Source organism: Peromyscus eremicus, chromosome 3, assembly GCF_949786415.1.
Source record: "Peromyscus eremicus chromosome 3, PerEre_H2_v1, whole genome shotgun sequence".
NCBI classification, from domain to species: domain Eukaryota; kingdom Metazoa; phylum Chordata; class Mammalia; order Rodentia; family Cricetidae; genus Peromyscus; species Peromyscus eremicus.
Genome location: NC_081418.1, coordinates 157,495,809 through 157,622,009, shown reverse-complemented (window position 1 = coordinate 157,622,009; position 126,201 = coordinate 157,495,809). Strand labels below are relative to the sequence as shown.

The window sequence follows — 126,201 nt, the reverse complement described above, 5'->3', positions numbered from 1 at the left end:
CTGGTTCTGTTCAGCTCTTGCAGCCCTGTGGCCACTTGGACCAAAGTAAACACACAGAGACTTATATTACTTATAAACTGTATGGCCGTGGCAGGCTTCTTGCTCTCTAGTTCTTATATCTTAAATTAACCCATTTCCATAAATCTATACCTTGCCACATGACTCGTGGCTTACCAGTATCTTACATGTTGCTTCTCATCACAGTGGGTGGCAGCATCTCCCTCTCAGCCTTCCACTTCCCAGAATTCTCCTCTCTGCTTGTCCCGCCTATACCATACTTCCTGCCTCGTTACTGGCCAATCAACGTTTTATCAATCAATAACTACAACACATTTTCATAGCATAAAGAAAGACATTCACAGCACTTCTCCTTTTCTTTTTTTCAAAAAGGAAGGTTTTTAACTTTAACAATAGTAAAATTACATATAACAAAACAATTATCAAGCAAGAATTATACTATTTAGTCTATTTGTATTTGGCAAAATTAAAGAAGATATCCTATATTTGTGAGTTTAAGGTTTTATATCTAACTTATCTTTTATCATAACTAAGAAAATTATAACTATCTACTCTTCAACTACATCAAAGACCTCAGAAGGATATAATATTAACTGAGAAATGGGAGAAGGACACAAGCAACTTTTGGGAGTCTTGTAATAGTAGACAGAGACAGCTGGCAGCCTGGACAGTCATCCAAAGTTCCTTTGTAAAGTTGGGGCATCTGTCTTTAGCCCACAGGTCTAGAGTCTCTCAGTCACTTGTATCAGTAAGCCACGAGCCACATGACAACTTATAGATTAATAAAAATGGGTTAATTTAAGATATAAGTACTAGATAACAAGAAGCCTGCCATGGCCATACAGTTTATAAGTAATATAAGCTTTTGGGTGATGTGTAGCTAGAGTTTTCCTGCCTGGCCCACAGTCAGGACAAATCTCTCTCACCTGCCAGTCCCACAGCCTCTCAGACCCAACCAAGTAAACACAGAGATTTATATTGGTTACAAACTGTATGGCCGTGGCAGGCTTCTTGCTAACTGTTCTTACAGCTTAAATTAATCCATTTCTATAAATCTATACCTTGCCATGTGGCTCGTGGCTTACTGGCATCTTCACATGCCGTTTGTCATCGTGGCGGCTGGCAGTGTCTCTCTCACTCAGCCTTCCACTTCCCAGCTTTATTCTCCTCCTTGTCCCGCCTACACTTCCTGCCTAGCCAATGGCCAATCAGTGTTTTATTTATTGACTAATTAGCAACACATTTGCCATACAGAACGTCCCACAGCACTTCCCCTATTTTTTTTTTCAAAAAGGAAGGTTTTAACCTTAACAAAGTAAAATTACATATAATTTGGGAATTTGGACGTAGCTTCTCTTACTACTTCCTGCTGGAGGGGGGCGCTGTATCTTATGGGGAAACAAAGAAAATTTTAGAATTATGGAATAGTCCATGAGGGTGTATCGTCTGAGCCAGTTGCCTTCAAATCGTTCTGGATGTTGGATCATTTGGGCCATGGTGTCATCGGAGACCTTCAGGGGGTCTTGGCTGGTCAAATCTGATGTATCTTAATCTGGAACAAATCCATAACCTTTGGCTTTCTGTGGGAACAAAAGCAGAGTCTCCTTTCCAAAGCAACATATCCTTATATCCAAATTTTGAAGTCAAGGTACCTTTAAAATATACATTTTGGCATAACTCAACAGCTTTTACAATCAAATGTTTTTCTGCAGTTAAAAATCCCCAAAACAACACATTCCAGATTCTCTGTGTAATATCCATTTTTATGTGGCTTATTTTTTATACTACCTTTACTGTCTCTTTAAAGACTTTATTTTTAAAAACTATTTATTTCTTTATGTAACTGTATATATTCCTTTTTCTTTCTCTTTCAAGCCTATGTACATTTTTACACACATTGTAAACTATTACATCTGAATCTGTCTTATTGTAAATCTATTGCCTTAAACTGCAGCAGCTGTGGCTGCTGGCTCTGCCCACCTCAGCTTCCCAACATGGCGGTGGTAGTTTACCACCAGCTCTGGGAGCTATCATGGGTCTATGCTTTTATCCAAGCAGCATGTAGCCCAGAAACCTCTTTTTTTGTTTTGTACTAGCAAAGTCTAAATCCACCATGCAGCTTAATGTGCCACTTGCAGAGGCCTCATTCCTGCCATACTGCAGGTCGAGCACGCACGCTAGGAACCCACCAGTAGCTCAAACCGGCAGCTGCCGCTCATTTGAGAGAGACAATTAGGAACTGTTTTTAGCTCCGTTTTAGAATCTTTTTTCTCAGGTTTTAGGTGCAAACTCTTGCCACCACGTTGGACGCCATTTGTAGCTAGAGTTTTCCTGCCTGGCCCACAGTCAGGACAAATCTCTCTCACCTGCCAGTCCCACAGCCTCTCAGACCCAACCAAGTAAACACAGAGATTTATATTGGTTACAAACTGTATGGCCGTGGCAGGCTTCTTGCTAACTGTTCTTACAGCTTAAATTAATCCATTTCTATAAATCTGTACCTTGCCACGTGGCTCGTGGCTTACTGGCGTCTTCACATGCCGTTTGTCATCGTGGCGGCTGGCAGTGTCTCTCTCACTCAACCTTCCACTTCCCAGCTTTATTCTCCTCCTTGTCCCGCCTACACTTCCTGCCTAGCCAATGGCCAATCAGTGTTTTATTTATTGACTAATTAGCAACACATTTGCCATACAGAACATCCCACAGCAGTGATGTTATAAGTGGGCTGTGGGACTGCAGGAGCTTGGAAACTTCAGCAACACTAAAGAATAGAACAAAGAAAGACTATGAAAAGCTGTAAGGGAAAGAAACCAAATGACATATAAAGGCAAACCTATTAGAATTATACCTGACTTCTCAATGGAGACTCTAAAAACCCTAAAGGCCTATACATACATGCTGCAAACTCTTAGACACCACAGATGCCAACCCAGACTACCCAGCAAAACTTTCAATCATCATAGATGGAAAAAATAAGACATCTCATGATAAAACCAAATTTAAGAAATATCTATATACAAACCCAGCCCTTTAGAAGGTGCTAGAAGGAAAACTCCAAACTAAAGAGGTTAGCTACTCCAAAGGAAACACAGGTAATAATTACTCCCAGACCAGCAAACCAAAGCAGAGGAAGCACACAAACACACACACACACACACACACACACACACACACACACACACACACACTACCACCACCAACAACAACAGCAACAAAAATGACAAGAATCAACAATCACTGGTCATTGATATCTCTCAACATCAATGGTCTCAATTCCCCAATAGAAAGACACAGACTAACAGAATGGATGCAAAAATAAGATCCATCCTTTGCTGCATTTAAGAAACACATCTTAACATCAAGGATAGCTATCTCCTCAGGATAAAATAATGGAAAAAGATATTCCAAGCAAATGAACCTAAGAAGCAAGCTGATGTAGCTATTTTAATAACTGAAAAAAAAAAAAAAACAGAGTTCAAACCAAAACTAATCAGAAAAGATAGGGAATGGCCCTCCACACTCAAAGGGAAAGTCCACCAAGAGGACACTGAAATTCTTAACATCTGTTCATCACACACAAAGGCACCCAAGTTTGTAAAAGAAACACTACTACAGCTTAAATCACACAGTGATAGTGGGAGGAAGACTCTATTAATCCGCCCTCACCAATAGACACGTCATCCAGACAAAAACTAAACAGAGAAATGCTGGAGCTAACTAACCTTATAAATCAAATGGACCTAATACACATCTATAGAATACTTCACTCAAACACAAAAGAATATACTTTCTTCTCAGAACATCTTGGAACTTTCTCCAAAATTGAACACAAAGTCAGACACAAAGCAAGTCTCAACAGATACAATAAAATTTAAATAACTCCATATGAGACCACCACAAGTTAAAGCTGGATATCAACAATAAGAGAAACAACAGAAAGCTCTCAAACTCATGGAAACTGAACAACTCTCTACTAGATTAAAAGTGGGTCAAGGCAGAAATTAAAAAGACTTTCTAGAATTGGATGAAAAGGAATTCACAACATAGCTGAAAGACCCTAGCCCTTCAGGCTTACACCCCCAAGCCTCAGAAAGAGAGAAACTTCAAGCACCAGGAAATGAGAAACTAAAAATCTAGTTCCCAGGGCAACCTGACTCAGCCACTACTCAATCACCCCTGTAACAATATCACAATGTAAAAAGATTTCTGTTAAGAGATGTGCTCAACTGTGACTGGGATAGTTGCAGGTGTTCCAGGAGGGACCACCGTGACCTGTATGTAAGCTCCACTCCTGCCCTGATACCCCCCTTGAGGTTTACGTAACTGTACCCCCTCTGTGATCACCCTGTGATCAGACCACGAAATTGTATGGGAATTGTAATCTTATGGCTTTTATGGGTTTTTCCTTTAAAAGCACCCATGTGTCTACAGTAAGATGCGGCCCTTGCTCTTAGGAGCAAAGTTTGCCCTTCTATATAGAAGCTTAATAAATCCTCGTGCTGTTGCATCAACTGGACTGGAGTCGGAGTTCTTGGGGTGCCCACTTGAGACCCTAAACTTTGGGGTCCAACAATACCCAAATTTATGGGACACAATGAAAGTGCTTTTAAGAGGCAAGTTCTTAGCACTAAGCACCTACATAAAAAGAAATTAAAAAGAAAGTATAGAGATATCATACTATTAACTTAACAGAACACCTAAAAGCTCTAAAACAAAAATTCACATCCAAAAGAAGTAGATGGCAAGAAATTATCTAACTTGGGGCTGAAATCTATAAAATAGATTTCAATTTTGGACAAAGTTCCAAAAAATACAAAGAATCAATGAAATGAAGAGTTGGTTCTTTGGGAACACAAATCCTTATCCAAATTAAATAAAATACAAAGAGAGAAGATCCAAATTATCAAAATTAGAAACAAAAAATAGGACATAACAACAGACACTGAGCAAATCTAGAGAATAATAAGGATATACTTTAAAAACTTGTGCTCCACCAAGTTGAAAAATCTAAAAGAAATGAATAATTGTCTTGATATGCACCATTTACCAAAGTTAAATCAAGATCAGATAAGCAATTTAAACAGGTCTGTAACTCCCAGTGAAATAGGTACAGTCATTAAAATCTTCAAACCAAAAAAAAAAAAAAAAAAAAAAAAAAAAAAAGGCCAGGGACAGGTGGTTTTAGCAAAAAAATTCTACCAGACTTTCAAAGAAGAGTCAAAACTCCTCAAATTAGTCCACAAAATAGAAACAGAGGGAGCACTGCTCAATTCATTTAATGAGGCCACAGTTACCTGATACCCAAACCACATAAAAACCCAACAAAGAAAGAGAATTATAGGCCCATTTTTCTTACGAACATAGATGTAAAAATACTCGATAAAATACTTGCAAACTGAATGCAAGAACACGTCAAAAAGATCAGCTATCATGATCAAGTAGGTTTCATCCCAGAGCAGGGATGGTTAAACATACATAAATCAATAAGCATAATCTACCATATAAAAAAGCTAAAAGACAAAAGCCATATGATCATCTCAATAGTTGCATAAAAGGCCTTTGACAAAATCCAACACTCCTTCATGATTAAAGTCCTGGAGAGATTAGAGATTGGAGGGACATACCTAAACATAATAAAGGCAGTTTACAGGAATCCCATAGGCAACATCAACTTAAATAGAGAGAAACTCAAAGCAATTCCACCAAAATCAGCAACAAGACAAGGTTTTCCATTCTCTCCATATCTAATCAATATAGTAATTAAATCTTTTTTTTTAATCCTTAAGAAATTAATTTATAATAATCAGGGTAAGACAGTCATTCATTTTTAATGTAACATAGAAGACACTGAGATCCCACTGTGCTAAGTGGACACAGGATTAGGAAGCCGTGGCACTCCTGACATTACGGGAAAGACAATTCTTTGATGGGGGAAGCTTTCCAATGTAGGGTGCTTAGGAGCACCCCAACCTCTGTACAATGATGTCAGTAGTATCCCTAAGTCACGGTACTGAAACTGTCTCTTCATGTTGACAAACATCCCTAGGGGCAGAACTGGAAAGTACTGGTTTCCAGGACTACAAGAAAAGAAATACAACTGCCAGCTATGATTCCACTGTAGAGTCAATGGTGATGCAGTAGAGTTACATTCCAGTTTTGATTCAAATACACATCATGGCTAGAACTAGGTGAATTATACTAGTGTTTGTCTGACAGTGAGCGACCTAATACAACAGTCACATAACACCTGTGACAAATAAGCCCCGGAAACATGGCTCTCTTTGGTGAGGGATGGCATTAAGTACAAAAAAGCACTGTATTTTGAAGAATTCATATGGAAAAAGTAAATCTCTCAGCATCTTTATATTAATTAAGCTATCTGGGTTTACTTACTGGATGAAATACAGTTTAAACCAATTTTACCTGTTCATTTTATGGTTTTGAAGTATAGCTACTAAGAAACTGTACATATGTGATTTGTATTGCAATCCATTGAATGGCACGTGTCTAGATGTGACATGATTTAATACTATTCCTTAACAGAATCAACCTTGAGTTTCTCGGGCCACAGAGAGGCCAGCCCGAGAGGTCCGATCATAACTCCTTGTGGAGCTGCAGAGGCTCTTCCGCTTCTTTCGGCCAGTTACTCTTGATCCAGCGCTTTACCCTGAGCGTTTCAACCGGCTGTTGATTTACCTCCCTGTGGCTGCTCAGCACTCTCCCACACCTCTGCTTCATTCACACACTCCGGAACTTTCTTTGCAGAAGCTTGAGATGTAGGAGCATCCATCATACTTAGAAAATCAAAAGCTGGAAGAGGAGGCTTCCATTCCTGAGCCGATGAAATCGTGAGAGATTAGAAGCGGGACTAGTACTTAAATCTTAACTAGAGCAATAAGACAACTAAATGAGATCAAGGGGATACAAATTGGAAAGGAAGAAGTCAAAGTATCTTTATTTGCAGATGATATGATATACATAAGTGAACGGAAAAATTTCACCAGGAAACTCCCCACAGCTGATAAACACTTTCAGCAAAGCAATTGGATACAAGATTAACTCACAGGGCTGGAAAGATGGCTCAGCAGTTAAGAGCACTTGCTGCTCTTCCAGAGGAGCAGAGTTCAATTCCCAGCACCCACATGACAGCTCACAGCTGTCTGTAACTCCTGTTCCAGGGTATCTGATTCCTACATACAGACATGCTTGCAGGCAAAACACCAATGTATATAAAATAAAAATAAATGAATTATTTTAAAAAATTTTTAAAAGATTAACTCAAAATATCATTAGCCCTTCCAAAATACAAATGATAAATGGTCTGAGAAAGAAATCACAATAGACTCAAATAATATAAAATATTTTGGAGTAACTCTAACCAAGCAAGTGAAATACTTGTATGATAAAAACTTTGAGTCATTGAAGAAAGAAATTGAAGAAGACAGACACCAGAAGAATGAAAGGTCTCCCATGCTCATGGATCATTAGGATTAGTATAGTAAAAAATGGTCATCCTATTAAAAGCAATCTACAGATTCAATGCAATCCCTATAAGAATTCCAACATAATTCTTCACAGACCTTGAAAGGACATATGGAAACAAACAAAAAAACAACAAAACAAAACAAAAAACAGGATAGCTAAAACAATCCTGAATTGCAAAAGAACTGCAGGAGATACCACTATTCTTGACCTCAAATTGTACCATACAACTATAGTAATAAAAACAGCATGGTGTTGGCACAAAAATGGACAGGTTGATCAATGAAATCAACCAGACATAATGCCATGGAATATTCCTTCTGTATGCTGTGTGAATATATGTCACTATGATTGGTTTAATAAACAAACTAAATGGCCAATAGCTGAACAAGATAAAGTTAGGTGGGAAAGCCAAACTGAGAATGATGGGAAGAAGGATGGAGTCAGGAGTCACCAGCCAGATACAGAGGGAGCAGGAGATGAACTTGTCATGCTAATAAGGGAATATGGATTAACTTAAAATATAAGAGCTAGTTAGTAATAAGCCTGAGCTTTTGGCCAAGCACTTATAGTTTATAATAAGCCTCAGTGTGTTTATTTGGGAGCAGGTGATCAGGACAGAAAAACTCAGCATAAATCAACTACAACATAAATCTACACACCTATGGACACCTGACTTTTGATAAAGAAGCCAGAAATATATAGTGGATAAAAAACAACATCTTCAACAAATGGTGCTAGTCAAACTGAATGGCTCTAGGCAGAAGGATGCAAATAGATCCATGTTAATCACTGCACAAAACTCAACTCCAAATGCATAAAGAACCTCAACATAAAACCAGATACACAGAACCTGATTAAAGAGAAAGTGGGGAATATCCTTGAACTCACTGGCACAAAAAAAAAAAAGACTTTCTGAATAGAACACCATTAGCACAGGCACCATGATTAACAATAAGTGGGACCTCATGAAACTGAGAAGCTTCTGCACAGCAAAGGGCACCCTCATTCAGACAAAGCAGCAGCCTACAGAATGGGAAAAGATGTTTACCAACTACACATCTAATAGAGAGCTAATATCCAAAATAGATAAAGAACTCAAGAAACTAGATATCAATAAAACAAATAATCCAATTAAAATTAAAAACAAAAAATTTTCAATAGAGGAAATTCAAATGGCTGAGAAACACTTAAAATGTTCAACATCCTTAGCCATCAGGGAAATACAAATCAAAAATATTTTGAGATTTCATCTTACACCTATCAGAATGGCTAAGATCAATAAAACAAGTGACAGTTCATGCTGGCAAGGATGTGGAACAAGAACACTCCTCAATTGCTGTTGGAAGTGAAAACTTGTACAGCCACTATGGAAATCAATACGTCTATTCCTCAGAAAGATGGGAATAGATCTACTTCAAGATCCAACTACACCACTCTTTAGCATATGCCCAAAGGATGTTTCATCCTACCACAGAAACACTTGTTCAACCATGTTCATTGCTGCTCTCTTCATAACCGTCAAGGTTGGAAACAACCTAAATGTTCTTCAATAGAAGAATGGATTAAAAAAAAAAAGTGGAACATTTACACAATGGAGTGTTATATTGCTCAGCCGTTTAAAAGAATGACATCATGAAATTTGCAGGCAAACAGATAGAACTTTAAAAAAATCATTCTGAGTGAGGTATCCCAAACCCAGAAAGACAAATATGGTATATGTTTGCTTATATGTGGATATTAGCTGTTAAGTCAATGACAACCAAGCTACTACAATCCATAGAACCACAGAGGGTAGTTATAGAGTAAGGGACTAAAGGGGACAGATAGCTCTTGTTAGGAAAAGGAAATAGAATAGTAGATATGGATGGATGGAGAAGGCTGGAACAGGAGGATCAAGTGGGGAAGGAGGAGAGAGGTGTGAAAGAGGGAATATGGGAAGAGACCGCTAAAATTAAGGACCCATTTGAAGGGTAGTATGGAAACCTAATTCAGTAGAAGCTTCTGAAAATATATACATATACAAAGGTGATCTAAAAGAAATCGCCACAAAATGGAGGAAATAGGGTCCTAACTGGCTCTCTCTTGCCACCAAACAAAGCTTCAAGTATCAGGACTGGGTTACATCTAACTGAGTTGTTGGCCAAAGGGTCCCATAGGTATCCCCAAACAACCCAGGCTGCTACCAAGACAAGAGGCTGCTCTCCACAAACTGACAGCAAGGTCTCATTGCTGAAGAGAGCACCTAAACTCAGTGAAAATGGAGAAGTTGAGCTGATGCCTACATAGAGCCTTCACCCCTACATTCTAGCATCTTTAGTGTGGGAACATATTCAGCACACTACCAAGAAACACATAAACAAAAATCTTTGATTCACAATGCTGTCCTCCCTGCAGGACATGCTAGTGCAATGGTGGTACCAAGCTTGTGGGAGTAACCAACCTGATTTGACTTAAAGCCCACTCCACAAGATGGAACCCATATCCAATACTACTCCAGTGACCAAGAACCAGAGACCTAGGATAAAACCAAATGCTACTGATCTTACAACAACAGTAGTGATAAAATGACTCCTAAGGATATTCTGCTACACTCATAGATCAGTGCCTTGTTCAGCCAACATCAGAGAAGCTTCCTCCTGCAGCAGATAGAAACAAAAACAGAGACCTACAGCCTGACATTTTGAAGAGAGAGAAAGAGGCAGAGATATAGACAGAGACAGAGAGAGACCTTGGAACACTTAGTGCTAAATGGGAGGTCTCCATCTAATCCTTCCCTTCAGGGCTCTGAAAACCCCACCAAAGAGGAGGCAGAAAGAGTTTAAGACTCAGAGGGAATGGTGGACACCAGGAGAAAAGGGCCTCTAAATCAACATGAGTAAAGCTCATATGCTGTGGGATGGTCTGCATGTCAAATTACTCTGATTGATCAATAAATAAAATATTGATTGGCCAGTGGCTGGGCAGAAGTATAGGCGGGACTAACAGAGAGGAGAAAAGAAAGAACAGGAAGGAGGAGGGAGTCACTGCCAGCTGCCGCCATGACAAACAGCATGTGAAGATGCCGGTAAGCCACAAGCCACGTGGCAAGGTATAGATTTATAGAAATGGATTAATTTAAGCTATAAGAAAAGTTAGCAAGAAGCCTGCCACGGCCATACAGTTTGTAAGCAATATAAATCTCTGTGTTTACTTGGTTGGGTCTGAGCGGCTGTGGGACTGGCGGGTGACAGAGATTTGTCCTGACTGTGGGCAAGGCAGGAAAATTCTAGCTACACTCATGAACTCACAAACACTGAGGCAGCATGCACAGGGCCTGCATGAGTCTGCACCAGGTCCTCTGTGTATATATTATGGCTTCCAGATTAGTGTTTTTATGGGATTCCTGAATGAGTGAACAAGTGGATCTCGGATTCTTGTGCCTTCTCTTGGCCTCTTTTTCTTCTGTTTGTTTATCTTATCTAACTCAGATGTAACAGTTTTTGTTTTACCTTATTATATTTTATTTTGTTATACTAAAAATAAATAAATAAATAGTTCTTTAAAAAAGGAAAGAGAATCACTGGATTGGATGATCTCTAATGTCACATACAATTCTAAATTCCAGTGATCTCTGCTCAAATTGATAAGACTATTTGCAAAACTTTACTCACACATTATTAAGACAGACCAAAGAGTTCGAGCCAAACAAGCATCTTCCGTATCCAGAGGGCCTAGTCCAGTTCCATGGGGGCTCCACAGCCACTAGTCCACAGTTCATGGGCTTCCACTAGTGTGGCCGGTCATCTCTGGATGTCCTCCGATCATGATTTCAACGTCCCTTGCCTGCAGAATCTCTCTTCTCTCTCATCAATTGGATTCCCGGAACTCAGCCTGGTACCTGGCCATGGATCTCTGTATCTGCCTCCATCAGTCACTGGACAAAGGCTCTATGATGACAGCTAGATTATTTGCTAGGCCAGTCACCAGAGTAGACCAGTCCAGGCACCCTCTGGACCACTACCAGCAGTCCAAGTTGGGGTCATCCTTGTGGATTCCTAAGAGCCTCCCCAGCACCCTGCCTCTTACTATTCCCATGATGTCCTCATCTATTATGGTATCTTCTTCCCTGCCCTCCCACTCTGTCCCTGTTCCAGCTTGACCCTGCCATTTCCCTATGTTCTCATCCCCCACTCCTCACCCTCTGCCACCCCCCACACACACACCTAGTCTGTTCATGTAGATCTCATCCACTTCTCTTTCACAGGGTCACCCATGTGTCCCGCCTAGGGTCTTTCCCTGTTAGCCAGCCTCTCTGGAGTTGTGGCTTGCACTCTGGCCATCCCTTCCCTCACATTTAGTATCCACTTATGAGTGAGTACTTACTATGTTTGTCCTTCTGAGTCTGGGTTACCTCACTCAAGATGATATTTTCTAGTTCCATCCATTTGCCTGAAATTTTCATGATATCATTGTTTTTTACTGCTGAGTAGTACTCCATTGTGTATATGTGCCACATTTTCTTTATCCATTCTTCAGTTGAGGGGCATCTAGGTTATTTCCAGGTTCTTGCTATTATGAATAATGTTGATATGAACATAGTTGAGCATGTGGCCTTGTGGTAAGGTTGAGCATTCCTTGGGTATATGCCCAAGAGTGGTATAACTGGGTCTTGAGGAAGACTTATTCCCAATTTTCTGAGAAACCACCATACTGATTTCCAGAGTCGCTGTACAAGTTTGCATTCCCACCAACAGTGGAGGAGTGTTCCCCTTGCTCCACATCCTCTCCAACATAAGCTGTCTTCAGTATTTTTGATCTTAGCCATTCTGACAGGTGTAAGATGGTATCTCAGAGTTGTTTTGATTTGCATTTCCCTGATGACTAAGGATGTTGAGCAATTCCTTAAATGCCTTTCAACCATTTGGGGGATCATCGGGATCTGTCCCTGGTCTACGGGCAGGCTTCTGGGAATCTGCTGCCTGAAGTGTGACACCTTGCACAGCCTTGGTGCAGTGGGAAGGGGCTTGGATCTGCCTAGGCTCAGTGTGCTGGGCTCTGCTGACTCCCCATGGGAGACCTTGATTTGGGGGATATGGGGATGCAGGGTGGCTTGGGAAAGAGGGCTGGAGGTGAGAGGAGGGAGGAGGGGGGATCTGTGGATAGTATGTGGAGTGAGTAGAAAATTTCTTACTAAAGAAAAATGAAAAAAAAACTCACAAAAAAAAAAAAGAACCAGCGATGACTGGAGATATTTTTTTTAAAAGAAGAAAATATAAAAATGTGAGGTTGGAGATTCTTTTTAAGCAGCTAAAGATGGACTCGGGCTTTGTCACCCAGAAAATCACTTCTGTTTAAATAAAATTATCCTCTTATATTAAAAAAAAAAGACAGCCCAAGTGAATAATAACTCTATTTGTCCCTTTGTAAATAAGACTTCATCTCCTATAAATGCAAATCCATGAGTTGCATAAAAATTCTGTAACCTCTGAAGAACATGAAAATGAGAAAATGATATTCTTATAGAAAGTAAAGAACAAAATCTCTTTCTATAAGTAATCTTTAGGCTCTGCCCCAAGGAGATTTTATTCATAAGTGGTTACGACATTTTCATTTACTAAATTATATCCTGCGCTATTTCAGAAGTATTTGAGACAGCTTATAAAGAGGCATATACAATGAAATGGAAAACAAATAACAGAATAAGAGAAACAGAAAAAAGGAAAGATTCTAATCTCGAATATTAAAACCATTTTTGTGATGAACACACTGATAATTGGGTCCTGTGACCTAAAATTCATTTTGCTGCTTGCCTCCTGTGTCAGATTATTTCCTAGAGTGTTGACGGATTCATTTTTGTCTTTGCAGGTACCTTTCTCTTTAACTATCGAGAATGTTAGTAAAAGGATTTTCTGAATCCAGACTGCAAAGTTCCCTTTTAATCTTCATCACTAAGGAAAGGAGAGAGGGACAGGTTCTATTTGATTTTTTTTCTAATCATTCCAATTTTGTCTCTATAACAAATATCATAATATTTTATTTAGTAGCAATGAATTCTCCTACTCCATTTGCTTTTCTCTCCATGCAGAAAATTTTGCAGTCTAAAATATTGACCAGTTCAGTGTCAAAAAAAGACAAAAGAAACAAAGATAGGGTATATGATTATAAACTGCTTTGATTCTTTTCCTTTTAAACCATATAGTCTGGTTTATCTCCAATTCACATATGAAAATAAGAGATTGTTCCCACTAATGAGAATTGCAGAAATAATAGCCTGGCTGTCAAAACTTTAAAGATTAAAAAAAAATACAATAGTAAGTCAATACAAGTGATAAATGTAATATATTCTGTATATTATTAGGATAATTAACACAAACAATTATATAAGATAAATCTGCAAACTTTGGTGATGCTTTTTTCCCCCCCGCTCAGATAAAGTTGAATGCAGCCTGACATACCTCCTTTATCTTCCAATCATGTCATGTGGAATATTCAACCTCCAAGTTCATTTTAATAAGGTTCCCTTACCTGTCCCTGGACTACCTCCTGACATTAGAATGCTCATTCTAATTCAACAGAAAGGAAAATTAAGATACATAAAAGAGAAACATGAAGTATTTCAAGAGCACTAGAAACCATGTCCAAAAGACATTACCAATAGTACTTTAACACTTGGAAAAGCAATTTTATTACATTTATTTGTGTGTATGTGTGTGTGCATGTATGCCCGAGTGCCATACCCAAACACAAAGATCAGAGGATAACTTGCAGGCTTGCTTTCCACTGTGTGGTCTCAGGGACCAAACTCAGGTTGTCAGGCATGGTAGAATTTTATGGAGAGAATTATCTCACTGACACCCATTCCAATTTCTTTAAAATGGTCCTTCTTTCCAGCAGACAAGAATATTTTAAAAACTGCATAACCCTTTACTTAACAGCTAATACCCACTTATAAGTGAGTACATATTACTTTTTGTCTTTCTGGGTCTGGGTTACCTCACTTGGAATGATTTTTTTCTAGTTCCATCCATTTGCCTGCAAATTTCATGATGTAATTTTTCTAACAGCTGAGCAATACTCCATTGTGTAAATGTATCACGTTTTCTTTATCCAAACTTTGGTTGAGGGACATAGGCTGTTTCCAGTTTCTGGCTATTATAAATAACGCTGCTATGAGCATACTTGAGCAAATGTCTTTGTGGTAGGAAGGAGCATCTTTGAGTATATGCCCAAGAATAGTTAGCTGGGTCTTGAAGTAGATCAACTCCCAGTTTTCTGAGGAAGCACCACACTGATTCCCCTTGTTCCACATCCTCACTGGCATGAGCTGCCATTTGTTTTATTGATCTTGGCCATTCTGACAGGTGTAAGATGGAATCTCAAAGTAGTTTTTGATTTGTGTTTCCCTGATGGCCAAGGATGTTCTTGGTCATTTGAGATTCCTCTAATGAGAATTCTCTGTTTAGATCTATAGCCTAGTTTTAAATTGATTATTTGGGGTTTTTTTATGTCTAGTTTCTTGAGTTCTTTATATGTTTTGGATATTAGCCCTCTATCAGATGTGGAGTTGGTGAAAATCTTTTCCCATTCTGTAGCCTGCCAAAGGACTACAACCCACACTACAATCCAGAACCAGAGAAGCTAAGTAACAAGAAGGGCTCTAGGAGGAACACATGGATCTGCCTAAGAAGGGGAAATAGAATAGATTTTGTGGGTAGACTGGGGACTGGTGGCGATGGGAACAGAAGGGGTCAATTGGGAGAGAGTATGGGGACAGACAACTGGAATAGGTGGCCATTTAGGGGCAATGTGGAAACCTAGTACAGTGGAAACTTCCTGGAACCTATGAGGGTGACCCTAGTGAGAACTCCTAGTAATGGAGGATATGGATCCTGAACCAGCCATCTTCTGTAACCAGGCTCCCAGTAGTGGGCCTGGGACATCAACTTTGCCACAAAACCTTTCACCTACAACCTGTCTTGCTTGCAAGATATGCTGGGGCAATGGTAGCCCAGAGCTTATAGGAATGGCGAACCAATGACTGGTCTAATTTAGGCCCAAGCCACTAAAGGGAGCCCATGCCCAACACTGCTTGGATGGCTCAGAGACCTAGGATAGATCCAAGCATTGCTAACCAATAAATAAATAAATGTCAATGAAATTATCCCTAATGATATTCTGCTATCCTCACAGATCAGTGCCTAGCAGAATCATCATCAGAGAGGATTCCCTCCAGCTGCTGATGGGAACAGATACAAAGACCCACAGCCAAACATTAGACAGACCTCAGGGAACTCAGAGGAAGAGGCAGAGGAAAGATGGTAGGAGCCAAAAGGGTCAAGGATACCATGAGAACATGGTCCACAGAATCAACCAAGCAGGGCCCATAGGCTCACAGAAACTGAAGCTGCAATCATGGTGCCTGCATGAGTCTGCACTAGGTCCTCCACAGACATGCTGTGGTTGTTTAGCTTGGGTTTTCTGTGGGATTCCTAACAGTGGGAGTAAGGGTGTCACTGACTCTTTGGCCAACTCATGGGACCCTTTTCCTCCTACTGAGTTGCCTCATAGTCTTATTGTATCACTGTGAGGCCTGCTCTTTTCTGAAGGAAAACAGAGAAACAGTGGATCTGAGAAAGAAGGGAGGTGGGAAGTACTGGGAGAAATGGAGGGGACACCACAGTCAGTATTAATTGTATGAGAAAGAATAAATAAAAAAAAAAAGAAAGGAAAGGAAAAAGAAAAACTGCATAATCAAGACTCACAAATGAAGCCGGGTGGTGGTGGCGCATGCCTTTAATCCCAGCACTTGGGAGGCAGAGGCAAGTGGATCTCTGTGAGTTCAAGGCCAGCCTGGGCTACAGAGTGAGTTCCAGGAAAGGCGCAAAGTTACACAGAGAAACCCTGTCTCGAAAAACCAAAAATAAATAAATAAATAAAGACTCACAAATGAACTCACAGAGACTGAGGCAGCATGCACAAGGCCTGCACAGGTCTGCACCGGATGGCGGCATCCTAGAGCTGAAAGGAGAAGTGGATACATTCCCCCATTCCTAACCCAGAAACTACCTCCAACTAATAACCACTTGTAAATGAAAATTTAGTTTTCTCCAAGGGAGTCTTACTTGGGAAAATAATACTCGAGTGTAGACTGCATGCCCACCAGTAGACAGCCAACAGAAAATGAACTCAGTGGCATCTTTGGAGGTTCCTTATCTCATAAGAACGTGTCAGAGCTTTTTTTTAAAAAATCTTATTTTTTTTATTTTATTTTACTTATATGTATTTTTTTACTTTTTTCTCTCTTTTACCCTACAGGTCCTTTGCATATATATTATGGCTTCCAGTTTAGTGTTTTTATGGGACACATGACTGAGTGTGCAAATGAGTGACTTCTGCATCTATATATGTTTCCTTGCCTTAGGCTCTTTTCCTTCCATCTATTTGTTTTGTCCTATCGTATTTTATATTTTATTTTATTATTATCCCTTAGAAGCCCATTTGTTTTCTAATAAGAGACAGAAAGGGGGCGGATCTGATGGAAGGGGAGGTAGGAAGGAACTGGGAGAAGAGTGAGGGGAGACAGTAACCAGGATATGTTATATGAAATCTATTTTCAATAAAAGGAAAAATTAGCTGGGTGGTGATGGCGCATGCCTTTAATCCCAGCACTTGGGAGGCAAAGCCAGGCAGATCTCTGTGAGTTTGAGGCCAGCCTGGTCTACACAGTGAGTTCCAGGACAGACACCAAAACTACACAGAGAAATCCTGTCTCAAAAAAACCAAAAAAAAAAAAAAAAAAAAACCAAAAAAAAAAAGAGGAAAAAATCTACCAATCAAACATACTCCTGGGGAGATTAAAAGAAGAACTGAGGCAGAAATATTGAAGTTTCTGCTATAAAGCATGCTCATAGAGATACTTCCCTCCATTAAGGCCGTGTTATCAGAAGGTGTGATATCCTTCCCTAATTTCAGTGGTATTGGAGGCAATGATGAAAAGAACCCATCACCTAATACATATTACAGCAGACATGAGGTGTTTCTGGAACCAGCAATAGTATATTCAACGTCTTGGTCATGGCAGCTTTGTCACCAGGACTAATATAACTCAATGTGAAGAAAGTGAATAAAATTTCATAAAAAGGTATAAGTTCACTTTAAGAAATTTTTTATCTGGTGCCTTCTATTTGCTAGATATGATCTTATATATCCTAGGTGATAGGAATACAATAACAAAATACATAATCCTCTCATGACAAAAGTCATACAATCTAATTGGACAAACAGAAATTAACAAATTAATTATAAATATTCAATTTACTACTATATTTACATCTCCAGTTTCTCTTAAATTTCTGACTGCTTTCATTTCACCTTATTCCATGAGCAGAAGAAACTATTCAAAATTTCTATAATTCATTCCTTACTGAATTCTTAGTATAGTATATTGACTTTCTTCCTCAAACTAAAGTAACAGTATCAGAAGTTTAAGACATCAAATAAAAGTACATTAAGATTAGTAATGATGACAATGCAAAATATCAAGAAGACCTCTGGCCAGTGATCAGCCAACAATTACGGTAAGCACACTATAAAGGAAAAAAAAATATGATCATGATGTCAGTGTTGAAAATAATGAATCAGATTGACATACCATTGGAGCCTGCGTCTCTGGTTGAAACATATTGATTTCACTAATGTTCTTTCTAGTGTCAACTCCCTCTTATTTGTCACTACATTATGTCATATTCCAGCTAGGTGGGATTACTGCTCAGCATTATGACACATAAGGATTTGGAGAGGAGTTTTCAGGCTTAAATATTTTATGAAAGATAGGGGTACTACATAGCATTAACCTAACCCATAAAAAATACTTTCTAAAAGTGATGTTAGAGGGAGATAGTTCAGTGGGTAAGAATGCTTGATATGTAAACAATAGGACCTGAGTTCAAATTCCCAGCACCCACATAATGGCAGGGCATGGCCACACATATTTATAGTCCAACATTGGGTGGGGGGTTGGAGGGATTAAAGACAGGAAGATCCCAAGAGCTCCTTGGCCAGCTGGCCAACCTAGCCAAATCGGTGAGCATCAGGTTCAGTAAGAGATCCTATCCCCAAAAAAACTTCCATTCTAAACCATTCATGTTACATGTTTATTTGTTTGTTCTTACTAGGTATATTGACTAGGAAAACAGAAATAAATTTAAAGTTATCTTTAAAAAACAAAACAAAACAAAAAATAGGGTATCACTATGTAGCCCTGGCTGGCCTTGAACTGCTATGTAGACTAGGCTGGTCTTGAATTCATAGAGATCCATTGGCTCTGCCTCCCAAATTCTGGGATTAAAGATGTACACCACTATGCCCAGTACTAAAGGTATCTTTTTGAAGTGTTAATTTATTCTTTCCTTAATTCTTAATTTCATCTACCTGAACAATATAGACAAGTAAGGATGTATTCTTCCATGCTCTGTATGTATGTACCCATCTATCTACGTTGTTATGACAATTACTTTAAGTTGATTTATTGTATACACAGCAATATTCTTTTCTATATTTACAGGCCTTGAAAACATTTCATCTTATGGATATACTACATGTGATATATTCACTCATTCTCCTATTGACATTCAGACTACACTTTCTCTTTGTCCCTGTGGATAATGTTGTTTAAATACCATCTCATGCTGTGCTTGGATTACACAAAACAACTTTCCCAGAATACATGTATTTTTAGTTTTAACAGAGCCATATGACTTTCAGTGTGGTCAGCAATATACCAAAGTGCCACTTTATTCTGCATCTTTGTTAGAACTGAAGGTAACTGGTCTTCTTACATTGTGAATTCAACTGGCAAAAAAATACCCTGTCTTATTTGCTGTTTTAGTTTATGCTTCTGATGTAAAATTGAATAAATTCTTCTCAATATGAAAGCTTTAAAAATTAGCGGGAGAATAATCAAGGGAGACAGCTAGCAGGAGAATAATCAAGGGAGACACCAGGTATCATCCTTTGGCCTCCACATATACGTACACAGGTACACACATGTACACAGACATGTGCATATACCATTTCACACATACACCACAGGCACATGAGGTCAAATATGTATAAGAGTATGTCATATTTTTGCTTCAAACAAAACAAACTTAGTGCCTAAGTACAATTATAATTCCATCTAATTTGCTTTTCTTTAATTTTTAATTTTAAGAAAGGAAAGGAAAACACATAGATATGTGTGCATATATTTAATACTTGAAATTTAATGATACAAAAATATATTTCAAAATTAACCAGTAACTGTCTCTACCTACTTTTGTATATGTAATAAACCCTAAATTGTTGCATGAATGAATAAATACTAAATACAAAAGCAGTTTTCAAAATGATTCAGATTTTTATATTTATTACAAGGATTAAAAATAATTTGAGCCGGGCGGTGGTGGTGGTGCACGCCTTTAATCCCAGCACTCGGGAGGCAGAGGCAGGCAGATCTCTGTGAGTTCAAGGCCAGCCTGGGTTACAAAGTGAGTTCCAGGACAGGCTCCAAAGCTACACAGAGAAACCCTGTCTTGAAAAAAACCAATAATAATAATAATAATAATAATAATAATAATAATAATAATTTGAATCAGATAGTTCTTATTATGTAAACTTGATACTGAAAAACTCACATTTTCTACCTGATTTCTTGGATTATGTACAAAGGCTCAATTTTTTAAAGATATATTTACTTATATTTTCAAGATAAATAATAGCCAGGGGGTGCACACCTATAATCTCAGCCCTGAACAGGCTGAGACAAGAGTATTCCAAGTTTGAGGCCAACCTGGGATACTGGAAGACTCTGTCTCAAAAACTAAATAAACAAACAAACACTGACTCGCTCAGAGCAGTTACTTTTATTTTAGCCAAATTTATGGAACTATTTACAAAACTATATGATTTCCAAAGCTAGTTTAGCTTACTATCACTTAGCTTTTTATAGTTAACACCTTTTCTTTGCAACCCAGAGATCCATAAAAATCTTGTTAAAAGGGATAATGTAAAGTGTGCTAGGAGAGCAGGTCATTGCTGTAGTTCCTCTCTAAGGAATTAGCCAAAGCTGCCTAGGAAAGGTGAGCTCACCTCCAGAAAGGGAAAAATGACCAGAGTGAGCTAATCTAGTAGTTGGGACATGGCCATAAGAGAGATAATAGCTATCATTTGCCAAACACTGAGTATGTTGCAGACTAACATACATGCTAAATACACAGTAGACTCAATGAATGTTATCTGAACTTGTAACAACTGAGCATCATCATCACCATTTTAAGGGTGAATATATGAGGCTCAGAAAAATCAGTTATTTGCTGAGGGTGATACAGCTAATAACTGGGGAGCCTGAACTCAAACTTCAAGGTATTAGGTATAAGGAATCCTAAAGAAAAGTTGTGAGCAAAGCAAACAGTTCTGTGCATCCTCCTAAAGGGGGGCATTCTTTCTTTCCTCCCTAGGAAGGAAGATAGCAAAAATAAGCTAGGTAGAAGGTCAAAGTCCAGGCAAAGGTGAGATTCAAGCCAGAGTTCAGGCATGGAGAGAAAGAACTTGAAAACTTTCTCATGGAGACATAGATGCCAGGTAAGAATTGAAGCACCTGCAACACCTGGTCTTTGCTGAAAGACTATTTCAGATCCCAGGGTTGGTGAACTGGTTTCTCCCGGTACTCCTGATGGCTTTTAGCATTCACATGGCTTGTGCAGCACTGACAGATAAAGCTAACTAAGCAGGACTGGAAGAACACAGTTATTGCACTATAATGTAGAATGTATAATGTAGAATGTAGAATGATGGCTGAAAGGGCTATTGGGGTATAAGCTGACTGTACTTATTTAAATAACTTTATTTATACCATTATGCATTTAATAGTTTTTCTTTCTTTCCTCCCTAACAGCCTACTATCATTTTTTGCTGTCATTGTGACTGATAGCAAGTTCTGCCTCCTTACTCTCCCTGACAGGCTTCTCAAAAAACACATATTAAGGTCTATGCATCTTGGCAGCTAGTCAATATGCTAGCAGCTGGTAAGCCAAATTTGTATGATAGTTTATGAACAACCTACAAACTATTGGTCCCATTCTTTGGTTCCATTTACTTGATATACATTTCTTAAGCATTTTTAATCAAGAGTGCAAAAAAATGTGCAGGGCCACAGGAAATCAAAGCAAAGACTGTTGCACCTGCTTTTGATGCCAGTGTGGGTGGCGAGCCTTGGAGGGGAAAGGCCACCACAGATTGTAGCAGAGGCTCTAACATAATCATCAGCATTGCATACCACTGGAAAGATAAATAGAGATAAAAACATCATCCATAAGTGTAGCAGAGTAATGCTCTCCCACCATAAAAAGTGCAATACGGGGGCTGGAGAAATGGCTCAGAGGTTAAGAGCACTGGCTGCTCTTCCAGAGGTTCTGAGTTCAATTCCCAGCAACCACATGGTGGCTCACAACCATCTGTAATGAGATCTGGTGCCCTCTTCTGTCATGCAGGCATACATGCAAGCAGAACACTGAATACACAATAAATAAATAAACCTTTTTTAAAAAAGTGCAATACTTTCCCTATATAATGGAAGAGAAATCAAGCTGGCTACCTTCTGAGGTCACAGAACAAATATTGTTGAGTGCTTACTACATATCAGAAGTGTTCCTCTGCTCCTGCTTGAGTTCCTGTCCTGACTTCCCTCAATGACAGACTGTGATCTGGAGGTCTAAGCCAAATAAACCCTTTCCTCTCCAAGATGCTTTTGGTCAGTGTTTATTGCAACAGAAACCAAACTAACATGCACACACACTAAAATGACAACAATATGCCTTCACTTGATCCTACCACAATTTCATCCCTTCAAGAAAAGGTAAATTCCTCAGCATCCACATAAAGGGAACTGGTTCTTGTGGTATTGTATTCCCCAAAATATTGTGCATGCTAATAAACTTATCTGGGGTCAAAGACAGAACAACCACAATATTAAACATAGAAGTCAGGCAGTGGTAGCACACGCCTTTAATCCTAGCATTCCAGAGGCAGAAATCCATCTGTTCAAGGATACAGACAGGCATGGTGACTCACACCTTTAATCCCAGAAAGCCAGCCTTTAATCCCAGGGAGTGATGGCAAAAACAGAAACTAGAGGCATTTGGCTGGTTAGGCATTTGGCCTGGTTAAGCATTTGGCTGGTTAAGCATTTGGCTGGTTAAGCATTCAGGCTTTTGAGCAGCAATTCAGCCGAGACCCATTTTGGATAAGGACTCAGAGGCTTCCAGTTTGAGGAAACAAGACCAGCTGAGGATCCGGAGAGGTGAGGTTAGCTGTGGCTTGTTCTGTCTCTCTGACCATCCAGCATTTCACCCCAATAACTGGCCCCAGGTTTGATTTTATTAATAAGAACTTTTAAAATTCCTGCTACAGGTTCTCCTTTCACATTTCATCTATATATAAATGGTACTATGTGGTGGTATTGTGTTCCCCAAAATATTGTGCACACTAATAAACTTATCTGGGATCAGAGACAGAATAGCCACAATATTAAACATAGAGGATAGGAAGTGGTAGCACACGACTTTAATCCTAGCATTCCAGAGGCAGAAATCCATGTGTTCAAGGATACAGCCAAGCATGGTGACTCACGCCTTTAATCCAGAAAGTGAACCTTTAATCCCAGGGAGTGGTGGTAGAAAGCAGAAGGGTATATAAGGCATGAGGATCAGAAACTAGAAGCATTTGGCTGGTTAAGCTTTTAGGTTTTGAGCAGCACAGTTCAGCTGAGAGCCATTCGGATATGAGGACACAGAGGCTTCCAGTCTGAGGAAACAAGACCAGCTGAGAAGTTGGCCAGGTGAGGTTAGCTGTGGCTTGTTCTGTCTCTCTGATCTTCCAGTGTTCACCCCAATAACTGGCCTCAGGTTTGATTTTATTAATAAGACTCTCTAAGATTCATGCTACAGTACTACAAAAAGACATGCAGGGTTGGGGTTGTAAGTTTAAATGGTAGAGCACATTTCTCAAATGTATAATGACCTATGAATTCTCTATAATATCCCCCTAAAACACATAAGTATTGAAAATAAAATGCAAATTTATATACAAAAGCTGGGATCAAGTACCTATTATTGGAAGTAAAACCCTCTGCTCAGAATAGTTATAACAGGTTGTGTCACACACCTTTGATCCCAGCAGATGAGAGGCAGAGGAAGATCTCTTGAGATGCAGGCCAGCCTGGTCTACAAAGTAAATTTCAAGACAGCCAGGACTACACAGAAAAGCCCTGTGTCAAAAAAAATTAGTTATAATAGATAAAAGCAGTTTCTAATTAACTTCATGTACTAAATCAATTTCTAGTATATTCAAAATGTATGCCAATAACAACCATTTGATTTAGTCTAAAGTAGTGATTCTCAACCTTCCTAATGCAGCAAAATTTTAAATAGTTCCTTATGGTGGTATTTTATTTGTACTGAAATGTGATTTTAATTGTATATTAATAAATAAAGTTGCCCGGGGGTCAGAGCTCTTAGAGCCATAGCAAGAGCCGGGTGGTGGTGGTGCATGCCTTCAGTCCTAACACTCGGGAGGCAGAGACAGGGTTTCTCTGTGTAGTTTTGCGCCTTTCCTGGAATTCACTTTGTAGCCCAGGCTGGCCTCGAACTCACAGAGATCCTCCTGCCTCTGCCTCCCGAGTGCTAGGATTAAAGGCATGCACCACCACCGCCCGGCTCTTGCTATGGCTCTAATAGCTCTGACCCCCGGGCAACTATATTTATTAACATACAATTAAAATCACATTTCAGTACAAATAAAATACCCTGGAACTCACTTTGTAGCCCAGGCTGGCCTCGAACTCACAGAGATCCGCCTGCCTCTGCCTCCTTTAGCAAATCCTACCAGCGTGCACCACTACAACCGGCTCTTGCTATGGCTCTAATAGCTCTGACCCCCGGGCAACTTTATTTATTAACATACAATTAAAAATCACATTTCAGTACAAATAAAATACCACCATAGTTCCTCATGTTATAGTGACCCCTAAACAAAAAATTATTTCATTGCTATTTCATAACTATAATTTTGATACTGTTATGAATTGTGATGTAAATATCTGATATGAAGGATATCTGAAATGCAACTCCCAAAGCAATAATGGCTCACAGGTTGGGAACTGCTGGTCTAAATCCTATGAGAACCAGATCTTTGGTTTAAAAGATAATAATTAACATAAGATAATAATTAACATAAAGATAATAATATAATTAACAAAGATGTCAATAACTACATTCCAAGAAACAGTCAAGTTATTTTATATCCACTAACTTAACATATCTGTGTCTCTCTCTGTATGTATACATACAAACATGTAAATGTATATAAACACAGTCACATACTCACATGGATAAAATTTGATTTATACAAATTCAGGGATAATAAATCTCAGCACTGTTTACATTTTATATTTTGTTCTGTGTATTTTGGGACATTCAGTGTCATCCATGGCCTCTATATACTATATGCAAATAGTCCTCCAACTGTGACAACCAAACTTACCTCTAGACATTGCCAAGTGTCATCTCCAAGAAGAAGAAAGTAAGGGAAAATTACTCCTAGTTTTAAAAAAACTGACAAATGCTAGTTCTCAGTGACACACTTCCTCCAACAACACATCTACTCTAACAAGGCCACACCTCCCAATGTTTGCAGTCCCTATGAGCCTATGAGGCCACTTTCATTCAACTTATCACATTCCATTCCCTGGCTCCCATAGGCTTATAGCTATATCATAATGCAAAATGCATTAGTCCAACTTCAAAAGTCTCATAGTCTATAACAGTCTCAAAGTTATTTAAAAGTCCAAAATTCAAAGTCTCTTCTGAGACTCATGGCAATGTCCTAACTGTAATGCCCTATAAAAGCAAAAGCAAATTACGTACTTCCAACATACAATGGCACAGGATCTACATTACCATTCCAAAAGTGAGGAAAGAGAGCACAGCAAGAAAATAGTGGACCAAAGCAAGACCTAAAACCAGCTGGGCAAACTCTAAACTCTTCATCTCCATGTCTGATGTCAAATCCCCCTTCCGATCTCCAACTCCTTTCAGCTTTGTTGACTGCAACACACTTCTTTCTCTTAGGCTGGTTCCACTCCCTATTAGCAGCTTTCCTCAGAAGGTATCTGTGGTGGTATTGTGTTCCCCCAAAATATTGTGTACCCTAATAAACTTATCTGGGGTCAGAGAACAGAAAAGCCACTAGATACTTAGGATAGGCAGTGGTAGCACACGACTTCAATCCTAGCATTCCAGAGGCAGAAATCCATGTGTTCAAAGATACAGCCAAGCATGGTGACTCACGCCTTTAATCCCAGGGAGTGATGGTAGAAAACAGAAAGGTATACAAGGCGTGAGGACCAGAAACTAGAAGCATTTGGCTGGTTAAGCTTCAGGCTTTCGAGCAGCAGTTCAGCTGAGATTCTTTCCGGATGAGGACACAGAGGTTGCTAGTCTGAGGAAACAGGATCAGCTGAGAAACTGGCAAGGTGAGGAAGCTGTGGCTTGTTCTGCTTCTCTGATTTTCCAGTGTTCACCCCAATACCTGACTTCAGGTTTGATTTTATTATTAAGACCTTCTAAGATTCATGCTACATCTATCCCTTGACTCTGGCATCTCCAACATCTTGGGGTCTCCAGCAGAATCCAGGCTTCACCTTCACAACTTCACTCAATGGCCTCTCTAGGCCTCCATTCAGAGACACCCCTGACACACACATGGCCTCAGCAGCTTTCCTTAGTTACAAAGGAAGATTCCATAATCTCTTTCTTCTATTCTTGACTCTAAAGCCAGAACTATGTGAACAAAGCTGCCAAGTTCTGCTGCTTGCTGGGTCTGGAACATAGCCCCTTGTTCAATTACATCTTCACCAGCTGTTTTTGATGGTTTTTCTCACTGCCTAAGCTTAGCTGTCCTGGAACTTGTTCTGTAGACCAAGCTGGACTTGGACTTCTACCTGCCTCTGCTTCCTGAGTGCTGTACTTAAATGTGTGCATCACCATGCCTGGCCCTAAGCTTTTCTTTAATTCCTTTTCACAAATTGAAAGCTTAGCTGGATGGGGTCTATTTCTGAGGTCACTAATTCCTTTATTCCACTTAGCATCAAGTTTTTCTTTAATCTGTTTACATTTCCTGGTGCCCCTTTTCTCCTCAAATTTTACATTTTTTATTTTTCCTCGCTCAGCTTGCTCCCTTTCATTATAAATCTGCATAAGAGTAAACACTAATAACCATAAGACAAAGTCAATACTATACTGTTTTGAGATTTTTCTTTGCTAACACAATTAATCCAAAAGTCTTCAGTTAGCCTCAGGCAGACTTTTTGGACAAGGGCAAAACATGGCCACATTCTTGCCAAAATATCACAAGAATGATCTCATGGCCACATATTAATATTCGTCTCCTCTGAAACCTCTAGCACCAGGCCCCCACAGTTCAAATCACCCTCAGCACCACTGTCTTCCATGCTCCTACTAGTACGGTCCATTACGGCCCACTTAAAGCATTCAGCTGCTTTTCTAAACCAAAATCCATATTCCAGCAACAAAATACATGATCAGGCCTATCACAGCAAAATACCACTCCTGGTACCAACTTCTATCTTAGTTAGGGTTTCTATTGTCATGAAGAAACACCATGATCATGGCACCTCTTATAAAGGAAAACACTTAATTGAAGTTGGCTTACAGTTTCAGAGGTTTAGTCCATTTTCATCATGGTGAGAAGCATGGCTGTGTGTAGGCAGACATGGTACTGAGAAGGAGCTGAGAGTTCTACATCTGGATCCACAGGCAGTAGGAAGAGACTGAGACACTAGCCAGGCTTGAGCATCTGAGACCTCAAAACTCTTCCCCCAGTGACATGCTTACTACTCCAACAAGGCCACACTTCTCAATAGTGCCAGTCCCTATGAGCCTCTGGAGCCATTTTCATTCAAACTACTGTAAGTCCTAAGTTCAATCTCTGAAATACACATGGTGGAAGAAGAGAATCAACTCCCACAAGTTGTCCTCTGACCTCCAAAAGTGCACTGTCATACATGTGTAAGCACAAACACCCACCCATACCCCCTCAGCCCCATAATATACACATAAGCATACACACACTAAATTTTAAAGAAAAGACTAAAGTACTTGGTGGCTGAGACTGTGGGTCCTACCTCTACCCCAATATTGGCTGAGGTCCTCATACAAATATTGTTTACTTAAAATGTTACTAACACAGTGTTAGTAGTTAACCCACAAGATAACTGTAAAGATTAAAGACTCATAGTGGAAAGTTATCTGGGAGTCAGAATTAGCTCATCTACAAAAATATTTCTTAGTCTAGAGATAAAGCTCAATGGTAGAGGATATATCTAGCATACATGGGGCCCTGGGTTTGATCACTAGAACTAGAAACAAAACACGGATTGGAGAAATGACTTGCTGGGTAAAAGTACTTGCTACACAAATAGGAGGACTTGAACTTAAACCCCCATAACTCATATAGAAGCCAGAAACATAGCACAAGCCTATGAAATTCCAGTGTTCCTACCAGGAGAGAAAACACAGACAGAATTCCCAGTTCTTGGGCCAGCTAGTCTTGCACACATAGTGGAAAAACAGCAAAGAAAGACAGCCTCTGTTGTTGATTGTTTTTGCTCTTTTTGGGGGGCCTGCCACCCAGCTTCCACATAAATCACACACGGAGGCTTATTCTTTTTTTTTTTTGGCTTTCCTTTTTTTATTTATTTTTTTTTTATTTTGCAATACAATTCAGTTCTACATATCAGCCACGGATGCCCTTGTTCTCCCCCCTCTCGCCCCCCTCACCTTCCCTCCAGCCCACCCCCCATTCCCACCTCCTCCAGGGCAAAGCCTCCCCCAAGGACTGAGATCAATCTGGTAGACTCAGTCCAGGCAGGTCCAGTCCCCTCCTCCCAGGCTGAGGCAAGCGACCCTGCATAGGCCCCAGGTTTCAAACAGCCAACTCATGCAATGAGCACAGAACCCGGTCTCACTGCCTGGATGCCTCCCAAACAGATCAAGCCAATCAACTGTCTCACCCATTCAGAGGGCCTGATCCAGTTGGGGGCCCCTCAGCCATTGGTTCATAGTTCATGTGTTTCCATTTGTTTGGCTATTTGTCCCTGTGCTTTATCCAACCTTGGTCTCAACAATTCTTGCTCATATAAACCCTCCTCTTTCTCGCTAATTGGACTCCCAGAGCTCCATCCAGGGCCTAGCCATGGATCTCTGCATCCAGATCCCTCAGTAGTTGGATGGAGTTTCTAGCACGACAATTAGGGTGTTTGGCCATCCCATCACCAGAGTAGGTCAGTTCGGGTTGTATCTCGACCATTGCCAGCAGTCTGTTGTGGGGGTATCTTTGTGGATTTCTGTGGGCCTCTCTAGCACTTTGCTTCTTCCTATTCTCATGTGGTCTTCATTTACCATGGTCTCCTATTCCTTGTTCTCCCTCTCTGTTGTTGATCCAGCTGGGATCTCCCGCTCCCCCAAGCTCTCTTTCCCTCAACCCTCGCCCTTCATTACCCCCACTCATGTCCAGGCTGTTCATGTAGATCTCTTCCATTTCTCTGTCATTGAGCGATCCCCGTGTCTTTCTTGGGGTCCTGTTTTCCAGGTAGCCTCCCTGGTGATGTGAGTATCAGTCCAGTAATCCTTGTTCTACATCTAGTATCTTCCTATGAGTGAGTACATACCATGTTTGTCTGAGTCTGGGTTACCTCACTCAGGATGATTTTTTTCTAGATCCATCCATTTGCTTGCAAACCTCATGATGTCATTGTTTTTCTCTGCTGAGTAGTATTCCATTGTGTATATGTACCACATTTTGTTTATCCATTCTTCAGTTGAAGGGCATCTAGGTTGTTTCCATGTTCTGGCTATTACAAACAATGCTGATATGAACATAGCTGAACAAGTGCTCTTGTGGTATGATTGAGCATTCCTTGGGTATATGCCCAAGAGTGGTACAGCTGGATCTTGGGGGAGATTGATTCCCAATTTTCTAAGAAAGCGCAGAGGCTTATTCTTAATTATAAATGTCCAGCCTTAGCTTGGCTTGTTGCTAGCCAGCTTTACTTAAATTATCCCATCTACCTTTTGTCTCTGGGCTTTTCCTTTTCTATTCCATATACCTTTCTTTGTTTCTTATTCTATGGCTTGCTGTGTAGCTGGGTGACTGGCCCCTGGGTCTCCTCCTTCTCTGGCTCTTTGATTTCTCCTCCTCTCAGATTTCTCCTTCTATATATTCTCTCTGCTTGCCAGCCCCACATCTCCTTTCTCCTGCCTTGCCATTGGCTGTTCAGCTTTTTATTAGACCATCAAGTGTTTTAGACAAGCAAAGTAACACAGCTTCACAGAGTTAAACAAATGCAAAAGTAACACACCTTCAAATAATATTCCACAACAAGCCTCAAACAAATTGGAAGTCAAGAACCAATCCCCAAGGTTGTCCTCTGACTTCTACACTCATACTATAGCACACACATGTCCACAGTCACACACCTGAATGTGCACACACATACACAAAAAAATTTCTCAGAATGTAAATGTTAAAACTGTTTCTAGAATAAGTAATACCACTATTCAATATAAAAAAATACTATATTTTTCCAATATCATCTTTTTTTAAGCAGTTGTTTTAAGAGCTAAAATTTAAGGATTTTCTGAGCTTTGTGTAACACAAATTGCTAAATGGTCTTATTAATTAAAAAAGCCAGAGCCAGACATTGGGGTAAAAGCTGAAAGATCAGAGAAGCAGAGCAAGCCAGCCACAAGTTCTTACCTCTACAAAATCCTCAGTCTCAAAAGCATAAGTTCCTGTTTCCTCACGCCTTATATACCTTTTTCTGTCCTGCCATCTTACTTCCTGGGATTAAAGGCATATGTACTTCCCAAGCAAAGGCACGAGATCTCATGTGTTAGGATTAAAGGTGTGTGCCACCACACCTGGCTCTGTTCCCAGTGTGGCCTTGAACTCACAGAGATCCAGACGGATCTCTGTCTCCTGAGTGATAGGATTAAGGGTGTGTACCATCACTGTCTGGCCTCTATGTCTAATCTAGTGGCTAGTTCTGTCCTCTGATCCCCAGATAAGTTTTATTGGGGTGCACAATATATTATCACAGCTTTGCTAATGTTTTAATACTGTTTGAAGGGCATAATCTTAAGATAAATAATATAATTATGCATATCTTCATAAACAGTATCCTATATCAAAAAAAACCACAGTATCACACACTACATAGCAATAAGAAAAATGTCTCTTCATACACATCTATACATGTGTGTATCCTTAAAAATTATATAAAGTTTTAATTACATTTATTTACATGTGTATATGCCGGGGTATATGCACACCGCAGCATCATATGTGAAGGTCAGAGGACAACTTGGGGAAGTTGGCTTTCTTATTCTACCATATAGGTCCTGAGGATTGAAATTAGGTTAGCAGGGGCTTAGAGGCAAGGACCTTCTACTTGCTGAGACATCTCATATATATATATGATGTATATAAACAATTTTGCAGAACTTTCCCTAACTAGAATTCTTAATTTAACCACAAGTAATTTTCAAATAATTTGTGAAGAATACAGAAATGTGCCTTGATTACCCAAGGACTATGTCAAGCAGTTCCCTTGGTTGATGTGAACATGAGTGGTCTGCAACGTATAGATGTGCTTATGGTGGGTAGTACCAACAAACATTCAGCTATGTCATCATGGCATTTCAAAATGTAAAGTTGACAGTTAGTTAATAGCTTTTTAGAAAAAATAAGTAAGAACACAGAGACTAGATGACATGTACCAATTTAGGACACTAAAATGATCTTGATTTTCAGTCTAAATTTCACCAAAAGGCTATCATAATATCTCCCAGATTACCTCATCTTAAGCCAGTATAAACTGGCTGTGCTTTACTTCAATTTCAACTAGCACATCCTTGGATCTCAGCAATGTGATAGCTAGGAACTTGAGCCCCAGCTGTGACTGCCTTGGCTGTGTCTTCTTATTAATTCATCCAAGAGGGAGAACTGAGCCACACTGCAAAGCATGGAATATGGCATTATGTTCTCCTCTGCCATTTTTTAACACTACATACAAACTGGAGGGGCAATCATTTTTAAGCACAATTTTATTGAAAAAAGGCTCGAGTCTCTACTATTGCCTTTTTCCAAATGTCTAATAATCTGCTTCTGTCACAAATGGAAAAGAGCTATTTTATTTTCAGCCATTGGGACAGACCTCAAGAAAACTGTTCTCTCTCTAAGAGCAACAGCATAACTATTTCAAGACCTCACTACACTTCCCTCTTCCTGATAACCACCCCGTCTTCCCCCACCAACCCTTCATCCCCTCCTCCAAAAGGGTGAGTTCTCCCATTGAGGGACAGTTAAGCCTAGTATATGCAGTTGAGGTAGGACCAAGGGTAAGCAAAGTATCTGACCATAGGTAATGGGATCCAGAAAGCCAGTTCACGCACCAGGGATAGATCCTGATCACACTGCCAGGGACCCCTCAAACAGACCCAGCTACACATCTCTCTCTTGTATGCAGAGGGTCTAGTCCAGTCCCATGCAGGTTCCACAGCTGTCAGCCTAAGTGTTATTTATCCACTTGGACTTATAAATCACTGTACTTCATCCTTCTGAAGCCTGTGCTTGTCTATAGGACTGCTAGATGTTTCTAAATGGGCTAGAATCACTGAGAAGTCACACATCTTGCTAGGCAGTACATATAAATGATGCTTTTGAGGTTGTATGTCCTAATAAAAGCGGAGAATTTTGTTAATTTTTATGCCACTGTTAGAAAATATACTTCACATATTGAATAAATCTTAATACATCAGTAAACATTGCTCCCAGTACTATTCATTTTGCTCTTATGTAGCTGCGGTGTTAAGATAAGACATTATTGAAGTTGGGAATGTAGCTCAGTGGTATAGTGCTTACTTAGCATATTCAAGATCCTGGATTTGGCCCCAGGCTCTAGAAGAAGAAATGTTAAAACAAGATAGTCCCTTTTATCTCAGGGAATTTGAGAAGCATGTAAACACAAACAAAACATACTGTTAATTTGTGGTGCTACAGCAACAACAATAAGTTCCTTGCATTTTACAAGAACTCATCTTTCCCTACAGTTTATTTTTTTAACATAAACATTATAGATAGTCCTTTAACTTTGAGAAGTTCCTATATCAATGGAGATGAGGGCTATGTTTCTGTCTTCAATATCCTAAAACAATGAGCTCTCAAGCTAAATATCATGATTTTTAAAATTATCTAAAGCCCTAGGCCTGTGAGGTTCAAGTTTAATCTCCATTACTGGACAGCTGAAATTCTCCTTTTGCATATCAATTAGACTCAGTCTCTCTGCCTTATGGTGTTACTATTGCCAGATGGTTTCTCCAGGGATGGATGCCTCTCAGTAACAGTTTGAAATGCCCCTGGGTAATGAACAGTGTAAATGATGGCTGTGCCTTTGAAACAAAGCAGGAAAGCTATCCTTGGCTGATAAACTACAGCTGTGAACAAAGTGCACATTTTTTTTTAGGGCCTTATTTATACTGTGAATTAATGAAAGTTTAAAGTATGCTGATTAACTTAAAAATGTGTCATTCAAGTTAGTGATTTTTTTCTTATTCTTTAACAAACTATGTCTTTAAAAATGTAGTGTTTCAGAGGGAAAAAAACATTGACTTCACAAATGCTCATTATTCTGCCTCAATGCAGAAATAATGCAGGGTAAAATATGTGAATAGGAAGAAAACTGGAAGCTGGCAAGAACAGTATGGTTAAGTTTATCTGAAATATCAGGCTATGCCAGACTATATGTAGGACACTCAAGTCTTTCCTACATTTTCATTTTGTATTGTTTTACAGCAGCTCACATTGATTAGATTGGCCTCAAACTCCCTATCCTGACCCTCCTTCCCCATCTCTCAAGTGCTAAAATTACAGGTATATGTTACCATGACCAGCTTTTCTTACTCTCAATATACTGAAAATCTACTCATGAAAAAATATTTAATTCTTATAAGATAGCACATAATCAATACCCATATACATTTATAAAAATGCCATAATAAAACCCACCATCATGAATAATTAATAGATGCTAATTAAAGCATTTTAAATAGTGCACAATCAAACATTAGAATATAACTCAAGCAATATTAATGATAACAGTAAAGAAATATGGAGCAGAAAGAACATAAGCCACACATGTTGAGAATACTTGAGAACGTGGTTCTTTGGGAAAGTTAAATAAGACCTATTTTAATGAAACCAACAAAATCAGAAAATTGAGCATGAATGGCTGGGTATGTGTTGGGAGGATAGCAAGAAGGTCCTTGAAACCACCGATCTCCAGAGAAATGAAGAATGGTAAGCATACAGGATTGTATATAATAGTCCAAATGACCTCTATGCAATCTGTATGACTGAGACCAGGCCAGACTCTTAGGCCCTTAAGCTAGTACAAGTAACATATCTCTAGAACCCATCTTCTTGGAAGAAATGACATGTACCCTAAGTTGAGTTTCAATGTAACTACGCTTCCTTATGCAACAGGGATTATATTACACTAGGAAACTTTTCTCCAAATTATACTGGGTTTAAATATGTTGGGAATAAACAGCCTGGCATTGGACTCCTGGAAGTCTGATTCAGGTTGACGTTGATGAAGTCAATCCTCACAGGGTTTGCAATCTTATCTCTTCATGTGGTTAGCTTCCCTGTATGACACCTGCAGGGAGCCCCTTAGGTTTGGGGGCATACACTTTAATCCTGGCACTTGGAAGGCAGATGAATCTCTGTGAGTTATAGATAAGCCTAGTCTACATAGTGCATTATAAGCCAACCAGGGCTACATAGGAAGACTCTGTCTTAAAAAAAAAAAAAAAAAAAAAAAGTGTGTGTAGGGGAGTAAATAACATGAAAATGGCACATAAAAGAAACACTGGTGTCAGGTCCCAAAGAAACTCAGAACAAATGGCTGTGATGTCTATTAGCATACCAAAGTCCTAGCTGGCCTTTTGTACCTGTGGCTCCTCTCAGCTCTTCTCACCCCACCCCCAACCCTAAACCTTTCCAGTCCAGGGGCTTCTCTTCCCTTCCCCCAGCTCCTCTCTCCTATATAACTCAGCTATTTTAGCCAGTTGGTCTCTTGATCCCCTCCTCTTGACCCTTGGTCCTCTCTCTTGCTCTTACTGCCCTCTAGCCCTCTTGCTCTCGCCCTGGGCCCCCCTCCACCCCAACTTCCAACCCGACTCCAACAGCCCAGTTCAGTCTGCTGGGCATGTTCAGTCTCCCACTTTTTCTCCCTGCTCTGGACTCTTCCAGATGCCTCTGTCTATACTTTTCCTCATGTCTACAATAAAAATCTTCTCTTCAATCATACTTTGGAGCAAGTCATATCCTCATTTCGTTCAACTGCCTGTTTAGTGTTAAGGGCTCTCATAAATTAATGGCCAGTGGGAGTGGGGCAGGGTCTGCCATGTAGAACAAGGTTTCTGGAAAACCAAGGACTTAAGTGCTATTTAAATTACTTATTATGGTGGTTTGAATGAAAATGTTCCCCATAGTCTCAGATGTTTGAATACTTGGTCCCCAGTTGGTGGAGCTGTTTGAGTAGGTTTAGGAGGGTGACCTTGTAAGAAAGTATGTCACTGGAGGTGGGTTTTAAGGTTTCAAAGCCATAAGTCTTTCCAAGTTCTCTCTCTGCTTTGTGCTTATGGTTCAAGATGTGAGCCCCCAGGTTCCTGTGCCTGTCAGCAGGCCTTCACTCTACCATCATGAACTCTAACCCTCTGGAACTATAAGCCCAAATAAACTCTTCTATAAGTTGCCTTGGCCATGGTGTTTTTTTCACAGAAATAGAAAAGTAATTAACATGCAGATCTAATAGTGATGAATTATACTAGGAATAACACCAGAGCAGTGATCCTTAACTAAAAGCACACCTCCTAATACGAAGAGCTATTCTACAATAGACCTTGCTTTTATTCTTCAACATTTCACACGACTGCAGAGATTCAAATTTTAATGGAGCTTACAGCATTTATAATTCTGGTGTGATTCCTGGCTGTAAAGCACTGGATCGAAGGCTTAAGAAACTATAATAAAACTCTCTAAATAGATTACTGAAGAAGCTATTCCACTGAGGACCTGTTATGTAGTCATGACAATGGAAACAGAAAAAAAGAAACCACCTGGTCAGGGACTCAGTGAAGGAAGTATCAAAGAGAAGTTCATTGTATCAAGCCTAGGCAAACAAAGAATACTGCTGACACTGGCAATTGCAGAGGAAGGATGTTAAGTTATTCAGTTGGTGACTCTGGGAAAACTATGAAATTGAGTAAAAATAAAAAATAGAGGTCAAGAGCTGATCCTCAACCCCACTGTACAGCAGGGGACATACAGAGCAATCAGGAAACAGGAGGGATAGCAATCAGGAGAATAAAGAAAACAAAATATTAGTGATCCCAGAGAAGAATGAGTAATAATAATATTTAAAAAAAAAAAAAAAAGCATTAAGTGGGCCACTAGGTGGCTTAGAAGACAAAGGCATGTGCAGCCATGCCTGGCAAACTGAGTTCAATTCCTGGAAACCCCATGGTGGAAAGAGAGAACAAACTCCCAGAAGTTATCCTCTAACCTTCACACTCACCCTATGATATGCACACATGTGCATGTGCACGCACACACAAAATATTTCTCTGTGAATTGGTATGCCCTCAGTTACTCTTGTATCTGATACTTTTCTTTCTGCTGTTTCTGCCACCAGCCCTGAAATTTTGGATCCTCTATGATCCTCTCTCTGGGTGTCTCACAAAGTCCCAGAGAAGATTCTAAGTTTGTTTAGTCATCACCAAATATGAATCACCATATGCCCAATAGAGAGCCTAGGGGTATCTGAGAGCCTAACCTTTAATTCATCTAATCTTGCAATAATGCTATGCAATTTATTGTGCCTGGGGTATCATGTAAATATCTTCAAATTAATAAAAATGAAAAATTAAAGACCTTGGACAAAGCTGTGCCATAATCCAATAGACTTAGTCTACAAGTATTGAATAAGCTGCATCTTATGAGCAGGTGGGTACTCAGGCAGAGGCTGTGAATAGCCAGAAGGGTTTTCAGGGCATAGATGGTCCAAAAAAGACAAGTGCCTATCTACTGGTGGCATCTGCATGGATCCTGTCGCCAGCATACAGCTCTGAATGAGGGATCTAGGAACCTGCACTTAAGTCTGGGAACATGCATAGTCTGCTTTATACTGAAATTTCCATTACATAAATCTTAATACTCTTTGGTATCAATGACGTCCTATATTCAAGAAAATGTCTACTATCACCTTTCCCAGCATTATTTGTTTTGATGCTTACACAGAAGTCATAAAAACAGTAGATCCTATATTTTTTCTTTTTTCCTTCTTTCTTTCATTTTGGTTTTTTGTTTGTTTGTTTGCTTGTGTAGCCTTGGCTGTCCTGAAACTAGCTCTGTAAGCCAGGCTGGCCTCAAACTCACAGAGATCCACCTGCCTCTGCCTCCTGAGTATTAGGATTAAAGATATGCACCACCACTGCCCAGCAGATCCCATATTTTTTTTCTTTTTTTTTTTTTTTTTTTTTTTTTTTTGGTTTTTCAAGACAGGGTTTCTCTGTGTAGCTTTGCGCCTTTCCTGGAACTCGCTTTGGAGACCAGGCTGGCCTCGAACTCACAGAAATCCGCCTGGCTCTGCCTCCCGAGTGCTGGGATTAAAGGCGTGCACCACCACCGCCCGGCCCATATTTTTTTTCAATTGTTGACTAAAATACAAAGATTTGCCAGAGTTGCTGAGAAGTGTTATAAGTTTATATGATTACAAGGAATAACTATAATAGAAATGACAAGAAACTGCCCAGACAAAAAGATGGGTAGATATGTCCTGTCTTGTAGGCCCTATGGGGTTGGAGAGAAGGTAAGGAAGTTAAGAGTACTGGCTGCTCTCCCAGAGAACCTGGGTTCTATTTCCAGCACCCACATAGTGGTTCACAACCATCTGTAACAGGTTCCAGTTACAGGAAATCCAATGCCCTTTTCTAGCCTTTATGGGAACTATGCACACATACAGACAAAACACCCATAACACATAAAATAAAATAATATAAATAAATAAATAAATAAAATCCTAATTTGCTATCCTATACCAAATGGCCAGCCCTAAAAACAAATACATAGAAGTAACAGTAAACAGACTCAACAGGTTATATATTTATTCACATTAATATATATATACACATATATATGTAATGATAATAATGAAAGAATAAAAGGCCATTTATTTGAAAGGGAGAATGGTTGGAGGGAGGGGAGGGAGGGGAGTGACATAACTATATTTTAATTTTAAAATAACATATAAATAAACAAATAAATAAACCTAAGAGCTCTCACTGCAGCAAATTTCTCAGTTTAGCCTGCTTCTGCATCTTTACAGTGTACTTCTGTTTTCCCTCATTACAATAAATCTGACTTTTTGTGCTTTCTGTGTCTGTAGCCTCTACCCCCATGAATTATAAAGGAGACTAGATGAAAGCTGTCTACCCACTTCTACCATGTGAACATATCAAAAGAAAGCAGCAGCATAGAATTTGAAAACAAGAACTCATCAAACATTGAATCTGGTCATGCCTTGATCTTTGATAAAGCATACAAACTGGCACCATGACACAACACATGATACATATGTTCTATCTTAGAAAAGAATAGTTTTTCCTGCAATACATATATAAACAGAAAAGGGCAGGTTGGAATATTAAGTTTTCTAGCTTAAGTAACCTATTACAAAGTTGAATAATTACATTATACATAACATTCAAGAACATACAGTTATCTAGGTATGGTGACACATGCTGATAATCCCAGCACTTGGGAGGCTGAAGCAGGAGGATAGCCTCAAGTCTGAGGCCACCCTGAGCAATACAATAAGACCCAGTCTACAAACAAAAGAAAACAAGTCAGTTATACTAATATTATTATTCATAGTTTAGTCTATCATCACAGAAAAATGTTTTTATTGATAACTAACACTGGCTCCATATTAAGACAAACATTTAACATATATTTAAGAATATTCATGGGTCTTTATTTGTAGGATTAAGCTATATAAAAATGGCCTGTTCCTTAAACTTTGCTGCTGTGGGATGTCTTTCTGTATGCTGTGAACATGTGTTGCTCTGATTGGTTGATAAATAAAGCTGCATTGGCCTATGGCAGGGCAGGATAAGGTTAGATGGTACATTCAGACAGAAGACAAGACAAAGAAGGGTGGAGTCGGAAGAAATGCAGCCCACCGCTGCAGGAGCAACAAGATGCCAGTGACCTGTAACACCATGGCCACGTGGCAACATATAGATTAATAGAAATAGGTTGAGTTAAGTTATAAGAGCTAGCTATCAAGAAGCTTGACCCATAGGCCATACAATTGGTAATTAATATAAGCCTCTGAGTGATTATTTTATAAGTGGCTGCAGATCTTCCAGCTACACTTTGCATCAAAGAGATCTAATAAAGTACAGGAATGATGAATAATACTTACAAATGACTAGTTCTCATTAAATGGCACCTGCTTTACTTTTTTTTAACCATTACAGATTTCTTACCACATTAAATTTTGTTTGTTTTTTTTTTTAAAGAAAATAACAGTAACCTGTGAAAGTTTCCAACGGACAGCCTCCTGTTTCACCAAGACAAGGCCTATCAATCTGCCCACCCAGTTACCTTAACAGGAAGCATAATCTGGTGCATTTGGTGATATTCAAGCCATGATCCAGGTGCATAAAATCAGAACACACGTTTTGTTGTATGATAAGAATTTCATGAGTGACAACAGATAAAAGGAGAACATCGATTGGAAAATCACATTCTATCCTCATGCAATAAGGCTCTCCAGCTGGAGAGAAGCACAGAATTAGAGTCAACACGAGATTGGTCTGATTGGCATGTAACTGTTGAATGGAAGTCTGAAGCCGTGAGTCTACACTCTTCCTCTTTGGAGAACTAGCCACCACAGGGACCAAGCAGGGTATCTATTCTCACTTAGTGCTTGGATGAGCATAGCCACCTCTGCTCCTCAAATTCCATTTTTTAATGTCTACTTGTGACTCCTAAAATCTTGGCATAGATACTAAGAGTTTTCTTAAGATTGGCAAAGCTAGCTAAGCTGCAAACACTCTATCTCCCTAACAGCTTCCTTTATTAATTTTATCCTAACCCTAATCTTAAATTCAGCAGAAATATTTCATTGTCACAACTGTACGCCCTGGCGGGAAACCGGACCTGCCGTTAAACGGTTTTTAACGGATTCTTGTCACGTTGGGCGCCAAATGTAGATGTAACCAACCGTCTTATTAAATAAGAAACACAGAGCCGATTCAGAGAAGAAAGCCAAGAGGTCAGAACTAAGAGCCTTACCCTTCCTGCTTCAGCTATCCTGCTTCAGCCAAGAGAGCTCTCCAAAAAAAGGGGCCTACTTCCTGTGTGTATGTCTTTAAATAGTCTAGCTGTTCTGCCTTCTCATTGGTTGTAAACCTAAACACGTGACTGCCTTGTCACTGCCTGTATGTACCGCCTTCCAGGTCCTTAAAGGCATGCGCCACCACCGCCACGCACTTGCTATGGCTCTAATAGCTCTGACCCCCAGGCAACTTTATTTATTAACATACAATTAAAATCACATTTCAGTACAAGTAAAATACCACCACAGTACTTAGTGCCCACAATTACTAAGTTATAGAAGAGTTATCCATGCTTCTAGAAAACTTAAGAAAAACTTAAATTATCAAGATGGGCTGGAGAGATGGCTTGGTGGTTAAGAGTAGTTGTTGCTCTCTCAGAGAACCCAGGTTTGATTCCCAGAACCCACCATAGTGGCCACAATTGTCTATAACTCTAGTTTTAGGGGAACTGATGTCCTATGTCCTCCACAGACACCAGGAATGCATGTGGTGCACATACATATGCTGTGGGATGTTCTGTATAGCAAATGTGTTGCTCTGATTGGTTGGTAAATAAATCACTGATTGGCCAGTGGCCAGGCAGGAAGTATAGGCGGGACAAGGAGGAGAAAAAAGCTGGGAAGTAGAAGGCTGAGTCAGAGAGATACTGCCAGCCGCCACCATGACAAGCCGCATGTGAAGATCCTGGTAAGCCACGAGCCATGTGGCAAGGTATAGATTTATGGAAATGTTCTTAAGCTGTAAGAACAGTTAGCAAGAAGCCTGCCACGGCCATACAGTTTGTAACCAATATAAGTCTCTGTGTTTACTTGGTTGGGTCTGAGCGGCTGTGGGACTTGCGGGTGTCAGAGATTTGTCCTGACTGTGGGCCAGGCAGGAAAACTCTAGCTACATACATACATGCAGGCAAAGCACTCATAGACATAAAATAAAAATTTAAAACTAGCTGGGTGTGGTGGCACTCTCCTTTAATCCTAGCACTTGGGAAGCAGAGGCAGAAGGATATCCGTGATTTGAGGCCAGCTTGGTGTGCATAGCACGCTCCAGGATAGCCAGGACTAGAGAGACTCTGTCTCAGACAACAATAGATTTAACTATCAAGAACCTGAAGAGAGTAGCCCCAAATCTTTTGAAAAAATAAACAAATAGCCTAGGCTGAAGTAATAGCACACATATACATATATACATGCACAAATATACACACACATGTGCACATGCACACACACACACACACACACACACACACACACACAACTGAGTGAACAGTAAGGTGAATACCAAAATAAGGAACATGAATGAATATTTTTCATCTTTATTTCTTGTCTTCTAGCATTTCCAAGCACTTGCTAAAAGCAGCAATACAATTTTTTTCTCTAGTTTGCAGTGAGGCAAATTTAAGGAGCCATTCTAACTTCAGATTTCAGGAGAATCAGACCATATTCTAAGGAGATACAAAGAACAGCTGATACTTTCTCAGGGAGAGCCTCTTTTCCATTTCTCCCTTCTCCTCTTCTTCCTCCTCCTTCTCCTATTTCCTTTGAGATAGGATCTCATTCTGTAGTTTAGGCTGTCCTTGCACTCACTATGTCACCCAAGCTGACCTATAACTTTCAGAAATCCTTGGAGCTGGAGAGATGGCTCAGAGGTTAAGAGCACTGGCTGCTCTTCCAGAGGACCTGAGTTCAATTCCCAGCAACCACAAGGTGACTCTTAATCATCTATAATGAGATCTGGTGCCCTCTTTTGGTATGTAGGCATACATGCAGACAGAACACTGTATACACAATAAATAAATAAATCTGAAGGAAGAAGGGAGGAAAGGGAGGGAAGGAGGGTAGGAGGGAGGGAGGGAGGGAGGAAGAAGTCTTCTTCTGGCCTCAGATTCCCAGTGCAAGCTACCATCTACTACTCAGGACAAATTTTCTGTAGTGGAAAAGTGAGAAAGTGAAAGGTGAGCTCCAAAGGTTGAGAAAGATCATAGGAGCAGGCTTCCCTGGTGGGAAGGCAGTCAGAGTGAGCAGGTTAGAGTAGGAACAACTCTTCTAGAAGAGGAATAGCCTTCTATAGCATCATGTGAAACTGACCAGAAGCTCTTTGTTGTCAAACTTTATCAGGATACAGCATTATAAACAAGCACACTCTTGGTTGATGATCTTCTCATCAACACTTGGAACACTAAAGGAAACTGAAAGTTTTCTCCCTTTGCTTTTATGAAGTTAGCTGTTCATCACAATAGAATAAAGAGAGTTAGATCATCAAAAAATCACTATTGAGAGTTCCCCTATTCTTTCCCAATGCCCCTTTCAACCTTTCTATCTAACTCATCTCCTTCCTGTCCTCCATTCCACTCTCCAGACTTCCTCTTAGTCCTGCTGTAGAATGTCCACAAGAGCTCCTCCTCCCATCCTACCTCTATCCCCTAAGAACTCTTGATGCAGGCATCCAGGGGGCCCCTAGTTCTTTCCCACCACCCATTTCAGCCCTCCTCCATCCCTTTGTGACACCCGCTGACCCACAGAAACACTCTCCACCAGGGACCACACAGCCACCATACTAGGTTAGGACCCAGAGTGGCCAACACCAACCAAAGAACAGAGCACACACCCAACAAAGATGAGACCAGATATCTATGCCAAGAAACACTTCAAATTCCATAACTCCAAATGCCAAGGTCCCAGCACAAAACCACAAACATTAACCAAGACAATACATTTCCTCCAGAAGCCAGCAAGCTTGTTTGCAATAGGACTTGCAAAAAGCAATTTAGCTTAATCACAAAACAAGGACTTCAAAACAGCAATCATGAATGTTCAAGACCATTAAAGAGGATATGAATAAAACCTTAACAAAGACCATGAAAACGTACACAGTTGAATGAAATAATAAAAATTCAAGACATGAACATGAAATTTAACAAAGAAATAGAATCACTAAAGAAAACCCAAGGTGAAATAAAACTAGAAATGAAAAACTCAGAATATCAAACAAAAGCCACTGTTCTTCTCAGCAATCATAACAATTCTCCTTATGAGCCTCCATCACACGTACATCAACAGAAGCACCAATCATTATCACAGGATATAAACCATATTCTCAGTCTCCTCACAGAACATCACCCACTCAAAGTCCAGACCATGCTCAGAGCTTCCAGGGAAGAGCCTGACCTGTGAAATTTGTTCTTCTTTCATAAATTTTGGGTCAAAAAAGACCTTGGGAGATTTAAATCCTTCATGTAGAATTGCATTTATATGAAGGTATATTTCAGAAGTCTTTTTCATATTTCTTCATTAACTGGTCAAACAAAGACTTCTTTTCTTCTACCTCTTGTTCTCTTTTGTTTTGTTCTGAGACAGAGTCTCACTATGTAGCTCAGACTAGCTACAATCTTAACATCCTCCTTCCTCCACCTCAGTGTTTTATGCCCTTAATCCAGATAAAGCTGGTGAGGAACTGATATTTATGAATGACTTTCTCAGAAGAAAATGACCTTTAAGGAAATAACCTACATCCAAGCTGGCCCATACCAATTTGAATGATTTTATAATCACATATCATTTGGCCTTATATAGCATAGAAATTCTTTTTGCTAAATTTTTACTACTGAGAAGGAAATTTGGCAGCTAAGAGAAAGTTAATACCCAAATGACCTTTTAATGAAAAAGGAGTTATAGATGTCAGGATCCAGAGTTTTCTACTGTAACACTAGTCAATTTCTCAATACAGATATTTTCTAATCCTTGTCTTACTCTGGCCTCTCTGATTCTGAATGGTTCCAGCACTGGTTTCCATACACAACTGTCTCTTATCCTACAGAGAGAGTATCTTTAACTGCACCGCTCAGCTTTCACCAGGTCTTCTTCCTCTGCCTGCACTAAACGGCTGGTGAACAAGATTTCTTTCACACCTCTTACTCATATACAATTATTTGAACCAGATCAAATGTATAACTAGAGTAAGTCAGGTATCAATGGTTCCATGCTAATTTTCCTGCTTTTTCTCTATCAGTCCTGAGACTGAGAAGTGTGCCTGAAATTACCTACTCAGTATCTTCACTTTGAGGTTAATTCATTTTCATCAAATCCATATGGCTAAAATATTTTTAAAAGCAACCTCAAATTAACACTAAGAGTGTAAAGTACTGACTGTTTCCATAGCACACATGAAGATCCTAGCTTGCTCATGCTCATGCCTTTGTTTCTCTCTCTCTTTCTCTCTCCTCCCGCCTCTCTCTCCATATACATATATATGCACATATATCTCTCAAATATTTTATTCTGTGACCTGTATTCATGGTATCACCCTCCACCCTCCACACTGAGAATTTGGAAGCCATTATGAATATGAAATGTTGTTGGCCAATTTATAAGAGTTATTATGTAACAGTCATTGTTAATAATGTAAAAGAAAAAATGTAAGCCTGACAAGTAATTGCTAAGTTACATTGGTGTTGGTGATATAACTAAGAAATAAAAGAACAAGAGAAAAATGAATATATAAACAAGTTCTGATGCAGGGGTGAGGAGAAGAGTTCAAGGGGAGGAATTGGGAGGGTATATTTGATCAAAACACACATATATGAATCTATTACCATTAAATATTTTTTTATGTTGAACTTTAATTTCTTTTTTTTATTTTGCAATACAATTCAGTTCTACATATCAGCCACGGATTCCCTTGTTCTCCCCCCTCCCGCCCCCTTCACCTTCCCCTCATCCCACCCCCCATTCCCACCATTAAATATTTTTAAAGGATTGTGTCAACACTAAAAAAACATAAACTGGAGTTTCTCTTTTTTAAAAAGCCACACCTATGTTGAAGATTCTAGAGACTGAATGGTTAGAACTTCATAATTTTGGTCAGTAGGAATATTACAGATCCACAGCCAAAATTATCTTGGTCTATCGTTAGTCCCCTTGGTAGTCATTTATTGCCAATCTCTGTAACTGAGCTGCTTAGTTTTTTTTGTTGTTGTTTTCTGTCAACTTAACACAAGCTATCAGGAAGTGATGGAACTTTAAGAAGTATGGCCTAGTGAAGAGACTTCAGGCCACTGGGGTCACACCATCAAAGGAACAGTGAGAAACTCATAGAAACTCTAGAACATATATACCAACCAGATCATATGTACGAAATGTCCATAGCACCACTATTCACAACTCTATAATGAAAACAACAGAAATCTCCATCAGCCAAAGAAAGGATAAATTGTGGTATGATCAGACAATACATTATGTAATAACAAAATGAAGTTACTATTACTATATATGACAACCAGGAACATCTCATAAAAAAAAACAAACAAAAGAAGTCAGCTATGAAAAAATATAGAATATTATTCTACCATGTAAAGTTTAAAAACAGACTTTTAAAAATTAAGGTATAAATGAAAAAACTATGAAGAAAATTATTATAATAAAAGTATGTATAGTAATTGCCAAGGAGCTACAATGGACAAGTGCATAAAGGGTGATTCTGAAGTACCTAACACTTTTCTTTCCTTCTCATAAATGGTTGTTTTATATTATTTGATAAGTTGTGCATTCATTTTTCTGTACTTTTTTCTGTATGAATGGTATAGCAGATGTTTGTTAGAAACATTACACAGACATGTAAGTCTAGATATTCTGGAAACAAAATAAGGAAGACAGAAAGGGGACAATTTGTAATTTGAAGTAGTAAGTACTGTGAAGAAAAATAAAACAGGACAAATGAAAATGATTTAAGAGAGAAAACCATTTGAAGTCTGTATCAGCATCTCCATAGGTTCGTGGAGTGCTGCCATGGACACAGCAAAACGAATGGAAACGGAACGTGCAACGAAATGCAAACTGTCCTACAAGCATGATTTTATAAAGTCCTCAAAATAACTCCAGTAACATCCAAAGCCCCTAAAATATAAAGTTAACAGTTGAAGAAAATAAGAAAGGCTGTCTATAGTATAATTCCTTCAAGCTCAGTGATAAAGTACTTTTTTAAAGGACTGAAAAAAATAATTTATCTAATATGGTTAGAGATCAGACATAAAATGAAAGCTATTATAATGAGTCCTTTTAAACAGAAAGGAAAATCATGCCACAAACAGCAATAAAACATTTTAATATGAACAATTAGTTAACTGTTATTTTTGCCAACAAAATTTTATGTGTATGTATTTTAAGAAAGTGTTCTAGTCAACACTTTTTTCCTACTTACTAGTTGATGTTAATCCTCATTTTAAGTTAATTCATTTTGCTTTGACTTTTTCAATATGTCAGTTGTTCTTACATAATAAACATTTTCAAAATGGATTAGGGTTTATGCCCTCACATTACACTAACTACTTAATATCTTAGGATAAACTGTATGGAATTTCCATTCTATTGTTTCTGGACTATAAAACATAAAACACTGATGAAATGTATAGATGTACTAAATTATACTTAGCCATACATTCAAAAGACATGTGTTGATACTATGTTGTTAGGCCCTAGGACAAGAAAAAAAAAAAAAACTCAAGACAAGGATCCTGGCATTGAAATTTACAAAGGTGAATAAAAAAGGAAAGAAAACCGGTGTATGCAGGTTACAGAGGTAAGTGTAATTCAGAAAGCATAATTAGAGCAGCTGCCTTTAAGTTGGGTTTTTCATGGATATTCAAAGTACAGGATTTCATTTTGCCACATTTTTATGCTTTAACTTAATAATAAAAAACACAACATTATTCAAAATCAGACATCAGAATAAAAAATAAAAACTAAATTGTTAACAAGCTAAATAATAAAGTCTTAAATAACTTTATTCTCTTCATTTTAAGCTGGTATTTATTAAGTGGGCATACAGCAGTAGTTAAACTAGTCTGGTTTCCATTTTAAACCTCCATGATACACTGGCAGATGGAGCACCTTATGTTCACAGGAAGAAAGCCAAGTGCTCAAAAAGGTAAACTACTCAGCCACAGTAAAGAGGGAAAGTCAAAAAAAAAAAAAAGGGTTATGAACTGAAAGGTTAGTAGATAACTGAATTTGAAAGGCTTCTAGAAAATTGTAAGATACCTAGTGTAACATTCTCTAGGATATTTTCCTTTCAGAGTGAAGGAAACATGTATGTTCTGAGGATGATTTCAATTATGTGGAAAGACTGTTTGTAATCACAGACTTAAAAGCATCTTATTTCCTCTGGCATATATCAAGTTGTTGGTGCAGTTATTAATCTCTTAACTTCTGCTTCCCTAAGTTCCCAAACTGCACATACTTAACTAACATGAACACTGTGAAAATGAGGAAATATGCATAACATCTTATTCGCCCTAACCCTAACCCTGAAGCTAAAACCCAACACTGTGCTTTTTGTTTGTTCTTGTAAACACATACTCAATAATTTACTTAGAAAACAAAATCCTCTCATACTACAACACATTTTTCCAGTACTGGGGATAAACCTAGGGCCTTTCACTTACTAGGCATATTTAAAATGTATGATATACTATGTTTTTATCTACTTAATCAGAAAGACATTTTGAATTAAAAAACAATAGATTTCTATATTCTGTATACAGGTCAACAATATTGAAGACTACAAGTAAATTTCAGCATTTTTCTTAATTTTTCTTTCTTTTCATCTTATGTGTATGAATGTTTTGCCTGCATATATGCACATGCATGCCTGGTGACCACAGAGGCCAGAAGATATGGATGCCCTGAGACAGAATTATACACAGCTGTGAGCTGCTATGTGGACGCTAGGAATCAAACTTGGGTGCCCTGGAAAAGCAGCCAGTGCTCTTAACCATTGAGCATCTCTCCAGTTCCTTAATTTACAATTCTAATCCTATATTGTTTCTTATACATTCAAAAACTAATAACAGACTTCAAAAGGTCAGGTCTAGGAAGACAGTCTCATTCTGACTTTAGCACAAGTGACACCTAAACAAGCACGATATGTATTCTAAATTATTTCACTTTTATAGTTTCTCTGCTATGGAAACAAAATTCATCTTTGTTAGAGCAAAGAAAGTTAGTAAAACAAGTCATTCATCAGAAGTATACTTGTAAGAGTTAGCACTGTTTTGAATATGAGAAAAGGAAAATCTTTTATCTAAGATATTTTCATAATCTCAAGAAAGAATTTCTCCACCACTTATTTTCAAGGAAATACAATACTTCCTGGAAGCCCAGAGAACCAGTCTGTTAAATCCAGACCATGAAGGAAAATAACTGCCTAATCCACAATAATATGGCCTATAATACAAAACCAGCAACACTATCCAGCAGGAAGAGGCCCCTTCAATACAGGGACTTTGTGGCTGACTTAATTACAGCACGGAGAGGGAATCTTCTACAATGGCAGTGCTCAAGGCTGCAGACATCCTAGAAAAGGCACAGATGGCTCTGCAGCTTCTCCTGCAGTATGACACCTTCCAGAAAAGTCTGAAAATAGACACATCCCAAGAAGTTTTTGGTACCAGTATTTTTACAAGCTCCATGGCATCACATGCTGCTGTTAAAGTTATCCTTCATGGGAAAGCCAATCACCAAGTATTTATTGAGCCTTGACTGAGCAAGGCACAAGAGAAAAGGTTAAACTAGCTTGTCATCTAGGCTAGGTGCAGAAACTAAACTGATGTAACGACTGTTGGAGTGTTTTTCAACATGTTACAGTGACTCGAAATAAATAAATAACAAAACCATTGCCTTGAAAATCCTCAGAGACAGCAACAAACAAACAAAGAAAAAAGCAAATCCACATTTAAAAAAAAAAAAAACCTAGTCTTAGACACAGGAATAGTACATTGAAATCTAATATGCCAACAAAGGTGACTGAATCTTTTTAAAGCAGTTATGACTTTTTAAAGTAGCAACCACATGGACCACAGCACAAATGGACAATTAGGGCCCTAAATTATGAAATAATGATATAGTTATTAGGTAATATGGGAAATTCCATCTTGCAAAACAATTTAAAGAAAAAATAAAGGCTGGATGTAGGCTCAGCAGTTAAAACTACTTGCTGCTCTTCCAGAGAACTGTAATTCCAACATGGAACCAAATCCATGTTAGCTTGTCCACAACCTCTTGTAATTTTAGTTCCAGAAGCGCCAATACTTCTGGCTTCCATGTGCACCCTCACACATGTACACAGAAACACACATATTCACATAATTTTGTTAGGTCCCAAACCCCCCAAAAAAGGCAGTGCCACTGACTATGTCCCAAAATGACAGTCTGGACTCAGCTCAGGATGAGTTCTAACAAGGTAAACAAAAATATTGCTGGCAGAGAGATAAAAGCCTACATGAAACATTTCTCAGAAACCCAGGTAAAGCCATCACTTCTTATCTCTCCCTACAACCAACTACTGCAAATGGAGCATAAGGTTCTCTATTAGCATATACCTATAATGCATATCAAAGGCCCATATGAATGTCCAGGCTCCTTTGGTCCCCATTACATACCTGTAATGCATATCAAAGCCACCAGCAAATCCTCTCCCTTCTATCCTAAACTTCCAGGCTGTTCTAGATTCCACTCCCTCCCTTCCACAGCAATACAATTCTCTTTAAAAAACCAGCAAGCCCCCTTGCTGTGGAATGTCGTTCTATATGCTGTGAATATGTGTTGCTCTGATTGGTTGATAAATAAAATGCTGATTGGCAGGTAGCCAGGAAGGAAGTATAGGTAGGGCAAGCAGACGAGGAGAATTCTGGGAAGAGGAAGTGATGAGTCAGGTAGTCACCAGCAAGACACAGAAGAAGCAAGATGTCAAGGCAGAACTGAGAAAAGGTACCAAGCCATGTGGCTAAACATAGATAAGAATTACGGGGTTAATTTAAGTGTCAGAGCTAGTCAGTAATAAGCTGAGCCAATGGCCGAGCAGTTATAACTAATATAAGCTTCTGAGTGATTATTTTATAAGTGGCTGCAGGACTGCGGGGGGCCTGGTGGGACTGGAGAAAACTGAGCCATAGGCCATGGCCATAAGTTTGTAATTAATATAAGCCTCTGTGTCATTATTTTATAAATGGGCCACGGGACTGCGGGACAAGAGACACCTTCCAACTACACCCCCTTACCCTACTTCTCTCTGCTCCCCTGACCCACCCTTATCCCACCCCACCTCTGAAGGAATTATTGTTGTTGATGATGTTTTTATTGTCCTTATGGAAAGAGGCTGACAGATCTCTGTGAGTTGAGGCCAGCCTGATCTATAACAGGTTTCAGGACGGGGGGGGGGGGGGGGGGGGGGGGGGGGGGCTACATAGTGAGAGCCTGTTTCAAGAGAAAAAAAAGTTTTGAAGTTACATTGCTTGGCTCAAAATTTGGTTTTCTCACTAACTAGGCAGATTACATGATCTATCTGTCCTTCAAATTTTTTAACCACATAATATAAATAATAGTAATACCTACCTTCAAGCTGAGTATAGTGGTGTATGCCTTTAATCCTAGCACTTGGGAGACAGAGGCAAGCAGACCTCTGTGAGTTCAAGGCCAGTCTGTCCTACATAATGAGTTCCAGGAAAGCATAGTGAGTCCCTGTCTTAGGGGGAGAGGGGAGTGGATAGTAGTATCTATTTTCATATGCTGCTAAGTGTGACACCTTAGGGCATAGTAAGTATTCAGCCCAATAGCTGATATGTGCTAAGTGGAGAACACAATTTAGCTGTTTTTACAATTTTGATGTTTGGTTTGTTCTCCTACCTAGTAAACCCAGATCTCATGAAAAATTAAGGGCACATTCTATAGCCAGACTGCAAGGAAACATTTTTAAAAAAAAATTAAGTCAGGTGGAATCAAAATAATCCACCCCAGTGCTTAAGAAGCTAAGGCAGAAGTTTGAGGACAGCCTAGGCTATATAGAAATATCTTGTCTCAAAGCAAAACAAAGCGGGAGGGCGCGGGCGGGGAGTCATACAATCAACACATATAGCTAAGTCTCATTTTTTTCCTTAGAAAAGCACCAGAAACTGATTACTTTAATATATTGCATAGAAAAACATTTCCTTAGAAATAACCTTATAAGTCTTAAATATACATTGGCATACACATATACATTTTTTTTTAAAAATGAACACAAATTCAAAAACATAAACAGACTTAGAAAAATTAGAAATTTTGGATTTTTTTATGTTAACTCATTTTAATACTAGTTTGTTTGGGGTCCAATATTTTTTAAATTCAATTATCAATAATAAATATTCAGCTAAGTCTCATTTTATTGTTGTTGTTGATACATAAAAAAGTCCATGCTAATAATGAATGTCAAATGCCTTGTGTGCTGAAGATAACAAGACCAGATCTTCCAGGAGGACATTTGTTAAGTTTGTGAATTACCTTGTTATTTATTCCTTTTATTAGTCGGCTAATTTAGGAGGAAAGAGATCTTCTCATCACAGATATTTGTTTGCTTGAGATAGGATTTAGCTATGTAGTCCAGGCTGGCTTCAATTTCTTGATCCTCCTGCCTCTGTCTTTCAAATACTAAAATTACAAAACTGAGCCACTCACAGCTATTCTATTCATTCTTTTTTTTTTTCTTGAAAAACTATGTTTTGAGTAATGAATTGTGACAAAAAATAACTAAGTGTGGTACTTTAAATTATAAAAATAGCCAGGCAGTGGTGGCACATACCTTTGATCTCAGCACTCTGGAGGCAGAGGCAGACAGATCTCTTGAGTTCAAGGCCAGACTGGTCTATAGAGTGAGTTCTAGGACAACCAGAGCTACACAGAGAAACCCTGTCTCAATAAACCAAAAATAAAAAAAAAATGTATTAGCAATACTCACTTTAAAACAAAATATTCGGTGAAAACCAGATCCATGTTGATCCAATGTTTTAGCTCCAGGTACTAATAGCTATTTCTGGAGATATAAACAAAGCTAATTAAATGTTCCTAAAGAACTAGGTAAAGAACTACCTTCCTATTTCTTAAAAATTATCAGGCCTGGCCCAAAAGTGATAGATAGATGTCCTTCTAGAAAGGAGATATTAGTAGACTGAGAACCTATGAAAGGAGAAGGCAAAAATACCCAGACATCTCCCTTTTCTCTCTTCATCTAGCAATTTATTATTAATCAGGATGTTATGCTCATACTTAATAATGCAAATTGAATAGGATAAGAAAAACACATAAAATTCAGCAATCACAGAATAGTGGAACATTACAATTGTCTTGGGTTCCAAGGAGACCACAGAGGGTCACCTCCTGTGATGTTTAAAATTCATGTCAACTTGACTGGATTTGTAGTAACCTAGGAGACACATCTCTGGGCATGTCTGTGAAGTTGTTTCCAAAGAGGTTTAACTGTGAAGAGGGTGTACTGCTGATGCAACATGACCAACATCTTCACACTCCCGCCTCTATTCTTTTCCTACCATAATGGACTGTAGTCCCTCAAACTATGAGCCAAAAAAACAAAATATCTTCTTCAAGTTACTTTTGTCACAGTAACTAGAAAGGCAATTTAATATACTTCCTAAGCAGCACTGAATATGAACTTGAAGCTCCTATATATACTTACTCAAAAATAAACATCAGTCCTTTTTATTGTTCTTATTCAGTACATAAAATAATAGGACTTTCAAGATACAAGCAATAGAACACAGAATGAAGTTTGAAAATCTTAATCCAGGGCCAGAACTCTTTGTTCAGCACTTTCATCCTCAATGATTCTCCTTTCCCATTTTCCACTTTCCTTTTTCTTTATTTTTCTTTCCAAGAATGGTAAAAGAGTATCAGCATTAAAACTCAGTGTTGTATGGGCTGAGGACATAGCTCATCAGTACAACACTTGTCTAGCATATGTAAGGGCCTTGAATTCAATCCCCAGTACTACCAAAGAAGAAAAGAGGAGGAGGAGGAGGAGAAAGAATAGGAGGGGTTGTGGGGAGGAGAAGAAAAAGAATCCTCAAATGCCAGCAGATACGTGACAGATTATGTAATCAGGGGAGAATAGTCAGTAAGACAATGTGGATGAGATAGGATGATGGATGTTCACATTAGAGATTCATACATTGTCCAAAAGGAAATTCACTCAACTCCAGTCCTTTGATTTTATGCAGTCCCATGGCTTTGTGAAATCTTCTAATTTTTTGGAAGAGTCCCTAAATCCAGATTTTTAAATAACTCTATGTTGGAAAAAAAAAAAACTCCCTAATTCAAATCATATGTTTCTTAATCAGTGGGATGCGTTCTGACCCTGCAACATCAATCTGCAGTCTGCAATCTGAAGCTTACTGGAGCGTCCATTTATTACTGTGATATTTCACTTGTGAAGTTTAACAACTTATCATTGCAAAGCAAACCATAGAATTGATGCACAAGTTGTTATCAGAACTTCATTCTAAGTTATAAAGGAAATAGACACATTTAATGATAGTCATAGTGCTGAAAGTAATTCAGGCATCATCTTTTCCAAAATCTATCAAGTTTCTGACTCACTTTCTTCACTCTCTAACAAGTTGCATTTTGGCTTCTGTTTCAACACTCCAATGAGCTAACAGAGAAGGCTCTGGTCATGTTGCTGCTAACTCACTCTGCCCTTAAGTCTCTATGATGGCCCTTCTTCATAGTTAGTCCTCTATCCTTATTATCTGCAACCCATTGGTCCCAGGGTGAGGACACAAGAACATAATATTCCAGAAGCAATAAACCAACATTTATAAGACATTATAGACAGTGTTTCTGCTAATGAAAACAAGTATCACATCAAGTTCTTATAAACCAACATACCTGTCCCCTTAGCCTCTGAAGATTACCACATGCTCTAGCAATGCAAGCAAGTCATTAAAATCTTACCAAAGGAAAGAAAGAATAAAGTGTTCTTTTACTGTGTTCTTTTGTTTTGTTTTGTTTTGTTTGTTTATTTTTTGAGACAAGATCTATCTGCATAGCCCTTACTGTCCTGGAACTCATTATATAAACCAGGCTGGCCTTGAACTCACTGAGATCCACTGCCTCTGCTGGAATTAAAGGCATGTACCACCACACCCAGCTTTAAAGTATTGTTTCTGTTAGTCTCATGTTTTACTTTAACTCTGGATTCAGGATATATTTATGTTCTAGTCTGCATGTTCCTAATCTAGAGTATACATTTTGGGTTCTACAAGCAATAACCCTTTGTCTTAAAAAAAATCCTGACATCCACTTTAGTATCAGGATGGGATGATTTTCATAGAATGTTAAAAGAATATGCCTGGTTATTTTGTCTGACTTTATAGAAAGAAAAACAACATTTGAGCTTTGTAATAGGAACAAAAAAAATTTGCTTCATGCCAGGCGGTGGTGGCGCACGCCTTTAATCCCAGCACTCGGGAGGCAGAGCCAGGCGGATCTTTGTGAGTTCGAGGCCAGCCTGGGCTACCAAGTGAGTTCCAGGAAAGGCGCAAAGCTACACAGAGAAACCCTGTTTCGAAAAACCAAAAAAAAAAAAAAAAAAAAATTTGCTTCATACTCAATGTGCTTCATGAAATGTAGTCAGTAAATTACATCAGAGAACACTACAACTATAGAATGATGCTTTTTAAATCTTATTCTTTCACAAGATCATATATACGTATAAAATGTTCGTCAATCATATTCTCCTCCCATTATCCTCTCTTTTCTTCTTTCCCCTCCCATCAAAACCCTCTTCCCAGGAAGTCTCCTTCTTACTTTCCTACTTTCGTGTGGTGTGTATGTGTGTTTGAAGGCACTACCTACATGAGCATGAGTAGGAGACAATTTTATGTGTATATGTATATGTGTGTGAGTGCATGTATGCGTACCACGTGCATGCAGGAGCCTGCAGATGTCAGAAGGCATCAGATCCCTGTGAACTGGAGTTATAGGCAATTGTGAGTTGCCATGTGGGTGTGAGGAAACACACCCAGGTCCTCCACAAGAGCAGCAAGTACTTTTAACTGCTGAGTCATGTCTCTAGCTCCAAGACTTTATTTTCTTATACACAGCAAAATGCTTGACATCGAGCTGATGCACTCAAAATATTTAATAAGCAAATGAAAGAATGAATAAATGAATGACCAGCATTCTAGAATATCAGTTATATCAATCACAGAACCAGTAATACATGCTGAACCTGTCTTTGAACCCTTCACTAGGGTTTCCTGGATGACTTATATTATTCAGAATAAAAAGGCAGAGACTGAGTGTAAATTTAGGTACAAGGAACCAGACAAGTCAGCACAATGGCTTTCTAGTCAGTTGGTTTAACCTAATAAAGTGGGTATTTTTAAACAAACTCTTTTTGAAGTACCTTGCTAACTTAAAAACTTTATTTATATAATTTTCCCAGCCTAATTCAATGCAATATTATAAATATTTACTAAACACTTGCATTGTGGATGAAAATGAGAACAGAGCATACTTCACGGGCTACAAGCTTTATTAAACACCCCACCCACCCACCCCACCACCCCCACCCCCACCCCCACCCCCACCACCCACCCCCACCTCCCCACCCCCACCACCCACCCCCACCTCCCCACCCCCGTTTTTAGAGATGTGGGGTTGGGTGGTGGTGGCACACACCTTTATTTTACTTTATTTTCCAGAGCTGAGGAATGAACCCAGGGCCTTGTGCTTGCTAGGCAAGTGCTCTACCACTGAGCTAAATCCCCAACCCCCATTAAAACCCTTTTTTAAGCAGGCATGATAGCCTGAACTTGGGAAGGAACTATAATCCAGCTACTTGGGAAACTGAGGCAAGAGGATCACATAAGCTTAGTGGTTCAAGACTAACATAAGCAACATAGTGAGACTCCTGTTTCAAAAAAGAAAGAAAGAAAGAAAAGAAAGAGAGAGAAGAAGGGAGGGAGGGAGGAAGGGAAAGGGGCAGGGAGGAAGGAAGGAAATGGGAAAAGGAAGGAAAGGAGAGGGACAGAAAAGAAACCAAAAAATCCAAATCCTCCTTTTCCCAGAGGAGTTTATAATCTTGCTTAAATGTATATCAAGGTTGTCCCACTGGGGTAAATAAGAATGTACAGAATAATGAAACTCTGGCCAAATCCTCCAAAAGTTCTGTCTCACTCAGAACAAAGGCCCAAATCCTAGTATAAAACACTGCTATGTAATTTGACCCTAATTCCCTTTCTGGCCTCATCTACTTTTTAATCCCTGGCCCCACCTTTTCTGACATCCTTCTCAATGAGGCTTTCTCTGGCATAATAATCTCACCCACTATACATGCCATCTTTTTGTTTTGTTATTTCTCTGTAACATTAAGGACCATTTAACATATTATCTATCTTTCTTGTTCATTTTTATTATTGTCTTTTATGGTGGTTTGAAAGAAAATGGCCCCCAAAGGGAGTGGCACTATTAGGAGCTGCAGCCATGTTGGAGGAAGTGTGTCTCTGTGGGTGAAGACTTTGAGGTCTCTTGCTCAAGCTTCCTTCAGTGTGACTTTCAGTCAACTTCCTGTTGCCTGCAAGAGGTAGGACTCTCAACTACTCCTCCAGCACCACATCTGCCTGCATACTGCCATGCCCCCAGCCATGATAATTGACTGAACCTCTGAAACTGTAAGCAAGCCACCCCAATTAAATGTTTTCATTTATAAGAATTGCTGTGGTCATGGTGTCTCCTCACAGCAATAAAAACGCAAACTAAGACATCTTTCTTTGCACAAAGAGTACAAGCTTCACGAACATGGAGCTTTCTCTCTGTTCTATGCTGTATTTTTAATACCCAAATCTGTAATTTTCACACAGCAGAAACACTAAATATATTAATGTTATTGCAGGAATGAACAAACTATCATTTATTTTTATGTAATAACTTATCTAATCAGAGCACTTCTTTTATACTCATTTTTCAAATTTCTGAGTCATATTACCATCACATTTTTTTTTAATTTAGAATTGGTTGCTGATAACTAAAACATTATCTGTCTAAATTTATTTTTGCTTTCAATATGTTTTCCTGAAATAACTTATCATGGCTATTCTTTAAAATCTTTTATAGTTTTTAGGCCTGTGGTGGTTTGAATGAAAATGAACCCACCACCACCACCACCATGGGCTCATATGTTTGAATGCCTCATCTCCAGTTAGTGTAACTGTTTGGGAAGGATTTGAAAGTGTGGCCTTGGAGGAGTTATGTCACTAGTCGGGGAGAGGCTTTGAGATTTCAAAAGCCCAGGCCAGGCCCAGTCTTCTCTCTCTCTTTCCTTCCCTTCCTCCCTTCCTCTCTCTGTCTCTCTCTATCTCCCTGTCTCTCTCTGTCTCTCTTTCTCTCTGTCTACTACCCATGGATCAGGATGTAAGCTCTTAGTTACTGCTCCAGCGCCATGCCTCCCTGCCAACCAACATGCTCCCCACCATGACGATCATGGACCAACATTCTGAAACTATAAACAAGTCCTCAACTAAATGCTTCCTTTTATATGTTGCCTTGGTCATATAAAACAGCAATAAAACAGTAATTAAGACAAAGCCCTAGTCTAAACCTTAGTTAGGAAATAATGGCATATCTTATTGAAAGCACTTTAATGTAGCTTGCAAAGATAAATTATTTTCTTTTGATACAATAAAAAAAACTATCTTGATTATAAAACTAGATCAGAAATAACTACAGTGATTAAGGTAGAACACCTGAAGTTTCACTTAAGAAAGAGTTTTAGTTCTAAATTATTTTAAAATATTAACAAAAATGACTTTCTTATAGTTCTGATCACTAGATCACTACACCAGTTAATTTTTAATATCCTTCCAACATTAAGAATCTATGTCAACCTTAAAAAAAATAATATAAAGAGCCAGTAAGTCAAAAGTTTTTTACAATTGGTTCTGGAGTATAATTTCACTTATATCCATATTCATATTCATTCTCTCTCTCACTTCTGCCCGTCTGTGAAGCCAGGTGCAGGTATTTCAATGATAACAAATTTGTGAATCAGTTCTAAAATAAAATAGGGAAGATTAGAAAAGTAAATTGAGTTTGAGAGGGAACTGTGTATGGGCCAGGTGTTCATATAAGAACTACTAATTACTTTAGAAAAAACGGTGCGAGGAAGAGTATGAGTGGTCAGTGACATATTATGGCTAGAACTGAAAGCACAGGACTGAAATGGACAGGAAGACAACGTGGAAAACAGTTGAGGGCAAATTCAAGAAATTTGGGTGAAAGCTAATGCAAGTAAGTGAGATTATTTCATATTTTGGAAAAAGTAGAAGGAATTTGAAAAGGAAAGTTTAGGTAGACAAGCAAGCTGGACAGCTATGAAACACAGCAGGTCAGAAATTTAATGCTGGTAAATATTTTGAAATTATTCAATCACCTGGATTTTATAGACAAAGTAATTAGATCCCAGGAGGAAAAAGTACCAATAATCATCCTTTCATTAAGACACTTGCTAACATTTTATGTTCTCTACTCTCTTTTCCCTATCTCCTATGAGATGCTGTACAAGATCTGAAATGCTTGTAAGATCCTAGTTGTCTGCCTCAAAACTAAACTGTCAGAGAACAAATAAGGGGTAATGTACTAATGACCAACTACCTGAATCATCCTGGTTTCACACCAAGATCCAGAGTGAGCAGGATGTGGTCACATTGCAGGAGTGGCCCCTCTAGCTGTGGAAACCAGCAAGGCATTATGCTGATACACGTATTCCCATCACCAACCAAAGAAACAAGAAAGCAAAATCACCAATAATTCACCTACAAAACCATCATCTAGTCCCTTGATATCAACACACAAGGCTGCTATGGGGTCATCAAACAAATCCCCTCAGTTTCTTCGATACACAATTGCACTTCTTTCCTCTCTCACTACCATCCAAACTATCAGGACAGAATTTGAGCCACATTATCAGTCTTCCCTAATTAGTACTACATTCTTTACACTTGATTTTATAAAAACAAAACAAAATCATACAGATAGATTCATATGTTCGAAGACATTTAAAATAAATTCAAAAGAATATTTACAAAGGAGCCATGACAATGAGAAGGGAGAACATACAAAAGAAAATTCACTACATTGTTGACCTAAGTACACTTTCTGTTGCTGTGATAAACACCATAACCAAGAGCAACTTGGGAAAGAAATGGTCTATTTGCCTTACAGGTTACAGTTCATCATTCATGGAAGCCAAGGAGGGAACCTGGAAACAGTAACTAAAGCAGAAACCATGTAGGAATGCTGCTTACTGGCTTGCTCAGGCTCCTTTCCTATACAGCCAGGGACACCTGCACAGGAGTGACACCACCAACAGTGAGACGGGCCCTCCCACATCAATCAGCAATCAAAAACAGAACAAAAAAGTCCCACAGATATGCCCAGAGGGCAATCTGATGAGGCACTTCCTCAACTGAGGTTCCCTCTTTCCAGGTGACCCCAATCAAGTTGACAAGAACTAACCAACACAGTTGTATTTGTTTTTATCTAAACCAAAAGTGTTGTTATTGTAGCTCTTAAAGAACAATCATTCTTATGATAAAAAAGGAAAAAGTACATTAAAAGTACTAATGCATCTGGGAACAGGCCATATTCCCAGCATTTTGGAGGTAGAGGCAAGAGGATAAAGTGTACAAGGCCAGCTTCAGTTACATAGGTCCAGCCCACCTTAGGCTACATGAGACTTTGTATCAAAAACAAAGCATCGATGAATTCCAAGAATCAGTCAGTGATGATCAATTCTGTTGTTCCTACCCTTCATGGCTCTAAGAGGGCAGTAATGGGTAGTTTTCGAGGTAAGATGATGGTCTCACTGTGCTTAGTCAGATTTTTTTGCCCATATGTCTTATCATTTAAATTTCTTCTAATTTATAATGCATATAACTAATAAAACACTATTAAATTGTTCATGTATTCCATATCCTAGAAATTAGATTTAAATTAAATGGCAACCAAATACACAAATCATTTATTTTCATTAAATTGAGTGCTGAATATCTAAATTTGTTATGCAACTAAAACTCACTCACAAAAAAAAAAAATATGAATTAATAAAACTCATGAAACATTGGTTAAAACCCAACCCTCTAAAATTGCTCTTCCCCACAGTACCTTTCTTTGTAAATGGAACCAACTTCCACTCATCCTAAGAACTGTATTCCTCCTACTTCCTAAATAGCTCTTAATTGTGTGTCAGGTCCAAAGGAAACTGCAGTTCCCCAAACTACAAACAGCAATCCAAATATACAGAAATGAGCTCAATCTGAATTATAGGGTTAGATAAAAGCCAACATTCCTCAGGAGCTTGTGGAGCCTGTCCAGCCTATCCAAAAGGAGTCATTTTCCTTACCTCTGGCAAAAGAGACATATGGCTCTCCAATTCATATATACCTGTGGAACCTATCACCATAATCAAGGTCCATGCTAGCCTTTAGGCTCTCTCAGTCCCTACTCACAAGTACTTATACATTTCCAATGTCCCACACCAGTCTTCTGACCCTTCCCTGCTCCCAGCTACTCACGTTTCTTATAACCCAGCTATTCTCACTATTCTAGGCCCCTGCTCCTGTTAATCTCACTATGCTTTCTGTATTCTCTATGCCCTACCGTTCTCCCCTCTCTCTCAGATAGCCCTGGCCACATCCTGTCTGCTGGCCGTGTTCAATCTACCTCTTTCTCTCTCTGCTCTGGACTCTTCCAGATGGTTCTGCCATCCTCTCTTTCGTATCTACAATAAGATCTGCCCACACCATGGAGCAGTCCCTCTGCCACTATTTGCCTCATTGTTCCAATCCACCTTCTATAACTAACTACCACAACCTTCTAAATTGCATGTGTGGTTCTAGCCAATACATTTTACCTCCCAAGAAAGTAGGTTTCTTTCTAAACTAGTTCTGTGGACTTCTAAAGGCCCTTAATCTGTAAGATCCAATGTGAGTAGTATCTGTCTTGTACACTACAAGAGTTGTTAAAAGAATTAGAAACAAGATGTGCAATGCACCCAACCTTAAATAGAGCTTTATATAGATCGATGCTTTATTTTTTTCCTATTATTTTCCTATTTCTAAACATTATCAAGAAGCTTAAAATTACTGTGAAGATTAAGTGAGGTAAGATGTAAGACAGCACATATACTTACTATTTCCTTTTCATGGCTCCCCATCCCTATGACAAGATGTGGCTACTTCCCTTTCCCATTGTATCTCCTGCACATAACTTCTCTTTTAACATAATGAACTAGTTTTGTTGTAGTAGTATGTTTTGTTTGGGGACTTATTTTGTTTTGTTATGTTTTTGAGTCAGGATCTTTCTATATAGTCATGGCTGTCCTGAGACTTGCTATGTAGGCCAGACTGCCCAATTATAAACTGTTTTAGTAGTAAAACTCTATCCTTTCACAGCCCATCCCCTTCAAAGTCACAACTTCATGTGTAAGAAAGACCTTTATCACATATTTCAACACTCAAGTAATTATTATATTCTCAAACTTGAAATACAGCATGTACAAATCACTTAAGGTATGTTAGGGCAAAAAATTATAATCAAGAAATTGGAGGTGAATGTCTTCAAAACTATAACTGTATATGTGTTTATAAAACATGATAATATAGCCGGGCGGTGGTGGCGCACGCCTTTAATTCCAGCACTCGGGAGGCAGAGCCAGGCGGATCTCTGTGAGTTCGAGGCCAGCCTGGACTACCAAGTGAGTCCCAGGAAAGGCGCAAAGCTACACAGAGAAACCCTGTCTCAAAAAACCAAAAAAAAAAAAAAGAAAAAAAGAAGAAAAAACATGATAATATAATAAAATATAAAATCTTGTGTAAATGAAATCTGAGAAGTTAGCTCGTCCAGGGATGAAAGCTTAAGTTGAAATAAAAAGAAGAGTTGCTGCATATTTGAGCAACTATGTCAGAAGAGAGATGTAAATGAAGTGACTGTTTTTTAGGTTATTTGTAAGCAATTGGAAGAACGTACATTTTATATTAGTTTTTTTTCTTTTGTGTGTGTGTAATCTATTTGTGTGTGCACATGTACATATGTGCTGCTTTCGTGCATATTAGCCTAGAAAGGAAGATAGTCTACAAAAATGGAGTCCTGTTGCTAAACCAGAATTCACAAATGCCGCACTTGAACTTACTACCGTGCTTTTGTGTTGGCATTCCCACTCCAGGTGTTTTCAATGAACCATATTTGTTTAAAGATTCCAGAAATAAGTCAAAGATGTTTTTAACACTTGACTTTATAAAGTCACAGTGCATTAATATTATTTTATTACACTTATTTATTTATTCATTTTGTGTGTATGTGTGTACATATGTACCACACATGTGTAGAGATCAGAGGACAACTTGCAGGAAATGATTGTCTGCTTCCACCATGTGGGTCCTCAGGGTTGGTGAACATGCCTTTATCCACTGAGCCACCTTACTGGTATAGCAATATTGTTTGCTATGTATTCCTGGTAATGACCAAAAATTCCTTTTGAATAATCAGAGCACTCAAAAACATTTAATTACATCATGTGTGTGTGTGTGTGTGTGTTTAGCACTCATGTAGAGATAAGAAAACAGCTTGCAAAAGTGGGGTCTCTTCCTCCACCATGTAGTGTGAAGGGAGGGTAACCAAACTCAGGTTCATCAAGCTCGGCAACAAAACCCCTTACCTTCTGAGCCATCTTGCTCCTCCCCCCACCCCCCCACCCCCCCCCCCCGCCCCGAGAATGTTTTAAAACAATGACTTCTTGGGTTGGGAAATAGCTTAGTTGATAAAAATACCTACCATACAAGCATCAGGACCTAAGTTTGATGTTTTGATGTTGGTGAACACTTGTAACCTCAGCAGTGAGGAGGCAGATACAGGTGGTTCCCTAGGGTTCACTGACCAGCCAACTTGGCATACTTGGTAAGTTTCAGGCCAGTAAGAGATACTGTCTCAAAAAACAAGTTGTCTAAGGAATAATATTTGGATGTCATCTGATCTATACACACACACACAAACACACACACACAAAATGGCTTCTATATGACATCATCATCGGAATGTCTTAGTTTGCACAATTATTTTTGTTTGTTTGTTTTTGTATTTAAGACTGACTCAGTTCATTTAAGTAATACTCTCAACTAAAATAAAGCATATTTAAAAATAAAAATAAGTCTTATTATCAAATAATAACAATTATTTTACTACTTTAAAATGTATTTTTATATAGTTATAATCCTGCTTGCTAAGACTCTTCATTGTTTCCTTTACACTAAATGTTAACCAAAATACATATGAAAATGAGTGTCATTTGATAAAAAGAAAAGTTCCTGATAATTTTATTGTTTAAATTTTTATTTTAATAAATACAATTGGTATTTGTATTATTGTGTGTTAAGAAACTTCCTTCATCATTCTTATAAAACATTTTCCTCTTTTTCTATTTACTGTCAATGAGACTAATATAGGTGGTCACTTTCTACACTCTTCAATTTTCTCAGTCCTTCTCTGACACTAAGCAATATTGACTTCCAAACACTTGATTAGAAGTGTAGCTTCTTCTAATACAAATTGATCTTTATAAAATATTTATTTTTATACCTACTACGTGCTAAGCTCTGTTTTAAAGACTTTATATTATATTAAATTAAATAAGCCAGGCATAGAAAAACAAATATTTCATTATCTCATTCATATAAGGAATCAGAGAAGTAAATGGTAGTTATTAGAAGTGTTTATGCTTAAAAGGAAAGATGTGGATGAAAAGATGCACTTTTACTGTTATACGGGAGGAATAAGTTTAAGAAATTCATTGTGCAGCATGATGACTATAATGCCAATATATTCACTTTTTAAAAATATAGAATGGGTGTTGGGTTATCACAAACACAATAATTATGTGAAGTAATATATTAGCTCGATTAAGTCATAACATATGTATACTGCAAAAACAATATTATACATGATAAATACATACAATTTTATCTATCAACTTCAAATGAATAAATAAAAGATAGATTCATCCCCTTAAGAATTCATTGTCTACTAAAGACAAAAGACAACTGTATTAGGGTTTACTGTGTTGAGTACATACAACACAGAAATAGCCTTAAAAGTGTTTTTTAACTCATGAAGAAAGATGTATTAACGATCATATTTTAAATCATCAAGTAAGCCCACCTCTTTTATCAAGAAAGTGATGACTTAACATTTGTTTGCATTTCTCCACCTTGGCAAAACACAGTTAATAAATAAGGTATCATAGAAACATCTCTGAGAATTACAATAACCATCTGTTTCCTTGCTTCCCAAGATTTAGCACTACATTTAAACATGTCAGCCTAAGTCATAATTTAACTTAGAAAATATAAGTACAGATACCATTAAGACCAAATATGAATATGGCAAGAAAAGCATGAACTAGAATTTATAGACTTATATACAAAAATTATATTTCTATCTATGGTTTTCAACCATATCTATTTACATATTTTTTGGTATTTAAGCATCTGAATAAAAATAGGATAATTAAAGGTATAAATCTGTATTATTTGCGAATTAGAAGACAAACTGATTAGAATGTCATAACTCATGTATTTTAGTTGTAACAGCACAAAACAAAACCTTCTCTTTCCCTAAAATAAACTTAGATTATAAGAAAAGTATTGCTATTTATGTATTAAGATATGCCTAACATTTAAAATGTTAGTATGCACATAAAAATAAAAACTTGTCACATAGGTAAGCAGTATATATGTACATTAACATTTATACTTGATTACTTGCTACTCGCAGTGCCTTAAATAATATGTATAATCCTTATGAGTGCTTAGTTTCACATAAATACATATTCATTATTTCCTTTCAGTATATTAGTATTTAAAAGAAGGAAAACATAAAAAATAGAAAAATGTTATTCACAGAACATTGGTGATATTCTGGTTTTATAAATACAGTCATTTCAACTTGAAGAGCCATATTTGACATGCAAGGCAAGGATATATATATATATTTGGGGGTGAGTTTAATTTTCCTCAGTCTCAGTATGCCTTCCATAAAATGTAAGCATAGCTGGCCTGGCTCAGAGGTGAACTTAAGGGCAGCAAAACCACCTAGCAAAGTTGTTTTGTTCCTACAGCCTCAGGATAAGAACTAAAGCCAACGTCATACAGGGTTGGTGAATCCTAATAACTAATCCTTATTTCATCAAGAAGCAGTTACTCTGCAGACAGCTGAGGTACCAAACTCTACCGTCCCAAAATTGTGGGTCCTCAGGCACAAAACTCCTCATCAGTTGGATGGATTATGCAAATGGTCATTGATACCTGGGTTTGAAATAACAGCAGTTTGAGAAATTTGATTTATGTATTTCAACCCAGTTCAATGTCACCTGCCAGCGCTGATTCTTGAACACTCTTGTGACTCTCCCTCCCCCCACAGGATAAAGATATTCCCATTCCAGCTTATGCATTCATTTCTTGGGCAATTTTTCTGTTGGTGAAAACAATGAACTCTTTCAATATCCTCTAATCAACAAAGGGCTCTAAGATGAAGTCCTTCTGGCTATATCCCTTCTGACTTGTCTACAATGATGACTGGCTCTGAGAAATGCCAGACGTGAAAGGGGAATAGGAGACAGACAGCTCACCTCTTTGAGCTGCTCCAGCTCTTGTTTGAGGCCGTCATACTCGGCCTCCAGCTCGTCATACTGTTGCTTGAGAGACAGTTTCTCCTCCAGCACCACCAGCCCGTACTCGGCAGCCTGAATCTTTTCGTGGGTCGTTTCTGTGAGCTCCTTGGTCAGCCTCTCTATTTCAGTCTTATAGTGGTCTACCGTTTGCAGCACTTCTTCTGCGGCCATAGCGGGGTGGCGGAGACAGACGCGAAGCAGAAGGGGAAAGGAAACGCAAATAGGGATGGAGATAAAAAATGGAAAGGGAAAGTGCCTGATGAATAGGCAGAGTGCCCTGAGGCCGGGCCGGCAGCGGCTGCTACACGGCCGGAAGCAGTGAGGAGGAATACACCATGGAGACTGCAGAGTGATGACCGCAGCGAGGATCCTCGGGGCCACACGCCCGGGCGGTCAGCAGCCAAGCTGCATGGTGAGGCGCAGCTCAGGCAGCGGGAGGCTCTGCGGCCTCAGAGGCGCAAGGCCGCCATGTCTCGGGCCTCGTCACTGCGGTCCACCGCCCAGTGCTCCGCGGGAGGCTGAGCTCCACCTGCTCGCTGGGCCCTGCGGCAGCCTGTGCACAGGGATGCGGACTCCGGCTGGCGGTCTCCCTCCCTGGCCGGCAGGAGGCGGGGAGGTAGGGAAGGGGAGGAGCAAATCAAAGCCCCAATGCGCCTCGCAGCGCGGACCGCAGAGGAGACGTGAGGGAAGAAGAACCCAAAACTAGCTGAGGAAGGATGGGAGGATAAGGAGGGCTGAGGAGAGGGAAACCTGCTGAGGAGGGGTGAAGGTTGAGGAGAAGGACTGGCTTGAAGAGAAGTGAAGGCTGAGGATGTGAAGGAGGCGCGCGGGGGTCGGGGGGGGGGGGCACAGCTGAGGAAAGGTGCTAGGCTGAGGAAGGCGGGGCCGCTGAAGAAGGACAACACGGTTGGCAAGGGTGGAGCCTGAGGGATGGAGCATTGAGAAGGCCTCCACCCCGCTGATTTTGCAGAGGTAGGAAGTCCCCTGGAGTGCAGTGGGCCCAAAGAAACGAACAGAGCTTGTGCTGTGGGCTCTCAGCTCTCAATACCCCGGAACGTGCTTTTCCAAAACTTGATAGATTATTTTAGGAGCCATTCCCTCCTTTCTCAGTCTCTTTCTAATTTGGTCTAGCCCACCTAATTAACACTCTACCAAAGAACTTTACTGTGCCCTCAGTACAAGCATCATTAAGGATTGCTTACCCTAGCCCAAGCGTCTGTGTACTCAGCTCATCGCAGGAGCAGAGTCTACCGAGTCTACCACTGTAGCCTGCTGTCCTATAACACTGTTCCTGGGGAGATGTGAACAAGTATCTACCCACCCCAGAGGCCAAAGGACGGCTACCAACAAAGTCCAACTTGGTGAACCAATGGATTTTATTGGAATTATATTTACAGGAATATGGGTGAGGAGTTATTTACAGGAACAGAAATGACTTAAAAATACCCACACCAAAAGCCCACCCCAGCAGTGGTGACAGCTCATAGCAGAAAACCTGAACAATACTGCACAGCTTGCAGAAAGCTCAACAGGTTGAACACTGTCTCTTTGGGATAACTCAGGTGATCTGCAGCTCTTCTAGGCAACTAAGCCTGCCTGACCCATCTCTCAGCCAGCTTTACTGATTGATTATACATGCTTGGGGAGGGAGGGAATCTGGTCAGTTTCAGGAATTTCTAGAAGCCTTTGAGTTGTTTACTTCCTGAGTTTAAGAGCTTCAGAGGATGGAATGTTTTACTTCTCTTCAGAACACCCTGTGTCTTGAGCTTCTGTTAAGACCAACTGTTTTATCTGAGAGAAATTTCTGCACAACACCTGCATGTGCTCAATAAGCCTCTAGGCTAGTACTTCTCAACCTGTGAATTGTGGACCCTTTCACAGGGGTCGCTTATCAGAAATCCTGCATATCAAATATTTAAATTACACCTCATAACAGTACAAAATTCCAGTTATGAAGTAGCAACAAAAATAATTTTATTGTTGGGGGTCACCACAACATGAGGTACTGTGTTAAAGTATTACATTAGGAAGGTTGAGAACCACTTCTCTAGGTACTCTATTTCTTCCAGATAATTCTATAAAGGCTTCACTACATGGATTCTTCAGTAAAGGAAACAAGTCTGTAATTTTTTTAGGAGGTATTTAAGATGTCCTACTAAGCAAAAAGTACACCCTGTGAATAAGAGCAAAGTTCTTGAGATTGTGAGTCATGTGCTCTTCAAAGTATGTTGCATACATCCTAACAACTCTGATATAGAAACCACTGTCTCCAGCTTATAGGTGCTGAAAGAGGATTGCATCTCCAAAATCAGTGGCCAACATATGATCTGTGATTGCTGCGTTATTTCTCAGCCATAGACACATCCTTGCTACCCCGCTACTAGGAAGGTACTATATTATCCAGAGACTCAATTTAAGTTAGGATTACTTTTTCTTTTTTTCTTTTCATTGTTTTTTTTAATTAACATGTAATAATTGTATGTATTTATGGGGTACAGTGTGATAAATCTGTGCATTCAGAATTGCATTTCTCCATCCTGTTTATCTTGCCTTTTAAATCTCATCAAAAAATTCTCTCTTTTTTTTAATCTTGCTGTACAGAGAGACACGCTACAAACAAAGTTTTATTCTTTATAGAAGCACAGTCATTCCCCATCACCCTCTCTTCTCTTCATATGCAGCAAAGTAAATAACTCCTCCTTACAGAGGGGTGGCCGCAGTCCTGAATGGTCCAGTGGAGACACAGAATAAATGGGAAGACTTCAGTCCTGAGTCCCCAAGTCAATTATCATCATTCTCTTTTGACTCTTCTTTAGACTCAGGTGCACTCTGTGGCAGGGAATGATCTATCTGCTGGAATCTTCCTGACTGTACGTCCTTTACATAATTGATGGTCACTTTGAATTAAGTCATCTCATACCCAATACGCATCAGGACATGGGCCTGTGCTTGGGTCTGCATCACCCTACTTGCAGACCTTTTGGACATTAGCATTGACACATTCCTCTTGAGGGCAACAAACAGGCCCAGCTGCCTCAGCTATGACTTGATGGCGGGGGAAACTGCTCCAGGGTCCTTGGATCCAGGCCACAGTAAAAATTGCTTTGTTCTCATCTCAGGCAAAGGCTATTTCCATATACTTTTTGAACCACTCATTCACCTCCTCCTTGGTGGAGTCAATAAGACCAATTCTGCCCTTCAACTTCTTGCTGATCTGGTAGCACTTATTAGAAGTATTTCAACATAAACCCATAATCATAGCCAGGATTTTGCCAAAGAACTTCTGGCTATGATTCTAAGCATTTCAGATGTCCTTCTGTTTGCTGTTCCTCTGTTGACCACAGAAAAGATAAAGAGGTTCCTGTATATGTCTACACATTTCCAAAATTCTTCTATCAGGTTAGGTTTCAGTGGTGAGCCTTTCTCAGCATTTTTCATTGAAGAAATTTTCTTGTCAGAATTGGATTTCTATGCCATGCTGAAGCCATGTGTGACTTTGTTATATTTTTAAAGATTTTTTTTTGTGTGAATGAGTGTTCTGCCCACATATATATCATATATGTGTGTGTGTGTGTGTGTGTGTGTGTGTGTGCACTGCATGTGTGCCTGATGCCAGCAGAAGTTATAAGAGAGTGCTGAATACTCAGAAACTGGAGTTCAGGATGATTGTAAGCCAGCATGTGGATACTAGGAACCAAACCCAGGTCCTCTGCAAAAACAGAAAATACTCTTAACTGCTGAGCCATCTCTCTAGCTCCCACCTTTTCTGGTTTTTTGAGGCAGAGTTTTGCCCAGGTTGGCCTGGAAATCACTATGTAGCCCAAGCTGAGGCAGTGATTGTAGGCATGTACTACCACTATTGACAATTTAAAATTCTCGTCCACATTTATTTACTCAGAAGACAATCTTCTATCTCATTCATTCTGCCTTCTATAATAAACCTGTGGTGATTTGGAAGAAAATGGCCCCAAAGGGACTGGCACACTATTAAAAGATGTGGCTTTGTTGGAGTGGGTGTGGTCTTGTTGGAGGCGGTGTGTCACGTGGAGGTGAGTTTTGAGGTCTCATATATGCTCAAGCCACATTCAGTGAGACAGACAAGTTCCTGTTGCCTTTGTAAAATGAAGAACTCTCAGCTACCTCTCCAGCATCATGTCTAGCTGCACACTGCCATGTCCCACCCTGATGATAATGGACTGAACCTCTGAACTGTATGCCACACAATTAAATGTTTTCCTTTATAATAGAAACCCTAAGACAGAATTGGTACCAGGAATGGGGTATTGTTGTGATAGGCCTGACCATGCTTTTATTTGAAGGAATATGGACCTTGGGACTGTGGATTAGAAGAAAAGTAGTTTAATGCTTTAAGTGCTGCTTAATGGGCCATGCTGGTAGGAGCATGGAAGACAGTGGTGCTGAGTGCGATTTGATGAACTTGGGAGCCTTGCTGAAAAGGTTGCAGAGATGAAGAATATTAATAGGTAACCTAGAGATCATTCTTGAGAGATTTTGGTGATGAATGTGGCTACTTTGGGGCCTTGTCCAAAGAGTCTGCCTGAGGCTAAAGTAGAGTTTTGGATTAATTCTGTTGGCAGAAGAATGATAAGTTTTTTTGCACCCCAATAAGCCTCTCTGCCAATGTAGCAATCCAAATTAGACCAAATCAGACCAAATTAGAAAAAGCCTCTGTTTAATGGATAAAGCATTCCCAGGTGATTCTCCAGCCTCCCAGAGAGGAGATGGGGACGAGATACCAGAAAACCATGTGTCTGTTTTCTGAGATGCAGCTTAAATACCCTGTAGCAGTGGTCTTGAGCCTCTCTGGGAAAGGAGCTGTGTTTGGCAGGCTTTGAAGGGGCAGGCTTGGGGAAAGAGATGTGGGAGGGGAGTTGAGGTGGATCATCTACCAGAACATTCCAGACTCTGGATATATGGATGCCAGGGTGTCAGGGGCTGAGGTGGAGCTTCCACCAGAACATTCCAGACTCTTTGGGTATAGGGACACCAGGGTGCCAGGAGTTGAAATGGAGCTTCCACCCAAACATTCCAGACTCTTTGGGTATAGGGGCACCAGTTCAAGTCTGGTTACTTCCTGTGGGCCTGGAATGACATGGGGAAAGGGGAAGTTGGGAGTTTGTGGGCTCATATTCAGCAGAAGGTGTGAGTGGAGGAGCATCCAGTTGTCAACCTGGAGACCTTAGGCATCTGTTTCTTGAGGAAGAAGAGAAGGCAAGTTTCTAGGAAAAAATAGATTATTAACATTTACCCTAGTTGTACTACAAAGATGAACACACAGGACAGAAGAGCAGATAGGCCCTTCATTGGGACATCTTGGAAAACTGGAGGGTGGAGGGTACCAGCTGCTAGACAGACCATTTATCCTGAATAGGTGCCCACTTGAGCCTGGAGAGATGATATCAGCATGGATGTATCAGGAGCTTGGCAGCCGAGGGGGTGGTGAGAATCATAGTATAAGGTGTAAAAGGATACAGCCAGCATTGGAGACACACGCCTTTAATCTCAATCCCAACCATAGAAGACCTGGAAGTCTCTACAGACAGGCAGTGACGAGGCAGTCATGTGTTTGGGTTTACAACCAATGAGAAGGCAGAACATAAAGACTATATAAAGACAAACACACAGGAAGTAGGCCCCTTTCGGAGAGCTCTCTTGGCTGAAGAGGATTTGCTGAAGCAGGAAGGGTAAGGCTCTTAGCTCTGACCTCTTGGCTTTCTTCTCTGAATCGGCTCTGTGTTTCTTATTTAATAAGACGGTTGGTTACATCTACAATAAGGTCCTGTCCATCGGGGCTCAAGAGATGTAGGAACTAGCTGTTTGAGGAGTACTCTGTCCCCTGGGGAGCATTGGGCAGGCTCAGGGGCAGTTGGGTCTGTTGGTGTTGTGACAGGGAGACAGCAGTCAGCATGTGAATGGAGAAGGGACCTCAGAAGAGAGAGGTAGAGGAGGTACCCAGCCAGTAGGGGAGTTTGGGCCAGGAGATGGTGATTGAGGAGGAAGGGCCTTCCCTAAAGGAGCTCAAGAGGGCTCAGACCTGTAGTAGAGCATGGGGTGGCCTGGAGGTGGGTAAGGGCAATGGGAGAAGGGAGGGCCAAGATAACTTGAGTTCAATGGAGAGCTTGGTGAGCTGTTGTTTGATGAGTCTATTGACCTTCTAAACCTTTCCAGAGGATTGTGGGAATGTGAAGCTTCCAGGAGATGTTGAGAGCATTCAACAGGAGCCCCATGACCCTACCAATCCTCACCGGGTTGATGTCCTCAAAGCTAGTACAGAGGCTGACATATCTGGAGGGCCCCTGTGAATGGACCTGTGAAATACTCAGGAGAGTGTGGTGGCCAAGGTGAGTGTGGCCCCAAAGCAGGTGAGGATATTGTGACCAAGCAGAGGTGCAGAGCAAGCAGATATGACCAGAAAGAGTGTGAATAGAATCACCCTGCAAGAATGCAGGGAAGTATCCAGTGTTAAGTGGAAAGGAAGGGGTCCTGTCCATTCCCATGACAGATTGGCGAGGGAACTATACGACCTGAGTAAGATCTCAAAACAGAATAGGTAGCTCCCATGTCCGATAGAAAGTCAATGGACTTACCCAACTACCTGCAGCATCACCCTAGGCTCAGAGAGGGCAATGGGAGGCACCAAGTCTAGGCTGCATCAGTCCTCTGCCAGGCTTAGGAGTTCATAGGCTGGTAGGGTCTCAGTTGATGGTGTTGGTGAGGCTGGACCTCTGTGGTATGGCATAGAGGATAAGCACGCACCAGGGCATTTAAATCTCCAGTGTCTAGGCCGTCGGCAGACAGGGCATGGCCTCCTGGGCGGCTGGGGATCAGGGTAATACCATGACTAGTGGCCCTGCTTGCTGCATTTGAAGCAGGCTTCTGGTGGAGTTGACTTGGGCTGAGCTCCAGCAGGATGGAGCCTTGTGGCCAACTTCCTTTGTCCCCCTTGTGGGGGCCCTGGTGGCCTCAGAGCAGCTGCTAAGCTTGGGCTTGGAGCATAGCCTTCTGTTGTAGCCTTGTCTGTCTGGATAACTTGGCTATCTCTTCTCGAGCATTTAAAACTTTTTTTTTCTGGTGTGATCAAACACTTCACAGCCAGGGAATTGAACCTGGGTCCCCTGGAACATCAGTCAGTGTTCTTAACTGCTGAGCCATCTTTCTTTCCCGCATTAAAAACTTTAAAAAGCCATTTTCACCAATTCCTGTAGAGGAGTTTGGGGACCCTCCTCAGCATTTTAAAATTTTTTTCTAATATCTGATGCTGACTGAGAAATGAAGTGGGTGGCCAGGACCATGGCTCCCGCTGAGGAGGCTGGGTCAAGGCGAGTATATTGAACCATGGTCTTCTGTAGCTAGAGTTTTCCTGCCTGGCCCACAGTCAGGACAAATCTCTCTCACCTGCCAGTCCCACAACTGCTCAGACCCGACCAAGTAAACACAGAGACTTATATTGGTTACAAACTGTATGGCCGTGGCAGGCTTCTTGCTAACTGTTCTTACAGCTTAAATTAATGCATTTCTGTAAATCTATACCTTGCCACGTGGCTCGTGGCTTACCGGCATCTTCACATGCTATTTCTCATCGTGGCAGCTGGCAGTGTCTCTCACTCAGCCTTCCACTTCCCAGCTTTATTCTCCTCCTTGTCCCACCTATACTTCCTGCCTAGCCACTGGCCAATCAGTGATTTATTTATTGACCAATCAGCAACACACTTGACATACAGACCATCCCACACCAGTCTCCTGTAACTGGTTCAGAAAAATAGCCAGGTTTTTGTCAGCTAGCTGTGTAATCTCTTGGAGTTTATCAAAATTAACAACTTTGTCCAAGACCATTTCCATACCTTGGAGGAGGCAATGAACCATGAGGCCTCTTCTCTGGTGGCCGTTTTGACCTGGTTGGTAATCCCAGTGGGGCTCTGTAGCTGCCACTGCCATGTCACCCACAGGGACTATATTGTCCACTAGGTGGGTTTGGTGTGCATACTGCCTAGCTGCTGCCTGAACTTGAGTTCATTCCTCAGGAGTGAGGGTAGAGGCCTGGATCACATAAAGGTCATGCCAGGTCAGATCGTAGGCCTGGGACAGACAACAGAACTCCTTGATATAAACAGAAAGATTAGCAAAGAAGGAACCCAATTGCTTTTCTATTTGTGAGAGGTCCTGAAGGGAGAAGGGTGCATGGACTGGGACAATTCTGTTGGCCCCAGCTACCTCTCAGAGGGCAGAGGAAGGCAAGAGTCTGGTGAGACCGAGTATGAGAAGAAGCTGGGGAAAATTCGGGGGCATTAGGCCAGTGTGTAGAAGGGGACCAGGATGTAGGTTGAAGCATTGGAGGATAGGGAGGAGCAGTGTGGGGGAGGGGAGGATGGGAAGGTGGGTAAGGAGGAGGGATTTGACCAATGAATGGAACATGTGGCCCCATAGAAGGGGGTTGGGTAAGTAGAAGTCTGGGAAGTGAGGGAGGAGCCAGTGTCTCTGGCTCCACAGTCAGGGCAGAATTTTCAGGGTCCCAGTTCCCATATAGGCAGGGAATCTGGAGGTGCCATGACCCTAGCCAACAAGACCAGTGCTGTGAGACACTGGCTGCTGTAGGGAGGGCTGGAATGCAGAACTCAAAAACCATGGACATAGGGTAGTTCTGTCCATTTATCTCTGCCCCGACAAAAATTTTCAAGATTGCAGAAGATAGAAAATTTTAAGGTTCCCTCCTGAGGCCATCTTGATTGGTTATCAAGGGGGTATTATAGCCAGACCTTAGTGCTCAGAGAAATTAAGTGTTCAAGACAGATGGTATATTAGTTAGTCCCAATTTGAATAGATTTTGTAAAAGACAGCCAAAGGGGAGTTTGGGGATCCAGCTTCAAATTGCAAGTGCCCATTTCACAAGTCTATGCCGGGAACCAAAAGCCTAGCACAATGCATCCACTGTGGTAGGTCTTGGGTCAAAAAAACAGGGGGTGGGAAGGAATTCCCTTCAACAGAACATCTTCTGGAGAAGGGGTCCCATGGAACAAAGGCAGCCCTTTGCTCCGGAACAGGTCAGGGGCCTGGTGCAGCCGCATCTTTGGCAGGATACCCTGAAAGATGAAAAGGCCCTGAGCCTCTTAGGCAATGATTTGAAAAGGACAACTCACCCATTGAAAGCAGATCTTAGTTTGGTGGAGAGCAGGTGTTAGGGAGAGGGATGTTTTCCCAGCCAGTGGGGGAAAAATCAACTCCCTCTTGGTGGGACCTCCAGACGATGTTTTTTTTTGCACACCCCCCCCATAAGCCTCTGTGCTGATGCAGCAATCCAAATTATACTAAATCAGACTGAATTAGAAAAAGTGCCGGTTTAATGGGTAAAGCGTTCCTGGATGATTCTCTAGCCCCACAAAGAGGAGACAGGAATGAGAGACCAGAAAAACCACATGTCTATTTTCTGGGATGCAGCTTAAATATCCTGTGGGAGTGGTCTTGAGCCTCTCTGGGGGAGGAGCTGTGTTTGGCGGGCTTTGAAGGGGTGAGTTTGGGGAAAGAGTTGGGGGAGGAGAGGGGAGGTGAATCTTCCACCAGAAAATTCCAAACTCTGGGTATATGGATGCCAGGGTGTCAAGGGCTGAGGTGGAGCTTCCACCAGAACAAAGAAATCTCTAAACAGCCTAGTATAGACTCTGTCATGTGGTTATTAGTGATAACTCTAATGAAGATTTATAAGGAGCAAGCTAAGCAAGGAGATAAATAGATTAAGAAATGGAATAAAGGGAGTGGTGACCTCAGGGCAAGATTCCCACCAGCTAAATTTCCAATTTGTGAAAAGAATTAAATAAAAGCTTACAGCTGGGTGTGGCCATGCATGCCTTTAATCCCAGCACTCCAGAGGCTGGTGGATCTCTGAGTTTGAGGCCAGCCTGGTCTACAGAGCAAGTTCAAGGACAGCCAGGCTTAGGCAGTGACAGTAATCACCGAAAACAGAAGGCTGATGAAGATGTAATTGAACAAGGGGGCCATGGTCCAGCCCCAGCAAGCAGCATGACTTGGCAGCTTCAGTCATGTGGTTCTGGAGTTAATGATAGAAGAAAAAGGCTATGGAATTTGCCTCCATGACTAAGGAAAGCAGCTGAAGCTAGGCATGTGTCAGGAGTGTCCCTGAATGAGGGCCTAGAAAGGCCATTATGTGAAGCTGTGAAGGAGAAGCCTGGATTGCCTTGGAGACCCTAAGATGTTAGAGATGCCAGAGCTGTGGGATACCTGCCAAGGAGAGCTGCTAGTGAAGAGGCCTAACTTAACATTAGTGCATCCATGACAGGCTGCAAACTAACAATACTGGGACTAGGCCTCACCATTATAATAGCCAGGAAAAGCCACAAGCTATACCTTGTGGGAGGCCAATCAGAATTGAGACAAACAAGTACTATATGCTCCAAGACATAAAGGATAGCTTACATCACTTGTATATAGGTTGCCAATTTCCTTGCAGCAATGCTAGTACCAGTCCCTGTTTGATAAAACTTCTGTTACCTCACTCCTGCCCAATCAGGAGTTCAACCCCCATCTGAATCTGGAATTCCCCTACTCCTCATCCTTTACTCCTTAAAAACTCTGCCATAACTGAGCTCAAGGCTCTCCATGATCCAACTGCTATGTTGGAACAGATGGGAAGCCCAAGCTCAATTTTACAATGCAGGCTCTTTGCTTTTGCATATGAACTCAGACTCCTGGTGATCTCTGGGAGGCTCATGACATGGGCATAACACTAACAGGGAGTGGAACCAGCCCAAAAGAAAGAAATATGTTATAGCAAACAAAGCTGAAAGGAATTGGAGATCTGAAGAGCATTTAGACATCAGACATGGTGATGCAGAGTTTGGAGTTTACCCAGCTGGTTTTTGGTCTTGCTTTGATCCAATATTTCCTTGTTATGCTCCCTTCCCTACATTTTGGAATGATAATGTATATCTTGTGCCATTATATGTTGGAAGTATGTGGTCTGCTTTTTTATTTTTATTTTCCAGGGAAAAACAGTTAAGAGATTACATGAATCTCACAAGATACTTTGAACTTTAGACATTAAAATAAGTTTGAAATTGTTACAGGCTATGTGGACTTTTGAATTGGACTGAATGCATTTTTGCATTATAATATGGCTACAAGCCTTTAGGGGCCAGGGAGTAGAATATGGTTTGAAAGAAAATAGATCCCAAAAGGAGTGGCACTATTAGGAGGTGTGGCTTTATAGGAGTGGGTGTGGTCCTATTGGAGGAAGTGTGTCACTGTAGAGGTAGGCTTTAAGTCTCATGTATGCTCAAGCCATACCCAGTGTCTCAGTTCACTTCCTGTTGCCTGTGTAAGATGTAGAACTTTCAGCTCCTTCTCCATCACCATGCCTGCCTTCATGCCACCATATCCCACTGTGATGATAATGGACTGAACCTCTGAACTGTAAGCAAGCCAATCCAATTAAATGTTTTCTTTTATAAGAGTTGCTGTGGTCATGGTGTCCCTTCACAGCAATAGAAAGCCTAAGTAGGACAACAACTATCCTATTTTTGCTGAAACACTAACAACAACAAATAGTCCACTTCAGTACCCAATGTAACATAACATTACTTTCTTTTAAAAAAGGCTAAGGAATCAAGCTACTCTCTATTATCTCTGAATCTGTCCAACCTTGATTTTCTTGCTCTGAGAAAAGTGTTCTAAGTTTTCATAAATATTTTACGGACTACTTTAGTGATCAAAACTATATTCTAACAGCTAAAGTAATAAATGTGCTACAACTTGCAAAATATACAGATTATTTTTAGTACATTTTCATAAATAGCTGAGTCAAAAAACAAGAAGTTGAGCTAGGCATGGAAGTGTATATTTTTTCATCCTAGCATTTGCCCTATAAATATAAGGACCAAGGTTCTGATCCTCAGCACCTATATAAAAGCTTAGCAGGCATGGTGACCCACCTATAATCCCATGTGCCCTCATATACCAAATACACATAAACACACACAGGAAAAAAACTTTTAAAAAGAGGACAAAGAGACAAAAAAATTAGAGAAGGTAGTTGATAAGCACAGAACACTCACGTGGCTGGATATCTTTCAACATCTATTCCATTCCTCTTCCATAACAATATAATACCCAATTTCATGCTTTCATATGATTGTGTAATAATGTAACCATATGTTTAAGTTAGTAAATTAAGTAACTGACCACATACTAAGATTTGGCTAATTGGTTTAAGCAGGAGTGTACATATAAATTCTCAATGTCTTTAACATGAAGAGGTGTACCCTTCTCTTCTTCCCTGATGGCTAGAATGAATATAGAAAAATTAATGCTCTGAATGCCACCTCAACCCATGATTTATTTTTTGTATGCCTGCATGTATGTGTATGAGTATAGTGTATCTATGTGTGATATATGAACATATGCATATATGTATGTCTATGTGTGCATGTGGAAGCCAGAAGATAGCTTTTTCTATCACTCTCCACTTTATTCCCTTAATCCAGTATCTCTTACTGAATCTGGAGTGATGCACCAGTGATGCTTCTCTCTCTGTTCCTTCCCGACAGTGTTGGGATTACAGGTGCATATATGGACACCCAGATTGTTTTTTTTTAATGTAGGGTCTAGATATTTAACCTAAGGCCTGCATGCTTATGCAACAACCACTCTTACCTGCTGAGCCATCTCCTCAGCCCTTCTGATATAATTTTGATAATTAAAGTCATACATATTCAGCAATAACACAAAGAATCTTAGGTTCTTACACCTTGACAGGAAAGCTAATGGGATAGTGGGCTTTGCCAATTCTATTGTGGTTTGTGTAATGGTCTGAATAAGAGTGACCCCCATAGGCTCATAGATTTGAATGATTGGTCACCAGGAAGTGGCACTATTAGAAGGTGGGGCCTTGTTGGAAGAAGTGTGTCATTGAGGATGGGCTTTGAGGTTTCAATGCTCAAGCCAGGCTCATTGTCTGTCGCTCTTCCGCTGTCTGCGTATCCAGATGTAGAATTCTTGGCTCCTTCTTTAGCACCCTGTCTGCTTGTGTGCTGCCATACTTTCTGCCATGACAATAATGGGCTAAACTTCTGAAACTTCAAGCCAGTCTCAAATAAATGTTTTCTTTTATAAAAGTTGCTGTGGTATCTTAGTTAGGGCTTTTATTGCTATGAAAAGATACCATGACCACAGCAACTCTTCAAAAGAAAACATTTAATTGGGGTGGCTCACTTACAGTTCAGAGGTTCAGTCCCTTATCATCATGGTGAGACATGGCAGCATGCAGGTAGATATGGTATCTAGAAGTAGCTGAGATCCCTACACCTTGCAGGCAACAGGAAATGATCTGTCTCACTGAGTGTGGCTTGAGCATATATGAGACCTCAAAGCCTACCTCCACAGTGGCACACTTCCTCCAACAAAACTACATCTACTCCAACAGGGCCATACCTCCTAATAGTGCCATTCCCTTTGGGAGCCATTTTCTTTCAAACCACTATAGCTACTGAGAGGTAAGATCTAATCAGTGGATTAATTTCTTTTTTTTTTTTTTTTTTTTTCAGAGCTGAGGACCGAACCCACTAAGCTAAATCCCCAACCCAGGTTAATTTCTTAATAGATACATAATTTGTTGGCTTGATTGGTGATAAAAACCTCTGGATATAGGACCAAGTTGGAGGAAGTAGGTCACTAGAGATCATGCATTGGGGCATTTCCTGTCCCTGGCTCCCTATGTCTTTCTCTGTTATCTGACCTTCATGAAGTAAATAGCTGTGTGTAAACCACACTTCCATCACTATGATATTTTGCCCTCCCTGAAGCCAGCATCAAGAAGGCTCACCATGGACTGAACCCTCTGAAACTTAGTTTCAGACTTCAACATGTTTATTTCAAGCATCCTTTTAAACTTCCTGCCGTGGGCCATTACACAGGGGAAAGTGGAGCAGCAAACAGCTACAGATAATAAAAATACTGGGCCCTTTGTGGTCCTACCACAGCCAGGGTCTGTGTAGAAGTCCAAGGCTCCTGTTGTCACCAAAGGTTACATGGAAGCCCAGGATCAGGGCTGCAACCTGTGGCCTTGGTCTTGGGGGCCGTGCTGCCATCAGAGCCATCCTAAGCTGAGTGGCCTGTGTTTCCACATGGAGCCAAGATGTCATCTGGACTCAAACTGCTGCTAAGGGCCATGTCTGGGTCCGTGGTCCTGCTGCAGCTGGGGTCTGAGTTGATGTCTGTGGACTATGTCACCTCAGGGGGCCATATGAACCATACCTGATGAAATCAGAGGGCCATGCTGAGCTGGCCCTGCCCTTTGCTGGCCCTGCCCCTTGCTAGACACTGCAGCAAGATATCTGGCCCCAATCCTCACTGGAGAGCTGCCCCTCTAACCCCACACGTCAGAGAGATGGCCCCACCCCTCACCACAGGTGAGGGAGAACTAGCCCTGATGGCATGGGCTTCGAGGAGCTGGCTCTGTCCCTCACCTAAGCGGGGTAGCCCCAGTGACCTGGATTAACCAGATCAACTACCTCCTAGGCCCACAGCTAGGCCTTAGATTGGCATAGCCTAACATCTAGGACCTGCTGGAGCTCATGAAGGGACTGGTCCTGTGGAATGATACCCAAAAGATCTCCATGACTCAAGGTAGCCATGGGATATTCTAAAGAAGTTTCAGTGAGGATCCAGTGATGAAGGTGTGCCAGAAACCAGAGGCCTTGAACCATAACAATGACTCATTGTAATGAATATTTGAAAGTAAGGCCAATTGAACAAAAGGGTATACTGTGTGACACACCATGGCTCCCAATGCTATCAGAATAAATGAAGAGGTGTTGGAGAGGCAGGAAAGATGGAGGAGCAAAGAAGCTTTTTTTGTTTTGTTTTGTCTTGTTTTTGTTTTTGTTTGTTTGTTTGCTAGATTTGTTTGGGTTTGGTTTGGTTTGATTTTTGTTTTTAATTTTCTTTTGGGAGTGCTGCAGGGGTGAGAAGAGAATATGGAGACTGGGAGATGAGCAGAAATAGGGTGCATGATGTGAAATTCCCAAAGATTCAAGAAAGAAATTATGTTAAATTTTATATATATTGGGCCCTTGAGAACAGATAGAAGGTAAACCATTTACCAACTATTATTTACCTCATGGTATAAAAATGCCTGGAGAAAGCCTGGTGGTGGTGGCACATGCCTTTAATCCCTAACCCTATAATGGCCCCCTCTATCAAGATATCTCTTTCTTGGGCTGGAGAGATGGCTCAGAGGTTAAGAGCACCGACTGTTCTTCCAGAGGTCCTAAGTTCAATTCCCAGCAACCACATGGTGACTCACAACTATCTGTAATGAGATCTGGTGCCCTCTTCTGGCCTGCAGGTATACATGCAGACAGAACATTGTATACATAATAAATAAATCTTTTAAAAAAAAAAAAGATATCTCTTTCTTTGCTCTCCCTCTCTGTCCCTCCCCCAACTCAACCATCTGGATCCCTCATGTTCCCATCCCTCATGTTCCCATCCCCCCAACCTCTCCCCAGTTTACCCAGGAGATCTCATCTATTTTCCCTTCCTGGGGAGATGCATGCATCCTTCTTAGGGTCTTCCTTGTTACCTAGTTTCTCTAGGGCTGTGGGTTGTAGCCTAGTTATCCCTTGCTTTACATCTACTATCCACTTATGAGTGAGTACATGCCTTGTTTGTCTTTCTGGGTCGGGGTTACCTCACTCAGGATGATTTTTTTCTAGTTCCATCCATTTGCCTTCAAATTTCATGATGTCATTGTTTTTCTCTGCTGAGTAGTACTCCATCGGGTAAATGTACCACATTTTCTTTATCTACTCTTTGGTTGAGGGGCATCTAGGTTGTTTCCAGGTCCTGGCTATTATGAATAATGCTACTATGAACATATTTGAGCAAGTGCCCTTGTGGTATGATTGAGCATCCTTTGGGTATATGCCCAAGACTGGTATAGCTGGGTCTTGAGGGAGATTGATTCCCAATTTTCTGAGAAACCACTATAGTGATTACCAAAGTGTACAAGTTTGCACTCCCACCAGCAGTGGAGGAGTGTTTCTCTTACTCCATATCCTCTCCAACATAAACTGTCATCAGTGTTTTTGATCTTAGACATTCTGATAGGTGTAAGATGGTATCTCAGAGTCTTTTTGATTTGTATTTCCCTGATGACAAAAGATGTTGAGCAATTCCTTAAATGTCTTTCATCCATTTGAGCTTCTTCTGTTGAGAATTCTCTGTTTAGATCTTTACCCAATTTTTTAATTGGATTATTTGGTATTTTGATGTCTAGTTTCTTGAATTCTGTATATATTTTGGAGATCAGCCCTCTGTCAGATGTGGGGTTAGTGAAGATCTTTTCCCATTCTGTAGGCTGCCGTTTTGTCTTATTGACCTTTACCTTACAGAAGCTTTACAGTTTCATGAGATCCCATTTATTAATTGTCAATCTCAGTGTCTGTGCTACTGGTGTTATATGCAGGAAGTGGTCTCCTGTGCCAGTGTGTTGAAGACTACTTCCCACTTTCTCTTCAGTCAGGTTCAGTATGACTAGATTTATGCTGAGGTCTTTGATCCACTTGGACTTGAATTTTGTGAATGGAGATAGATATGGATCTATTTGCATTCTTCTACATGTTGACATTCAGTTATGCCAGTGCCATTTGTTGAAGATGCTTTCTGTTTTCCATTGTACAATTTTGGCTTCTTTGTAAAAAATCAGGTGTGAATTAAGCTTTAGTAATGTTCCTTTTACAAATGTGGGTGCCCTTGTATTTGGGCATAAATGATCAGAATTGAGAGTTGATTTGGGTGGAATTTTCCTGTAATGAATATGAAATGTCCTTCTCCATCTCTTTTTATTAATTTTAGCTTGAAGCCTATTTTGATAAAGATTGGGATAGTTACACCACCTTGTTTCTTAGGTCCATTTGATCAGAAAATCTTTTCCCAACCCTTTACTCTGAGGTAATGTCTGTCTTTGAATCATCTTATATGCAGCAGAAAGATGGATCCTGTTTTTGTGTCCATTCTGTTAGCCTGTGTCTTTTTATAGGTGAATTGAGACCACTGATATTAAGAGATATTAAGGACCAGAGATTGTTAATCCTGTTATTTATTTATTTATTTATTTATTTATTTATTTATTTATTTGGTTTTGTTGGTAGTGGTGGTAGTATGTGATTATTTCCCTTCTTTGGGATTTGCTGGTGGAAAATTATCTACTTGCCTGTGTTTTCATGGGTGCATCTAACTTCCTTTAGTTGGAGTTATCCTTCTAGTACTTTCTGTAAGGCTGGATTTGTGGCTAGGTATTATGTAAATCTTGTTTTGTTATTGAATATCTTGTTTTTTCCATCTACAGTGATTGAAAGTTTTGCTGGGTGTAGTAGTCTGGGTTGGCATCTATGGTCTTTTAGTGTCTGCAGAATGTCTGTCCAGGACCTTCTGGCTTTCAGGGTTTCCACTGAGAAGTCAGGTATAATTCTGATAGGTCTGACTTTATATGTTACTTGGCTTTTTTCCTTTGCAGCTCTTAATATTCTTTCTTTATTCTGTATGTTTAGTGTTATTATTTTTATGTGGTGAGGGGACTTTTTTTGGTCTAGTCTATTTGGTGTTCTGTAAGCTTCTTGTATCTTCATAGGCATGCCCTTCTTTAGGTTGGGAAAGTTTTTTCCATGATTTTGTTGAATATATTTTCTATGACTTTGATCTGGAATTCTCCTTCTTCTATCCCTATTATTCTTAGGTTTGGTCTTTTCACAGTGTCCCAGATTTCCTGGTTTGGCTGCAAAGGCCACAGCTTGAGGGGATTCTGTTCCCTCAGGCACTGACTCTTTCAAAGCTATGAAGGAAACTTATCTAAATCTCTGTCCTTTTAAAGAACTCAAGGTTCAAAGGTTGAGGTGAAATTCTGCTCCTCAGACAGGCTGAAGAGCAAGTTACTCACCTCCTTTCCTTGCTCGTGTCTCCCAAAATGCACTCATCTTTTCTCCTCCTCCCTACTTAAAAGCCCTTCTCCACCTGGCTCCTCCCTACCACTTCCTGTCAGCTAGTTGCTGACTCAGCCGCCTGACCACAGGTAAATTTTATTTATCAAACAAATATAACATATATTCGCATTATTAAACAAATGTTCCACAACATAAACAAAAGTAACACACCTTAAAATAATGTTCTACATTTCCCCCTTTTTGTCTAAACAAAAAAATTGAAGGCTTTAACTTTAAAGACTGTACATAATAAGAACAATTATCAAGTAAAGATTACATTCACAATGTAATGAATTCCAGTTGATTTGTGTCTGGCAAATTAAAAGAAAATATTCCATTATCTATCCTATCTTAGCGAATCTAAAGTTTTATACCTAATTTACTCTCTATCATAACTGAGGAAAACTGCAACTATAACTATCTAGTCTTCAACTCCATCAAAGGCCCCAGAAGGATAATATTATCTGAGTAAACAAAAAGTGCGTTGCAAACAACTTCCAAAACTCTAGCAATAACAGAGACATCTGACGGCCTGGACAGTTACCCAAAGTTCCTCTGCAACATTGGGACATCTATCTTTGGCCTACAAGTCCAGAATATCTGGCAAACTTTTCAGTGAAGCAGGAAATTTGAAAGACTCTCCCACTTATATTGGCAAAGTTCATCAGTCACTTTCCTCTGTGTCCTGCAGAATATCTAGAAGTTTTTTCTATGAAGCAGGAATCCTGAAGGACCATCCCACCTTGTTTTGGAAAAGTTCAGCAGTCTTTTTCCTGTGGGTGCTGCATGTCCAGTCTGCACAGCACATTGTCAGCAGTCAAAGGCAAGAACAGTTTCTTTGTCCTGTGGCTAACCTTGCCACAATGAAAGCAAACTCCATAGGAGTTTCTTCAATGCCCATCATCTTCTCTGAAGTAAATTGGTGCTGCCAGGAGCAGATGTGTCTCATTGTAATGAAAAACTTTAAATTAACAAAACATTTTAAATGCCATATTCTATAGGTCTTTGAAGTATTTGAAAACCATCTATCTGAAATGTATCTATTGAACCTAGAAAACATACCCAACATATCTACAAGTTTGTTATAAATGACTAACTACTGACCTGTGTTTCTTGATTGTCCTATATAGTTTATAATAATAGTTTTCAAAAACTAGAACTTCACCTTACATTTCCAAATGAACTGCATAGGCTCAATACCTCAAACAAAAATAGAAATATTCATACAATGTGTTGTAACAAAAATAACTTTAAATTTTTATCAATATACAAAAATCCCCCACACAAGAACAGAAACATACATACAGTGTGTTGCAACAAAATTATCTTAAATTTGTGTCAATATACAAAAGTCTTTACAAATACAAAATATTTGAAATCAATAGTTGTCCCTTAGTTTATAGTAGATTCTAACAAAATTAACTTTAAATTTATATCAATATATCAAAGTCCATGCCAATCAAATATCTGAGGTTAATAATTGTCTTTTTGTCCTATATTCCCTTAAATTATAACAAACATCCATAACCTACCAAATAACCAAAGACCACCCACCCCATCTCTTGGAAATGTGAACGTCATTCTCTCTATACTGCTTCCTGCTGCCTGTGGATGAAGCATCTTTAGGTTCCCAGAGAGAAAATTTGAGATAATGACCAAGTCCTGGGAAGACCAGCATTAACCTTTGCTGATAGTTATCACTTGTCAAGATTCAGGATGTCTCACCTGATCAAACCTGATCCATATTAACACTACCTTCATCTCCTACAGCCTCTCATCTCCTGTAGGAACAAAACTCCAAAGAGTTTTGGAGGTGAATATAAATATTTAAACCATAACACTATCTTCATGCTTGTTCCAAAGTATTTTAATTTCGGTTGTTTTTTAGTAATTCTGAGGTTGGGAAATGTGATCTAGCACAGTCTTACAGTTGGGAACGAGAACCATTTCATCCCATGTGTAGGAAGAAGCAAGGCCATTTTTTCCTTTATCTCTGTGGAGAGGGAATCTGGTGCTGACCTGAAGTACTGGATCTGATAGAAAATGAAACTCTTTGCCCTAGGCCCTCTTTCTTCACATCTGGGATTGTCTTTTAAGCTTCTGAAGTCCTCTTAGCAAATTCTGCAGATTGCTGCTTTTCTTTCCAATCCATTTCTCCAACAAAGGAGATCTCTGTGATTCTACACAGTCTTGCCCTACAAGCAAATCAAATAAAAACAAAACTTCTTTCTTTTTTGCTCTTGAAAGCCAGTCATACATGCCTAGGACTCAAGTAATTAGCAATTGAACACTGACACTTCTTTTTAAGACGTTACAACCCATTCAGAACACACTCCTTTAATCCTAGCATGCTGGAGGCAGAGGCAATTGATCTCTGTGAGTTTGAGGCCATCTTGGTCTACATAGAGAGTTCCAGACCAGATAGGGTTACATAGTGAGACTTTGTCTCAGAAAGAAAGAAAAGAAACAAAGGGAAGGAAGAGAGGAACAAATAAAAAAAATTTAAATAATGTTTTTATGTCACCAAATACTTCTTAAGTATTACATGTAATAGCTGAATAATAGACCATTTATTTCAAAGCTAAGCATAGTGATATACACCTGTAATCTTGTCACTCAAGAAGCTAAGACAGGAGGATCACAAGTTGAAGACTAGGCTAGGCGGAGCTGCACAGCTAGACTACAAAGTGGGGCCCTGTCTCAGACAGCAGCAGCAAACAACAGAAAAGAAATAGCAATATCTTTCTTGCAGAACTAATGAGAATTAAAAGGCAAACTACATGTAATGACCTCAGACCTATAGCTTGCTTGCTGTTATGTACTTAAAAAAATTTTAAAGAGTTAAGAATAAGTCATTGCAATCACTCTCCTATTGTTGGAGTCTGCCCTTGTTACAAAACTAACTCAAAGTAGAATTGCGGGTCAAAGAGCATGAATGTGTTGAAGGCTGTGTGCTAATTTCCATATCATTTGAAGTGGAAATGAGCTCTGGTTTAACCAGACCTTTTAACAGGGTCAGCTGCTCTTACTTTTAAAACTCCTTGCTAATCTGATGTGTAAGGAAACATTGCCTGGTTTTCATTGCTATGTACATTCTGTTGACAATTCATGAGACTGAGCCTCTTAACCAAAACCATTAACATTTGTTTATTATTACTGTCTCCATAATTTATGAATTTGTCATTGAGGTCTTTGTGTCTTCCTTGAACTTATTTAAATAAGTTGGTGTGCCCTTATTTTTTCTGTCACCAATCATCTGCTGAGAGGACTGAAGGTACAGGAGTGTGACAGGAGTAATTATCATAGGGAGCAAAGGGCACCAATAACACATAAACAGATGGCCAGGTCAGTGTGTGGGTCCTGAAGAGTGAGCTGCCATCTAATTATATGTGAATGGATGTAATGTCTAAATGTAAAATACACTGAATATAGAACACCTCCTTAATCTGGCACTCTCCTTTTCTCCTTCTAAGACACATCAGTTTTAAAAATGTTAATCCTTAATTGAAATAAAATTCCTTATATTGCAAAGTACTTTTAAGACTATAAGCACTGTTTCTGTTGTAAAGGCATTCACAAAAAGATAATTATTTTTTAACCATGAAAAACAGATGCCATGACTCCATAACCAGTTTACACTATTTATAGTAAACCAAGTCAAAATAATCAGCTTATCTTAAGGCCATTTTTAAAATGCTTTCTCTCACTGCTGATGGTAAGAAAGTCAAATGCTTTGACACTGTGTTATACTGCTAGCTCAACTATTAGCTTTTGTGTTTTTATATTTTAGCTTCTTTTGTCCTTTTTTTAAAAAATTTAGTAATTATAAAGCACATGCTGTAAAAGTTCTTAAATTTCCCTTCTAATTTCTTCTCATAATACCCTGGGTACAGAAACTTATTTTTATGAGGTGACAGTCCTCAAAAGTGCTCTTGTATGCACAAAATTACACAAACTTTATATTATCTTATTTAATGTGAAACTAGAGTCCTTGGGTACCTGAGGAGAAACTTGCTACAAGCTCCCAATGTTTCATTTAATGAGCAGTTTAAAAAGTTTGGTTCACTGTGCTTGTCTTCAACTTTCTTTTCTTTTCTTTTTCTTCTTTCTTTTTTCTCTTTCTTTCTTTTTTTTCTAACTATTTTTCATGCAGAATTTTGCTACATAGCCTATGCTGATCTTGATCTTGAAATTCCCTATCCAGACATGGCCCAACTATTTTCATTGTTGCTTTAGATAGCATGATTTGAAAGATACTCTATTCTAGACCCTGTTCTAAACTTTTAAAATACGTTAATTAATTTAACCCTTACAATATCCCCAGAAGATTAAGAATGATAATAATAATAAAAAATAATGTTCCATTCTACAGAAAATGAAAGCAAAAAGAGGTTATATACTTGCCCAATGCTTCACAACTGAGTAGCTGAAATGATGCTATACTTGTTAATCTAATCTTTCTATACCAAATACTCCTCTATTGCCTCAATTTCTTCTACTTTCTCTTCCATTCCCAAAGATTATCTATGAATTACAAGTCACATTTTCTTCTCAAATGTTGTGGACAAAACAGTACCTCATGTGGCTTTGATAAAATCACTTAACTGGGTTTTAGTTTTGCTTTATGTCTGGTATGATAACAATAATAACCTATATAAGCTTACAAGTCAGTCATGAAATTCAAGGAAGAAGGTGGAGGTGCAAGGTCTTTGTAAGGAAAACTTTTTTTACTAGTCACTCCTTAAAAAAAGAAGGCAGGTTAAACCAAGTGTGAAGAGGGATGTGTTCTAACAACTACAGATTACATTTAGTGACAACTGAGTGACAAGTGTTCCAGGCTCTGTGCTGAGAGTGGTCTATTCATTATCTCATTTAATGTTTATAATAAACACATGGATTCATTCAAGTGGACTCTCCCCTCCTGCAATGGGAAGGTTTATTAGCATGAGTCAAAAATAGGTTAGTTGTGTTGTAACAGGACTGCAGGAACTACTTTCACTGAAAAGCACTGCCTGCTCACTAGGGCCCTAATATTACTAGTAGCAAGCTTAGCATCTCTGGCCTTTATTTTTTACCTGTCTTTGTTACCTTGGGTTAGCTGCTCACCTCTGATGGGCATGTTAATCACTTAAGGAATGTTATCTACAAACTAATGATACTTTAAACTATCTCGTCCCCCTTTAAGTCTGAAAGCACAAACAGAAGAGTGACTAAAGCATTTTATAGTCCATTAAAAAAAAAAAAAAAGGTCTTGCTCTAAATACCCAAAAGTATCTAAAATTCTTCAGTCACCTTGAGTTCAAAGAGCCTTGTAAGACAGGCCACTCCTGAGGCCCTAGATAATAGGCATTTATTCACCATGGCAAGGGCTATACTCTGGAGCAGAAGTAGTCATCTGAAAACCACCTTGACCTCTCAAACAGTAACTTCCTTAGACCATCTTTAAGAACCAGAATTAGTAAATGACCAACCAGACCCAGGACTGCATAGTTATACATACCTCTTACTCTTTATCCCAATTATGCTTTGCTTTTTAAACTCAAGCTTATGTCAGCACCCTGAAGAGGAACTTTGAGTAATTAGGCCACTTTTGATGCTCCTCTTTCCAATAAGTTCATGTATTAGATCACCTCTCTCTCCTCATCATTATCTGTCTCTTTAATTGGTAATCTGGATGCTTGACCAGGAGTAGCCTGCTGGGACTGCCAGAGCCTGGGCTTTTGCCCTGAAATTCTAGTCATAATGCAGCTGTCCACCAACCACAGCCAAAGAAGGAAGTGTTAGTAGGTAGATGAACAAACTGCTCAGATTTTGAAGATACAACCCATGTCCCTGAAGTGGCTCTATAGGGAGCCCAAGCCATGCCCAAAGAAGGTCAATAAAGACAGAGTGGGAAAAATTTCCTTGGATCAGAGGCCATACTTCAAGAAGGTATAACCTGGGACATAACCACCATGTAAATTAAACTGGACTTTTCTCATTGCATTGGGAGACTTAGGAAGCTTTTTGTTTTGTTTTAGAAAATTATTCTGATTTATTCAGGCCACAGAACAAAAAAGACCTCAATATAGAGGCTAGAAACATATACTGCCTCTAAAAAGGACCCGTAACTTACATTGTTGTACCTGTTTAGCGAAACCCCCAGAGACCACCAAGGAGCCAGTTTCCGATGCAAGCAATTAAGGGTCCTTTCGCTGTCAGGTTCAACCTGGGCCACCATCAAGGAAATGTGGTGGTGGCCACGAGCCCAGGTGTAGAGAGTTTTTATAGGGAAAAACTGCAAGCTGGGAATTAGCAACTTGGGATTAGGTAGAAGGGCTATGGGGCAAGGGGACCTTTTTGAAACTGTTTGGTCCAAATTTTGGGCATGAACCACATTTGAAACCATTGGGTTGTACTTTTGGCGGGGAACCACAACTTGCTCAGCAGAATTATCTAGATATCTTCAAGGGCCATAAACCACAGACAGAATATCTGCAGGAGCATACTGCCCTGTATCTGTTTGAGTTGTCATGGCACGTTCCTGAGGTCCTTTCTGGAACTGAGTACAGCAGGTGGTCTAAGATGGTGACCCTACCCTTAGATGGGGTCTGTATTGCCTTCACAACATAACAAACTAAGTGAAAGGTTTCAGAATTGGATCCAAGGGGGACATTGATAGGGATTATCTTTTGGGGCAAAGATTAATTAAAAGAGTTAGTAACACCATGAGCATATAGATAGACAGGAGCATGGCAAGGGCTCTGAGGAGGGTTCAAGGCAACCCGCAAGGCAGAGTGGAGATCCTTTACTATAAGACTTGGAGAAGGAGGAGGGTTTTAGACCACATGTTGGTATGTAGTCCATAGCATAGGCTCACAACCGGCTGTCTTTGATTCTTTGGTGGCAAGAGGAGGTAGTCCCATTGGCGAAGGGATGTACAACTCTAAGGTTAAGGAATGAATAAATCTTAAGGCATGAGCAATGAAAAATGAACCAAGTTAGAGAAACATCATTGCTGATGATTTGGGGATGGGGGTCACTAAGATTTAGTTTTGTTTTGTTTTGTTTTATGTGTATGTCTGAGTCCCTGCATGTCTGTGTGTGTTACTTGTATGAACCTGGTGCCAACAGAGGCCATAATAGAGACCTGGATCCCCTAGAACTGGAAAGATGGCTGTGATTCATCCAATATTGGTGCTTGGAACTGAACCCCAGTCCTTTTCAAGAGTAGCAAGTACTATTACACTGAACCATCTCTCCAGTTCCACTGACATATTTTTTATGCTTCCAGATAGTGCCCTTGAAACAAATACTTCAGAAAACTAGAGTGGAAGGGAAGCAATTGCCCTAGAGAACAAGAAACAGTGGGGGCGAGAGAGGTGAGCTTAGCAACCCTGAAAAGATAGGATGAGGCTGAGTATTCAGGGATCTGAAGATAGTAATTGCTAAGATAAGGATAGAGTACCAATAAAGATGTAACTCATATCACAATGTTTCCAAACTAATCTCGAGGGAGGGGTTAATTGGTTGGTTGGGTTGGTGTGTGTGTGTGTGTGTATGTGTTTGTGTGTGTATGTGTGTGTATATGTGTGTATGTGTGTTTGTATATGTGTATATGTGTGTATGTGTGTATGTATATGTGTATGTGTTTGTGTGTGTATGTGTGTGTATGTGTGTGTATGTGTGTGTATGTGTGTATGTGTGTGTATATGTGTATGTGTTTGTGTGTGTATGTGTGTGTGTATGTATGTGTATGTGTATGTGTGTGTATATGTGTGTATGTGTGTGTCGGCAGCAGTAAGTTTGCTGCCTTAATTTTAAACGCCCTTTTTTGTCCTGTCCCAGTTAAGTTGTTTGTGTGAAAAATGTGCAGTTGGGTTCCAGAGGGTGCTGGGGATCAGTTCCCCTGTGGTTTTTCCTGTTTGGAAAACAGTGTCCGACTTGCCTACGGATACAGAGTAACCATTCCTTGACTCCAGCTGTTAGAGGGGTATATAAACCCATGTTGGTACGAATAAAGAGAGCTGCTTCCCTGACGAACTGAAACTGGGTGTCTAGAGTGCTGTTTAACCTCGGCGTCCCTCGCCAGATTTCGTGCTCCAGCTGCATGGGCCGCAGCATGTGTGTGTGTGTGTGTATGTGTGTATATGTATGTGTATATGTGTATGTGTGTATATGTGTATGTGTGTGTGTGTGTGTGTGTGTGTGTGTGTGTGTGTGTGTATTTGTTAGTATAGATGTATGCTTGTGGGCATGCAGATCAGTGCGGATGTGGAGGCACAAGATTGACATCCAGAGTCTTTTCTAAATAGCTTTCCATGTTTATTTTTGTCGCACTGAACCTCTCTGATTCATCTAAACTGTCCGGCCAGTGAACTTCAGGGATCTGCCTTACTCCAGCCCAACAGTTACAAGAACACACTGCCACTGCTAGCTTCTTACATGGTTCTAGGAATCCAAACTCATGTAAATCCTGTGCTTCCACAACAGGCAGTTCACTGACTGAGCTGTCTCCCCAGCACCACCTCATTTTTAAAAGCACTTTTCTACTTCAGGATCAAAAATTCTTTTACTCGTTACTAAGTAAAAAAATAAAGAAATCCCAGCCTCCTTTAACTCTTTACAGGAACGTGATGGATAGTATTCTGAAGGCATGTTAGTCAGATTGGTTCTACGCATGGCTGAGGTAAGGGTGATGGTTTCTTCACCTGTCTGACTGCATGAAAAGCACTCTCCTTAGCTGTAACTACTTGTTACAGCCTGGCTGAGAACAGAAGAAGAAGAACACTCAGAGCCCCTCCTTCTGCAAAGCCAAAGGTATATACTAAGAATTCCTAATGAGAACAAAGGAAGTGGGTGGAAGAAATTTGAGTCACAAACAAGGCCAAAGTTAATCCTGAGATTCACCAGAGAAAAACCAGCTCCACAATTTTGAACCATATTTGAGGCAAGCTTTGACTAAACACTGACCAGGATGGACTTAGATCAGGACCACTCCCTGGAATTCCCAGCTGAATGGCCCCAGGACCATGTTGCAAAGGCCTTTAAGGACAAACTCATACAGCCACCAGAAGTTACTGGTGGACAAGTGGGGCTTACTGCTTAACTTTTGGGTCTTATATCACTCTATCAAGCTGTGCTTACTTTGGACTTTTCCCTAAAGAAAATGGTTTCTTAACAACCTTTCCATATATAAACTTAGCTTATGACAAAGGATGTTGAGTAAGAATTGTTATTAATCTATCCAACAATGTCTATAGCTGTTACTTTGTAACACTGAGGTCATCGCCCTTTGCGGCATATTACAGCAGCAGTATAGGGTGGAGCAGAAACACCTACCTCATGACCAACAAGTAGAAGAAAGAAAAAGAATGACCAGAGATCTACTGTCTCCTTCATGGGCACACCACCAATGAACCAATACTTCCCTCTAGACCCCACTTCTTAAAGTTTCCAACCCCACATGCACCCTGAGATCCTACTTCAGGGGCTGGAGGGATGGCTCAACAGCTAAGAGCACTGGCTGCTCTTGCAAAGGACCTGGGTTCCATTTCCAGCATCCACGTGGCAACTCACACTATTTGTAATTCCAGTTCCAGGAGACGAAGCACCATCTTCTGGCCACAGCGGGTACTGCATGCACATGGTAACAGACATACGTGCAGGCAAAACACCCATACACACAAAAATAAGTAAATTTTTAAAAAATCTAAAATTACATAGTTGGCACAGGAAGGAAGAAAGGAAGAGAAATGTATCAAAATATCAACTCAGAGCTTCTTGCTTTAAAAGGTCAGATATTAAGTACTACAGGTTTTGAAAACCACATTATTTCACAAATACTTGATTCAGTGATTACAGCATGAACACTATTGAAACAATGGAGCAGCTTGTTCCAATAAAACTTTATGTATGGACACTGAAATTTGAATCTTACAATTTTACTTGATATAAAATACTAGTTTTTGTTTTGTTTTGTTTTTAAAGTTTTTCAAAACAGCATTTCTTTATGTATCCCCAGCTGTCCTAGAACTAAGCTGTGTGCCACCATGCCAGGCAAAATATGAGTCTTCTTTTGGTCTTTATTTTAAATATTTAAAAATGTAAAAACTTTCAGAGTTTAAAGAGTTTTGATTCATTTGCTATACTGAAACAGGCATCAGGCAGATTTGGTCCACTGATAAGAGTTTGTTGGCCTTTGTTCTGAATTAACTGACTATAGCTATTGTTTGAGAAAACATTCTTATTATTCAGTCTTCTATGACTTTATTTCTTCTCAGTTACCTGCCATCTTCTTTTACCCCATTGTTTTTCCATCTTTGGTTTGTTTATTTGTTTTGTTTTGTTAAGATGGGCTCTTACCAGGTAGCCTTGAACTTGTCCTTCCTCTACCTCTAAAGGGTTGGGATTACACAGGTGTACACCACCACACTCAGCCTCTTTATGTCATTTTTAATGTTAATTACTATATATTAACTGTGGTGGTATTGTGTTCCCCAAAATATTGTGTACCTTAATAAACTTATCTGGGGTCAGAGAACAGAAAAGCCACAAGATACTTAGGCTAGAAAATGTTAGCACACGCCTTTAATCCTAGCATTCCAGAGACAGAAATCCCTCTGGATCTCTGTGAGTTCAAGGCCGCATTGGAAACAGCCAGGCATGGTGACTCACACCTTTAATCCCAGAAAGCAGCCTTTAATCCCAGGGAGTGGTGGTAGAAAGCAGAAAGGTTTATAAGGTGTGAAAACCAGAAACTAGAAGCATTTGGCTGGTTAAGCTTTCAGGCTTTGGAGCAACACAGTTCAACTGAGATTCATTCTGGATGAGGACTCAGAGGCTTCCAGTCTGAGGAAACAGGACCAGCTGAGGAACTGGCAAGGTGAGATAGCTATGGCTTGTTCTGTCTCTCTGATCTACAAGCATTGACCCCAATAACTGTCCTCGGGTTTGATTTTATTAGTAAGAACTTTTAAGGTTCATGTTATAATTAACCACAATTAAATAAGACCTCCTAGGGCTGGAGATCTGGTTCGGTGTACAGCACTTACCTAGCATTCCCCAGTACCGCTCATAGATAATAAATATAACCTGTGCTGCTATGCAAACTTACAAAAACAGAAAAAATAAGTTAGTGAATATTTCACAGCACACGGGAATTAGAGGCTAATTCATTTACTTTGGCAATAGGAGATAAGAAAATAGTTCTGGAGGTAAAATTTAGACACTGCTGGGCATGGTAGCACACACTTGTAATTCTGGCAATCAGGAGGTTGAAGCAGGTGGATCACAATTTCCATGTAAGCCTGAGCCAGATAACAAGATCATGTCTCAATAGAACAAAATAAGAGGTTAGGAATGTTACTAAGTGGTAGAGTTCTTGCCTAGCATGCTCAATAGCCCTGATTTTGATCTCCAACAATGTAAAACAAACAAACAAGAAATATTCTATCTCAATGATGGCATGAAATCCTTATGAGACACTTACCTGAAAAGACTGAGATCTGCAATACAAACAGAAATCTTTTTAAAAAATAAACCGAACTGGTCAACAAAAACAAAAACACATTCATTTATGACAAATGCCTAAAAGTAATAGGCTCATAATTTTATTTTTATTTGTTGTTATTATTTTTAATTATATGCATTTTAAATTATGATTGTGTACATGCAGTATCCACAGAGTCCAGAAGAGGGCATTGCATTCCCTTTGCGTTACAGATGGTTGTAAGCTACCAGACGAGTCATGGAAATGGAACTCTTCCTCTCCTCTCTCTCCAAGAGCAGCAAGTGCTCTTAATGGCTGAGTTATCCCTCCAGCCCACAACATGTAGTTACCTAGTGACTAACCCTATAATCTTTAGATAGTATGACTTTTTTTGTTGTTGAAAGCAAACTTTAAGTCTGTTATCTGTGTTGAAATGTGCTAAAATTATTACTGATATTCCTTTTCCTTTAAATTTTTTTCCTTAATTTGTCACATTCTGGTGAAAGTTTAATTACATATTGATTTGAGAGGATAAAATTCTTATTTTATAAGATTATATTGATAAGAAAAGCATGAGGGAGGGCTAGAGAGATGGCTCATCAATTAAAGCACTGACTTCTCTACCAGAGGACCTAGGTTCAGTTCCCAGAACCCCATGGGAACTCACAAGTATCTGTAACTCCAGCCCTAGGGGATCCAATGCTTTCTTCTGGCCACCATAGCCACCAGGCACACAAGTAGCACACAATATACATGTACACAAAATGTCCATGCACATAAGATAAAACAAAATAAAAATTTTTGAAAAAGAAAGAAAAGAATGGGACTGGAAAGATGGTTCTGTGGGCAAGAGCTCTTCCTGTGTAAGCATAAGAACCTGTGTTAGAATCCCTAGCATCCTCCTAAGAAGCTGGTTGTAGCAGTGTGCCATTGTAACCTCAACACTGTGACAGGTAGAGACTGGATTACAGAAGCTTGCTGGCTGCCAGCCTAGCTCCAGATTCAGTGAAAGACCCTGTCTCAAATGAACAAGGTGAAGAGTGATAGTGCAGGACACCTAAGCAAGACACCCAGCATTCTCCTCTGGCCTCTGTGTAAACACTTGCATATATGTGTGAATATACCAGGAACATATACATCTTCCTCTCCTACCTCCCCTCCAATAAAAAGTATGTTTCAGTGTTCTGTAAAGTCCAGACAGTGAAATGATCTGCAATGGTTATGCTTTCCATTTCAAATGAGTGACTATATAGTAAGTATATAGCAATCAAAATAAAAGAACAAATAACAACATGAATAAATAGAATCAGCAATGGATAACAAAACATAATTAAGCCAAGAGTATACAACATCCATCAGAGTCAACAGGCATAGCTTGATGGAGAAAGCAAACAAAGATAATATCATAAAATTTTGAGTTTACGAAATCCAGCAGATATGGACTAGGGAAGTTGAGGTAGTCAGCTGGAGTTTCCAATTGAGTCCCCCACCCCCACCCCTGTCCCCCATGGCTGAACTTCCAGCTTCTTGTTCCCACTGTCAGAATTCAGTATTTTATATTTGGAATGAGATAAATAAAGTACTCTCAGTTGCAAATAATTTCTCTTCTAGCTAGTCACAAGAATTTTGTGGGTTTGGTTTTTGTTGTTTTTTTTTTTTTTTGAGAATTTCATGCAACATACTTTTTACTTATTTTTGTATATAAGTGTTTTTCCCTCATGTCTGTTTGTCTACCATGTGCTTCCCTGCTGCCCATGGAGATTAAGTGAGGGAGAATTCTCTGGGAATGGAGTTACAGATGGTTGTAAACCACGAGGTGGGTGGTAGGGACCAAACCTCAGTTCTCTGAAAGAACAACCAATGCTCTTAAATGCTGAGCCAACTCTCCAACACCAATGTATAATTTATTTTGATCATATTCACTACCAATCCTCTTTTAACTCCTCCCAGATCCGGTCCCCTCTCCCTACCAACTCAACTTTGTGTCCTCTTCCCCCACCCTCATCCCCATTCCATTGTTGTGGGAATTTAGCAGAATCACTGTATGAAGTAGATATTAGAACAAACAGTTGTTTTTTCAGAAGTACTTTGACCTTGAAGAACCCTTGTAGAAAACAGTGATTGTTTCCTGTGATCTGTAGAATTGTTTTGCTGAAGGGGCTTTGCAGCCATCCCATGACTTTGGTCACAAGATACCTCAAGCACACCTGAGGCTCTTGTATTGTTGTGTATTGCACATGATACATAATAAAGACTAGAGTCACGCGAAGGTATGTGATGCTCCCCTTCAGCAAGACATGTAAATTAAGATTAGGAACCTTGGTATTGCTATGTCCACATCACGAGCCCTCCAGAGACCACCAGAAGTCCAAAGTTCATATGCAAAAGCAAAGAGCCTTTATTGCAAGCTCAAGCTTGGGCTTTCCATCTATTCCAACACAGCAGTTAGATGGGGAGAGCCTTGAGCTCAATTGAGGCATTGTTTTTAAAGAGTAGAGCATTTAGTACTTGTTTGTCTCAGTTCTGATTGGTCTCCCGCAGGGTACAGTTTGTAGCTTTTCCTGGTTATTGTAATGGTGTCTCTGTGTGGTTACTTGGGGGACGTGAGTGGGAGAGATTTGTCCTGACTATGGGCCAGGCAGGACCAGGAAAACTTCAGCTACATAACTTTATAATCAGTTTTATGAAAGCTATACAACATTGCAGAGAGACATGCTTTAGGGAGATATTAACTATGAAAATTCAACTTAATAACTCCTAATGTAGCTCCATGATGAACACATCAAGAAAATGTATTGAAAGTTGCTGTTTGAGGATTTAATTCAGTAGGCATATTGTACTGCAACTTCAAACTAAACAATTCATTTGTATATTTGTCACAGTCCTCTGCAAGAAGTAACTGTCAAAGGAAAATCCAATGGGAAGGGTGCTAAATGCAAAGAATGCTTTGTGTTGCATTTGTTCCTGGCAGCAGCAGGAAGTTTTCAGTCTATTTGAAACTATTCTTATTATCAGTACCCTGCAAGTGGAGGTGAAAAGTTCCCAAGTACCTTTCAGGAAAAGCAATATCCTTGTCACTTGTCAGTGTCCTTGACAGTCCTCAGGACAACCTGTCAGCTTGCTAGTGGTGTCAAATTAATGAACCTTGTCATCAAAGGGGGAAAATGTTTACAGTTCAACACAGAATAATTGTAGCTAGAATTTTCCTGCCTGGCCCACAGTCAGGGCAAATCTCTTTCACCTGCCAGTCCCACAGCCTCTCAGACCCGACCAAGTAAACACAGAGACTTATGTTGCTTTCAAACTGTATGGCTGTGGCAGGCTTCTTGCTAACTACAGCTCAAATTAATCCATTTCCATTAATCTATACCTTGCCACATGGCTCGTGGCTTACCGGCATCTTCACAAGCTGTTTCTCATCGTGGCGGCTGGCAGTGTCTCTCTGAGTCAGCCTTCCACTTCCCAGCTTTATTCTCCTCCTTGCCCCGCCTATACTTCCTGCCTAGCCAACGGCCAATCAGTGTTTTATTGATTAATTAGCAACACATTTGCCATACATCCCACAGCAAATAATCAATGAGGAAACTTTTTTTAGATAATAAAATATGTCCATTATAGAGGTGTTCTATGTAGGAACAGTAGACACTTCTTAACTCTGAGCCCAACAAGACTTCCCATAATACAGTGGAAATCCCTTATTCAACATCAGTAAGATCATAGCAAAACGGTGATACAGGCTTGGTGATACACTCAAGTAACCCCACCACTTGGGAGGTTGAAACAGGAGAACACCAGTTCAAAGTCATGATTAACTACACAGCAAGTTTGAGATAACCTGAGCTACATGAGACCCTGTCTCAAAATTTTAAAGAAAAAAGTACTTTAAAGCTTTAAGGAAATCTGTGATCTACCTTCCTATTGGTTTGCCAGATACAAATCTACCTGCTTTCACCTTGACATCCTACACTTCGGTTTGCCATCCTTGGAAACTATGGACTATTTTTCTAGACTTCTTGCAGCCATAATTACATATATAACCTAAGTCTTACCCAACACAACTGGGAGACTCAGGAGATTCATTGAAAATTCCAGGGTGGGAGGCAGCCACACAAAAGCTGAGGACTCTAGTGTCAAAGGCATCTGATTCTCCAGAGTTGCTACAACCATGCTTCTCCCATCCAAGGCCAGGTGACTTAGGTACCCAGTGTTTATATGTATACATGTAGCAATGGAGTTTCTTTATTGACAGTCCACCTGTAGCTGAATTTTTATCCAATCTGTGCAACACTCAAGTCTGATCCCAGCACTCTTAGATATTCTATAAATGTTCCTAAAAATTTGAAATAAATTATTTTCTGTTTAAATTAGCTAGTACCCATAAATTATTTGCAGTTGAGAATCCTGACAAATTAATATGTCTGGCTCTCAAACTGCAAAAACATTTTGGAGATCAACAAACCTGCAAGTGAACATTGGCTTCACCAATTGTTAGCTTAAATGCCTTGGCCAAAGTCCCCAAAATCCTGTACTTAAATTTCTTTCACTATAAAAAAGGGTAGAGGGAGAAAAGGCTAATACTTAGAATACACCAGGCTGTTGTTCTTAAAGCTGAGATAAAGGGAAATAAAATTCCAAGAGAAGCTTGGGCCAGGAATACATGATTATGAAGTCACAATAAATATCTGATAAGATGATGCTTAGAAATAAGACCAGACTGGCATGCTAAAAGGAGAAAATTACAAGACAGGAATGTATGCATTTGCAAGTGAGAAAAAGTGCAATCCCAGGCTTGCACCATTGTTAGAAGTGTAAAGTGTGGTAGTGAATACCTGTAATTCCAATGAGTCCAACTAACAAGAGGCTGAAGCAGGAGGATCTCAAATAGACCAGTCTGTACTAGTTAGAAGGACCTGCTCTCTCTGTCTGTCTCTGTCTCTCTCTCTCTCTGTCTCTGTCTCTCTGTCTCTGTTTCTGTCTCTCTTCCTCTCAAAAATAAAAGGAATCACGGTATGATGGCTAATGCTTATAATCCTAGCACCTAGGGAGTAGAGACAGAAAAGCAGAAGTTCAAGGTTTTCTTTGACTACAGAGCCAACCTGGCTATGAAAACAGGAGGCAGATATTTGCTGTATTGTTTAGGGTCAAGAAAAGTAATCAGTTTCTTTCTTGGCTAAAAGGTAGAAATGTTCACAGCTTTGCACTTGCCAGAGGCCAGAGAAGTCAGAAGCACTTAAGCCAAAAAAAAAGTGTCTTTGGTTTTGGCATGGACAGAAGCTGGAGATGCCAAGAAGGGGGTCTGGTTTTCTCTTATATCTTTTCCCTAAAGGAATATCCATACTGAGAATGTGACCACAACTATCAGGATCTCAATACCTGGAATGAAAATTGGACTGACCAACTCATCATCTTTCCTCTTCTTCTATCCACTAAAGCTTTATTAACTCCAAAGCAGTAAGGCTCAACTGTGTCCCACTCTGTAGATGTAACCAACCGTCTTATTAAATAGGAAACACAGAGCCAATGTAAAGATAAAAGCTCAAGAGCTAAGAGCCTTACCCTTCCTGCTTCAACGATCCTCTTCAGCCAAGACAGACCTACTTCCTGTGTGTTTGTCTTTATATATACTTTCCATTCTGCCTTCTCATTGGTTGTAAACCCAACTACATGACCGCCTCGTCACTGCCTGTCTGTACAGACCTCCAGGTCTTCTATGGTTGGTATTGAGATTAAAGGCATGTGTCTCCAATGGTGGCTGTATCCTTAACCACACAGAGATCTACCTAGCTCTGCCTACCAAGTGCTGGGATTAAAGGCGTGAACCACGAACACCCAGCTCCACTATGGCTTACTATTAGCTCTGACCCCCAGGCAACTTTATTTATTAACATACAAATAAAATCACATTTCAGTACAAATAAAATATCACCATACCACTCCCAGGACCCCTTCTGTTATATAAGAGCTTTGCCTTCTTTCTCTCCCATAAGCTTCCTATAATAAGACCTCTTTTTCTAAAACTCACCTTCTGTGGTCCGTGAATTTCATTCTTTGCTGCAAGCTGCAATAATATGAAGTAAGCTGATTGTGACAAGCTAATATCCAGAAGAAGCCAAGGGCCTTCCAGAGGTCAAGCTGAGGCTCAAGGAGCCTTGGTGATATTGACTTTTGATTATCAGCCATTTTCCTACAGTGAAATTTCTTGCATGCTATCATAGCTTTTTGCATTCAATTCCTTTTCTAAGAACAGTGTGTTGATCATTTATTGGGCACCATTTCCTCTCTACTAAAGGAATATTTAGATAACCTTCTGTGCTAATAGCAGTATGCAGCCAGAACCCCAGTTTCAAGCCTCCCTGTAATTAGCATCATTAGCAGCATCGGACAAGGACTTCCCCAGATGTATCTTATCAGAGATACCTCTCTAAGAACAGACTTAAGCATACAGATTATCTGTTTGAGAAGCCCTGGAGAATGTGCTAATTAAGTTTAACTTTCTCCCTTTCCAAAGTCTTATCTCTAGTTTTAGATCTACCTTTAACTATTAACTCAGAACTAAAGAGTTTCTACTTACAGGTAAATCAAGCAGACTCAAGCTGCCCAGCCGCCGAGTGCACTCCCCCACCCTGCCAGAAAACCACAGTAGCCAAGATAGCTTGGACAGATATGGGCCAAAGGAAAATAAGGCAGTTTTATTTTCACTCCTCACTGATAGACTCCTAACACTTTAACTAACCACTTCTAAGAATATAGTTAGTTGAGCACATAAAATCCTCTTTGCTCAGATATTAACCAAATTTAGCCCTCAGTTGATTCTATTCCCCATTAGTCACTTCCCTTTTGGGCTGCAGAGGACAGCTATTGACAAAATTATTAAGGCCACTCCACGTAGTTAAAAGGAGATTTATTTAATGGCATAACTTACAAATTAAGGGATAGATAGGTTGCGGGGTCTGAGGAAGGTGTATCGCAGTCCAGGGGTGTTCTCTGGAGCTCTGCTTGGTCCACCTCCACTGTTCAGGGTCCCGGAACAGAGAGAGCGCTGGCCCATCCTGATCTCGGATCTCTCGGCGCCTCCCTTGGCCCTGCCTTGTAGGCGTGACAGTTGCCGAAGCCTCAGTGGGGGTTGGAACTTCGAGATCAAAGCTGGAATGGCTACCCACTATATCGCCCCCTTTTTGTCTAAATAAGAAGGTTCTAACCTAATACAAGACTATATATAAAGGAATGGTTATCAAATATTGTCCAGGAATAATGAGGGATAATGACCTAGATAAGATGGAACTACAACCAATGCGAACAATATTAAGCAAGAAACACATACTAAAGTCCAGAGAAGTATAGAACATAGGTAAATGGCATGTTACAAAGATCATTCCAAAAGGTGTCCTATCCTAAAGAACCTGAATCTAATACTTAATATGTTCTATCTAAGATAATATATATATATACTAAGTTGTAACTATAACTGCTAGTCTTCAATCCTATCAAAGACCTGAGAAGGAATATAATGCTACCTGAGAAATGGTAGATGGATGCAAGCAACTTTCAGGAATCTTGCAAGAGTAGACCGAGACAGCTGGCAGCCTGGACAGTCACCTAATGTTTCTCAGCATTGTTGGTGCATTCAAATTGGCTACAGGCCTAGAGTATCTGACAGACCATTTTCAGAAGCAGGAATTCTGAAAGACCATCTTACCCTGTCTTGGCAGAGTACAGTGGTCGTTTTCCTTGTATCCCGCTTGTCCAGAAAGGACAGCATTGCATTCGTATGTCAGCAGTCAAGGCAAGGGCAGTTCTTTGCCCAGTAGGCCGTTTTGTGCCAAGAAGACAAACTTCCAAATGGAAATGTCTTAGAAGCCCAACATTCTCTCAGGATCAAATTGGTGCAGCCAGGAGGAATTGTGTCTCACGTCAACAGAATTCTAGGTTATTTAAATGCCATATTCTCTAGGTCTATGAAGTGTTTGAAGATTACCTGTCCATTTGACCTACGTATCTGTAAATCTGGATAACCTAACTAATGTAACTATAGAGATGACAAGCATAGGTGACTATAAATCTATAAGTCTTAGCTACTGAAATAACCTAAGGTCTAAGGCTTCATGTAAACAAGGTAAACAGTCTATAAGCAAATGTATGGTAAAGAACGATGACCTCAAAATTGTGACAATACACAAGATATTTATAACAGAGGTAGGAATATATAGTGCGATATGCAATATGACAATAATCTTAAATATATATCAATATACCGAATGTCCTAAACAGAAGTAGAACATATGTAAAGTGTGACAGATATAAATTTACATTTGTATCAATATACAAATATTTCAAATAAGAGTAGAAATATATGTACATTATAACAAATATAGTTCTGTATTTGTATCAATATACAAATTATCTTAAACAGGAATATAAAAATAGTTTACATTTGTATCAACATATAAGAATCCATAACAGTGCAAATTATCTAAGGCTGCTATTTTACTAAATTTGTTTACAAGTATATACAATAATCTACCATAATATCTTATACCTATCCATTCCATTCCTTCTTTTTCCTTTTTTTTAAAATACTGAGTCTAATATTTTCTTCCACCCCCAACCCTATAACCATCATCCATAACCCTGAGAATTATGAAACCTAAGGGAGAAGGGGCATCATTTTCTTAGAATTGCTTCCTGCTGTTTAGGGGGTGATGGTATCTCTGTTGGGTATTGTGAGAAAGCTCAGATAGTTAAATCTCAGTTAGACTAACTGTAGGTTCCACAGCAAGTCTTAGAGTAATGGGTAAGATTGTCTGAAATTCTGGCAAGAAGTGTAGTATGATGATGATTGCAATGGCATCATTCTGGATTGGGTAGAGTTGTTGTTGTTGGGGCCCCATCTTCCTTCTGGAGACTTCCGAGATTGCTATTGGAAAAACTTATTTGTTATCAAAATGAAAAGTTTGGATTTAAAGAGGACATAACATCTAAGAAAGGATTCTGAGAAATCAAGAGTAAGCATGGAGGGAGAGAATTAGAATCTTGAAGACAATGGTCCTTTTTTTTTTTTTTTTTTTTGGTTTCCTTCTGTCGCACACCAGAGGGCTCTTCTGATATGGGACTGAAGAATCTCTCAACCTTTTCTTTTAGCAATATGCTTGGTTTTAGAGAAGGAGTGAGCCAATTCCATTTCCAAAGCCAGCTTGGCTTATAATTGAATTGGAACCACAACTTTTCTAGATTGATAGAGAGATAGATGTTAGACAGTGAGATTTTACCGTGTGTAGATTGGTACCAATAGATTCTTTCTTTCTGCTGTAAACATCCAGATATCCAAGGCCTTACGATTTTTTGGAAAATGGGTATTTCCATTATCCTGGAAAGACAAAAACAGAACCCTACCCCAACCTTTGATTGTTAAATTTTTCTTACAACTTGTAGAGATGTCACATTGGTGGATGATCTTTTCCTCTGGGTCCACAGCCCATGTAGGCTCACTCTTAGCCACCTGAGCAGCATCAGGCATGGGTTCTATCTTGCAGAGTGGGCCTTAAATCCAATCAGAGAGTGGTTGGTGACTCCCACAACAGTTGTACTGCTATTGCACCAGCATGTTATGTAGGCAGGTCACCATTGTAGACTTCAGGGTTATACGAGAGAGCAAGACAAACTCCATTTTAAAGAAAACTTCATTTCTAACAGTACTAAGATAAAAACTGAACCAAGTTCCAGAGACATAAGCAACCTAGCTAGGACTAAACATAAACAGCTAGGACTCCAGTCAAGGCAACCCCCACCCCAGGGTGGGTAGGCTGCTGGCCAAGAAATAGTCTTGAAGCTAAAACAAAGGCTTAATCCATCAAAGTCCATGGTTCTGGGAGAGTCTCCAAATGTATTTTGTCTTCTGTAGTTCTGTTCTTGGCTAACTGTTCTTGTTAACTGAAGTATGACCCTGAAATGCAAAGGCTCATACCTCCTAGCTTGCAGTTTTTCCCTTTAAAAACCTCTCACTCTGAGAGCTCAGGGCTGTCCTCCTTCACCTGCATAGCCAGAGTGTTGGACATGGACCAAGCCCAGGCTTGCTTGCTTTAATAGACCTCTTTGTACATGCATCGGATATTGGCTCTGTGGTGGTCTTGCTTGGGGGTCTTGCTACGCAGGCACAACAGTACCTAGATTGGTTTTCTTGCTTCTTTGGTTGTGTGCAGGGTACCACAGTATCATAAACCCTAGTCAGTGAGGATGAAGGCTCTAGTTAGGCATCGGCTCGTCTCTCCATATTAAATGAGTTATGTAAGTGTTAGGGCCTTACCATCAGTTTGTGGAGAACAACCAATAACCTTGGCAATAGCCTGAGTTGTTTGGGGGTTTCCATGGAGCCCCTTTGGTCATTGACTCAATCAGATGTAATCCATTTTTAGCACTGGAAGTTTCATTTGGTGATAAATGGTGTATAATTGGTGCAATGTCTCTTCTATTATTTGGTGACTCCATTTTAGATTTCTTTACTATGTGTATATATTTCAAGAAGCTTCATCAGTAGTAGGTTTTCATATGACCCCTCAAGTGGCACTGTTAGTTGTCCCTCTCAGTATTCCCTCACTTATTCCCCTCTCCCTCTCCTCTGTTTAATCCTCCTGTTCCAGTCCCCCACCCCAACCCTACCCTGTCTCTCCCTAACTATTCTATTTCCCCTTCCTTGGGAGATCCTTCACTCCCCTTTGCCCCCCCCAACCCCCCCCCCATTACCCTATCACTAACCCCTGTGGTAATACAGATTGTAGCATGCCTATCAAAGGCTTAAAAGCTAACATCTACACACATGGGAAAACACACCACATTTGTCTTTTTTGGTCTGAGTTACCTCACTCAGGATGATTTTTTTCTAGATCCATCCATTACCTGCAAATTTCATGATTTCATTTTTTAACAGCTGAATAGTATTCCATTGTGTAAATGTACCACATTTTCTTTATCCATTCTTCTGCTGACATACTCCTGGGCTATTTCCAGTTTCTGGCTATTATGAATACAGCAGCAATGAACATGATTGAGCAAATGTGTCTTGTAATAGGATAAAACATTCTTTGTATATATGCCCAAGAGTGATGTCTTAGTTAGGGTTTCTGTTGCTGTGAAGAGACACCATGACCACAGCAACTCTTATAAAGGAAAACATTTAACTGGGGCTGGCTTACACTCTTAAGGCTTAGTCCATTATCATCATGGTGGGACATGGCAGGGTGCAGGCAGACATGGTGCTGGAGAAGGAGCTGAGAGTTCTACATCTTGATCTGTAGGCAGCAGAAGCAAAACTGTGTGCCACACTGAGTATAGCTTGAGTAAAGGAGACCTCAAAGTCCACCCCCACAGTGACACACTTTTTCCAACAAGGCCATACCTACTCCAACAAAGCCACACCCCCTAATAGTTCCACTCCCTATGGGCCATTTTCTTTCAAACCACCCCAAGTGGTATAGCTGGATCTTGAGGTAGATCTATTCCCAGCTTCCTGAGGAAGAGCCACACTGATTTCTAAAGTGGCTGTTCAAGTTTTCACTCTCACCATCGACAAATTGTGTTCTCCCTAACCCACATCCTCACCAGCATGAGCTGTCATTTGTTTTATTGATCTAGACAATTTTGACTGGTGTAAGAAGAAATCTCAAAGTAGTTTTGATTTGCATTTCCCTGATAACTAAAGATGTTGAAATTGTATTTAAGTGTTTCTCTGCCATTTGTGTTTTACCTTTTGAGAACTCTCTGCTTAGTTCTGTACTTCATTTTTTAAATGGAGTATTGTTTTTCTTGATGTCCAGGTTTTTTTAGTTCTTTATGTATTTTAGATATTAATCCTTTATCAGATTGGTAAGATCTTTTTCTACTATGTAGCCCAGGCCTTGGTCCAAATGACAATGGTTTTTTTGCCATACAGAAGCTTTTCAGTTTCTTGAGGTCCTATTTATTATTGTTTTTATGGCCTATGCTATCAATGTCCTTGTTCAGACAGTTTCCTCCTATGCCAATGAATTCAAGGATATTCCCCACTTTTTCTTCTATTAGACTCAGGGTATCTGACCTTATGTTAAGATCCTTTACCCATTTGGAGCTGAGTTTTGTGCAGAGTGATAAATATGGATCTATTTGCACCCTTCTACCTGCAGCCGTCCACTTTAACCAGCACCATTTGCTGAAGGTGCTGTCTTTTTTCCAGTGTATATTTCTGGCTTCTTTGTCAAATACCAGGTATCTATAGGGTGTCAGCTTATAACTGGCTCTTCAATCTCTTGCCATTGACCAATGTGTCTGCTTTTTGTTTGTTTGTTTTTTGCCAATAGCATAATATTTTTATTACTATAGTTTTGTAGTGCAATTTGAACTAGGGGGTGGTGGTATCTCCAGGAATTCAGGATTGCTTTAGCTATCCCGAGTTTTTTATGTTTCCATATGAAGCTGAAATTTATCTTTCCAATTTCTGTAAATAATTGTGTTGGAATTTTGATGGCATTGCATTGGATCTAGATTGCCTTTTCTAGGATGATCATTTTCACTGTATTAATGCTGCTGATCCATGAGCACAGGAGATCTTTCTATCTTCTGATATCTTTTTCTTTCTTCAATGCCTTTGTATATCTACTTCACAGTGGCTACACCTGATTCTGCCACTGCCTCAGCTATGGACCATGTCTCCACTGCGGCAGCATTGCTACTTAGGCCACAGGACCGGGGAGCCTTTGCATCTGACTGCGCACTTCAGCCACCTTCCCATAGGGAGACATGGCTGCTCCCTGCTTCTCTGATCTTTCGGGTTCTTACCCTGATATCTGACTCCCAATTTTTTATTGATAACAGTGAATTAGATTAACTCTTCAGTTTTATGGCTTAAAAAAGGAAAAGTAAGAAATGCTCCCATTTCAAAAGTGACGATAAGGAAATTGAAGCAATGAAGTCTTGTAATTTTTCACTGTTCATATTAGAAATCCTTATGCAACATTAAACAGAGGAACTTTTCTCATGACTATATATAACCTTAAATGTTAAAGGTGTATGTGTGGTATGGGGTGTGTGTGTGTGTGTGTGTGTGTGTGTGTGTGTGTGTGTGTGTGTTAGAGGGAGATTAGATATGTTTTCACTGGAATCAGTAATTAAGAAATGCATTCTGATAGGTAAAGCACCTTCAAGACACTATTCAATCTACATATCTGACAGAGGACTTGAATCAGCATATACAAAAAATAACTTCACAATATAATTTTTTTAAAAAAAAGATGTTTCAGAGGGGCAATAGTGGCTCACACTTTTAGTCTCAGTACTTGGGAGGCAGAGGCAGGCAGATCTCTGGGTTTAAGGCCAGCCTGGTCTACAGAGTGAGTTCCAGCACAACCAGGGCTTCAAAGAGAAGCCCTATCTTGAAAAAAATAAAATAAGATGTTTCAATTTTATAAATGAGTGAAAGATTTGAACATTTTCACCAAAAATATGGAAGTAGTCAATAGGCATATGAAAAGATAATTAAAATCATTAGTCACCAGAGAAATCAAAAGCAAACCATAATAAAATATTACTACCCACTAAAATAGCTGAAATTAAACACCGTTTGGCACTAAAAGCACCACATCTAATGCAGGTCTGGGGCAGAATATATACCAAATGAAGTCTGAATAGCTTGTTGTGCCAGAAAAGCAAAGACACTATTAAAGGTTAATAACGGGGACACATACAAAAACAAAATAACTTTAAGACAGGCATGAAGAGGCTCTTTTGGGATGAGATCATATAAGTATCAAAAAGAAGCATTGTGGTGCATGCATACAAATAAATGTTCATTGGGTTTTTTTGTTGTTTATCTTTTTTTGGTGGGAGTTGTTTTGTTTTTTAGAATAAAAAGAAAGAAAAAAGTGAAGGCTTCAAAAGAGCATGTTTTACTGTAGAACTGGTCATTTAAAAGAAAGAAATCAGAGGCTAGAGCTGTGGGTTTCCTCTCCAGTACTACTACATGCTTCACTACTACATAAATCAATAGTGGTAGGTCACATCTATAATCCCAATTCTTGGCGGATAAAGGCAGGGATATTTTAAGTTCAAAGACATCCTTAACTCCTCAGCTATATGGCAAGTTTCAGCCAGCACAGGATACATGAGCTGCTGTTTCAAAAAAGGACTGTGGGATATTTCTTGAAAATCAAAGATCCCTAGTAGATAAAAGTTCTTTCTCTGTGTGTGTCTCACTCTGTCTGTGTGTTTGTGTGTGTGTGTGTTGATAGTGTCTTACTATGTAGTTAAGGCTGGCCTCTCATGCCTCAGTCTCCTGTATGCTAAAACTATAGGCATATACTTACCATGCCCAGCTCCTCTGAATTGGATTAATTACATCAAATCCCACTGGAAGATATAAATATGAATTAATCAGTAGTTAATTAACATATGTTGATAAAGGAATTATAAATTTATTACTATAATTGTTATTTTATTATTGGGACTTTTTTTTTTTTTTGAGGCAGAGTCTTGATGTGTAGCACAAGCTGGCCTCAAAATCTCAGAAAGCCTGCCTTGACCTTTTGAATGCTGGGATTATTAAAAAGCATGGTAGCATTGTCAAATTATTAAACAATTTTCCAACATATTTTTCAGTTTATTTAATTACTATCTTAGTTAAGAAGTTTAGTTATAATACATTCTCTTCTTCAAATGATTGCTATGTATGAAATCTTCATCTGGTTTCATAAGATTCTATAGTTTAGAACTTACATGTCTCCCAAAGGTTCACATGGTGACATCTTAGTCCTCAACATGGTGTTATTGAGAGGCAATAAAAACTTTGTGTACATTTTGGGCTGGAGAGATGGCTCAGTGGTTGAGTCATTGGCTGCTCTTCCACAGGACCCGGGTTCAGTTCCTGGAACCCACATGGCAGTTCACGACTGTCTGTGGCTCCAGTTCCAGGAGATCTGATGCCCTCACACAGACATGTATGCAGGCAAGACACCAATGCACATAGAATAAAAATAAATAAATAAAAGAGCAGTGCTTTAATTTTTGCATGCTTTTAATCCCAGCACGTGGGAGGCAGAGCTAGGTGGATCTCTGTGAGTTCGAGGCCAGCCCAGTCTATAAAGCAAGTTCCAGAACAGACTCCAAAGCTACACAGAGAAACCTTGTCTTGAAAAACAAAAAACAAAAACAAAAAACAAAAAAAGCTTTGTGTACATTTATGTGAATGCATGCCATGTATATGCCATGGCCTCAGAGGCCAGATCCTCTGGACCTGAAGCAACAGGCAATTATGAGCTGTCTGACATGGTGCTGGGAATCAACTCTGCTCTTCTAGAAAAGCATGAAGCAGTCTCTGAGAGGAAGCTACTAGCAAAAAAATGTCCAATTGAATACTGTAGCCACTACTGCCATCTTTTGACTAAACAGTAGAAAATGTTAAGAAGAAAGTAAGGGAATAAACAACAAACATGCCAGGCTTAGGCTTGAAAGATTTTACATATATTCAGTTTCTACTCAAGAAACTTCCATAGTGGGTGATCCCACATTTGAAAAGGGAGAAAAGTGAGCATTGCACACCTTCCCAAATCAGATTTCGTTCATCAAGTAAGTATATAATTGGGGACTCACAGACAAGGAGATGATTCTTAACTAGCCTGAGCAATCATGAAGGTGCCTGGTTTATGCAAGGCCATGAAATAAAATTCTATCCAGTACTTGGTATGGTGGTATACATTTGTGATCCCAGAACTCAGGAAGTAGAATCAGGAGGATATTTAGTTCAAGTACTATAAAGTAAGGCCCTGCCATGTTGGGATTAGGCAAAAGGAACTTGTCCTAAGTACTGCCATCTTGTTTCCAGACTCCACTTTAAATTTGATATAAAGCAAAGTTCAAGTTCCTAGGCCCTAGGGGAACTGAGACTTTCCACTAAGGTGGACAAACTTCCTCCTTGGCACTAAAAGTAGCCTATTATTCCTCTTTAGTTCCCCAAGACACACTTGCTTTCCTAACCACAAAGAACAAATGTATTTGATTGGTTGCATTGTAGGACTTGTATCCTATATCGGTTGGCACAGATGTTTGTGGTTTTCTTGCTTAAAAACCCTCCTGAATAAGCATTCGGGGATGCAGTCAGCTCCCAAGTCTATACTGTGATCCCTGACCAGTCAGGGGTATGCTGCCAATTCAACAAAAATCTTGCTTTGAGTGAACTCATGTGCCTGGATTGTTTTCAATCTACTCAGACCCTACAATAGCTTCAAAAATAATTAATTCACTCATTAAGAATTGTGTGTGTGCATGTTTTTATATAGGGCACATATATGTACAAGTATACATGCACATGCATGTATACATTTGTGGAGAGTAGAAGATAATCTCAGATACCATTCTTCAAGTGCCATACACCTTCTTTTATTAAAGCAGGCTCTCTGATTGGCCCAGAACTCACCAAGTGTGGTTAGGCTATTTCTTTCAGAGAAACAATGGGCTTTCAGGGTAACTCCCAGCAGGGCATGTGCCAGTGTGGGAATCCAGAGCAACATGGGCATATCTTTCTGTGTTGGCAGAAGTTACTCATTAGCTACTGACCAAACTTAAGAACCTTTCATGTCATTGACCTTTTGTCATACATGTGCAGAAAAGGGCATCAGACCCCCTGGAGCTGGAATAACAGGCAGTTATTAGCTGCCCAATATGGTGCTGGGAACTGAACCTGGTTCCTCTGTGTGATGGCTATTGTTGGTTATCAATTTGACTGTATCTGGAATTAACTACAATCTAGAAATGGAGGGCACACCTGTGATCTGGATCTGGAAGCTGGAAGATACATCTTTAATCTGGGCCACACCTTCTGTTGGAAGTCTATATAAATACAGTGGAAGAAAGAAGCACTCATTCTTCTTGGCCTGCTTACCCTCACCTTGCTAGAACATCCATTGGAGCCTACTCCTTCAGGATTGTAGCATAACAGAAGACTAGATGTGTAGAAGATAGTCCCTTGAGGGCCTGAGCAACTACTAGAATCTGGACTTTCCATTCACAGCTAACAATTGTTGGATTAGTTGGACTGTAGCCTGAAAGTTATTTCAATAAATAAATATATGTGTGTGTGTGTATTATAATATATAGATATATATAGATATATATAGATATATATATTACATAAGTTCTGTGACTCTAGAGAACCCTGACTAATACAGATTTTGGTACCAAGGAGGTTCTATAGAAACAGAAGTATAAAGATAAATCTTTCAAAAATCTGGAATAGGCTTTTCAATTTGCCAGCACTGTGGTGATATTTTTTTTTTGTGCAAGCCAATAAAGCTTGCTTGGAGATCAGGGGAAAAAGCTAGACACTATATTAAACACAGAAGTCAGGCAATGCTAACACACGCCTTTAATCCTACCATTCCATAATAAAAATGGACCGAATCTCTGAAACTGTAAGCAAGCTACCCCAGTGAAATATTTTACTTTATGAGTTGCCATGGTCTGGTATCTCTTCACAGCAATAGAAAACCTAACTAAGGCAGACAGGAATGAGCTCCATGATAAAATTAACCAACTTCAGATCATGGTGAAGGACAACAATGAACTTAGTGATAAAACTGACCAACTTAAAGAGTCTAAGGTTTCTAAGTGTGCCCTAGAAGAGAATCTTCTCTCCAGCAGCCAGAGTTCCAATTTCAGAAAATCAAAATGAAGCCCTCATTATAAGGCTGAATGAATTACAGTGGAAGTTCAATTCTTATCCTCAGAGGTGTCAGTGGTTAAAGTAAGGTCATTAATTGGTAAATAATAGAATCCTATGACTTGGGGTGGGGTTATGTGGTGGGACTCTATTGAAGCTGAGAACTTTGGACCCTCAGATTCTCAGGGGTTTATCTCACCTGAGGAAGTAGGACCCCCATTTCCATCTCTTGAAACATTGCCCTTTTCATCTTTTACTGAGGAAATTAATCCTCCAGTGTCTGCTAAATCAGAAGTAACTTTCTCTGAAGGAAATGTCAGTCAAGACAATACTGATGTCCCTCAAGGCCCGCCAATAGTTGCCTCTAGACCTATAATAAGACTCAAGGCAAAACAGGCTCCTAGAGGGGAGGTAGAAAGTGCAGTCCATGAGGAGGTGTGCTACACTACTGAAGAGCTTAATGATTTTGCTAATTCATTCAAGCAAAAGTCTGGGGAATATGTGCAGGAATGGATTTTTAAGGGCATGGGATAATAGTGAAAGGAACATAAAACTAAATCAGCCTGAGTTTACTGATATATGCCCTCTGAGTAGAGATTCTAGATTTAATATGGAATCTTAATCTTAATATGGAACAGTTAAAAAGGGTGTGAAAAGTTTGTTTGAGTCATTGACTGAAGCATTTATCAAAAGATGGCCTACTGAAAAGGTGTTGGAGATGCTTGATATCCTTTGCTTAGTTTTGATAAAGGGATTTTAAGGCTCAGGGAAATTGCAATGCCAGAGTGGGTACTCTGTGTAAAACCTAATCCCCCACAATGGGAAGGCCCAGAAGACATGCCCTTCATGAATCTTATAAGACACAAAATGGTGAGGGGGCACCAGCACATTTGAATAGTTTTGTTGTTGCCTGTTTCCTTGTACCAGACCTTAGGGTTGGAGATGCAGCTGCTCAACTAGAAGAATTAAATGCCATGGGTTTAATTGAGTCCCAAGGTAGGAGGGGCCAGGTGGCTGCATTTGAATAGCCAGAGGCAAGGTGATCACAGTTATCATAATGGTCAGCACAGGCAAGATGAATCTTATAGTGACATAACATGTATGGTATTTTGGTACTGGCTAATCAATCATGGAGTTTCCAGGCATGAAATAGATAAGAAGTCTACTGCATTTTTGTTTGACCTATATATATAAATGGAAAAATTCTCAAACAAAGGAAAGAAAGTCTCCATTGGATTGTGGCAAGAGGCAATCTTGGCCAGTGAATCAATTTCCTGATTTGAGCCAGTTTGCAGACCCAGAGCCCATTGAATGAAAGGGTGGCCAGGTTCTCCTGAGGAAGGACCTTGATAAGATACCTAAAAACTTTACTGTTAGCCTTTCTCCAGTTCTTCCTCCAGAGGAACCTATGGCCTTTTAAAAAGGGTAACTGTACACTGGGGGAAAGGAAACAATAAGACTTTCTGGGAGTCTGTTAGAGACTGGTTCTAAATTGATGCTGATTCCAAGAGATTGTAAGAAACATTGTGGCCCTCCAGTTAGATTAGGGATGCTTATGGATGCCAGGTGATACATGGCATTTTGCCTGATGTCTGACTCACAGTAGATCCAGTAAGTTCTCAAACTCATCCTGTGTTATTTCTCCAGTTCCAGAATATATAATTAGTGTAGATATACTTAGAAGTTGGCAGAATTCTCACATTCGTTCCCTGACTTGTGAAATGAGGCCTATAATGGTTAGAAAGGCTAAATGGAAGCCTCTAAAGTTGTCCCTGCTTAAAAAAAAATAGTGAAACAAAAACAGTATCATGTTGCTGGAGGAATTACAAAGATTGGTGCCACCATCAAAGACTTGAATGGTACAGAGATAGCTGTTCCCACCACATCCTTTTAACTCCCCTATCTGGCCAGTGCAGAAGACAGATGGATCTTGGAGAATGATAGTTGACTAGTGAAAACTCAGTCAGGCAGTAACTCTGACTGCAGCTGCTGTACCAGATGTGGTGTCCTTACTTCAGCAAATTAATGCATCTCCTGGTACATGGTATGCAGCTATTGATTTAGCAAATGCCTTTTTCTTGGTACCTGTCCATAAGGATCACCAGAAGCAATTTGCTTTCAGTTGGCAAGGCCAGCAATATACCTTTACAGTTTTGACTCAGGGTTATATAGTAATTCCTCTGCGCTGTGTCATAACTTAGTTAGAAGGGATCTTGGTCATCTGTCTCTTCCACAATATATCACACTGATGCTCTATATTGATCACTTTATGCTGATTGGACCAAGTGAGCAGGATGTAGCAACCACTTTGAACTCATTGGTAACACATGAATACCAGAGGGTGGGAAATAAATCCAACCAAAATTCAAGGACCATCTACCTCAATGAATTCTTAGAAGTTCAGTGGTGTGGAGCATGCAGCAATATTCCTTCTAAGGGAAATGCATACATTATGGTCCCTCCTACCACCAAGAAAGAAGCACACCATTTATTGGTACTATTTAGATTCTGGAGACAGCACATTCTCCACATGGGTGTGTTACTCTGACCCATATACCAAGTGACTCAAAAAGCTGCTAGCTTTGTGTGTGGCCTGGAACAGAAGGAGGCTCTTCAACAGGTCCTGGCTGCTGTGCAGGGTGCTCTACTACTTGGACCATATGATCCAGCATACCTAATGGTACTTGGAGTGTCAATGGCAGATAGGAATGGTGTTTGGAGCCTTTGGCAGGCCCCTATAGGTGAATCACAGAAAATACCTTTGGGATTTCAGAGCAAGGCTCTACCATCATCTGCAGACAACTATTCTCCCTTTGAAAGACAGCTCTTGGCATGCTATTGGGCCTTAGTAGAAACTGAACATCTGACAATGGTCATTATGTTACCACATGACCTGAGCTGCCCATGATGAGTTGGGTGTTATCAGGCCCACCAAGTCATAAAGTAGTATGTGTACAGCAGCAATCTATTATAAAATGGAAGTGGTATATACATGATTAAACCCAAGCAGGTCCTGAAGGCACAAGCAAGTTACAAGAAGAATCTGCCCAAATGTCTATTGTTTCTACTCCTGTTACAATATATAGAATGCTGTCTGTCGCCAAGCATTCACGTATAGCCTCATGGGATGTTCCCTATGATTAATTGACTAAGGAAGAGAAGGTTAGGGCCTGGTTTACTTATGGTTCTGCATGTTATGCAAGCAGCACCCAGAAGTGGACAGCTGCAACATTACAACCTCTTTCTGGGACAAACCTGAAAGATACTGGCAATGGGAAATCTTCATAGTGGGCAGAACTTTGGGCAGTACACATGGTATTACAGTTTGTTTGGAAGGAGAAATGGACAGGTGTGTAATTGTTCACTGATTCATGGGCTGCAGCCAATGTATTAGCTAGATGGTCAGGGGCTTAGAAAGAGCATGATTGGAAAATTGGTGAGAAAGACATCTAGGGAAAAAGTTTGTGGATAGATCTCTCCAAATAGGCAAAGGATGTGAAGATACTTTTGTCCCATATAAATGCTCATCAAAAGGTGACTTCAGCTGAGAAGGAGTTCAATAATCAAGTAGATGGGATGACCTGTTCTGTGGACAGTCAGCCTCTTTCTCCAGCCATTCCTGTCATTGCCCAATGGACTCGTGAACAAAGTGACCATAGCAGCAGAGATGGGGATTATGTATGGGCTCAACAACATGGACTTCCATTCACCAAGGCCGACCTGGCTACAGCTGCTGCTGAATGCCAGATCTGCCAATAGCAGAGACCAACACTGAGCCCCAGATACGGCACCATTTCCTGGGGTGACAAGCCAGCAACCTGGTGGCAGATTGACTACATTGGACCACTTCCTCCATTGAAAGAACAGACAACACTTTGTCCTTAACTGGAGTAGATACCTATTCTGGCTATGGATTTGCCTTTCCTGCATGTAATGCTTCTGCCAAAACCACCATCCGTGGGCTCATAGAATGCCTTATCTACAGTCATTCCATATGTATTCCATACAGTATTGCTTCTGACCAAGGAACTCACTTCACACCAAAAGAACTGCAACAGAGGGCCCACTATCATGGAGTCCACTGGTCTTACGATGTTTCTCAGCATCCTGAAGGAACAGGCCTAATAGAAAGATGGAATGGCATTTTGAAGACACCATTATAGTACCAATTAGGTGGCAACAGCCTGGAGTACTAGGACAGGGTTCTCCAGAAGGCAATATATGTATGCTTTGAACCAGCATCCAATATACGGTACAGTTTTTCTTGTAGCCAGGATCCAGGGTCCAGGGTCCAGGAATCAAGGAGTGGAAAAGAAATAGTTACACTCATTATATTACCCCTAGTAACCCTAGTAGGGAATTTTTTGCTTCCTGTTCCTGCAAGCCTAAGTTCTGCTGGCCTAGAAGTTTTGGTTCCAAAATGGGGAGTGTTACTGCCAGGAGCCAACTAATATTCCATTGAACTGGAAGCTTGGACATCCATCCCCTTGGTCACTTTGGACTTAATGCCCTTAAACCAACAAGCTAAGAAAGGAATAACAGGGTTAGGAGGGGTAATTGATCCAGATTACCATGGGGAAATAGGATTGCTTCTCCACAATGGAGGTAAGAAAGAGTATGTCTGGAGTGCAGAGGATCCTTCTGGGCATCTCTTGATGCTACTATGTTCTGTGATTAAAGTCAATGAGAAACTACAACAATCTAATACAGGCAGGATGACAAAAGGCACAGACCCATCAGGAGTGGAGGTATGGGTCACTCCTCCATAAAAAGAGCCAACACCTGCTGAAGTGCTTACATGGGGTAGAGGAAATACAGAATGGGTAGTAGAGAAAGGTAATTATAAGTATCATCTAAGGCCATGTGACCAGTTACAGAAATGAGGATTGTAATTGACATGAGTGTTTATGTTGTATTTTATTAAGAATGCATTTGTACAGATATTTTGTTCTCTTTAAATTTTATCTTATAACATCAATTAAGAGAATACTAATAGGATGTCCCCCAAAGGACATTGCCACCTATTCTAAATTTATAATATGTTTGTGGTTATGCAAGGGATAGTTATATCATGTTAAGCATAATTATGACCTGGTTAAATATATAATGCATTTGCAATTGTACATGGGATAATTATATTATGTCTGGGCATTTTTATGACCTCGTTATTGTTTTCATTTGGAAATTAATTATGAAATGAGGAGATATGATTGTGCATCAAGTTGGCAAGGGATGGACTTGTGATGGCTATTATAGGTTGTCAACTTAACTATATATGGAATGAACTACAATCCAAAAATGGAGGGCACACCTGTGATCCAGATCTTGAGGCTAGAAGACACAGGCTTTTGATCGAAATCTTGAGACTGGAAGATAGACCTTTAATCTGGGCCACACCTTCTGCTGGAAGTCTATGTAAGGATAATTGAAGAAAGGGTTTATTCTTCTTGGCCTGCTTACCCTCGCTTTGCTAGAATATCTACTGGAGCCTATTTCTTTGGGATTGTAGCATACACAGAAGACCAGCTAAGAAACACAGCCTTGTGGTGAGCAACTACTAGATTCTTGGACTTTCCACTCACAGCTAGCAATTGTTGGATTAGTTGGACTGAAGCCTGTAAGTCATTTTAATAAATTCCTGTGTGTGTGTGTGTGTGTGTGTGTGTGTGTGTGTGTGTGTGTGTGAGAGAGAGAGAGAGAGAGAGAGACAGAGAGACAGAGAGACAGAGAGACAGAGAAACAGAGAAACAGAGAGACAGAGAGAGAGACAGAGAGAGAGAGACAGAGACAGAGAGAGAGACAGAGAGAGAGAGACAGAGAGAGAGAGAGAGAGAGAGAGAGAGAGAGAGAGAGAGAGAGAGGGAGAAGTAGAGGGAGAGAGAAATCATCTTTCTTTAGACCACTAGTTCCTGAATAATGACACCAAGACATCTTATTAATTCTGAAAGCTTGAACCTAGCTTAGACTTATTCCCAACCAGCTCTTAAAACTTAAATTAACTCATTTATATTAATCTATATTCTGTCACGTGGCTCATTACCCAGCTCAGTACCATCTGTCCCACTTCCTCCATGTCCGGTTGGTGAATCTCCATCTCTCTGATTCTTTCCTCCAGTTCCTCTCTCTACCCAGAAGTTCCACCTTTCTTCTCCTGCCTAACAATTGACCATTCAGCTTTTTATTAAACCAATCAGAATATGCCTTGGCAGAGACATAGCTTCACAGTATACAAAAAGATTATCCCACAACATTTCCCCCTTTTTATCTAAATAAAAAGGAAAGGGTTTAACTTTAACACAGTAAAACTATATATAATAAGGACAATTATCAGGGAAAAATTACATTCAAAATGTCCAGTCCATTTGTATTTGGCAAATTCCGGGAAAGTACTTTATTATCTCTCTTACCTTGATGAGTCCAAAGTTTTATACCTAAGCTACTTTCTATCATAACTTGTATTACCAGCCTAAAAATATGCTTTTAAATCTTAAAACATTTTCTTAGATAAACAACTTAAGCTTTTATGTCTCTCAACCTTTATAAACTTTATATTTCTTTTATGAGTTTCTTTTTTGAGTTTGGAAACAAAGAAAACAGTTAAACTATAACTATCTAGTTTTCAACCCCATCAGAGACCTGAGAAGGATAAAATATTACCTGAGAAAACCAAAAGTGCAGAGTAAGCAACTTCAAAAACTATAGAAATGACAGAAATAGCTGTCACCCAAGGTTCCTCTGCAATGTTGGCTCTGCAATGTTGGAACATCCATCTTTGGCTTATAGGCCTAGAATGTCTGGCAGACTTTTCTGTGAAGCAGGAATTTTGAAGGACTGTCCTACCTTGTCTTGGAAAATTTCAGCTTGTCCAATTTGGACAGCATACTACCAACAATCAAGGCAAAGGCAGTTTCTTACCAAAATGGCTAGCTTTGCCACATGTAAAGCAAACTCCATATGGAGGTTCTTCAATGCCCATCATCTTCTCTGAAGTAGATTGGTGCTACCAGGAGCAGATATATCTCATTGTCATGAAAAGTCTTATGTTATTAAGACATTTTAAATACCATATTCTGTACATCTCTGAAGTGTTTGAAGACTGCTTATCTATCTAAAATATATCTCTATTTAACCTTGAAAACATACCTACCATGACTACAAATTTGATTGTTATAGATGACTACCTACTAACCTGCATTTTGTAATTATCCTAAACAGTTTGTAATATAGCTTTCAAGGACTAGAACTTTACATTACATTTTAAAATGAGCTGCATACATACAATACCTTAAACAAGAGTAGAAACATATATACACTATGTTATAACAAAAATAACCTTAAATTTGTATCAATATACAAAAATCCATAAATAATGCAAAATATTTGAGGCTAGTAGTTGCTTTTTAGTTTAAAAATGGATTCAATAATCTACACATTTATTTTATTATTCTTATTCACCTTCCTCTCTTTTTTACTAGATAGGAGAGAAAAAAGGATAGAGGAAAGAAAAAAAGAAATCCCTTAATCTAACTTTCTTTGCTTAATTTCTTCCCTGACCATGACCAACAACAACTTGTATCTAACCCCCCTAAACAATAAGAAATATCCATAACCCACCAAATGACCAAAAACATCTATCCCACCTCTTGGGAATGTGGTCATCATGTTCTTAAAATTACTTCCTGTTGACTGGGAATGACAGCATCTTTAGGGGACCCTGAGAGAATTGGGATACTGGTTAAGTCATGGGAGAGCTAGCTGTATCATTTGTTGTCCAGTCTCTGTGTGATGGGAAAGTACAGGACTTAACCGAAGTCCTGACTAGTGTAGTCTGTGAGCCTGAACCATCTCAGCTAGCCGCTTTGAAGTTGTTCTAGATGCAGATTTTTGAGGAAACTGCAACTGAGGCATTCTGAGAGGCCAGATTACCTGGGCTACTTGTCATACTTCCAACAAAAGGTGTGGTCCAGATGAAAGGTGTGTCCTCCAGCATCAAGGTTTGGATTAAAGGTATGTGAAACAGGGCAGTGGTGGTGCACGCCTTTAATCCCAGCACTTGGGAGGCAGATCCAGATGAATCTCTGTGAGTTCAAGGTCAGCCTGGTCTATAGAGTGAGATCTAGGACAGGCACCAAAACTACACAGAGAAACCCTGTCTCGAAAAACAAACAAACAAACAAACAAATAAACAAAAAAGGTATGTGTCATCCAGCCTCCTCCAATGAGACCACACTTCCCCCAACAAGGTCATACCTCCTAATAGTGCCACTACCTGTGAGTTTATGGGAGGCAAATATATTCGAACTACCATAGTATTTTATCACATCACTGCTTATCCTAACTAAGACATGGGCCTGCAGGGTCTCTTTGTCTCTCTTCCCAATGTGGCCATAATGAATAAATCTCCTTTTTCTGCTTTCTACTATTAATTTGATTCATTTAATTGACATATTGAGGACAGATGACTGAACCTGGCTTGGGGCACAGGCTGTGGCCCCAAGTTTGATAACAATATGAGGCTTCAACTCTTCCCTGAGAAGGTGATATAGAGCAGAGACCTAGATAAACTCAGGATTAAGAATTCCAAATAAAACTGATATATTCAATATTAGCACAATTTAAATTTTTGACTTTTTTTTTATAAAAATGAAAGGAAGTAGGAATTCTAGTGTTTTCTTCTGCATCTTCATGGTTTTTTGTTTGTTGATTGGTTAGTTGGGTTTTGTTTGTTTGTTTGTTTGTTTGTTTGTGACAGAGTCTCACTATGTAGCTGTGGACTATGTACTGGAACTCACTATGTAGACCAGGCTGGCTTCAGAAATTGAGCTGCATCTAACTCCCAAGTGATGGAATTAAAGGCATAAGACACCATACCTGGCCTCCATGGCTTTTAGTACACACCTCTGAATGACAGTCTCTAGGGTCTGACAAAGGATTTGTTTCTTTGGATCAAAAGTCATTAAGTGAGTACCACATGATGGCAGCAGTGTCCCATAACTGAGAGATCCTCTTGGAAAAGAATCTCTTTAATCATGACAGTATGCACAGAGAGACATGCAGATCAGTGATCCTGATCACTGAGTCATGTTGACCCTTACTGAACTCTGTCTTCATGGAAAGCAACAACAAAAAAGATCCCTGTCAGCACCAACCTTTGTTATCTGAAATCCTCTATTTTTAACAGTTATACATACTTATGAAGTACAGCATGGACCGCTCTATAGGTTCACAGTCCATACATATCCATTGGAGTAATTAATATTTTTACTTGCTTATCATTTCTTTATGTTTAAAGCCCTCTGTTATGGAATAATCTTTTTGTACACTGTGAAGAAGTATCACTCAGATTGGTTTAATAAAAAGCTAAATAGTCAATAGCTAAGCAAAATTTTTCAGGGCATAAAGAATGCTAGGAGGAAGAAGGGATAAGTTGCCAGCAGATGAGAGGAAAAAACATGCAAGAAAAGAGGTAAAAGGCGTGAGTCAGGTGGCAACATAAATAGAAATGGGTTCATTTAAGTTATAAGAGGGGCCTCTTCCTCCTCGTGGCGGCCCGGGAGTCGGGAGCATCGGCCTGTGTCGATCCGGGCTCTCGGAGGTTGAGAACAAAAAGAAGATGCACCTGGACTTTCCCCGGAGCTCTCTGCGTTTTTAAAGCGTCGGGTGGAGTTGGGGTTCGTAAGCCGTGTTGCTTATTGAAAGTAGAAGTCACTTCTGCCTCCGTGGAAAACTTGTACCTTCCATAAGTGTTTGCTACAGAAGGCACCTGTGGTGGTTCTTTAAGCTACAAAAAATTGCCCAAGCTTGTGTGACATCAGCCTTGTCAAGTGTCCATGATGCTGGGCCCTGAGGGAGGTGAAGGCTATGTGGTCAAACTCCGTGGCCTACCCTGGTCCTGCTCAATTGAGGACGTACAAAACTTCCTCTCCGACTGCACAATTCATGATGGGGTCGCAGGTGTTCATTTCATTTATACTAGAGAAGGGAGGCAGAGTGGTGAGGCTTTTGTTGAACTTGAGTCAGAAGATGATGTAAAATTGGCTCTGAAAAAAGACAGGGAAAGCATGGGACACCGATATATTGAGGTGTTCAAGTCACACAGAACCGAGATGGATTGGGTGTTGAAGCACAGTGGTCCAAACAGCGCCGACAGTGCCAATGATGGCTTTGTGAGGCTTCGGGGACTCCCGTTTGGATGCACAAAGGAAGAAATTGTTCAGTTCTTCTCAGGGTTGGAAATTGTGCCAAACGGGATCACATTACCTGTGGACCCGGAGGGCAAGATTACAGGGGAGGCCTTCGTTCAGTTTGCCTCACAAGAGTTAGCTGAGAAAGCTCTGGGGAAGCACAAGGAGAGAATAGGACACAGGTATATCGAAGTGTTCAAGAGCAGCCAGGAGGAAGTTAGGTCATACTCAGATCCACCTCTGAAGTTCATGTCTGTGCAGAGGCCTGGGCCCTATGACCGGCCTGGCACAGCCCGGAGGTACATTGGCATTGTGAAACAGGCAGGCTTGGATAGGATGAGGTCTGGTGCCTATAGTGCAGGCTATGGGGGCTATGAAGAATACAGTGGCCTCAGTGATGGCTATAGCTTCACCACTGATCTGTTTGGGAGAGACCTCAGCTACTGTCTCTCAGGAATGTATGACCACAGATACGGAGACAGCGAGTTCACAGCGCAGAGCACCACCGGCCACTGCGTCCACATGAGAGGGCTGCCCTACAAAGCAACGGAGAACGACATTTACAACTTCTTCTCTCCACTCAACCCCGTGAGAGTTCATATTGAGATTGGTCCTGATGGAAGAGTGACGGGAGAAGCTGATGTTGAGTTTGCCACCCATGAAGAAGCAGTGGCAGCTATGTCGAAGGACAGGGCCAATATGCAGCACAGATACATAGAACTCTTCCTGAATTCAACAACAGGGGCTAGCAACGGGGCTTATAGCAGCCAGGTGATGCAGGGCATGGGAGTGTCAGCTGCCCAGGCAACTTACAGTGGCCTGGAGAGCCAGTCAGTGAGTGGCTGTTATGGGGCCGGCTACAGAGGTCAAAACAGCATGGGTGGATATGACTAGTATTGTAGGAGCATTTGAGTTATTTCAATCAAAATTTCACAGGCAGCCAATAAAGCAGTCAAGAGCACTTTATAACTCTAGAGGAAGCTGGGGGACCCACATTGCACCATGAGTTTGTGAAATCTGGATTAAAAAATTACCTCTTCAGTGTTTCTCATGCAAACTTTTCTTCTAGCATGTAATATTGAGTAAACTAAAACTATTTTCTTCCACTTTTCTCAATTAACATTTTTGGTAGTATACTTAAGGAGTGATGTTATCTGAGTTGTAGTTTTAAGTATGTTGAGTGGATCTTAAAGCACACCACAGTGAACACACTGGGGACATGTACTTTTCTGGAGAACTCAAGGTGCATTATATCCCTGATGCAAAGAGAAGCATTTCTCATGTTCATTCTAGTTTATATTTTCATGTAAATCTTTAGGTTAAGTTTAAGCTTTTCAAAAGTTAGTTTTGAGAATTGAGACACAATACTAATACTGTAGGAATTGGTGAGGCCTTGACTTAAAGCTTTCTTTGTACTGTGATTTCCTTTTGGGTGTATTTTGCTAAGTGAAACTTGTTAAATTTTTTGTTAACTAAATTTTTTCTTAAAATAAAGACTTTTTCACAATGAAAAAAAAAAGTTATAAGAGATAGTTGGAAACAAGCCTAAGCTATTACTTGAGTTTTTATAATTAATAAGAAGTCTCCATGTGGTTATTTGGGAGTTGGGTGACAGGACAGAAAAATCCACCTACAGCCTTCAAGATTTTCTCTTCTAGTTTATCCTAACACAAATAGTAAGTTATTGGTAAATACTGAAACCAAGCCTTATGAAAGTTTCTTGTGAGGAATTTGTAGTCATTTTGTACTGAGAGTCTAGCAATCAGCTGAGTCTCATGCAACTTAGGTCTATTGTAATGTGTGACTAGTCCTAAGAATAGCCCCAAGAAATTACATTTCTTGAGATTTACATAACTGCACTTACATAACTATCTTAAGATTAAGTGACAAGGATCCATTGTGGATCACTTGTGTGATCTGATGATCCTCATTGTAAAGAAGCCTATACCAGTCTGGGAACACCCATCCTCAAATCAGCCTTCCTGCAAGACAGGCTTTATAAGAAGGGCCTGGTGGCACATATCTATAATCCCAACATCTGAGAGACTAAGGACTTGCAGGTGAGCAACAGTGTGGAGGGAGGGACTGAAGAGATGGCTCAGTGGTGAAGAGCACTGGCTGCTCTTATAGAGGACTCAAGTTTGATTCATAGCACCCATATTATGGCTCACAACTATCTGTAACCTGACTTATAGGGGCTCTGATGTCCTTTTCTGTCCTCTGTGGACACTAGGCTCACACATGGTACACAGACATGCATACAAGTAAACACTCATACACATAAAATAATAAAATTTTAAAAGGAAAAAATTAGTGTGAATGTCAGAGGACAACTTGCAGGAGTTGGTCTGCTAATTCTGAAAATCAAGAAAGACCAATTCCAAAATTTTTAACCAAATTTGAAGCAAACTTTAATTAAATACTGGCCAGGATAATGGACTCGGGCCAGATCTACTCCTTGGTTCCCAGGAAATGGCCACTAGTCATGCTTTGCAGAGGCTTAAAAAGGCAAAGCCACAAGGTCACTGTTATTTCCCATCAGGTCAAATCAGGGGTAAGCACACATCCTGAAGTATTTCCTGCCTATGTAACTCCTATCTTTTGCCAATCAGGCACTTGCGGTGCGAACAAACTGGTTTGGGGACAAAAACATGTGCTCGGTTAATTCCTGAGAACCACGGCCCCAACATTACAGGGAGTTATCTGTCCTTGGGCAAGTGGGGCTTACAAGTTAACTTTGGCTTTTACAGGTTCTCTCCTACTATGTGGGTTCATAGGATTATACTCAGGTCATCAGGCAAGCACTTTTATGCACTGGACCATCTCACTGCTCCAGTCTTTTGTGAATAAAATCACTTTCCTTGCCTCAACACTTTGTCTTTTGACCTAATTAACCTCTTATGTGGTAAAAAGCCAAATATCCATCTGGTAATAGGAGTCACATCACTCTGCTGTGGAATATTAGAACTTCTTACTTCCATCTCTGTTGAGTAGACAATAGTCAGCCCCCTCCTCTAACCCCCTCCCCACCTTTTCCATCCTTAAGAAATCACTATTTCACATTCAACTTCACTTTTTAAAAGCTTATATCTATAAAAACAAACATAAAACATTTGTTTTTTGGGGTCTGACTTCTTTCACTGTTATGGGATACCCAAAGAGAAACCACCTGAGAGGCCTGAATAAGGCAAATGACATGGAGCCTTTGTTCTCCACTGGCCGAGCTGTCCCATACAGAGTAGTGGGGAGTAGCCCA

At 39.9% G+C, this 126,201-nt stretch overlaps 2 protein-coding genes across 2 annotated transcripts; one reads left to right on the top strand and one right to left on the bottom strand.

Annotated features, from left to right (window-relative positions):
• Nucleotides 1-4,645: 4,645 nt before the first annotated feature.
• LOC131906573 (protein bicaudal D homolog 1-like) lies at nucleotides 4,646-65,831 on the bottom strand. The gene is made up of 3 exons (XM_059257182.1): nucleotides 65,568-65,831; nucleotides 6,715-6,850; nucleotides 4,646-4,653 (listed from the first exon to the last, which is right to left on the bottom strand). Exons 1-3 carry the CDS (start codon nucleotides 65,778-65,780, stop codon nucleotides 4,646-4,648), a joined length of 357 nt encoding a protein of 118 aa, XP_059113165.1. The 5' UTR covers nucleotides 65,781-65,831.
• Nucleotides 65,832-122,332: 56,501 nt separating this feature from the next.
• On the top strand, nucleotides 122,333-124,178 carry LOC131906228 (heterogeneous nuclear ribonucleoprotein F-like). Its single transcript, XM_059257010.1, has one exon. It carries the CDS (start codon nucleotides 122,592-122,594, stop codon nucleotides 123,837-123,839), a length of 1,248 nt encoding a protein of 415 aa, XP_059112993.1. The 5' UTR covers nucleotides 122,333-122,591; the 3' UTR covers nucleotides 123,840-124,178.
• Nucleotides 124,179-126,201: the final 2,023 nt, after the last annotated feature.

Excerpts from the sequence above, each read along its gene's own strand:
- LOC131906228 (XM_059257010.1), top strand. The coding sequence starts at position 122,592 with ATGATGCTGGGCCCTGAGGGAGGTGAAGGCTATGTGGTCAAACTCCGT.
- LOC131906573 (XM_059257182.1), bottom strand. The coding sequence starts at position 65,780 with ATGGCCGCAGAAGAAGTGCTGCAAACGGTAGACCACTATAAGACTGAA. Across the intron at positions 6,851-65,567 it reads AGCTGGAGCAGCTCAAAGAG|GAATGGAAGCCTCCTCTTCC; the intron begins GTGAGCTGTCTG and ends TCATCGGCTCAG.